At 42.1% G+C, this 144,179-nt stretch overlaps 4 protein-coding genes across 4 annotated transcripts; 2 read left to right on the top strand and 2 right to left on the bottom strand.

The window, feature by feature from the left end:
* Window positions 1-45,827: 45,827 nt before the first annotated feature.
* Window positions 45,828-72,812, bottom strand: rragd (ras-related GTP binding D). Its single transcript, XM_079224315.1, has 7 exons — window positions 72,372-72,812; window positions 69,226-69,521; window positions 67,771-67,970; window positions 62,590-62,704; window positions 60,940-61,082; window positions 50,217-50,365; window positions 45,828-47,388 (listed from the first exon to the last, which is right to left on the bottom strand). The coding sequence occupies exons 1-7, from the start codon at window positions 72,472-72,474 to the stop codon at window positions 47,249-47,251; spliced, it is 1,146 nt and encodes a 381-aa protein (XP_079080441.1). The 5' UTR covers window positions 72,475-72,812; the 3' UTR covers window positions 45,828-47,248.
* A 16,025-nt stretch (window positions 72,813-88,837) lies between these two features.
* On the top strand, window positions 88,838-97,892 carry ankrd6a (ankyrin repeat domain 6a; the record flags this gene model as incomplete). The annotated part of the gene is made up of 14 exons (XM_079214313.1): window positions 88,838-88,987; window positions 89,093-89,191; window positions 89,456-89,554; window positions 89,713-89,811; window positions 90,636-90,738; window positions 91,065-91,138; window positions 91,630-91,734; window positions 91,953-92,021; window positions 93,197-93,346; window positions 93,511-93,663; window positions 94,406-94,519; window positions 95,266-95,566; window positions 96,320-96,696; window positions 97,707-97,892. The coding sequence occupies 14 exons, from the start codon at window positions 88,838-88,840 to the stop codon at window positions 97,890-97,892; spliced, it is 2,079 nt and encodes a 692-aa protein (XP_079070439.1).
* A 6,045-nt stretch (window positions 97,893-103,937) lies between these two features.
* On the top strand, window positions 103,938-106,850 carry gja10a (gap junction protein alpha 10 a; the record flags this gene model as incomplete). Its single annotated transcript, XM_079217282.1, has 2 exons — window positions 103,938-105,359; window positions 106,812-106,850. The coding sequence occupies 2 exons, from the start codon at window positions 103,938-103,940 to the stop codon at window positions 106,848-106,850; spliced, it is 1,461 nt and encodes a 486-aa protein (XP_079073408.1).
* Window positions 106,851-113,032: 6,182 nt separating this feature from the next.
* Window positions 113,033-125,085, bottom strand: bach2a (BTB and CNC homology 1, basic leucine zipper transcription factor 2a; the record flags this gene model as incomplete). The annotated part of the gene is made up of 4 exons (XM_079225136.1): window positions 113,033-113,437; window positions 114,246-114,452; window positions 120,081-121,496; window positions 124,819-125,085. 4 exons carry the CDS (start codon window positions 125,083-125,085, stop codon window positions 113,033-113,035), a joined length of 2,295 nt encoding a protein of 764 aa, XP_079081262.1.
* Window positions 125,086-144,179: the final 19,094 nt, after the last annotated feature.

Here is a 144,179-nt window from a genome sequence, read left to right as displayed (position 1 = left end):
GTCCAAAATTCACATAATAAACGTAAATAACAAACATGGCTTTTGTTAGTACTCACAGCTGTCTAGCTAGCAGCTTGTGAAGGACTATAGATTAGTTTATACTCACGATTAGCACCGTAGTGCGAGCCTCCGCAGATGCTGCTCGAGCATGCACCAATATGCTCAACGCGCTGTTCGTTGCATTATTTATTCTCTGAAACACCAGAGGGCATATAAGCAAAATGAACAAAGTGAAGAAGCAGGAAGTCAGCGAGTGAAACCGGAAAAAAGCCATAACTGTATTGTAATGATCTGTAAACTCATATCTCATACTCATGGACTACTTTATTGTCTTTTACAAACCCTGTAAAGAAACAAGTATGAGTTTGAATATGCGTAAACTCTTTGATTTGGCTGCAAAATATGAAATAGCTTTAATGAACAAAAGTTGTAATGAAGTGCTACTAATGCCCTTTTACATTCTAACTCACTGTCCCTCAGCCTCCCTTTACTTTTTTTTCGTGAGTTGCTGCGTTTTTCAGAATACCTCTCAACACACCCAGTGGTCCTTTAGAGAAAATGAGGGTGAAGTCAAAACCTTTCTGCAGTTTGTGTCGTGCTTTCATTCATTCACATGCTACCCACAGCACATTGGAAGTGGAGAGTTCTTCTCTGCGTGGTGTTTACACTAGCATCATGAGGTGCTGTGCATCTGCAGTAAATTGGCTTCATAGATGAATAACAGCACAAAGACTCATCCTCCAAGGTTTAAAGGGAAATGCTGGTGTTCTCTTTATTCGGGAGCTTTACTGGATTAGTGGGGAGTTCCAGATAAATACCGTGTTAGTGAAATAACATTAGCATCTTCCCTCTGGTGGTAATTGGGTTGTTCGGTACAATGCTGATCTCCTGAAGCGTTTTCTCAGATAGTTTAAACAGTTGCAGACGAAAAACTTTTGATTCATTTATTTCAGTTTGTATTTGACATTTGCAATTATCAATCAAAGTAATTGTGTCAGGGATGAACTTCCTTCATCATTTGTTCTTCCACAGTTAAACACATTGTTCCCAATACATCATTGATTATCAGCGAATCAATAGATGTCATAAATAATACACAACAAAACAATGTGATCAAATTAATTTGATCACATGGAGAAGCTCCTGACTGGGCAATTCGGTGCTTTGCACAATGTGGGCGGAGTCATAACTCAATGCCAGGCCTCTGCATGTGGTCTGGCCAATCGATCTGACCTCGCACCAGAAGGATTTGACAGTGAATGCGTCCTTTCCAGACCAGTGTCACCTCAGTTTGTAACCGGCACACAGATCAAATGCCCGATGATGATATCAATGCTTGTCTTTTATTTAATGTAAGTATTGTATTTGTATTGTATGTTTTTCTAACAGCCTTAGAGTCTGACAATAAACTGAACTGAACGTAATCATTGTCTTCCTCTTCACCTCCCTGTGTTAATGAGCCAGCTCTCCCTGAAGGCATCAATCAAGTTTCATTTCAGGGGAATGTATGAAAACACGTCTGTTCACAGAATACAAATGTGATCCTTTCATTTGTCCTCAAGCATGTGTCCTCTGTGTATTTACTTTGATCAAAATGTGTCTATTCCTCCGTCCTACTTTCTCTCCGTTATCTCCTTTTGTCTTTAAAAATGTACCATTGGGATTTATAAAGTACTGTCTGTCCATCCATCCATCCATCCATCCATCCAGACATCCATCCAGACATCCATCCATCCATCCAGACATCCATCCATCCATCCAGACAGCCACTCATCCAGACATCCATCCATCCATCCAGATATCCATCCATCCAGACATCCGATACAATAACTCTGATGCAGGCCAGACATTCACAGATCCCCTCCTAAGTGAAGGGAAGATTTGGGGCTGCAGTAGGATTTGTGACAGTGAAATGTTTTTTTTTTTCTCGTCAAAAAGTGGGACAAGAAAAAGACGTCGCTGTCCTTGTACCTTCATATTTCATGACAACTGAATTCTTTTTGAAGACCTTTTAATGTTCCTGAACTGGTCTTGAAGCCCTTCTTACAGTGAACCGGGACAGAAAGGGTTGTCTGAACAGCCTCAAGACTAAAGTATTCTGACTAAAGTATTCAAGACTAAAGTATCTGTATTTTTCAACCTAAACTATTCACTCATGTATGATGAATGAAGACAATAACTTTTTATGTATTGTATTTTCTTGGGGAGACGGTGGGGGGAGTTACCCACTACCCATTAATTAATTGGGCAGAATGTGATGAAAATATATCAGAATGTTTGAAGTTGAATCGCCAGAAAGGTATATTTTCAGTCATTGCATATTAAAATAAATATGACCTCAATAGGTAACTACCATGTGGAGCACTTGACCTCTAGTAGCACCAATGAGCTGTTATTTTTAACATACAAGTTCCAATTATTTTAGTTTTTGGCACATGTGCACACTCGTAGCATGTTACTGTTGTTTTTTCTTCCCCCGCTTTCAATGTTGGTAGTGAACATCGCCTGAAAGATGATGAAACTGAAATATGATAACATCACATGACATAATCAAAACTAATGAACTTTGTCCAGAGACTGCTCTCAGGAACCTTTAATTATATTTGTAATCTACCTCAGAGAAACAAACTCACTTTCAGAGCCAGAGCTTTCAGTTATCAAGCTCTTCTTCTGTGGAATCAGCTTCCTCTTTCAGTCTGGAGAGGGGGCGGGGGGGGGGGCTTTGATAGCGCTTATAGCTAGGGCTGACTGCGTCAGGAGAGGGAGAGTCAGACAACTCACCACGTGATTCCGTCAGAGATCTATTGCTTCTGTTGATACGGGGAGAGGGATCCTCCTCTGTTGCTCTCCCTCAGGTTTCTTCCTTTTCCCCCATGAAAGGGTTTTCTCTATTTTTTGGGGGGAGTTTTTCCTGATCCGATATGAGGTCCTGGGACAGGGATGTTATGTGTACAGATTGTAAAGCCCTTCGAGGCCAATTTTAATTTGTGATTTTGGGCTATATAAAATAAACTGAATTGAACTTCAATTGCATTTGTTCTAATTGTATTCTTTATTTATACAAAACTCACCTTACACTACTGACTCGCTAAGTGTGTCTTTATACATTATTGTGCAAGCTTGAAGTTGACCAAATCTCAAACAGTGGAAAGCTGGATGCTGGAGCTATGCTTATTGAAAGGGCTCACCGTCCCATTGCAATCAAGTTCTTAAACTGCAAGGACAGCGAGCTAATCTTGAGGAGCAGAAAGGAACTGAAGAAGACCGCCGCTGGGATTTACATCAATGAGGACTTTTCCGAGGCTGTACAGCAGAAACGAAGAGATCTTCTGCCTAAATTTAGGGAGGCAGGGGACAGAGGGGACATTGCCTATTTAAGATATGATCGCCTTGTGACCCACCCACCTAGGGAGCGAGGGGCTGTGTCGCCCCAGCGTCTGTCCTCCACCACATCCTGAATGAAGAGTGGTATGTAGGACTCAGAGATGAGGACCTTATGTTTTTTTTATCTTCATCTTAATTCTTCAAATGTCTATAAAACTACCGAAAAAAGGTTTGAGGTTTGCTCACTTAAAGGTCTGTAGTTTAAATAACAAGGTTCAAGAGCTATGTACTATTTTACACGGAAATTATATTCATATTATGGCTGTATCAGAGACTCACTTGGAAGAAGCCATAAAGGATGCAGCTGTTTCTAGGTTACAATATATTTAGATTGGACAGAGACAGGTTTGGGGGAGGTACTGCTTTCTACATTCAAAATCATATTCCAGCTAAAATGAGGAAAGATCTTGTTATGGTTGGAGTAGAAGCCTTATGGCTCCAAGTTCATATCCCACATCTGAAACCTATATTGACATGCTGTTGTTATAGGCCACCATGCTCTAATGCTGAATATCTGAATAACATATGCATGATGCTGGAGAATGCAACTGATAATGCCAATGATGTTTACATTCTTGGTGATATGAATATAGACTGCTTGTCCAGTAATTGTACATTGAAAAGGAAGTTGAGCAATGCAGCCACATTATGCAACTTATCTCAAGTCATAGGTGTACCCACAATAATTGATGTCAATAGGGACGGAATGGTCACGTCAATGTGCATTGATCACTTTTTTACAAATTGTTCTGGAAAATGTTCTAAAGCTGTGTCGGTATCTGTGGGCTTCAGTGACCACAATATTATCGCTTTAACTGTGAAAACAAAGGTTCCTAAAGCAGGTCTTAAAGTAATTCATAAAAGAACATATAAAACCTTTTTAGAAAATTATTTTATTGCTGACGTAGAACATATTGAGTGGGATACTGTGCTTGAGAAGATGCATGCAAATGATGCATTGGACTATTTTATGAATTTATTTTCTGCAGTGTGTGATAAACATGCTCCAATTAAAAAGATCACTGTTAGATCACTTAGAGTACCTTGGCTGGATGAGGAATTGAGACACTTAATGAGAGAAAGGGATCTACTGAAAAAATCTGCCATCATTTCAGATAATGTAGCAGATTGGCAAGCTTACTGCTCACTAAGAAATATAATAACTAAATGAAATAGACAAAAGAAAAAATATTACTATCATTCTAAATTTGAGGACTGCCATGGAGACAGTAAAAAAACTTTGGAGAGTACTTAATGATGCTTTGGGTAGAAGTAAAATAGCCAAAACACCTTCATTTATTGAACTGAATGGAGAATTCATCACTAAACCAAACTACTTTAATAATTACTTCCTCAGTAAAGTGAACACACTAAGAAACCAAATGCTGCCTGTGAGTGGTGGGCTGTAGAATCAGTACTGATTCTATGGTTAAGATACTTCACACAAGTAAGTGTGATAAACCTTGTGGGTTTGATAATATTGATGGCAGACTGCTTCAGTTATCAGCTAAATCAATTGCTAAACCTGTAGGCCATATTTTCAATTTATGTTTTAAGGAATGTGCTTATCCTGATTTGTGGAAAATCGCAAAGGTTACTCCTCTGTCTAAAAACAGTAGGGAGCCATTTACAGGACCAAACAGTAGGCCTATCAGCATTTTACCTGTTTGAGTAAACTTTTGGAGGGAATTATATTTAAGCAGATCCAGCAATACTTTGCAGAAAACAACATTAACTCAGATCTACAGCATGCATACAAAGCAGGTTACTCTACAAGCACTGTACTGACATGTCTTACTGACGATGGTTCAAACAGATTGACATGAAGTCAGTTGTTGGGGTGGTGCTCTTGGATTTCAGTGCAGCCTTTGACATCATAGATCATGAGCTACTACTCATGAAACTATCGGCGTATGGATTCAAAGATCCTGCTATTGATTTATTGAAGGGCTATTTAGTGAACAGAAAACAATGTGTTATGTTCAATGGCTCCCTTTCAAATATTGAGATGCTTCAGTGTGGAATTCCTCAGGGAAGCTGCCTTGGCTCCCTTCTCTATTCTATTTTTGTAAATGACATGCCATATGTATTAAAAAATGCAGGAATGGGGATTTATGCGGATGACACGACTATGTATGTATCGTCAGACAGCAATGAACATGTTAATGAGGTGCTTCAACAAGAGTTAAAGCTGTTTTCTGAATGGATCATGGAAAATAAACTGAAGTTGAATGCCATGGTAATAGGTTCTAAATATGCTCTCAGGACAGATCAGAAATTAAGCCTCTCTTTAGAGGGTACTACTATGGAACAGGTTAAGGAAGTCAAACTGCTGGGTGTCACTATTGACGAAACACTGTCATGATCCACTCAGATTAATAATACAGTGGTGAGAATGATTAATGGTACCCATGCCATTAGACACAACAATTAGACTAGTCATACAATCTCTAGTTCTGTCAAATCTGGACTACTGTCCTGTTATCATTCTGGCCACATGACATCTATTGCTTCTGTCCATCCGGGGAGAGGGATCCTCCTCTGTTGCTCTCCCTCAGGTTTCTTCCCTTTTTTCCCTGTGAAAGGGTTTTTACTATCTTTATTGGGGGAGTTTTTCCTGATCCGATGTGAGGTCCCGGGACAGGGATGTCATGTGTACAGATTGCACTTCACTGCTCTGTCAGGAGTAGTGTGGATGCTATGCATGCTAGGCTGTCATGGATGATGGTGGATGAAAGACTGACATGCAGACTTATTCTGTTTTTAAATAATGTGTATTCCTCACAGAAACCCGTCAGTTTGTCTTTACAGCTATCACATGCAAATAAGAGGCATGGGTATAATACCAGACATACTGGAATGTGCTCCCCTCATATCTGACTCTAACAAGAAATAAATGGGATTTTAAAAGGAAACTTAAGGCAGCAATAATCAGAAAGGAAATTAGTGTAGATTAGGTTACTTTAGGTATTTTTATTATTTTTCTTTGAATGTAAATGTTTTTCCTATGTCTGTGTTTTTGTTCACCAACATTGATCAGGCTGTACTGCATTTTATGATTTGTATTGTAATGCTTTTGCCTGCAACCCAGGAAGAATAGTCTCCACTACGGTGTAGACTAATGGGGATCCTTAATGAATAAAATAAATACATTCTTTTAATTATTGTTTTTCGGTTGTTGATATGATGGAAATCGGAGGCGTGCCACCTTTAAATGCCTCCTGTCAGGTCCTTGATTGGTTAATTGCTTTGCTCCTTGCAACTTGACTACAGGGTTTTGCAATTAGAGGACTGTGATGTATGGAGGGAGAGTTTGTTATTCTTTATTTAAAGTACTTTTCAATTGTATTGCTTCAATACAATTACATGAAATGCCACTTTGTAAATTGAATGAAGGCCTCAATTAGCCGTCATCAACACTGTGGAGCTCACTGTGAGAGAGATCCTGAAATACAGCGGTAGGTTGTAGCAAAAAATGGGCAGCAGATGCAGCTAAGACACTCTGTTTTAAGTGGCGAGGAGGCAATTCACCCTCCTGTCGTCCTGCGTGTAGTCTCCCTGTTTCCTTCTCCTCGGGCCAGCTCGTCATTGTTCTTCGCTCCTTGGGCTTTGAGCTCCAACCTGTTGTTCTCGTGTTTAGGATGTACCTGCTACGTGTTTCCTGACTGCAGCTGCTCAGCCTGTAAAGCCATTGTTACATTAAATCATTCCGCTGCTCCTCATGTATAAATCTGTTTGCTTCCAAACCCGTTATTACAGAAACCCTCAGTTCTATTGTGTTGTTCTCAGTAGTGAAACGCAAAATGTCTCCTGGGTGCTCTCATTGTCACCTAGAAGATCTTTCCCATTCCCATTGTCTATGGAAAAGTTTCACACTTTACGCTTGATGACGTTTCAGCACTCTGGTTTCTGGATTTGGGAGAAAGTTGTTCATGTTTCCCATGTCTTAGTATTTTGAAAATGCCTGTTGTTCCCCTCTAAAGCCGGAGAGGAGCCTGGTCCGCCACAGGAAGTCCACATGAACACAACAAGAGCTCGTGTCGATCATTGCTGTGGTTAAAACTCCACGGCCTTGGCTCTTTTTCTTTTAGAAACACTCACTCAGGCTTCATGCCCCTACACATCCACTTGTTTGATTGGGTCAGTTTAACCTTGGAAGCTTGAATTTATTGTGCGTGGGAGTTTTTTTCTGCCATCTCATAGCCATAGATCACATGCACACAGAGGACAAAAGCTGTACACTCTATTCATCGGCACGTTTTATACCAAGTGCCAACCTTCTCTGCTCTTACTTCACATCCTTTTTTTAAAACCTTTTTGTGGAGCTGCACTAATGGGTGCAGTACCGGCTTACGCTGGAACCATCACACACACTCAATGACAGAGGGACAAAGCAGAAAGATGGCTTCAAGGTGACTGGACCTGTTCTATTACCAGCTCCAATCAGCACCATTGACACAATAATCCAGAAAGAGTATGCGCGGAGAGGCATGGACCTAATTCTGATACAGAGATGTCAAAATAATTAAAAAGATCTGCGTGCTGTGTGGAGAGGCATACAACAACAATGTGACAACCTGGACGCCGTTTCTATTTACATTACTCTAAAACTATTTCTAAACGTATGCTCTGTTCAAGGTGAATGGGAACATTCCTGCCTACTTCAGGGTCCTCGAATTGCTGATCGCCAGAGAGGCATCATTATGCGTGATGCCTCTCACATTTAATTCCACTTCATATCTCATGTTGCTTAGCACTTGTAGATCCTTTTCATCATAAACATTAAACCCAGCAGTGTTATTTCTGCTTGTATTGGTGAGCCATGAATATTCCACAAGCACCTTTTCACTTGCAGAAGATAAAAAATAACTTGAATCACAAAATAAATTCCGCTCAATATTCACCAATCTTCTCATTCCTCAGAGGAGAGGACCAGACTGGTCGTTAAGAATGAAATGGTCGTAGGAATCCAAAATATCCTCAAACAGCATTCACGCATTGCAGATGCACAATAATATCCCCACCATGTCTTCATGTAACTGGAGGTACTGTGCCGTCATGCTCACCCTGTGCCCTCTCCAGTCGCCTCACACGGCGCATGTTAGGCACCTGCAAATACAGTACGGCTTGTGTGCATTGACAAAGTGTGGAAATGAAGCCAACCACAGCCCTTTTGCAGTCAGCCCATGTCCTCATTGTGAGTCATAGTGTCAAGGCTACCTTAACAAACTGTAGATACGTGAATACATTGTGGTCACCTATCAAATGATATCCAGGGAGGTGAATACACCATCATTTTGGCAAGGTGTGGAGCGATTGGTCCGATTGCTGGAAATTAAATACTGCAGTGATGCTCCATGGCGCTACTAGAGGACTACCGTAAAAGTCGGGTTACGAACCGCTACTACCCTCGGTCAGTGTCCCTGTTAGTTCCCCGCTGTAGCCAGCTGGGGCTCCTGCTAGCGCTCCGTTACTTCCCCGCTAACTTCCGCTAGCTCTCCGCTAACTTCCGCTAGCTCTCCGCTAACTTCTGCTAGCTCCCTGAAAACCACCGAAGGTAGCGGGACCAGGCTCAACACCCGACTTGGGCAGTGGGGACGGTAGTAGCAGCAGCGCTAGCGCTGCTCCTAGCTTGCTACAGCAGGGACACTGACCGGAGGTAGGAGCGGCTTGTAACCCGACTTTTACGGTACATGAATTATTAAGCAACAAGTGTTTAGAGACCATGAAGATTTCTTGGCCAATGATGATGACAATTAGCCAACAGGTATGTGCTTGATTTGATTAATACAATATATACCTTTCAAGCGCCTTTTGGGAATATAACTGTTAAATTCCATGTTAGGTGGAACGACGCTAAAACCATTGTCCACTCTGGAGAAAACATGGGAATATTCTTGATGAGAAAAAAAAAAAAAAACAAGAAGCTCGTTCAGTTTTCTGTGTTTCGCAGATATGGGCCTGATGTGCAAGTTAACTCCTGGTTTTGCACCACCACCACCTACACAATATGCGTCACCAGGACATCCGCTAGATACTAATTCAGGAAAACTGCTTTTGGACCATCACCACTTTCAGCCTGAGCAGCAGATAAAGGAGCTCAATTCCCACCCTTAGAGAACGCACAGGCTTCAGTATTGCTAAAACACTTAAAACGTCATGCGATCACGAACCTTTTGTATGGAACCAACAGTGTCCAGCATGGAGACTATAATATATATGTGGCGTGACATTGTTTTATATGAGTGATGTAGTGTTTGAACACCAGCAGCACCTTCCTGGGTGACACATGTTTCTGAGGCTAAATGTGTAATGCCGTGTTCACACTGGACGCGACAGAATTTTGTCGCGCGACCAGATTATATGCACAGTCAATGTACAGACGCGACGGCGCGACATTTCCGCCAGGCGACGCGACTGATGCGTTTGAGGCGGCGCGAACAGACCGTTTGACGCGGGACGAACTGAGCGAAGGACTTGTGGCGAAGTCGCGCCAGTTGAAATATCCCAACTCCGGCGACAAAATCGCGTGAGTCATAGTTGCGTCAGCCAATCAGCGTTGAGAATCAGCGTCCTCAGACTTTCCCTCCTTTGCCCCTCACCTGACCACCACACCCACCTACACACCTGCTTCCACTTCCCTCCTCCGCTCTGCCCGCCTCCTCACCATCACCCATTCCCCATTCCGTCTGATTAGATCCAGCTCTTCAAACACCAGCCGACTTCCTTTGTCCCTTTGCCAGATCATTCTCATTACCACTTCTCTAACAACTTGAACTTAGCTCTGACTCGGCTTTGTTACCTGAATTTGCCTGCCACCTGTCTGTATGCCGATCTATGCAATAAACCATTAGACTGCCTTTTGGGCTACGCCCCGTCTGTCGGGCCCTGCTCCTGGAACAGGTTTAGTGAGTCAGTCTTTTTAGCACCATGCTGTTTCTGCTCGAAAATGTCATACCCAAACTAAAAAAAGGGTGTATCTCTGCAACCACTAGGGCTATTTGAATAATCTGTGTGTTATAATAAAAATGTATACTTTGAGATTTTGTTCAGATGGGTAATTATCAGTCTATATGTTACTGGTTAAGAGCAAATGAAGATGGCACACAACAAAAAATTGAAAGTTTTTAGGTCCGCCTAGAAAAAAAGCACTTTCAGGATGATTATTTCTTTGAAGTGAAGCATTCGTAAGGTCTAAACTTCTCCCAAATCATAACACAATATGTGAACATTCTCTCTGCAAAGGTTGACTTTGAAAAAGTGAAGCAGAACAAAGTTAGAGAGGCTTTAGAACAGAGAAAATTCAGGCGAGGATTCAAATTTGGGCACATTTGGGCACATTCGGGCACATTTGGGCACATTTGGGCACATTTTGGCACCATCTGTGCCATTTGAATTTTATCATGTACCAAACATGATGTACCAAACCATATATCATGTACCAAACCATATATTGCACTTGTATATTACTTATGGCGATATACAAGTCAAATGCAGCATCTTCTTATGATTTTTTTATTTTGTATTAATTATGATTCTTTTATATTCATAAAACAACCTATATTTTCCCATTTAAAATAAAACAAGCACACAAATTAACTGAATTAACAGATTTTATTTTTATCAACAAAATAATCGCAAGTATCTCGTCGTTGGCCAGGTACCGTCTGTATCTGGCCGCCATTGTGATCAAATATTTGCAAAAAGCACTTATAAAACGCGAAAAAAACAAAGCTGCTACTGTAATCTACTGTTCTACTGCGCGCTGTGGTCCTCGTGCGTAATGTCCAGGGTCTTCTAGCAGGCTGCTCCTGCTGGGAGCTGATGGGTGCGCGCGGCTCTAGCTCAGTGGGGGATGGGCCGATTTCAGAAAACGACACCTCTTTGGAAAGGTCAGAGCCAGTAGAATTAAGGGCTGCTACCGAAAACAAAATTGACAGCACTGGGAGCTAATAGAATCCAGAAAGGCGTCGTCATTTGTGAAAAGTGAAATCCGAGAAGTTGAAAGTAGCTTCCCTAGACCTGGTCCCACGTTGCCTCTGCATGTCCAGGAGGGTTTTTTATGAGACACAGGGTAGAGGAGGAGCATATGTCAGTGTGGATTTACCAGGGAAAATGCGTTTCCATCTCCTAAATCAACAAAGGTAAGCAGCATTTGCTGATTGTAAAGCGATTCATGATGCTGTGTTATTTTGCTCATATCTCCCTGATGCTTTGGTGTAGAGGGATTTGGAAGGCATGTCTGGAATCTGTGTGGAATCGTGCTTTTGCCATCAGGCATTTTCTGATAGCACCTAGCTAAAGCCTAGTTTATGGTTCTCCGTCACGGAGTGACGTGACGCCGTCGTTGAGCATTCGAAGTTCTGCGTCGAGGGACCGCGTTGCTCTGCAATTAACCGCCATGCCGCCAGGGGGTGTGCCTTTGTGGCTGTGTGGTTTCAGGGGTTATAGCCGAATTCCGGTCACAGTAAACAATGGCGACCAAGTTGGAGCGGCTGCATTAAAGTTGGAGCTCATCAATATTGAAGAGCAAATGCTTATATTGCAAATGATGAAGCGCAGGCGACAGAGAAGACGTTTGCGGAGGTGGTCTGTACGACCACTAAACCGGTCGAGGCTGGGAAAAAGCAACAGCCGGAAATTACGTTCTGAGCGGACCAATCACAGCGCTTACGGTCCGCGTCAACGCGACGCGTAGTTAGGATTTTTTGGAGGTGCGCGTCAGGCTACGGCGTAGGGGTCTGCGTCGACGGCGTAGCTACGGCGTAGGTACGCCGTCGACCTGACGGAGAACCATAAACTAGGCTTAAGGGTCGCTGGGTCCTGAAACGTGCTGAGTGGTCTGACTTCTGACATTTAAAAAAAAAAATACTTTTATGATTATCTTTCTTTCTGTTTGAGTTTTTTGTTAAATGGCTTACTGATTCTTGTAGCAAAGGCTTTGGGGTTTAATTTGATGTACAACATCAATATATTTTCTTGTGATTTATGTTTTTTTTGCAATCCAAAATCAAAAGAACCTTTATCAGGGCTACGGATTTCAAAAGGTTAGTTAACACACAGATGAGAGCAACTCTTGAGTTTTCAGTTCCAGAAATAGAAGTAATATAAACTTGTTACCGTGGTAACTGACTCCTACTACGTTCTTTTTCGCCGTGACTCACTGCTTGACAAACACTGATGGATTATAATTGCTTTAATGTTGGAGATTATAAATAAACATCTCAGAGTGAGCTGGAGAATCTATTTTGAAAGTTAGTTCAAAAGGCTGCAGCTGACATGAAGCCACTGAATGTCAAATACATGTCTAATATTTATAATCCACTGTATTTTAAACTTTAGATGACCGAACACATTATTACTGAATCAGATTGTGAGCTTACAATCATGTCTCTGTCTTGAGCTATACATTTCTTTATTTTTCATCTTGTGTTTTGTCCCTCTCAGATTAAAGATGGACATATGTTGTAAAATGTGATGGAGGGTACAGCCTAATATTCATAATCCATCACTTAATCATAGTCTGGTTAATGATGAATGAATGGACAAAACTCAATAAAACGTAACCTTTGACTCACTCTTTTTCTAAACGGGTCCATCTATAGTTTACATTTATTAATATTTCTACATTCACTGGATTGAAAAGGAGGCGCTGCCTTTTACACACCTGTTGCCATGGTGAATAAGAGTTTGTTAAACCCACTTTCTGAAACAACTCCCTGCACCATGACAGTTGCTTTTAGTTCATTCACACACACGCGCGCACACACACACACACACACACACACACACACACACACACACACACACACACACACACACACACACACACACACACAGTTAGAGGCCTGCTGGTGAACACTAAGCAGAGCTGAAGAGAGAAACTATTGGACTTACATTCATCAGCTGGGTACAAGTGTGACTCTAATGAATGCTAATGCTGCTCTGGGTCTGCTGGCTACAGTTTGTGAACACGTTCACCAAAGCTTTAGCGTGATATGTCAATATTATGCAGGTTTAAATACTGGGAGTTACACACCATTATGCTCAACATTTTGAATGGCACTTTTAATTATGTTAATCAATGTCTTAACAACTAATAGCGTAATTCATCACCGATACCTAGAGCTCAATGAGACTTGCTGTTAAATAAAGGCTTAAATTAATATATGTTTGCCGGCAGTTAGGGGAACCATCAGGGAACCTTTCTGGTTCCCTTCCGCTTCACACAAGTTTGATGAAAGTGATGTAATGTAGCCTCGATGCGTTTTATGTGGAGCGAGCGCAGTGCCAGACTAGAATAGAAGGGGGGAAAAAGTCTTTTAAACGCTTCATTGCTACACAGCAACCAGTAATATGGTGTCTGAGGAGAAAATATCGCCTTGTATGCTCTGATTATTTGGCATGTGGTTACACACCACTCATAATTTAGTTTGAATGAAAATGTCTTGTCTACTTCTTTTTCTTTTACTTATTATAACTTGTTTTGTTTTCTACTGATGCCTCTTGCTGCACGACCCCCTTTGCTGCAGTAAATCCCCCGCAGTGGGACGAGAAAAGAATGTTCTTATCTTCATCATTAGCATCATGCAGAGTTACAGAAAGTGTAAAACATCCACTGTAAGTTATCTAAATTGTCTGACAATGTGGGTTTCTTTGTCACAGTTCAGATACAAATCCGCTAGGAGCTTTTGGGGTTCAGTTTTGTTTGGGACACCTTGGCACGTGGACGGAAGAAACTTGAAATTGAACCAGCCAACCAAACCTATAATTAACAGCAAACCACTGTAACGCCTGAGTAACAGACACCTCCACAGCAGGTGATCTACACGGACAACCTGGCAACTGGAGTGGGAAGATGGAAGCTATTCACACGGTCCCATGAAGGAACAAGAGACGGGTGTGTCTCACTGCAGGTCTGTCTCAGTTGGAGGGGTCTCATTACAGAAACCTCATTACTGTGAATTACTTTCTTATCTCAGTTTAGGATGACATTAAGTGTTTTTGGTATTACAGAAACATTCTACCAGAGTGCATTTTGAAAAAATTCCTATCATATATGATAGGAATTTAGCCATTACAGAACCGCCCTATGTCGCAATTTTCCCAAAATAGGAATCCAAAACTAGGATAGCGAATAGACCCTATCCTTACTTCAAATGAAGCGCCAACATTATTAGCTATCATGCTAACTTTAAACGAAAAAGGCCTGGAAGGAGCGACTCAGCCACGGCAGCTCACGTTTTTGTTCCCATAGCAAGGCTAACTAGCTTCCAGAAAACTACCATTCTTCGGACCTCGGGAACAGAAATGTAAGATGCCGTGGCCGAGTCGCTCTGTCCTGGCTTATCTAGTTTAATTCACCTTTTAGCATCATAGCTAGGTCAATGTTAGCATTAGCAAGTAGCCAACCAGAGGCGGTATATGGGCGGGTCCTTCCGCAGAAATATAAAAAAAATATATAATATAATAAAAAATAATAATAAAATAATAAAAAAAATGTTTGGTCTTTGATAGCAAGCTAGCTAGTGAGACGCAAGACTACATTATGGCTTGTCCAGGTCCGATCGCCTACGGTATTCTTTACGCTACAAGAGCTTTCATCTTGCAATGAGGTTTCTGTTCTGACACAGCTGTGGTTTAAGTTTTGCTTTAGACAGTTTTAGCCAGCTCCCCACATCTGTCTGGGACTACTTTATATAACACTGTGCAGATTTCATTCCTGCATGGTGCCGCGTGATGTATTACATACATAAATACATGCAGGAATATGTTTATGAGAATATTTCTTACATGAAGACATTTAAATAAATCTCTAAAAGCTGTTGGGGATCCTGACTGTATTAGCTCCCACGTCCGCCGTTACAAGTCTGGTGTGTGACAGCTGTTCAATCTACACGTCTTTAGCCGGCATACAATGAAGATGACAAGATGATGAATAGTTTGAGCATGTGGGTTTATAGTTATGAAGTTATTGAATGGTGTTTGCATGATGTGAATAATTCTCTTTGATCATATTTACCTCCCACTGTCTTTAATGGGGCCTGGAGCAGACCAGAAACCGGCTGTTGGCAGCATTAAATGAATACTTCACCTCCCAAAATGAGGGTTAAAGGAATTCTTAACCCCCAAAATGACCATTTATATAGCAATACTCACCATGTATCCCTGGAATTTGAGAGGGTACATTTTCTGTTATGCCTTCACAGTGAATGAAGAATAAAAAAAAACGAAACGTCTTGATGAATTTTAGTAAACGTCTTTTAAAAAAAAAGACGTCCAGTATAATCCAAGTTGCATGCTCTCTACTTCCCAAAAACATGCATCTTTCTACTAAAAACCTTCATATTCAAACCACCTCCGCAAAACCTTTGTTTACATGCGGCCCCCATTTACTTCAATCCATCAAAAATGTTCCCAGTCTTTGGACTCTTCATTTACTGTGGAGGAATGCAAGAAAAAGAAAAGGCTTTTTTCAACTGGAAATACAAGCACACAATACAGACATATTTAATTGGAGAGGTAAATCTCTTAAATGCCTTCACAATGAAATGCCTCCCTATTCATTTGGGGGGAAAAGCCTCTTCCATTAGAAGCAAGTGCATCTTCCATAATACGGAAATGTTCGAGTGGTTTCAATGAAAATAAATCCATAAACTAAATAAAGCCTGCAGGTATTAGGTGGTCATTTGGCAGACTCTCGCATGAATAGCACTCAGGTCTGTCCTGATGCAGGCAGCTCAGAGGAAAGGTGTTCTTTAAAATCTTATGAGCCCCAGCTCATTCTTCATCAGGAGGTCTTCCTCACGCTCCAAGTCCTTGTACTCCCATGAATCGATACCAGAGCCACTGATGTGACATAGCAAAAAACCCTGCACAGCCTGGCCTTACAAGAGCTTATAAGTACATTGTACATGTTTAGAACACAATTCAACCATAAATATTAACATACACCATAAATATGACTCAAGAGGACTCCCCAAGTTATGGAAATATCAATTTTAAAATCCCTCGCTTGATGCCACACACGATTAGCGCACCTTTCTGGAAAGCTTACGACCTACAGAATCCACCAATACCACCAAATCCCTTAGCAGACAAAGCCTCGGCAAGATTTTCTTTTCCAGCCAAAACTTGAAACGATATTCCATACAGCCTTACTTACTGTATGTATTGGTGCATCTGCTTGAGCAGAGCCCCTTTGTTGTAGAACCAGAGGCGTTCAACGTCCAGGAAAAAAGCTAGGGCATTTTGGCTCTCAGCGGATCTAAAACTACGGTTCACGAAATGTGCACTAAATGAATTACTAAAAATATTTAACTTCACTTATTTACAGTCAAACATTGCAGAGATAATGTTAACATATAGTGGTTTTTCTTGTGGTTGTGGAGATATTCTGTATTTAGTATGGGTATGCAAACCATTCGAAATCTTTGAGAAAAATGATGGCCTCAGCTGCTCAAAATCTCCCTCAATCACAAAAGTTAAGACAGCAGAGAAATCTCAAAAGGCCTAAAGACCAGAGTCTCCGGCTCAATCTGCTAAAATTAGGTCTGTGTTAAGTCAAAGGATCAGAACGTCCTGGCTATGTAGTTCTCTTACAGAAAGGGCGGACTCACACCCTGATTGGCAAAGAGGGGACATGCCCCAAGCTGCTCTCAGTTCTTAATTCGGAGTTCAGTTACAATTCATTTTGAGAAGGGAAATGACAGCAAGTAGCAAACAATGAGGAAGTGAAGCTAATAATGACAGTGCAGCTTCATACTGCAAATATTTCCATAGGCTGACTGTTGTACCTACATGTTCCAAGATGAACTTGGAACAAAAAATAAGAAAGGTTTTTTGTCTCATGGGGTTTCTAAACCTACTGTTTTATAGATTGAGAAGCTCCATTGCTTGGCTGCATCCTATATTTTATGCACTTGTTAGCAATGGTGGTGGCTGAGGTAGCTAAGTTAAAGGTTGTCTAAGACTTTATTTAGGTGCAGGCTAATACATGTGTGCCACATTGAAAAGGCTTGATTGTAGAAAAATGAGACAAGGAAGTGCCATTTTCCCCTTGTATATGTGTGTGTGTTTTTTTTTTTTTAGAGACAATGAACACATTATAATTGAGTTATTGATTGAAGAGAAAAGCACAGATTCAAATGGTTACTTTCTTGGTTGTCTGTCTTTTGTTGTTTTTTCCGTCTTGAACAAAGCTGCATTCATTGGTTTCGGCGATCTCTTCATGTGACAATACTTTCATTACTGTCAAAACTGTAATCAAAACGGTCTCTTTAAGTCATCAACATAGTTTCATAAATCCCCCATAATAATCTGGTCAGGACGCTATCAAGAGAGGGTAATTAAAGAATGTCTGTTTTTCTTTAAAAGCAACTTGTTTGCTTTGACTAAGCCTTCTCAAATGTGATGTGTTCAACAAGTTCAACAATGATTCTGCTCTGCCACATATTCATTAAACCCACAGCTCTGTGTTCCGTATCATTTCTACATTAGTTTCAGGGCCTGACATCATCTCAGTGCCTCTATTACTGGATGTCAGTGCAGCTTTTTATACCATTGACAATTGTGTTTAGGGTGAAATATAAAAAGGGCCCTCAGTTTTGTGGCCAGATTTTAAGCATGGAATTCATTTCCAATGCTACTCTGATGACTCAGCCATGTGTGCTTAAAGACAGATGATCCCACGAAAATGTATTAAATTAGAGAACTGCTCTAAAAAACGATGTAATTGTATTCTGATGAAATGGAGATGCGTGTCAGTGGCTCAGCATTTACCCCCTTTTCCATATACGTGTGCTTCCATATACATGTGCTGGCTTGGCTTGACTCTGTTTGACAGTGGGTACAAATATTTAACTACGTATTTTCTTCACAATAAAAGTCCTCTGTCATTTTTGCTGCTTGTGTTGTGGCTCCCTGAAGTATGAGTAGACTTGTTTTATTTTATGAATAGCCTTGAACAAATCCCCACTAATTTGGCGATAAACTAATTTTTACCCCCATAAAATGTTTACAATAAAAGTCCACCATTATATATACATTTTTAAGCCTTTAATATCAATGCAGTCAATGCAATATTCACTCTCCTTTTGGCTCTGGCTTGGTCTCCACCGATTCCTGAGAATACTGTCTCTTTTCCTGCTAAACGCTCCACTGTGTCCACCAGCTATCCTCTGACTGTGTCCGTCTGCTGTTTGCTGAGCAGGAAGAGAACTGTCAGTTTATACGATAAGTAAAGGGCGGTAAAACTAAAACAATACGCTGAAAGATGCTAAAGTGTCTCATAGGACAAAGCTTCTCTCCTTTCACATCACATGCACTCATTTGTCCCACTGTTGATATGAATTATGTAAAATGTTGATTGATTTCCGTATTCGTATGTTGGTTACAGAGCAGTGATTCTTAACCATAGGGCCGCGGCCCCCCATTGGGCCGCGAGCGCCACCTAGAGGGCCGCCAAAAACGTTCAGTTTTTCACCTGTGGGCACCGCATAGGTTATTAATTGAAGACAGCAGAGATATTACTGTTAGCTTCCCACCACCTGTTGCCGGTAATGCATCAGTCAGTTGTTTAACAAGCTCTAATATGCAAAAGAAGAAACTCTACCAGCAGCTAGCTAGCTAGCTAACCTGTAGCGAAAGTTATAGAGAAGTATTTAAAACGAAAAAATTAAGACAAAAATGCCGCTGAACACCCCCAAACGTCTAAATGTTTGTGCAAGTATAATCCTGACTTCACAAAGTAGGGCTTTGTGAACGGAGGTAACGAGGCGGAGCCCTGAGCCTAGTGTGTGGAGTGAGGGCTAACGCTATCAATGATAACCTCGCTAATGCTAGCCTCGCTAGCTAACACAGCACTGAAGGCTTTAAAGCTAAAGCGGTATCTAAAGACCAAACAACCAACGCTCGTGGGAAAGCCGGTTGGATTTTTCCAGATAAAGGACGATGTACTACAGATGCAGAAACGGTCTGTCTGTCACTGACTGGCAACTCCAAATGTGCTGTGAAAGCCAGCCGTCACAGATATGAAGAGCAACTTCTGGTTCTGCAAACATGAAGACTGCGGAAGCGTATCTTTCACAGATTATGAGGCGTTATTTTAATTTGCACTTTATTTAAATGTTATTTACAGTTTATTTCATTTAAAAAGTATTATTTTGAATTGTGCGCACACTTGTCTACACACTAATAGTTGCCCAATAACTGTGCACAAACAGATATTCTCCTAAGAAAGTAAAAACCTCACTTTTACGGTTTATTAACATTTTTTGATTAACCAAGAGCACTGTAGTTGTTCAATAATACAATTAATCCTCAAAAAAACTACTTTCATAATAATTGTGCACAATGTATTTATTTTATTACCACATATTATTTATCAAAATCTTTTTTTCTTGAGTCTCCCTTGTTTTTGTAGAACAATTGAATTATTAGTTATTTTTGTGTTAATACTCCTGACTTGAGCCTTTAAATTAGTTATTGTATCAGCTTGATTTGTTCCATGACTTGATGTCTGTGCAGGTTTACATACACATGATCAATACATGTCTTTGTGATGATCACATTGCATCATGTCATTTGACAACGTTTTTGCTTGTTAAACTGTAGGTAGGTTTGATTTAGTTATTGAATAAAAGTCACACCAAGAGTGATATCAATTAGTTAATAAACCAATACAGTGTTAATATTTGAATGGGGCACTTTGTACTTGAAAAGTTGGGCCCCGAGGTCAAAAAGGTTAAGAACCCCTGTTCTACTAGAGAATTCAAACTTTTAAGATCCCAAAGAAAGCTACAAGACTCCCAGATGGTCTGGATAAGGCTGTGAAAGGCCTTGCAGTGAAAGATGTCCTGTTAAAGAGGTGAACACTGATCTGTGCCCTCCTAACTTGCTTGAGGCTGTAGCGAGATGGATGGTAATCATGATAAGAGCCCAGCAGCAAGGATGAAATGAAACGCCTGCAAAGACAGAGGAGGGTTTTAACTTTTTGGAAGTAAGAACTTTAGAAGCACAAACCAAGGACAGCGTGTACAACTATTGTCGATTGTTCAAAAATAATAAGATATCATATCAAACTTTAGTTTTTCCCCCGCTCCTGCTCTGAATCCGAAGCAGCACTATTTGGAAGCTTCTGATACTCTTTATACTGTTTTGGAGAACAAAAAATGTTACTGGGCAAGTTAAAAATATTTGTCTATGTTCTGACATGTATTTTTCCCGGCCAGTGTTTTTATTCCATTGAAAGCGTAGCGGCTGTTCGCTTTGAGGCCCATGTTTTTTTTAAATTGCGCAGCGAGTGCGACAGCGGGAAACACAGGTCAGGCTACACTAAAACAACACAAGCACTTTCCCTTTTATAGAAGATGTGGGGTTTGACCTGCAGAGAGCTGCTGTCAAAGAAAAGCAGCCTCGGTTAATATCGAGGTCACGGTTGACCTCGTCGGGTTCGCAGCTTATTTACTCGATAAAAAGCTGTAAATGGAGGAATAAAAACCTCAAACCCTACAGATGTGTCATGCAACGACCTCATCCTCTGCAACTGAGTTTGGACGTAGAAGTCTCAAAGCAGCAAAGCAATAATAAAGACCAAAAAAAGCCATCACACAGTCCAGAGCTGGGAGCCTCCAAGTTTGTAAAACTGACACTTACTGCTTAATAAGAGGATTTAATTCAGACATAAATCTAATAAACCTCCCAGGTAATCTATCTCCCCCCCCCCCCCCCAAAAAAAAAGATCACTTCAAGGTGTCCCTCCAGCTGTGGCGCTTGTTTACTGCCTTTTCTTTAGCACGTACAGCCAGATTGATGGAGACTGCAGCTTCACTGACGTGTATTGATGGCACTGACTGGTGTGTCTGCAGCGACCATCATCTGAAATTGTTCACTGCAATGCGACCTGCCTGATCGGATGGTGTAAAACGGTGGATACCCACATTTCATTTCCTATAAATTCTTCACAGTAAAAGGTCCCCCGTTATCTACTCCCCTGCAGTATTAGTAGATTTGTTTCTAGCTAACATTATTTATGCTGCTAACTCTTCCTCTCTGCAGTCTTGGTTGTATTTAAGAACAGCCTCTCACAGAGCTTCGCTAACTTGGAGATGACTATATTTTCATTTAGATTCTTCACATTAAAAGTCCCCTGTTACTTTGTTTTGAAAGCTTTCATTGCTTGTTTAACGGCTCTCCGTTTAGTTTTTTAGTGGATACGGTTCATAAGGAAGCGCTGCGTCCGAGCCGTAACAATGACCTCTGGTCTGGTCTATAATGCTAACCACGTGGGCTACCTAGCTATCAGATAGCCTGCCAATTTGGACCTTCTTTAAAACGGAACAATATTTGCCCGTTATCACGGCTGTTCCACATATTGTGGTCATTACTACAGAACAGAAGCCTTAATTGACAGCGATGTTTATTCTAAGCTATACTACAAAAAATACATGTCACTGACTCAATATTTTTTCATTTGTTCAATTACTAATTATCATTTTTCTCCTTTTTAGGACAATGCACTCTGAAGAATGCGGTTTGGAACTAGCTAGCAGGTATTTCTTGTTGCATGGGCATTTATGTGCATTTTAGGGACAGTTATCCCTGTGTATGAACAGCTATCCATGTCCATACACAGATTGCCCATGTAAATTTAATACATGCATCACACATGCAAAAGTCATGCTGAACCATAAACTCAACCAGAGGTCTGGGAGCAGAGGCCGGTGATCGGAGAGTTCAAAAACAGATGGCCTGCCCTGTTCCAGCAGAGTATGTTTATGTGTTTACCATTTTAATAATTAATGGCTTCAAAGTAGCAATTTTATTTGCTAGTAATTCCACATCACAATATGGTAGCATTTTTAATAAACATGGAACTAATGGCTGTATTTTGTTTGTTAAAAATATGATTCAGGTCAATGCAGAGTTCCTGCAGATCACCACCAAGCCAATCAAAGTTCACGTCACAGCTGGACCACTTCTCTGACGAGCTGATACAGATCTTTAAGAGCAAAGGAGGTGTGAAGGAGTAAAGGATGTAGATGCCTCCTTGTCATCTCCCTCAATGAAGATCCAGACTCTTTATCACGGAGTATCTGGTAAGTTTAACACAATATGTTTCCATGTAGTGTCAAAGTGTTACCCACACTTATTTCTCCCATGACAGTATTTATAATGAGCCAAATGTTTTCGGGCTACAGAACACAGGCCACGGCCAGCTAGGAAGGTACATGTAGACATATAAATCTATTTCTGTTTGTGGATTAATTTAACACGAGTTTTCTGTGTTTGTGTTGTTGTCAGGCCTCCGCTGCTCAGGATGCAAAGAGAGACATCACATTCACTGTCATGGATATCTAATGATCCAAAGAGGAGGGGATAGGGAGCCAGAGGACGAAGTCCTGAACAACGTAGATGATGACATCATGTTCATCCGGCTTTGGGCTCATTTATGCCCTTGATCTAAGCTTTCCAGACAAACTCAAGTACATCTTTGAGCTTCTCCAGAAGGTCTTAATGAATTTGGATCGGCACGAGCTGAATTCAAAGATACAGAAGCTGAAAATCAAGTTGTTTGCACAAGAGGTGACAAAGACAAAGAACCTTGTCAGATCTTTTGGGTGTTTTTTTACATTCATCTTCCCGCCCAGTCCACGACAAAATAGACTTGACGACTAAATAAATGCTTCGAAACGCGTTTACGGAGACGAGACGCACGCCTGCACAGACTGAATGGACTGAATGAATAGTGGTTTATAGTGACAGTTTCACGGTTTAATCCTGGCTCGACAGAAGTGGCTGTCAGATGATATCTTTCATTATCTACAAAGCCCCTGAAGAGAGCAACGGTACATTTATCTTGTTTACATTATGGCATAATAACAGTTACCGACTGGTAACTGTTGCACAAGAAAACGTATTTCAAACCAAGCTGTGGTGTTTTTTCTAACCCTAAGTGAGGGTTTCGTAACATGTGCAAGCCCTCAGCATCCCGATATTAAATGTTGCCCCCAATGCCATTATACCCGAGCAGGTCAGAGTTTAAGCTCTATCCATTTGGTTTGCGTTCCCCTCAGGAGGAATTGTAATGATGTTGATGATCCCTTAACTTTACATCAGCTCAAAATATCAATTTGTCCAATTCTTTGGTTTATGACCGAAACAAACGTTTTAGTGTCAACTAGCAGACGTTACGACGCCAAACTAAGATGCTGATGAACATTATACAGCACGTCATCGTCGTTGCCACGTTTTCATTGAGTATGTTAGCATGCTATGTTAGCATTTTTGCCATACATGATACCATCACCTTAATCCACATCCCTATGGATTATTCGGGAAAGTAATATTGCATTATTTTGAGAATCCTCACATGGATTCATTGTAGTATTTGCATGCTTTTGGCCAGAACCTATATAGGAAAGCCTTCGCAGTACAAACCTGTTGCTGCACAGGATGTGATGGGTTTTACTCTTCCAGTTTGATGCAAATAAACAAAAGGAGAACTTGGCAGTTTTACAAATGAAAAGGTGTCACAGGATGTCTTCAGCATCTATAGCTCCCTCAGCCTTGAGAGAACGCCAGTATAACACCATGGCAGCAGAGTATACGTGGTAGCACAGGCACAAGTGACAGGAAGACAAGGCACTCAGTGGTTACCTCGTCATTCTTTTGCTTAACCTCTTAGCGTTCCTGTAAAATTTGATGAAAAACGCCTATCCAGGTATACCCAAAGTAAATTGGAAGCTGTACTTGAACTCTTTGGAGTAAATGCATGGTCTTGGTCTCTTTTGGAAGGTAACAATCTGAAGTATTTCCTCCCAATAGTCAGAATCACTTTAAGTGCTGCTGACACTGAGTTATATGAGTTTGAACACACTAAAGTATAAGGTTTTTATTTCCGCCTGAACATTTCTTTGCAAATAGATGCCTGTAGATGACTATGAATGGGACTTATGAACTGGAAAACACAATGGGACAATAGCCTGAAGCCTTTTCTACACTGTAAACCCGAATAAGTTACCAGAACTTAAAAAAATTGAGGCAATCGATTGCCTCAAATTTTTTAAGTTGATTAACTTAAAAGTCAAAAGTAGCAAGTCATCCAACTTAAAAGGTTGGATGACTTACTACTTGTACCTTTTGATAACAGTTAAATTAGAGTGCTCAATTAGCGCAACTCAAATATTTTCAGTTAATGTGACTTACAGTTTTCTGTTAAGGAAACTCAATAGTTTTCAGTTATTATGACTTAAAATTTCCAGTTTTAAATCACCACTGGAATAAGTTCACAGACCTTAAAAAAATAAGTACACAACCACACCATTTCATGTTAACCAAACTCAATGTTTATTAGTTTGTGTTGTCATTGTTTTAAGTACACATTAGTCAAACATTTTAAATTTGTTTACTTAAAAAGATGTGACTCGAAACTTAACATTTTTGAGGCAATTGATTGCCTTAAATACATTGAGTTTAACAAACTCAATATAGCTAAAAGTCATAAACATCTGCTAGAACCGTATTTTCTTGCCCACTCCCTTTTAGCACATTCCAATATTACAATTAAATAAAAAAATAAATAATAAACATTTATAAATTAAAATAAATAGAACAAAAAATAATTTTAAAATATACTTAAGCAACGTTAGATGATTCTAACATTTGATGCCTACAAAACCTCTTTGCTGCCTGGTAACAATTCCTGACAGAAAGCCTATGCATGCCCTATCAAACTTAGACTGACAACCACCTAATGTAATCCACATCTGCCTTGTCAGGTCTCAGAAACAGAGACATACGCACTGGTCTGTTCAATATTGCTGTGCAGTGGCACTAATAACATGGAACAAATTAGATCTTCAATGAATTGTAATCTGAGTAATCAAAACAAATAGTACCAAAATGAAATTATTTTTCGCTACAGCTATAAAAGAAAAAATACTGTGTGCTTTTGGCTTCCTGACTAATTCCTAAGTAATGCCGTGTTCACACCGGACGCGGCCCGAATTTGCGGCGCGACCAGATTACATGCAAAGTCAATCCACAGACGCGCCGCCCCGCGAAAAGGCGATTTATTCGCGGGGCGGCGCGTCTGTGGATTGACTTTGCATGTAATCTGGTCGCGCCGCAAATTCGGGCCGCGTCCGGTGTGAACACGGCATGAGGCAACAGGGCAGCAATTTGGATGAAATTACGAACATTAAGAACATTTTCACTTAAAACTTTGAACTGGCCTTTTATAATGCTTTCCCTGCAGCCTTCTTTCAGATGAGTTTCTACATCATCAAGTCATTCTTGAGGCGTCTGCAACCTGGGTGACAGTTTACCACTTTCTAGACCAAGTAAAATCTTTTGAGTGAATTCAAAAGTGTTGGTCAGTGCTTTGGGGTAGCTGAGGTGTAGTGCATAGATAAATCCAAAGATTACCAGAAAGTCATCGCCAAGTCTGGGGAGGCTGACCATGGCATCACTTTCAATGATGACAGAGATTCTCACAGGGTGGTAGTGAACTGGACTTTTGTCATGGTCACTGATGACAGTAAGGAGGCCCACTGCCACACCATCAAGCTCTGGCTCATCAGACTCGTCCTGAATGAATGACAAAGAGATACTAATCACAAACTAACACATGGAACAGAACAGATTACATATAATGTATATTTCTTTAACCAAGTCCCATTGAAAACCAATACCTCTTTTACAAGACCTGAGTCTCATTGTAAGAGGGGAAAAACATAAAATCCATGTAAACAGTTAATCAAAATACTAATATCTTATCACACGAATCAGCCAAATTGCCAGAGAATCTAAGTGGTGTGAGATAGACTGAAACCAAGCCATAGGACATTTACGGGAAAATGTTTAACTGAACATCTTATCTCTTGCCAATACAGTTCCTTTGTAGTGAGGGGAAAGAACACAGACCATACACGAAAACTGTATGGTTAGACTAAACAAAGGTAAGTCCTAAAAGATATTAGTATTTTGATGAACTGTTTACATAACACACAGTAGAATCTGGTAGTGATTTAAGGAGACTGACTGTGCAGGTTCTGAATAGTCCAGAAACGTCCTCGCGCAGATACACAGGAAGGGCGTGGAGAACAGTGGTGCGCTTGGTGTGGATGTCATGCATTTCCTATTCAGATAAAAACAGAATTGTACTGAAGAGTTTACTGAACAAAGCTGATTTTAAACAGTCCAATCAGAACATATATCCACAAATAACCCGATCACATCTTTAATGCAATCAGACAAATGGAGAACACAAAGTGGACTAATTGCAAAATTCACAAAGCTCATTTGAGTCATTGAACCTGTTCGAAGTTCCACCGGTTCAACCTATGAAGTGTGTAATAATCAATTTACCTGTTCATCATGGATTTTTAAAATTTCAGCCAGCGCATCTGCTGTCTTCCCAGTTTTTGATGCCTTCTGTCTCAATAAGGTCGAGGAAGATGGTCAAGCTCAGCATAGAATGTGTTGGGCAGGTTCTGATTCGTAATCCGCTGGAACTCTGCATACAACTACATTGAAATAACAACAGGAGGAGGAAAACAGCAAAAGTAAACTTATATTGGGGGGTGATGGAATAAGAATAATTCACATTCATTGGATTACCTGGTTTATGAAACTGAGAGATGCAAAGGCATAAACTGATCTGAAACTGAACAATTAAAAGCATTCAAAGAGTGTTGGTGGCATATCTGAACATTTGATTTATGCAGCTTACATGCGAGTCTCAATATCACCACCGTAAATTACTAGTTATTTAGGATTTACCATGCAGGGTAATAACAATGTGCTTTTATATTTGCCACGGTATACATGTCTTTAATAACTTACTTAGCTTGACAAAACCTGTTTTCTGAAGCTTGGTGGCGTTAGCTCAGAACAATAGCCTAATCTTTATCTGCAACTGTGCAGAAATTCCAGGTTTACACACAAATGAATAAACAGAATGACTTGCAAAAGAAACAAAAGAGATGCCAGAGATGCGAGTAACGGCAAGCTTGATGCAGAAACACCGGCTTTTTTTTTTTTTTTTTTTTTTTTTTTTAGCCGCCTTTTTCTCAGTCGAACAAGCTACTGGAATACTGTCCCCCGGGCTCCTCGGCTGGGTCTGATATGCACCTCCAAGTAACGTTAGCTAGCGCTAACCTACGTTCGGTAGCTAGAGTACGTTAGCACGTACATTAGCACGTAACAGTTACTACGTTAGCTGCCGCTTGCATCTCTGAGTTCAAACCAGCCAAACTGTGTTTACTTTTTCAGTCAGCTGAAAACTGTCAGACTTGGTCTCAGTTTTTTGTGAACGCCTCCTGCTGATGACGCAGCTCTCGTCTGGATTCCAGGCGAGAAGCAGCTCTAACGAATGAGCCTGTTGTCTCCTTCCAGAAACATTTCCTTTATGTCAAAATAATAATATATAAACTACAATATTTAATAATAAGACAATAATAAAATATTTACTTGTGGAGAATAACGTCTCCTCCAGCCAGAAACAGTTCCTCTGTCTCGGAGTCAAAAGACATTTCACTTTCTTCCTCGGATATTTCATCCCCAGGATTGTCGCTATCACGCCGGAGACACATTTCCATTGCCTCTTTTGTAGAATAATAACGTGATTTCCCCGACAGATTCGCCATTATCAGTTTTTGTATTGACACTGAATGAAATGAATGAAACTACGTCCACTGTTTACCGTGACGCAGTTGTTGACGCGCTCGTAATCTGCATACCGTTTTCGTCTTTTCATTGGCTCAAATCGGGCTCAGTGGGCACGGTCCAACGCTGACTCGCGTTGGCTAATGTAGGCTGTGAAGAGGACATGTTGCTCCGATTGGCTCACGTTTGGTGTCAATCGAAAGGTTAGAGTTCAACGGACAGTCCGGTATCAAGTTTTCTTCAGTGCAGGCATGATAACGGCTTTTACAGGGAAGATACGGAAATATTTTGTCATATCTGCTGACTGATTTCAAATGATGCAGCACCAGTTTGTGGATATTTATGCATGTAATCAAGTGTTTTGGACAAAATATTTTACTGGATTGGATTGTCTGGACGTTTTTACGACGTAACAAGACAGTTTTTGTTGTAATGTGATCCAGCTATGGGTCACCATGAGGCGTCATCGGTGAGTTGCCTAGATGTGTATATTGTTTGTTTGTTTGTTGTTGTTTGACACTAACGTTAACTGTAGCTGCTGTGGTGGTCCGATCTTGAAATGGTTAACTTAATTAGAATCCAGAGAACCGTAGCTTTCTAACTCACTACCACACTCGTATCGAACTATAAATAAAGATCGGCTAAAGTGTGCATGTACTGTACAGTGTACGTTCCCTGGCCCGATAGCGGGCCATAGGATGTCAAGGGGTTAAAGACAGTGAAGAGGAAATTTCATTTCATATAACAACTGTCTTTTCTTTAGCCTCAGAATCCATCCGCCCACCTGTTTTCCTTTCATCTGCTGAAGGCTTAGACCCTCCACTCCCATCTCAATCAAGAGCATTTGTTTGCCTTGTCTTGCCACTACAGATGGAACTACGGATATGTATGAAATAACTCTTATTCACTGTCTAATGCCGATCAAATAAAAGACACAAAAATAATTCCCCATATATCACAAAGCAAGACTGTGTTGTATTTTTCACAGCCCCTCCAGAGAGGTTAGAAAAAATGAGTTTTACGTTTCCCATGAGCACTGTCCTCCCTCTCATTAATTCACAAGTTGAGGTACTGAAGTTTCACAAGATGTCAATCATCAATCTGTTAAAACTGTGGGAGCGAATGGTCAATGTTTTATTCAAAGACACTGAGATCTTAAGACAAAGATGGTCGGAGTTTAAGGAACTGATGTGTTGTGTGGGGAAATAAACACTTCCTGAAAATAAGAGCATGTCAGTGAGCTTTGACTAGAGAAAGATTATACATCTGCCAGCCTGATTTTCAGGGGTTGGAAGGACATCAGTTTAATGTATTTCAAAACAAGACTGGAAAAGAAGCAGCCACAGAGCATTGATGAGGTGACCAACATACATCTGGAGGGATGATGTTTATTTGAAGGCCAACATGAAGTTAGCATCACTCTGGTTTCCTTCACAAAAAGGTAATGAGATTTTCCCATTAGATTTTGGATTATTGCAGAAAATAATCTCTGTGGCAAACAAACGTTTATGATACTTATACGTTTAGTCCAGTAAGATAATCTTGAATGAACACCATTTGTATGATCTTTGAAGTGTGAATACAAAGTAAGAAGCTAACGTTAGTCTATGAAGGAACTCCACCACGGTCACGTGACTTCACGTCCACACCACTAAGCTAACAGAGGACTAGTGTTATGCCGTGTTCACACCGGACGCGACGCGAATTTGCGGCGCGACCAGTTTACATGTTAAGTCAATCCACAGACGCGCTGCGGCGAGAATTTGCGAATGTGCGGCGAGATAGAGGCGTTGGAGGCGGCGCGAACAGAACGTTTGACCTGGGGCGAACAAAGCGAAGGACGCGGCGCGAATTCGCGTGAGTTGAATTATCCCAACTCTGGCGGAGAAATCGCGTGACGCAAAGTTGCGGCAGCCAATCAGCGTTGAGAATCAGCGTTGAGAAGCTCTGCCTGTCACCACCGCCGTCTCCCCGTTTCTGAATGAAACTGCTGCTGCTCCGCCTGAACCAGCGCTGACAGCGGCTTCATTGAGACATATAATATGGGTTCATAATAGTATGAACCCAGACACCATGGAGTTTGATGTTCCGACATATGTGGAGTTTACACAAAAAGTATAAAGCAGAACTTGTGGTTATTTCCATGGTTGATGGCATAATCTGTATCGTTTTACGGAGATACGCAAGACGCTGTTCCTGGAGGAGTCTGTGAAATTCACCGAGCTGTGTGCGGCTACGGATGATGTTATGAACCCAAATACGAGGGCGTTTCATGTTCCGACATGTTTGGGACTTCCACAACCAATATAAAGCAGAACTAGTGGTTATTTATTCCATGGTCGATAGCGGAAATGAAAGCTTCGTCGCTTGTCTCTCACAGAGGCAAGCAACAGAGCTAAGCCACGCCCCTTTGGTCGCGCCGCAAATTCGCGTTTGGTGTGAACACCCTCTTTCTACTCGCGCGAGTAAACTTCGGCGGTGGATGTGGCGCCGCAAATTCGCGTCGCGTCCGGTGTGAACACGGCTTTAGTGATTGGTTTTGAGTTTTTGTTGTGCTCTCTTTATATGTTACTTTTGTATTGCAGTACTGTCTTATGTCTTATAATGTCTTAACTTTTCATCTTATTTGGTAAATGGTAATGGACTGTACTCGTATGTTTCTTTTCTGTCTTCCGGCCACTCAAAGCTCTTTAACTCTACATGAAGCTCAAGCGGAAGTTCAGTCAGGAAGACAGTCTTTACACTCCTGTTCATTCATAATCTCAGTCTCTAATTCTCCCAGTGATTACTCCATCAGATGATTGGGGTGTGTGTATTTTAAATTAACCCTTCTCTACACCAGGCACTTCCAGTCAGTATCAGTCCTGCTCATCATTCATCATCGGGTTACAGAAACGTCCTTCTTCACCACCACCGCCATGTCTGGACTCCAGGGGGGATTCTGCCTTTGCAGATGTCAGCATCACTACCCCTTACTTCTCCTAATTCAGGATGGAGTCCAATTGCCCCAAACTTTGCAGTATTCAAATATATGCAATTGTAATAAATTATTGTTAAACTCTAAACAAGTCTCTCCTGATTGAAATGTCATCATTCACCCATTCACACCCATTCATCCACTGATGGCAGGGGGCTACCATGCAAGGTTCCACCTGCCCATCAGGACTAACTAACATTCACACACCGTAGGCACAACATGCAGGAGGAGTCAAGGACACATGGACATGGACTAGCAGAGCTGAGTTCTTATACATTCACATTAGTTTCCCAGAATACTGGTATGATCCTATGCATCAAAGGGTAACATATATCTGTTATTATAGAAAAGATAATGTGATTCATATTGTAAACTGTTATTTCCTAAAAATAATGAGCTATTATTAATAAGCCCAGAGAGAAAATGTTGATGTGGAATTCAATTCCAATATGTTTAACTATTGTTCATGCGCCATCACACACATCCTGAACAACACATGTGCTTCTGACTGACCACACACTGTGCTGGCCGTGACCTTTGGCCTGTGCTTCATGTTTTCTAACATCTGTTGATTGGAGCTGTTGATGACTTCCACACATCAGAGGCTTTTTAATCCCTGGTAAAAACGAGGGGCATTCTGGGCACTCTGGGCCAGCACAACGGGAGGCTGGACGGCGCTATAAATGGCAAACTAAGGAGCTTTGTAATCTGAATGGAATAAATAGAGTCCGTCTGTTTAGAAAATCTGTGAAGAGATAATCAACGCTTCAGTTGATGTTGTAGTGTACAGTATGAGCAAACTCTGACCTCCAGTTGGTGAGAACTACAGCTGAATATGTTAGCCAGTGTTGCCATCTCCTTTCCTATGAAAGCTTCTAGCATTCTCTCCTAAAGTTGCTAAACGTCACCAAAAGACTCATTTGCTTCTTGGTGACATCGCCGCGCATCATTTGCTTTATTTCGTGCTGACAACAGAAGACTGGGCTGTGGTTACTCTGAGCAGCATGCAATATCATACATGTTTCCCCTGATGGTCTGAATAAGTAGCTCAATTTGTTGCTTGTTGCTTTTTTTTATATAGTCGCTCTGACAGGCTCTGAAAGTCTAGCAAGAAAGTGGTCAAGTTGGCAACAACACCACAGTCATCTTAGCTTTACGTTATAGCGACTTTCAGCTCATTGTTTAGATTTTTGGATCAATCTCTCCTATATCATGGCTGTCTTTAGTAATAAAAAAAATAGATCTACTGCACAGTACCTACTTATCAGTAAGCAGATAGTAAGAAACTGAGCCTTCAGCAGCTAAAGAGACGGATAATCCCCTCAGGATGTTGTGGAGACCAAAAATAGAGCAATAAGAGAGAATATTGGACTTATATTCATGAGGTGGAGTCAAACACACCTCCAAAGGAATGATAACGTTCCTCTATAACTGCTGGATGTGCAAATAAGCAACTGTTTGCTAACAAGTTCAGAATTTCATTAAAAGGAGATGATGTCAATGATGTGTTCACTAATTGTTACTGCTGCCTACAGTGAACAAAAATGCATAATCAACTTTGCCGGTATACTGTATAACGCCAGCTATTTTCATACAATTCAACTTTAAAAATGGGTGATGCAAATAATAATTAGCTTGCAGCAATGGTTTGTATTTTGTCTTATCACATGACTTGACTTGCTTACATATATATATATATATATATATATATATATATATATATATATATATATATATGTATATGTATATACATGTTGTTGCATAAAAGTAAGAATTACATTCATGTATCCCAAACCAGCCCTTTGACTCAAACCCTCATCCAGTTACTTTGTTTATGTCAATGCTCCTGTAGCCGCATGAAGCTTTCATAAGATTCATATGTGCACATAAACATGTTACAGCTCGGCTTCAAAACACCTTCATCCTTTTCTGTCAGTAACCTGAGCGCACACACACACACACACACACACACACACACACTCACACTCACACTCACACACACTCACACACAGTGTGCAGCAGCAGGCTGGTTAGCTGGTGTTGTCAGAAGTGATCTTCAGACGCTGTCGGTGGAAATTCCCTTTGACATCTTCTTCATCTTTTCAGATCACACACGCCCTCCCAGGAGACACCTGCAGCTTATATTTTGGGTTTATTTTTACTAGGCTCGTTTTTTGTTTTTTTACCTGTTGGGACTTTTTGGAACGTGTCACTCCAACGCTGCACTGCGTTCTCACACATAATTGTCAGGAGGAGTCAGAGCTGATGGAAGATCCTGTTGTTCATCTTAAAATGGAAATAGCGAGCTGCAAGCAGCCGTGGAGGACATGCAGGTGTCACTGCCATATTACCCCACGAGAGCATTACGCTCACTGAATGCAGGGTTACTTGTGGTTCCCAGAGTGTTAAAAAGTAGGTTGGGGGCTAGAGCTTTCAGTTATCGGGCTCCTCTTCTGTGGAATCAGCTTCCACTTTCAGTCCGGGGGGCAGGCACGGTCACCTCATTTAAGAGTAGACTTAAGACTTTCCTCTTTGATGGCGCTTATAGTTAGGGCTGTTTCAGGCTTATAGTTAGGGCTGGCTCAGGTTTGCCCTGGTCCAGCCCCTAGATATGCTGCTATAGGCCTAGACTGCTGGGGGACATTTTAGGATACACTGAGCTCCTCCTTTCCTTCTCTTCCTCTTTTCGCTCCTCCTCTCCTCTTCACCTCTTCTTTCTCTCCTTCTGGATAAATGATTGTCTCTTCAATGCATATTACTAACTCTACTTTCTTTTTCCATGGATTCGTGGCTGCCTGCTGATACAACCATGGCCCTGCTGATGCAACTGGCCTGGAGCCGTCCTGCCAGCTGCCATGGCCCTGCTTTCTCCTCCCTCCCACTGCCCCTGGGATGCCCCTCCTCTCTACCTCCTTCTGCTTAATGGGTCGTGGCTATCTGGATCATGGACCATGCATACTACTCATTATATGAATAATTTCTGTCACATTCATTGAATGTGCTGTAACTCCGTTACGTTATTCATTCTGGCCACATGACATCTATTGCTTCTGTCCATCCGGGGAGAGGGATCCTCCTCTGTTGCTCTCCCTCAGGTTTCTTCCCCTTTTTTTCCCTGTGAAAGGGTTTTTACTATCTTTTTGGGGGAGTTTTTCCTGATCCGATGTGAGGTCCCGGGACAGGGATGTCATGTGTACAGATTGTAAAGCCCTCCGAGGCAAACTTGTATTTGTGATGTTGGGCTGTACAAAATAAACTGAATTGAATTGAATTGAACTGCGTACTGAGTTAATTCACTTCTCACCAGACAGTAACGCGGTGACACACGTGTGTATTTACACACACATGGCAAAGATCTTATCCATGACAAGCGGGTCACAGAGCTGTAACCTGAACTATATTGGATTGTTGACACCTTTCTATGCAGGCCACTAGGTTTAATTAAAGTGAGGCTGTAGAGTCGAGGGCAGTCAGCAGAATAATTGCCATTGGGAATTTCATAAATACGTTGCTCATCATATTCCGGACAGGCCAGACACCTGGGAGGGCGCTGGTCGTATCCCATATGAAACTAAAAGTCAAATTTAACTTATTTTAAATGAAGTCCTTAACTTAAAAGAGGAAACAAATACGTATTACAAGACAAAAGAATAGACACCCCCCTCCCCCCCCCCGTCATGGATCAAAGTGCTGGTCAACAGGCCGGTGGCACTCTGACCAGTCTCACATGTGGAGTAGTGTCAGTGTCACAGGATAGAAGGGGGAGGGATGAGGACAGACAGAAAATCCCAGATGGGGAGCGCTCAGGCAGCACAGGCCAGATTATATCTCTGAACATCAAATTGTCTTATGTAACACATTGTAGTGCAGACGACAGCCACCAGCAGCTGTTATGCAATCATCTGACCTGGCAAGGAAGAAACATGCCTGCACATGTGCACACAAGCACATATGTACGCACATATACATTTAAACAAACAGACACACAGATAAGCAGGAAAAAAAAGTCATAATTGTGATGAAACAATCCAAAAGATTATATTGCTGCTCGTTATGTAAAACAACTGCATCAGCCACATTGCAACTTCACCCCTGGTTCAATGTTTTGATCTTTATTGACATGTAAAACCATTAAAAAATTACAATTAAAGCTGCAAACAGCTGACTCACACAGTACACCTGTTTCAAGTATGAACATTTCACATACCAGTCTCTGCTTTTGGGAAGTGACAAGATTGAACATTCACAGCTTGATGTTGACAGTGCAGCGGACGGCGCTACTTACATCTCATGGTGACTAACTTGACTAATGGTGTTAAGAAAATTACATCGCTAAAAAGCATGCTGGGTAAATTATTTCACCAAAAAGGCCGCCCCATACAGTAAGACTGTTCTTGTGCAGGAAGAGAATACACTTGGCATCATGTTTCTCTACGTGAAGAGTAGAGCAGGTCATGTAAATTAGATGTAAATCCGATGCCGTTTGGCTGATTTACTTTTGCCAGTAGGTGGCGCTATGACAATCTGAACATTTGTCATGTACATGTCCTCAGGCATAGACCAGTATCATGCATGAGGAGTATTGGGGTAATAGCATCATGTATGGAGGAGTTACAACAGCTTTCTCTCATATAGCGGATAGCTCAGAGTAGGCGCGTCTTTGGGTCGCCGTCAAGGCCGTTGAGTGAAAACGTTGCGAGCACACAAGCCATACTCCTGAGGGTCTTGATATCACTTTAGAACAGAATTTAAGTCGATTGTCTGAAATTTGTAGGAGGAGTAGTATTTGGCGTAAATGCAAATATATGCTAAAATTAGCATAAATGGGCCAAAAATGGCAAATTGGCCGAAGTACTGTAGCGCCCCCTATTGTTCAAATCAGACGCCTGATTTATTGAAAGTTAGGGGATGCGATGTGCACATAAACCCCAAGTTTGGAGTCGTTTGTCCAAATAGTTTTAATGTTATGAGTGTTTAAAATCAAGACACGCCCCTAACAGGTTGATTGGTCGATATCTCCTCAACGCAATGAGATATCAAAGAAATTGCAATGCAGTATTGATAATCCAGTGCCATTGATGATACGTACCAAGTTTGGTATGAAAAGGACGAAGCGTTTAGGAATAAACTACAATAATGTGTTTTTCACAAAATCCAAGATGGCGGAAAATATTCATAGGCGGACTTTATGGGTCTGAGAGGCTTTTTTGTAGAGCAGGTGGAGACGGACATGTGTGAATTTTTTCAAGTCAAAAAAAATTCTGGGCGAGGGTCGTCGCCGGTTCAACTTGTAGGGGGCGCTAGAGAGACATTTTTTGGAATTTTTTTTTCCAACTTTGATACATTGCGTTTTTCACCAGGCTTAACAGGTGTTCCAAATTTGGTGAGTTTTTGAATATGACAAGTCCCCCAAAAAGCAGTCCAAGCCATAAAAATAATAATCATGAATAATAATAACCCTTTGTATTTCAATAGGGTCCTCTCGGGACTGACTCTGTCAGTCGCTCGGACCCTAATAATCAAGAATAATCCCAGCAATTTCAATAGGGTCCTCTCAGGACTGACTACGTCAGTCGCTCGGACCCTAATAACCCTTTGTATTTCAATAGGGTCCTCTCGGGACTGACTCTGTCAGTCGCTCGGACCCTAATTATACAAAATGTACCCCTCTACTCAAAACGTGTCTTTTTCTTAAGAAATCTCTTTCTTAATTAATTTCTTAAGAATCTTTTGTATTTCAATAGGGTCCTACTCGAACTGACTACGTCAGTCGCTCGGACCCTAACAATAATAATAAGAACCCTTTGTATTTCAATAGGGTCCTACTCGGACTGACTACGTCAGTCGCTCGGACCCTAATAATAACCCTTTGTATTTCAATAGGGTCCTCTCGGGACTGACTACGTCAGTCGCTCGGACCCTAATAATCCTTTGTATTTCAATAGGGTCCTCTCGGGACTGACTACGTCAGTCGCTCGGACCCTAATAATCCTTTGTATTTCAATAGGGTCCTCTCGGGACTGACTCTGTCAGTCGCTCGGACCCTAATAATAAAAATCCTTTGTATTACAATAGGGTCCTCTCGGGACTGACTTTGTCAGTCGCTCGGACCCTAATAATAATAATCCCAGCAATTTCAATAGGGTCCTCTCGGGACTGACTATGTCAGTCGCTCGGACCCCAATAATAATAATCCTTTGTATTACAATAGGGTCCTCTCAGGACTGACTCTGTCAGTCGCTCGGACCCTAATAATAAGAATCCCAGCAATTTCAATAGGGTCCTACTCGGACTGACTACGTCAGTCGCTTGGACCCCAATAATAAAAATCCTTTGTATTACAATAGGGTCCTCTCAGGACTGACTCTGTCAGTCGCTCGGACCCTAATAATAAGAATCCCAGCAATTTCAATAGGGTCCTACTCGGACTGACTATGTCAGTCGCTCGGACCCTAATAATAACCCTTTGTATTTCAATAGGGTCCTCTCGGGACTGACTCTGTCAGTCGCTCGGACCCTAATAACCCTTTGTATTTCAATAGGGTCCTCTCGGGACTGACTCTGTCAGTCGCTCGGACCCTAATTATACAAAATGTACCCCTCTACTCAAAACGTGTCTTTTTCTTATCGTATCTTCACTTGTATGAATGGTGTATGTGCAAAGTCACTAAAAGGCTCTCTTCACATCATGTCCTGAAAATGAATCATCAGTTTAACACACGTATGTCGAGGATTTTATGACATCACAACCAGGCAGCAACCTCCGGGTCGGAAAAAGGAAGCCAATGCTGAAGCGCTTTAAAGCTGCATTCTCTCTACTGTCCATCAGGGGGGCGACTCCTCTGGTTGTATAGAAGTCTATATAAATGACTCTACTTCTCTCTTGATGTATTCCCTCAGTAAACATTGTAAACATGAGTTTATGTCTCAATCTCTAGTTTCAAGTCTTCTTCAATACAGCATGTTGTTCATTGAGTAAATGATGGTCCATTTAGAGTCAAACAGACCATAAAGCAGGGTATGCTTTAGGGGCGGGGCTACAAGGTGATTGACAGGTTCCTACAAGAGTCATCTATGACTTCGCTATGTCACTCCTCCATAGTTAACATTAGCATAGCTTACTTATCTTAGCAAACTCACATGGTGAGCACACATCATACGCTACTTCACCTCACTAAAAATTCTAAACATTAGGGTTGTATTGTTTACCTCGGTGTTATTAGTGGAGGCCGAGTGGCTTTTTCAAACCAATGAACGCATGCTGTCGTGTCCTGATGTCGCTTCATCCTGCAAGCTCGGAAGGGTCTGACGGGTGAGGTGGGCCTGAGTCTGGCGCTCTGCAGGTCAGAGCAGCTCATTGACTACGCTTGGTCTCTCTTCCATCTCCCAGTGGGCATCGCTGAGCTACCGGCAACTCAAGATACACATGGATGTGGGCGACTGGCTCAGGCAGACAGAAAGAGTCATTTCTAAATGACATTTGAAAGTAAGTAAGTTGCTACATTGCTTAGTTTGGATTGCTTTGGGGATCCCCCGAACAATGTGTGGAGAATCATTTATATATAAATCACAAAATACATTTATGAATCCCTCTTTGTGGATTCATTATTATTGGAGACTGTCCAGCATGTACCAGTCTTGTGTGAGGAGACACCATTTCAATCACACAAAGGAGAGGCAGACTCAACAATGGAAACCTGTGGAAGTCATTAGGATTAGAACATAAAGCTTAAATCTATTTTTATATCTGATAACAGCCGTATATTTTTTTGTCAAAATGGTACATGATTTGTGACACAAACAGGTATGAATCCAACATGTGACTGACATCAGGTAACGGCATCATGTTGCTTATGGAGGACTCTCTAATGAGGACGTCCAGCTCCACGGGCTCATTAGGCAGTGTCGGGGATGTGTGGACTCTTGTGTGGACTCTTGCTCGATCTGTAAAAGGTGACTCCTGTACGCCATGTCATCACCTGACGGTGTCTTATTAGTTTCTGTCCTGTTTCCCTCGCTCAGTTCCGACCTCTAATTGGCTGCAGTTTAATTATATAGAGAAGGGAAGCAGCAGCGGTGAAGGTCGAACATTTAAAAACGACCAGTTTTGAGAAAAACCAGGGGGATGATGTTGATCAGAAGCAAGGGAAGGTGTTATAGCTTTGTGTTGTCATGGCACCGCCAAAGCTTTAAGTGGCTGCTTCTGGCAGCAGCCACTTAAAGCAGGTCTCCGTCTTTCTATCTTTCATCCCCTGAACCACATCGGGCCCAGACCACAAGCAGGGAGACCTCACAATGAGGGGGGTTAAGCAGCCTGGTTTCTCAGGTTTTCTTCTTGTATTCTTGTCTTGAAAGTTGACAATAAGACAAAAATAGCTTGGACTAGATATGCAAGTTTTTTCATAAAAAGTTTAAATAAAAGAATAATTAGATGTAATGATTATGATATGTCTGTGATGTTACATGTTTTTGAAGCACCAAGATGAATTTGAATTCATGTCACTTTTCTTTCTCACTACCTGCTGCTGTCTGATGCTCAGCTGATGGGATTCATGCAACGTTTAGGTAATATGGGATGGATGGAATGCCACTAGGGAAAGGACGCACCGAGGTTCAGACATACTGGGGATAGAAAGAACTCCTACGTCGAGGAAACAGGGAGTTATTATGGAAGTGAGAGTCAGGTGATTGCGGACAGAGTCTGAGTGCATCTGGTGGATAGATGGAGAACGGCAAAGCAGGGGGGCTGGTGGAAGTAGGAAGGCTTTCAGACAGGGGGGTCTTTCTCATTTCCCAATTTTGTGCCTACTCGATTCCTTTCCTCGCCTCCTCGCCTCATGTCTTGGTCCCACCCGCGTGACATGTAAGCGGAGGAAGAGAAGCGAGAGGAGAGAGGAGTCGAGGCAACAGGCATTGGAAAAATATATATATATATATATATATACATATATATATATATATATGAAAAGTACTATAATAATAAAGAGTGACATATATAATGATATATATTATAAATACACAAACACAGCCCTGTCTGTCTGTATGACAACATGAAAAACAGAAAATGAGTGCTTATTGCAAGAGAACTTTCTAATGAATGGACGACAGCAGCTGTTTGCACTGGGAGCATCACGCCACGATGAAAGATGAATAGGATTCAGCCAACATTCAGTGTAGAAACACAAGTGTCATCAACGTAAAACGTCAGTCAGAAATGCAATCAGAACAGAGCTGGACGAGGCACATATTGCTGACCTCAATTTAATTCTTCACAGTCACAATTGACATTTCAGATATCCATCATTCTTTTCATCGTCTGTCATTCTCTCTGGGATAAATGGTGTCGCTATTGCCATTCATGTGGATTGTGTTTTTAATTTCAGATATCCACTGTCGCATTTTTGATTGTGGATTTGAAACAGGACTTTCAGGAGGACTCTCCTCATGATGAGACAGGCCGCTTAGTGAACGAGGCTCCCGATGTCCAAAGGGCCGTAACAAAGTGTCCCCGCTGAGCTCCGTCTCACTCTGACCTTAGAGCGCTCTGAGACTCAAACCTTCACTTTCTCGGCTGCTTCCTGCAGCTGGTTGATGAAGCACAGACTGACAGCTTCACCTTCACACACGGCTCCCCTTACAAGGTGGAAGACCCCATCAGTTGTGTGCGAGCAATTTGCAGGCCGGAACAGTGGAGGGACCTCCAACTGTCAACATGATGGGCGGTTCAATCAACTCTTCGGTTCCATTCCAAAATCTACGACCGTTGTACTTCCCAACAAGCAAATAGCCTGCAGTCAAACAGTCCAGGAGTCCACTGCCTTCCCTTGTCAGCAATCACAACCTGCACTCAACAGAAAACAAACATTTCTAAACCTTTCAATGCTCGTTTGAACAGCCTGTCAGTGACAAGGTCCCTAACGGTCTGGTGATATTTTTCTTCTTGTCAACAAATCCATGTACAGAAAACAGTGAATGAGCCACAGTCACCCCTGTGTGGTACAGCAGGGTTGTCCTTCAATCAGAGGATCGGTGGTTCGATCGGCGGTTCTGATCCCCGGCTCTGCTAGTCCATGTCGATGTGTTTTTGGGCAAGACACTTGCAATAATGGGTATGAATGGTAGCTCCTCCCATCAATGTATGAATGGGTGATTGACAGATTGTGTTAAAGACCTTTGAGTGGTAGGAAGACTAGAAAAGATCTATTTAAGTTCAGGTCCATTTACACCGATGCACTTTGATAAAAACTACCGTGACCAGCTGTTGTGGGAATTTACTTAACTTTTGTCTTTTCAATGAAAATATATATTTGTAATTGGTTTAAAAGTGTATATCTTTTCACCAGTGGGCTTGGAGCTAAGAGCCACAGACCACGGCCGCGTTATCCAGCTAGTGGGATTATAAAACTTATTAAAATCTAATTCTGGTTGCTTGCTTTGCCTGGTTGAAATTCAGCTTGCTGCTTATGATTCATCAAATACTAATTTTACACAATGCCTTAGAACAGATATAGGTGCTATAAATACAGTTTATGAATGACAATGTTAATAAAAACCTTATCCGATCATTGTGAGACCAGGAGCCTGTTCCAGGAAGCAGGTTTAACAAACCCTTCAACGAGTATGTGCACTCTGAGTTCAGTGTGTGTGGTGAATGAATGAAATAGCATCACAGGTTCAGCCAAGCTACTTTAATTCACCATTATAAGTTCCTCCGTTATGAGTTATACATTTGAGAGTTCTTTTTGAACATGTTGGCTTAAAAAGCTAAGAGTAAAAGCAATTTATTTGTATTCAAGTTGTAATTATACTGCTCAAAAACACGGACAGTGTAATGTTAAAATAAATGTAATCACAAACATGAATAAATACATAAACCACAGTATGTTCTCAAATACAGGCTGGAGTGTGGTCGCCAAAGACACATAAAGGCCGTCCAAACATAAGGGCCAGGGAAGTGGATACACTTCTAGTGCCTGTCATATAATGTGCATGGGTTTGATTCATCATCATATTGCAGCAAAAATAATGTACAGGGCAAATGAGAGCAGATCAAAAAAAGAAGCTTCATACCAAATAAAGGTATCAGCTTATCAGGTAACAGATTGAAGTGGAAATAAAGGCCTGTCTCTACTACAGGCCCGCTTCACAGAAAGGCCTGGACAACTCTGCAGTCCAGGGAAATAAAGGCCCAGCCACTATTTAATCGTTTTATTTAACAGTGAATTGAAATATCTTTGATCACACGACAAACTAGAGCAGGGGTTCTTAACCTTTTTGACCTCGGGGCCCAACTTTTCAAGTACAAAGTGCCCCGGGGCCCTTTCAAATATTAACACTGTATTGGTATATTAACTAATTGAAACAATGGAGTCTCGTTCACCTTTATAGGAGGCCCGCCCACCGCGATTGGCTTACAGTTTAGGGGATGCGCCGAGACCCAGCGACCAAAGCTCCCTTCTGGTAACAGTTCTCAACTCGTCCGAAAGGCTGAGGCAAAACTCCACCAATACGCGCAGGCATAGTTTCAGTGGCGTCGACCGTAAAAGGTCTTTCAAAGCAGGTTTGGTTAAGTAGCAAGATTGCAGTCGGCACAGTTATAAATAATAACTACGTTGATTATAAAAAATCACCATGTTACCATAATTCTATAACCTCCATGGGGCTTGCGTTGTCAGAATACATTTCCTGGTCATAAAACCCCATTTGTGTCCTTCATGAAGTCCTTAAAGCTAAAAGAAGCACCGTCACAGTGCACACGTCTTTGGAGACGACGCGAGCAGCGGCCGCTCAACAAACCTCTTCACGGTACAAACTAACAGCTGACATTGTAAAGCGCACACGTCCTCTGACAGTTTTGATCGGGCTCATTAAATGCTACCTGGCCTGTGACCCTGTGTTTAGCTCCCCAGGCTCCCCATCAGAGTATCCAGAGGGGGGGGGGGTCCAGGGACAGACCCACCAATAATGTTGTCAATACGATTCAAGAAGTCAGTACATTAGATTACATTCAACACTGCTGAGGGAAATGTCATCTGTCAAATGAAAGAGTTCTGCTTATCACATGTCCTCATATTCAATTCAATTCAGTTTATTTTGTATAGCCCAAAATCACAAATTTGCCTCGGAGGGCTTTACAATCTGTACACATACGGCATCCTGTCCCGGGGCCTCACATCGGCATATGTGCATACATATACCAGAAGATTTCACATATGCATCTGTTGTATGTGCTGCCTCATAGGCTAATGTGGTTTAGTTGTGAGACTAACATTGATTTTATTTTAAATGTTTGTAAAAGTATCTTTAACCTGGAACTTGGATTTAGCACCGTCTCTTGAAGTGTAGGTTCAGGAAGTCATCCTCATGTGCTTTTGACACTCTGAGTCCTGCACCGGTCTGGAACCGAGACCAGAGTCTTGAAGAGTCAAGGAGGTTGGTGTCTGCAGATCTGAGGTTGTGGTTGGGAGGAGGTCAGAGACGTATGAAGGGCTTTGTAGGTGATGAGGAGAATCTTGAACTGGATTCTGTGCTGGATGAGGTACAGTGGAGGTTTTGGAGGACTGGGGTCATGTGATCTCTTGTGGGAGTGGGAGAGCAGACGGGCAGCTGAGTTCTGGATGTATTGTAGTGTGTTGCTGGTTTTGGTCGATGTGCCATACAGGATGCTGTTGCAGTGGTCCAGTCGTGAGGTGATGGAGGTGAGGATGAGTGTTTCAGCTGAAGAGGAGAGGGAGGGGCGTAGACGGGCGATGTTTTCAAGATGAAAGAAGGCGTTTTTTTGTGATGTGCTTGACGTGGTGGTCAAAGGAGAGGGTTGGATCAAAGATTCTTGACCGAACTGAGCCATGTGATTGGCAAATAATGAGCTAGTGTCTGATATATCTGCATTTATATTACATTACATATAATAGAAGAAGTATTATCTTGAATAAAGGAATTGATGAAGGCAAGCCTTTTTAGATCTTCATCCTCATTGTGCTATTTAGGATGATAATGAATTCCTTATCATCGTAAGTAAACGTATTGTAACACACCAGTCAACACCAAGCCTGACCACATGCATCAATGAGTCAAGCTTCTTAGTCCATAAAACAGCCCCCTGGTACCCTCCCTACCAGGGGGCCCATTGTAGACTCCCCAGCCCCATGGAAGTCATCATTGAGTTTAGTTTTTCCAAGAATAATCATTTAAGAAGGCAAGTGAGTTATTGTGTCCATTGTTCCTAGTATTGTGTCTAACATTAATGTAGGCCCCACACAGTCATGTAGGTTATGGAGTACACATTCACATATGTAAAATAATCTTAAAAGCTGTGGCATTGGCCAGTCGTCAAATATATTTGGTATTTAGGAAGGACCACGTATGAAGGTGTCCTATTTCTCATTGGAAAGAAATCTAATTTCTGTGCCCAAATTATTCTGAAAAAAATCTGATTTGTTTCACATTTGCTTGTATTGTGGATGTAGCCTGAATAGGGTATTGTTAACTGCTCAGTATACATATTATTATTTCTGGGAACTGTCCCGGCATCAGATGGTTCAATACTACTCGCTACTCGGTTATTTTGGTCGATCCCTTAAAGATATCAGGCACCAAGTCCTAAGCGCAATGGTACGTGTGTGTGCTCTTCATAACTAGTAACTAGAATGCACTGAGGCCTCTTATGATCTAACATGAATCTGTAACATGTGACTGGTTTAGTGATCACCTGTACCAGGGGTCGGCAAGCTTGTTTACGGCTCCCTGAGGCTTTGACAAAACATAACGTGGAAATAAATAACTGTTATTTTAAGTTCAGTTTTTGCACAGTGGACAATCTTACAAAGGGAACACCTCTTATGGGAGTTTGAGGTGATGCCGTGTCACTGAAAATATAAATATTTTGCAAATATTTAGTCAATTCCTATTACATCGCTGTCCAGCACCTTTCCCTGCAGGTTTCTAATCATGATTCGCTGACCACCTTCCATCGGAACTATCAATGCATAAATCCCCAAAAAGAAAAGTCACGGAGGAAAATAGAGAGTTTGATTCTGCGTGAAAGTATTAATTTGCTTTTACTGCTGTAGTGTTTTTTAAGCTTAGTTTGTCACATGTGACTTGCACATCTATATAAAATGAGTTGTTTGTGTGTAAATTACAATGCATGAAATATGATAATTAATAAGGGATATTATTATGAGGGATTTGTAAATGTATGCATATGAAGGTCAGTTTTGTTACTCTAGAATGATTGATGTGTGAATGAATGTTAGACAAATACTGCATGCTGCATGATATATTGACTAGTGCTTTAAGGAGTTGTAGTTCTCTTGTTCGCCTGAGGGGGCGGAGCCGAATATTGACTTTTGAGATTATGGACACTACCCTTTCTGGAGAAGAAGAAGAAGACGGAAGACGGAAGAAGGAATTTATTTCCGCCCCTGAAAACGGCAGGGCCAGTAATATGTTTAGAAAAGTAATAAAACATTAAACCAATAGGAAGGACCTTAAGTCCCACGAATGAGTTGAAAACTAACTAGTGCGCGAACGCTCAGTCTCTTTTAACCCGCCCAGCGAACTGTTCGGACCTGTGTCCGAAGTGCGCCGTGGATTTAAAGGGCCCGCGGGGGAGCATAAGCTGTCTATCATTTTTTATTAAATATGATTTTACTATAACTATAACTGGATCCCGGACCTCATTTCCCACCACCTCCCAGGATCTGAACATACATAGTTTTCACACTGCCAATGATGCAACAAAAAATGTAATGTTGACAGAGACTTTTAGAACAAGTACACAGCATTTGCTGAAAATATCACTTTTTATTACATAATATTTTCCAAAAACATAGAGCGGACCAAAATAGACCTTTATAGTTGTGTGTTTAATTGACCTCAATGTGTGCTGACACATGCCAGTGTATTGTTTTTCTCCTCTTCATAAGAGTTTGATATTGTTATAACAGGTGAAATAGCAATACAATGACAAGAATTGTTTGTATTCTTGTTCTATAATTTCAGAAATACAACAAACTATAGTTTCTCTATATATAATATGACTATATAAACAACATTATAAGCTGTGATATCAAATTGCTTTTTCGGCTCCAGATACATTTTATTTAAAGGAAAATAGGGGGAAATGGCTCTTTGGATTATAAAGGTTAAAACTTCTCAAATCTCACAGTTTAACTGGTGTTTTATCTATTTTATAATTGCAAATGAATAGGAAAGGGACTCCAATTTGACTTAATCAAGCAATTCAATGTGGAGTCCAAAAAGTCAAGAGCACCACTTTAGCAAGAATTGTGTGTGAATGGGTGAACGTGGGCATGTCGTGTAGTCAAAAGACTAGAAAGATGCTTTATAAAAATGTCCATTCACCATCCAGGGCTTCCTTTTTGTTAAAGTGCAAATATTTTTAACAGGAGTGTAAAAAGATGCTAAATTCCTTCTTGGAAACTGATTTCCATCCAATCTGTATGCTGCTCTGTGGTCCGATGCTGCATTTAACTCCCAACACTGAAGTCCAATTGGGATGGATTTGACTTTCCAGGAGGCCGGGAATTAAATATTCACTAAGCTCCTCTGTAATTGAACACATCATTCTTTGGGGCATTTGAACCAATCGGGAAATCACAGGATGTGATATGCAAAAGACATTCAGGAGGGTAAAGCCACACAAATACAAATACAAGAAACATCCAGTTCGAGGGGAGGCATCGAGTTTGAGCCTAAAATTGTACTCAAAGACATGAACGTCCATAAAATCATCAGGTTTATAAATTCCCTTACGTATCAAAGTAATCCAGTGATTGTCTGTAGCAACGCACAAACAAACTGCTTTGAGATAATTCAGTGTACTTTTAATGATGAATACCAGGATCTACCAGTAGTGTTTTGACTTCCTCCATGTTCAAACAAAAGCCACATTTCACACTGAGCTGAAAATAAATAAAGTAGAAGGACAAACAGATCCATCTCTAGTGGAACCACTTTAAAATGTGTGGCTCCGGACGGGATTTCAATCACAGGAAGACCAGAGAGTGAAACAGCTGGTGATTGTGGCTGTAATCATTGGTAGTGTGGAGGACAAAAAAAATCCCAGAGGAGCGAAGGTGTTGTTTCTCCTAGAGAAAGACCCATTTACATCTTTAACGTGCTCAGATCTGTTCCAGAGCGTCACATGTTCGGAGTCGCGTGTTCCTGCTGTGATGTCATCGGCCCTCAGTGGGTTTACTGAGCCCCGTTGGCCGCGGTCAGTTTGCTCCACCTCCTCTGACTGAGCAGCTTGCGGTTCTGTTGAACCTTCACCCGCACATCGAACACCTCCTGGATGGCTTTCTTGAAGCAGTGGAAGTTGTAGTCGATCAGCCCTGTGAGGGACGGAGAGGACAGGCCTGTGTTTGTCTTCATGGGACATAAAAGCCATAAAGTTCCACCATAAACCAGACGCAGGCCTTGAAAAGATAACTCCAAGGAATTAACAGAGAAATTAAATAAAGAATGACTAACTTGTCTTCCTTCTAAAATTGCGTTGAATATAAATATTTGCCCTTTGGCATTCAGTAATTAATAACAAACGTAATGTGATTATATATGTTCTTTAAGACTTAGTACATTCAATAGAAGCAAACATAATAATACAAATGTAATGACTATTTATATTGTGCTTCAAGGTGCTTCAAAGAAATGTTAAGCAGAGGAAAAAATATTCAATAGCAAGTATATTTTTCCATAACAATACCATGCGGCATGAAGAACAACCAAGACAAAAAGAGTGTGGCTGTAGGCTTGGAAGAGTCGGCCCGTCGGTCAACCACGGGTCAGACTGAAATATCAGAATCACAGACGGTATAATATTCATTGTCCCCAGAGGAGTAGCCTGAACTGACTTTAGTGACCCTCTGACCTTTTCATCTCATTTTCTTTGTCCAATACTTTGACTTAGAACCAAATAGCTGCAAAACTAGTGGCAGTTTGATACCGAGGAATTTTTAAGATCAGCCTCTAACAATCTCTATTTACACCTTGGTATCTCCAAGGCTTTCATTTATGGGGAGGGGCTTTGTAGGGAGGCCTCAGGGATGGGCTCTCAGTTTTGCCGACTTTCTCGCTAGATTTAGCGACTTATGAAGCTTGTGCTGCTAGCTACTGTTGGATGATTCTTTAAATCGGGTGTACTCTTGCTTGCAACCGGATTTTAAGATTGTTGGATCAGTGGAAAGAGGTTTTGTTTTATTGTTGTTGTTGTCTCTGAGCTAAGTATTAATGAAAGCATTACAGGGTAAATGCAGCTCCTTATCTGTTTGGAGCAGGTGGCTCAGCAATACTCATTTTCACCTTTAATATGGTGTTTGTTTGTTTCAAGAACTTCCTTTTAGAGCAGCGTTATGTGCCCTGCTGTAAGACACACACTGTTCCAGGCTTCTTAAAATATATATGTGTATATATATATATATATATGTGTGTATATATATATATATATATATATATATATATATATATATATATATATATATATATATATATATATATGAGAAATTGTACCAGACTGCTGAATACAATTTTCCTGTGCAAGCAGAGTAAACAGTAGGCATACAAGTAGACACTGTACACGGTAGACGAGAGGTTAACCTGGGACCAAAGAGTTGGAGTGACCATGTTGGGGCTGAACTGCCCTTTCCTCCGTCAGCAGCCAGTGGGCGAGAACCTTCAGAGAGGCAGGGAGCCCCTGCTGCTACCAGCCACTGACCGCCTGCTCCATCATTATAGAGCACTCAGCGTAACAGAAGAGGAGACGCACACTAGCCCACTGAGTTGTGCTTCCTTTTGTCTGTTCTACAGGGACCAGACCATCTATGCACAAGTTATTCTGGCTGGGAATCCACTCAGGCCTTGAGGAACGTTTATGTCTTTACAATCACAGCCAATTCCATTGAGTTCATCACATCAGTTCTCACCCCCAGCCCCTCACACACCGGTGGCTGGTTCTCAGCGTCTGATACCGACCCTCTAGCATCCGTAGCATTTGAAACTGATGGAGCAGTCGCCTTCCTCCTGAAGTCGACCACCATCTCTCTGGTCTTGGCCATGTTCAGAAGCAGGTGATTCTCACCGGCCCACTTCACAAAGTCACTCACCACCGCCCTGTACTCCTCCTCCCGTCCATCCCTAATACACCCGACCACTGCAGAGTCATCAGAGAACTTCTGCAGATGGCTTGACTCTGTGTTGTACTGGAAGTCAGTGGTGTACAGGGTGAACAGGAAGGGAGACAGAACAGTTCCCTGTGGGGCTCCAACATCACTGACCACCGTCCCAGACAGCACACGGCCCATTCTGACAAACTGTGGTCTACCTGTGAGGTAGTCAGTGATCCAGGAGACGGTGGACGAGTCTACCCCCACCACCCGCAGCTTCTTACTCAGCAGCAGTGGTTGGATGGTGTTGAATGCACTGGAGAAGTCAAAGAAAGTGACTCTCACAGAGACACCGGTTCCATCCAGGTGCGACTGAGCTCGTTGCAGCAGGTAGATGATGGCGTCGTCCACTCCCACATGAGGCTGGTAAGCAAGAGGGTCCAGCGACGATTTCACCTGCGGTCGGAGGTGGGCCAAGGCCAGCCTCTCCAGTACCTTCATCACATGGGAGGTGAGGGCAACTGGTCGGTAGTCATTGAGGCCAGATGGAGATGACTTCTTGGGGACAGGGACCAGGCACGACGTCTTCCACAGCACCGGGACCTCCTCCTGCCCCAGGCTTAGGTTGTAGAGGTGCTGCAGGACACCAGACAGCTGGGTGGCGCAGGTCTTTAGGACCCTGGGGCTGATGCCATCAGGTCCCTCGGCTTTGCGTTGGTGGAGTTTCTCCAGCTGTCTTCTCACCTGGTCAGTCGTCACAGAGAGAGGGGGGAGGGTGAACAGGTAGCAGCAGGATGAGGTAGCAGCAGGAGCGGGGAGCTAGCAGCGCTAGTCAGTGCTGCTCCTAGCTTGCTACAGCGGGACACTGACCGGAGGTAGGAGCGGCTTGTAACCCGACTTTTACGGTATACACAAGATTATAATTTCAACTTTTTTGTCCCAGAACCAGATATTTAGATAATAGAGCTCCTAATATTTTGTGCTGCTCACTGAGGAGAGTTTCACGCCGATGTAAGCCATAGAAACTCTCCGACTCGCCCCAAACCTAAATGCTAGTGTACCTTTTCTCTCAAAGCTTTCCCTCCGCACGAAGCAGACCATGGCAAGGAACTTGGTGACCTCCTTCAGGTACATGACCGTGGTGTTGTTCAGGTGGATGATGGCCATGGACTCCTGGTCGTAGGGGAGACCGGCTTCACTGTCCATCAGACTGATGGAGGGGAGACAGAACAACACCAGTGAGGACTTCTATTGAGGCTTCAGGAAACAGACCTGAGGTTTTGGTATTCAGTCCCACACATAGACGCTGGGGAGGGAAGAGGCAGGGAGGGAAATGGAGGCAGTGATAGGAGCGGTTTGAAGACAGAGAGGAATCTCAGAATTTAAACAACAAGCAGAGCAGGAGAATGCAGAGAGAGGCTGAGCGCTGTGGACGGAAAGGACAGGCTGTGCTTTCTGGTAATTTATTCCGCTTTCGCACAGAAAGCCAACAAACAAAAGAAAACATTGTTTGTTTTCTCCGTTCCATCTGATTTACATGTTGTCTTCACCGGTTCACATCTTTGGGTTTCCTTTTCTTTTGGAGCCACATGAGACGTTTCCGTATTCCGTATAAATACCCTTGTTGCCGCAGGACCCCCCCAAAAGCCGAGCCAATGGCCGTGTTTACTAGCGCGGCCCTTTCATCACGGAGCTTCACAGGAATGGCCGAACCGTATGCCCAGCCCCAGAACCTCAGCTCCGGACTCCGACAGAACAGATTCAGAGTACGTCTAAATCTGGGTCAGCACTCTGGTGAGACGGCCTCATTTGCAAGTGTGAGCTTCTGTTTTTTTGCTGTGGACTAAGCAAAGCAAACAGGACCTGATGTCCACTGCCCCGCTTACATTCTGACCTTGTATGCAACTGGAATCACTTCTCATTCTTTCCACGTAGCAACACAAGTTCAACTAGCAGGTCAAAATGTCGGGATGTAACCCGAAAAAGTACAGACGTGGGTACTACGTGTGTCCCTGTCAAAACAACACACAGCATGTTCAGCAGAACTCTAGGTTTCACAGTGCATAAATGAAAATGGACCAAATAGAAGAACTAATTTGCTTTCATAACACAGCGCCGCTCCATCAGGTGGATATACACTCAAATGGTAAAAAAATACACTTCAGGTTGTACTTCCATGTGAGCTGTACTGAAGGCCAGTATTCACTGGCAAGTATTCACAGCTGTACAGGCCTATCTGAAGAATAGACACATTTTCATAGTAAAAAAGGTGGAAAGCCATCATGAAGTCCGGGTGTATTAGTGGAAATGCTTTGAGAAAGCTTTGACGAAAAGCTTTGACTAAAATGAATTTAACTAGGAAGAGCCAAACGGTGTTTTTTTGTAATTTGGCAAACCAATCCTGAAACTGCCTCGCGGCATTCTCACACCTGCAGGTTGTTTGCTCTGGTCAGAATAAGGGATGCATTTGTTACAATGTTGGATAATGCTTCGATTTGTGCTTGTGTTTCCACGGCAGCATTCACAAGCAGACTGAACTTTGTGCAGAGAAAAGGATCTCCACTGAGTCAGAGTTTCCATTGAGGTAAACAAAGGGGAGGAGAGCAACAGACTGTGTTCTGTTCCAGAATAGATTAATAAGGCGCCACTTTCCAATTTCACAACCGAGGTACAACCATTTATTACGTTGTTTGCATTTATCACTTTAGGCATAGTTTGAAAACTGGGCTGCAGCTGGGACATGCAGACAGAATACACAGCTGTCTGCGGGAGCACGTTTAATCCAATGAAGGTTAGATCGTGGTCCCAACACGAACGGACCGTATCAGAAAGCATTTGTACCCGGACCGGGGTTCACCTCTTCTACCAGGTCTTGTTTTTGGGGGTCGGCGCTGCAGGGTTCCATCCACACCAACGCTCTGGTGCCATACATCACGGTACCTCTGGAACAGATCCATCCATCCATGCTCAAAATGTGCCTTCTGCGAGATAATGAGTAATTCCAACAAGATGATCCTCATCATCAGAGTGTCGAGAATAGTTCAAGGAACATTCTGTTTAAAGGGCAGAATCTCTCTCCCTCTCTCCCCCTCTCTCTCTCTCTCTCTCTCTCTCCCTCTCTCCCTTTCTCTCTCCCCCTCTCTCTCTCTCCCCAACCTGAAGCAAATGTACAACATGACATTTAGCATTAACAACTAAGCCTGAAGTGAAGAATGAACCTTTGGCTATAGAAATAGAAACCAATAGAAAAATGTTCTATTGGTACTGAAAAAAGTTCCACTGAAAAAAAAACACAGGCATGAAGAAATATTTTATTTTTGATATTTTATGCGTTCTGATGTGTTTTTCAAAGACAATCTTCAGATTTCTCCTTCATGTCCCATGAAGTGACAGTCATTATTTTATTTTATTTTATTTCCCAGTGGAACTTTTCTTCTGTGCAAATTCAACTTTTTGTGTTTTAACTTAGGTCTTGTTTTCAATGTAAAATGTTATTTTATTATTATTAGTTAAAATAGAAGCGCTCCGTCTGAATGTAATAATTCTCAATTATATCGGTTTTCGTTCCAGGGTCCAGATACAACACCGTCTGGGTCCGGACCTGGATTACGGTCCACCTATTAGTGACCCCTGTTGTAAACAATCAGTCAGACCACATATTCGAGTGGAGAAGAAAACTCTGAGCTTCAGTTTCACCAGCGTTGAACAGCAATGACTGTGAAAAGGTTGTCACTCCCTCTACCACTACAATAGCATAACGAATGACCCTTTTTGAGTCACAACCAACCTGTTGTTGAGAGTTCATTTTGCAACCACTGCAGCATCGAGTGTTTTGACTGGAAGCGGAACGAGACACAATGCATGTTAACTGTTACGGGTCACTGTAGTAACTGCCACATGTCTCAGGACTAAAGGCCTCTGCTGTGACATTTACTATCTTCCATGACCTCTTCAGTGTGTCCCCTGACCTGATGCCACTCGCTGAGTCGCTCTCCCTCTCTTGAGTGTGTGTGAGTGTGTGTGAGAGATTGCTTCAGTGGAGACAGGTGTGCTGGAGGTAGATATTTGTTCATTGCATGTTTCCCCCTCGCCTGAAAGCCTGTTTCTTCTGTCGCTGCAGTTCTGTGTGCACTTGGGTTCACCTGTTCTTTGCACACCTCGTCTGTATTCTTTGGCAGTCATTGTGGCCCATTTCAAAGTTAACAACTTCCCCTTGTGTTGATCATGTCCAGACACCCGCTCCAAGACTTTCTCCCTCATTATAGTTTTCTTAACAGGTTTGATTTTCTACATTTTTCTCATCCGTCAGAGTTGTTTGACCGCTCAGAGCCACCGTACATGAAAACGTCATCATCCAAAACAGGATCTGAGCACTTTAGGACAAACAAAGTACAAAAAACAGAGATGCAGAATTTATATTGACGTGATCACAGAACAGCTTGAAATCTTGCAAAGTTCCATCAAAAAGGGTCTAGGAAAGATTAGACGCTAGTGAACGTAGCTTCTTGCTAATGTCGTTCATTTATTAGCCGTAATGAATTCAGTTTGGTCTCACATTGCGATTCTTTGCAACAAGTAGAACATTTCAGCAAATGTGTACTCTAATTATTTTTACACAGCAGCAGTCAGCAGTCGTCGTAAAGACAAACAGACAGCACCAGGCTGAACTGCGTCTCGTGTCTACCTGAGGCATCGCTGGCAACCAACACATCACACTGTAGAGACCAGATCAAAATGCATCTCTACGCAGCAGAGGCAGAATGAAATGCAATTATTAAAATAAACAAGGCCATTGGACTAAACATGATGTGAGCTAAAAATAGTCGCAGTGATCCACAGATTAGGGAAGAAGGGAAACACGCTCAGCTACTGTGAGTTTGGTGAAATCCTCCATTGTTGTCAGAAAGAAAAAGAAATAATTGCATTTCACTGACAAAAGAAGAGGCCGAGGAATATTGCAGTCTCTTGAGCTTTCCGTGTGCCAGGTTTCTCACAAGAGAGCCGGTCCAACTGGTACCAACAGAACAACACCATTCCAGGACACAGGCGAGGGCCCGAGTCATTCAGGGTTACTTGAGCGGAGAGTTCAGGGTGAACTAAACGTAATTCACAGTAAAGATAAATCTCCGATACTAGTACGCTTACGTTTATTGATTTGGTTCCTTATCGATACTCTTATTGGTTCTTTCGGATTATTTTGGCGGGGGAAAAAGGACGGTTAATTAATTACAGAAAATCCACACTGCATTATTATTCTTGTATGCAAACAAAGAGTCTTTATTGAGCAGCAATACAATAATTTCCCAAATCTTTAAAATACATGCTCAGCTAAACAACTAGCAAAGTGATTAGCTTTCATTCATTAGCCCATCTTTAACACTTCCGGGTCCGCCCCCGCTTCGAAACGGGGCCGGATGTTTAAGTTTTTAATAAAATCATATCTTTGCGATATTACGTCACAGAGATATGGTTTCAAATCTGTTCGGAATCAGTAGACGTTCCACTTCCTTTTCCTATTCTCGCGACATCGTACGTGATTCACACAGCAAGATGTGAGCATCTAAACACGGACATGTCATATGACACGATTGTAAAGCTTCACTGTGATTCGTCGATTCGTTTCGCTGAAAAACAAAACAATGAACAAAGGAACTGCCCACCGTAGCTTCATCAACACCCACCGTAGCTTCATAAACACCCACCGTAGCTTCATAAACACCCACCGTAGCTTGCTGCCGTTTTAGTCAGAGAGAAAATGCCGAGCAAAGAGTTTACCCTGAGCGAAGGAATTTTGGAGATTTGCCGAAGCAGTGACGAGGACGATGTAGCTTCAGAACCTGAAGGCTTCGACTCTGACAATGAAGAGGACTACGCCAACAAAAGAGATCCATTTGAAGATCGGTAAGTGTCTTTACTAAACTTTGTTTTTGCAATAGCCTATTCACGTTAGCAAAGTATAGACCCTGCTGGATCTCTGTTACGGCACGGTACGTAATTGTTACTACCGTATCCCTCGTGAGTTTGTTTACGTTAGCATTTGTAGCTCATGCCATGGCTGGTTCTGAAAATGGCCCGACACAGTGCGTAATCATTACTACAACATATATACAACACATGAGTATGTATCATAGGCAAGTGACTTTAAAAAGGGTTTTATTTAAAAATTATGTAAAATCGAGAAAATGACCACAGACCCCAGAGTGTTAAAGCAAACTCCGCGGCATCGCTAATGTTACCTGCAGTGGACGAGGACGGACGGCTGCTCCATAAACAGTAGAAAACTCTATTTCTGCCGATTTATGTTCTGCTGCTATTTTCCGCTGAGATCTCACTCCGTAACTTCCAAAGGACCGATAGAACCGCTCACTCTGGACATTATTGATACACCGGGTTTGGCTAATTTAGGACCGGTTCCCATTTAAAACGGGGTTTCGGCCGCCATCCCTAATCCACAGACATGTGGCCTCCACCTCCATCCACAGAGAAATGTAGGAGTCCTGTTTGTGCCCTCACCTCCACATTCCCCAAAACAGCTGTGATGGGTTAAATATTCACTCACTGCAGGCCTAGTTCAGTTGAAGCCCCCAGCTGTGACACCTCAGGTGAATCACACACAACCACACACACACATCCCTGTCATCTCGACAACAAACAAGGGTTAAATAAAGTTCAGCACGCCAAGTGACCACACGCCATTCCACAATGTCATTGTTACATCGTCAGTGTTCCCAACCAACGTCACTGAAACTGGGAAAGTTGGATTTTCCTGAAAGCTCTGATAAAATATAATATAATGTATAATAGTCAACTCACAGTATTTTTAATCCTCATACAACCAACTTTCTAGATTAAAGATGGGAATTTTTTTACCATCCATCCAAATGACGTGAACATGGCCATTGTTTTTAGTTCACTAGTGTCTTCATAATTGTGGAGTGTTTAATGGAAACTATAAAAATATACATATTGGACATATTATGCCGCATGGTATGTGAAACGTTATGTACCAGCAATGGTCACTGCCCGAGAGTGTAAAGTATGTGACATCAGAGAGATACACATGTTATTCATTTGCTGAGTTCCATCAGCCAGAGGTTGGTGAAACTGAACCTTCTATTGACAGTCCCTTTATTTATTTGATCAAACCGGAGGCAGACGCCTCTCTCTGACAATCTATTTAATGTCAGCCAATAGAGAGAGTGCGTGCGCTCTGCATTGTTCTCTTTGATGTTGGAAACAAGTGAAATAATGACGTGAGATCTCTGTGGCGTCATCAAGGCCAATCATTCCAAACCTCTCTTAGCGGATATACCAGACTTAGTCACAAGCCAGCGACCGTCACAAGAAGCCGGAAGAGGAGCTCCACAATTGTTCGGATTCTGGAGAAAAAAAGAAAAAAAAAAATCTCCGTCCACATGGTTTACATGCATACTGTCTCTTCAAAATAAACTTCCATCTTCACGGGAACCAACTTACTTAAGGCAACAACAAAAAATCCTTTAGTTTTAGTTAAAGATCATGAAAGACTTTTTCGACGTTTCACACGGGGAAGGAACAGCGGCCTCCTGGGCTAAAAGCTACGAATAGCTGGATGAGAACAGCCTGCTTTATTTCTATATGTTAAAGCAAATCATTTAACATAACAGCATTTGTCTAGAAATGATTCTGCCCCGAGCGTTTTGCTCTATATAAAGAAACGAGCAGTTTTCCGCTGTAAATATTCTCTTTTCGATGGCACGACTGCTGTCCAACAAGAAGAGAATTCCATGGGTACACGTGTTTCCCCACACAGGTCTTAAGAGGCCGTTTTTGGACATATCTGAGTAAACAGCATCTGAGCCTCAGGCCTGAGTGGGTGCTTCCCAAGACAGCGGCTGCTTCACGACGGAGAGCTGGCTCTGCTGCCATCTTCTGTGGGAGCTGCTGCCTGGAGAGTCAATGTGATACCGGATGAATTTGACCTTTTCCCAATAAGTGTTTTGATCGTGTTAGCCATTAGCAATTTAAGATTGCTAATGTTTTAGTTTGTTAATGTTTTAATAATTGCTATTGTTAACCCTTAGCAATTTAAGACGTCCCTTTACAACATTTAATATTGGGGAGGCCTCATCGCAGCGTCAAGTTTATAATCCATTGAGAAAGTGGAAGCTAGTTACGCTGTGCTCACACCAAACACAAAACACGTTTTTGCGCAATGAATAACACTTTATGAATCAGAAATGGAGGGAAAACATATTGTAGCCGTAGGTGTTAACCCAAAGCTCTACGAGACCTCATTTTGTACAGAGACTGGATGAAACTATGTGTATACATGTATAATAATCTATCTATAATCTATATGACATTATTCTGAGTGGTGATGGAGCAGCTACAATGTTAGCAAAGCCCAGCACGGATCGATCCAAGCTCCATTCAGAAAATCAGCATTTAAAAAAAGTAGTTTTCTTGTTGTTTAGCACAGAGAACTAACAAAGCATGAATTCAGACAAATCGTTATCATTATGTAGTAATTTCAGCATTCAGTATCGGTTTATTGCAATTAAATCAAAGCTAAATTGTTTATTTGGAGTTCATACAGCTGTAGTAAATCAGCCAACGTGTGGCTTGCTGGATAAAGGGAAGACAGCATGATGAAATTCACAGAGCACATGTACAAAGCATGGAACATCTACACGGGTCGAGATCAAACTCCAGCAAGTGACGCGCCTCAGAAATGTGCTTTGCGTTTGGTGAAACTTAACGGGGATCCGTCTTCTCTTTCTATTGGTCCAGGTGTGGCGAAGACAAGACTGTGACATGTAGCCCTGTGACCCTCACAGTTGCAGAGCAGCGTACAGGCTGCTGACTCGCACACACAGATTTGATCAATTAATCAAATCACAGCTCCGCCGCCATCAGTCAGTGGTCAGTACATCTGCCCGGTGGAGTGTGAACGTGGGGGCTCAGCCACTGCAGGAGGGACATGGACCTCCCAATCTATCCTGATAAAAATCCATTACAGACCTCTAGTCTCATTTGAAACGAGAGCTCATGCTGTCGTCTGTCACCCTCCGCCGTCCTCCCCACTATTCCTATTCCTCCTCAAAAAATCTCATTCCAAACGGATCACTTCATTCCCACATGACATGTCACAAAAAGAAGAGGAAGAGGGAGATCATGTACTTCATTCTACAATTTGAAGAAGGTTTGCGCAGTGTGCCAATTAGATTTTTTATTTAAATCAAATGATGTGGCAACAGAATGAATGAATGGGTGTAAAACATGTAGCTGTGTTGTTGATATACAAAAACGATGTGACACCTGTCATAAAAGCTGGTTCCACTATTACTTCATCTAAACCTCACTGTTGCATTCTCTAAAGTCAGACATCAACCGACGCTCCATGAATGACATTATACATATTACTGTCATGCCACGACCTGCACATCCCCATACACATCCCGACTTTCTGAGTGCACTTTTTTCTTCTGTGGTCAAAATGTCTCAACAGAGAAAGGGAAACGTATTACTGAGGATGACTGACCCCCAGCCTCGGCTTTACAGAGCCATATTAATAACACATTCCCTGGTGAGACACCAAAGTCTCCCAGGCAGGCCTCCAAACCCAAGTCTCATGTGGCCCTAGTGTTGTGCTGCTGATGTGCGCTAAAGCTATCATGTGACCCTCATCACACAGGTACGATGCCGGCTGGGTGATTTTTTTTTACTTTGCACCTTGCTGAAAGCTATTCTCAGATCTAGATGAGGACCCAATTATACTCCCAGCTGGAGTGATAATTAAGGTGAGAATATAGAGAGGATCTGCTGGGGCATCAGGAGCCCGGGGTGTGCTTTGGGCTTTACTTCAGATTCCGCTTTGGACTACTTTTATATCCAGTATGGCAAGTCCCTCTGTTCCTGAGACACAACTACTGCACCTACTCCACCACGGCGAGGAGATGGAGTTCAGCCACTTCAACAACTGAAGATCTCTTTGTTAAGACAAACCCAACGTGCCGTGCCACACGAGTGGACAAGCTGGTTAACGTAGAGCAGCACAGTCATCAATGCACATCCATCTGTGCAAGCTATTCTATTCTGTACAGACATGACCTGTCTGTGAGGGGTTTAATCCTCAACAGTGAGCAAAGCACCTCTACGGTTTCTACAAAAGAAAAAGGAATAGATGTTACGTATACTTAGTAACCTCAGCACTTTGTGGACATATTATATCAACCTGAAATACAAGTTGTAACTTTTTTTTTTTATATCCATTACAGTATAAACGCATATGTAGGTTCATATTTTGTACCTTATTTTATCCTGAAGTGCTCATGCCTGAGAGACTGTAATCTATGCACACACATCTCCCAGCGTTAACTCGTGTGTACAGCTTCAGAGTGATGGACGACAGGCTCCTGATGTGAGATTATAGAACCATCTCAAAGTCAGTTACTTTCATGTTGGAAAAATTTCCTGATTCCTTTGTCGACCAAAAGACTATTGTTGTTGCTGCAGTTGGTCCGTGGAGACGAGTGAAGTTTATCTCATCAGGTCTGGGCTCAGCGTTATCTCCGTAGCTTCCTACGATAAATGACTCTTTAAAGCCGTTACATCTCGCCCAAGGCTTTGAGCTATTCATATCTGGTTTCTTTCGAAAGTGGAGACTGTTCATTTAAAGAAAGGAGAGTGGAGCAGACAAGACGTCAAGGCTTATCAAGTTGAGAAACCTCCAACAGTCCTCGAACTGTTCACATCCGTTATTCCACAATGGATCTCTCTCTCACTGATTCCCATGTCGTTATCTTGGAAATGAGTGAGAAATCTATTTTACAGGTGACATTTCCTGTCTGAGCAGTAACTAGGGTCCCTAACAGAGGAACAGTGCGTTTACCTGATCCGAGATGTATAGTATTATTATTGCATGCCGGGATCCAATTCATGTGCCTTTTTCTCACCTCTGTGGCGTGTCGCTGTGCTGGACTTCTCTCAGAGTGAGGTCGCCTCATGTGCCAACTCTGACTGTGGTTCGAGAGTGAAATGAAATTGCATCTGCTATGTGTGCTGCCGGGCGAAACCAAGCTCAATAGTTTCGTACGTCCCTGAAGCTCAGTTAAAAGAAGACTTGAAACTAAAGATTGAGACATAAACTCATGTTTACAATGTTTACTGAGGGAATAAATCAAGAAAGAAGTAGAGTCATTTACATAGACTTCTATACAACCAGAGGAGTCACCCTCTGGTGGACATGAGAAAGAATGCAGGTTCAAGACACTTATTGACTTCACTTTTCAGAACCAAAGGTTGCCGCTTGGTTTGCACTAGTTAACATAAACACGTTGTATTTTGTTTTACAGGAAGAAAAAAAGTATCTTTAAATCACAATAATAGAAATACATTTTTTTGTATTTATTTTGCAAATATTGTTAAATATGTGCGAACAATGAGGTGATCTAAAAAGGTTAAAAAGGCATTTTTAATTTAATCTCGATCAAGGGAGGTTCTCACAGAATTTGAACATTTCTTTAGAAGATCATAAACAGGTTAACAGCTCTGGAAAGTGGTCGAGAAGCCCTGTTTGTAAATTAAACTTGAATGGAAGAGGACTTTCCTTTATGTACACATACAAATAAATATGGCCCAAGTTCAATGTTACTGAAGACCCACAACTTGTCCGAAACCAATCAACTCGCTTTGTTTGACATGAGGGGGCTGACCTCTATTTCTGATGGAACTGCGGCGATGTTTTCTGCTTTGTGACGGCACAGACCTGTCTCTGGTTTGTAGCAGTGTCTGCTGGCTTACCCGTAGATGCAGGAGATGTCAATAACCACATCGATCATGTCACAGCACAGCTCGTATGTCTGCATGTCCACCGGACTGCTGTCCGTGGCGATGTAGATCTTACTGACCACGTCAAACAGGAAGGCCTTCTCAATGCCCGAGTTCTGAAGAGGCAGAGACACAGAGGAGCATTACATGAACATAAACCATGTGCTCTGACGGTCCGCTTCACTAACTTCACTGTTCTTTGAGACGGACATTTAAAATTTAGGAAAGGATGAAACTGAAAAAAAGACAAATACAAACAAAGAGCATCCCAATGAATTCAAATTAACAAAAGAGATAAGACGTCATTAAAGGGATGAGCTGCACAACGTTTCAAAGACAAACTCTATCTGGTACTTTTGAGGGGAATTAGAGTTAGAGACTGGTCCATAATTATGAGGACCACCTGGGTCAGTGGGTATTACTTTCAGCAGAGGTTAAACCACAGTGGTCTTAAAGCTAGTGGGACAATGCCAGTCGAAAGTGACAAATTAATAATATTCAGCATTGTAGGTCCACGAAATAGCCATACATCATTAAAAGGTGTAGCTGGTAGCGGGTGAAGGTGGCAGCAAACTGCTTTGGTAGGCTTAGACAACGTTTCAAGAGAGAAAGTCTCCAACATTGTTATGCCAGTTATACAGGAGGAGCTGGAAACGAGGAGATCTCGTCTATTTTTCTGCAGAAAAGAAAAAACACGAGCCGTAAAGGATGAGGGAGACAAGAGAAATAAGCTGCTTTGGCGGCGGGCAGAGCACGCTTGTAATTGAATACAAACTCGGGACATGAGAAATAGAAAACCTCCGACGTTTGGATTCACACCACTTGCATTCCAATCTCCTCCAGCAGCGTTGGTATGTCAGAGAGGGGAAGCTCTGCTCCTGGAGGAGGAGGAGACGCTGGATCTGGGTCTGTCCACAGTGGACTGGTCTCTGCTGGATCTGGGTCTGTCCACAGTGGACTTTCACCAGAATCCAACCCGGTGGCTCCGATGACGACCATTAAGAAAACAGACCATCTTCTCTCTGATGGTCTGTTCACTGATGGAGGTCTATACCAGGACTGCACTGAGAGGTTCAGAACCAGATCAAAGTTACTCACAGTACTTCCACGTGACAGTAAACAACACAGATGAAGGGTAAAAGAAGCTAAAGTAAATACATATTACGTGGACACTGGAATAAGATTTCACCTAAAAAGATTTACGTTTTAAGAATATGAATAAATGGCATCAACAGAGATTTGACAAATATTTTATCCAGTATGAAACGCATCACATAGATGTGGCTCTAAAGGCTCTTTTTGAAAAACCTCCACCAGAATCACCGCAGTGCGGTGACCTCATGCATGTAGCTGTCTTTGCAGCGTGCATATAAACATGGAGGTGGCATTAAATGCAACCAGAGTGATGCAGCACTACCACCTAGTGAGGGGACTGGAAGGAGCACATGATACTGCAACGTGCCCGGTCACACTTGACGATTCAAATGTGGTAGAAAAGCAGCAGCACCCAGGTGTAATGTTTCCATAGAGCTTTAAGGAGAGGATGTCAAAGTGTTCAGATGAAGTGATTCAGCAGCACCGCTCGCTTTAAAGGTGCCGAGTCAGCCTGGTTGGATTACTCACGGATATGAAGATGTTGAGCAGGTTCTCCAGTGTGGGTAGCTGAGGAATAAGCTTCTGGACCACTTTACTGAAAGCCTCGAATATGGAGTGATCGTATATGCTGGTTAAGTAGAAGCTGTAGATATATCAGGGAGAAAGATTGGAATCAGAATGGATTTCAATGACAACTTCCTTCTCAATTTGATCTATCTCTTTTTTTAGCTTTGTACAGATGCGGACAGAAAACAAACGTCAGATCAAAACACACAGTAGATAATATTACAGTCCAGTGGCGGCCGGACAATAATAATAATAATAATTATAAAAATTATAATAATATTGATAAATTATACAAATTGTCAATATTTGTGTTTTTGAGCTATGGAATATACCCAGTAATATTTGTAAAATAGGATATCTGGGCAAAATATACGCTTTTCCTGCTTATCCTCTCCGCTAGTGCACCTCTCAGCTGCTCCAGTGGTGGGTCTAGAATGATTTGGCTCAAGGAAGACGGGTCTAATATGCAGTTTAGCCAATCGCTGATTAGAGATAATAAAAAAAGACTTCCGGAGGGGCCATTCTCAGTTGGCCCCACAGTGCGCGTTCACGGCTAGTCTCTCGTTCTCATCTCCTGTGTTCTCGTGTTCTCGTCTCTTGTGTTCTCACCTGCCCGACTCTCGCAGCATGACATGGAACATCCAAGCACGAGCGCTACTCTTGCAAGAAGACTCAAACCTATCTGGATCAAATCTCTCCTCCAAGACTTGGACTGCATGCTGCTGTTGATTATAAGGGATTACATTCTGGAGGAAGTAAAGAACGACGACGGACTATTCCACCCACTGCCAGCTGGTGCACAGGCTACGCTACATCGGCGCTAACGGTAACCTACAAGAGCGTTACAGTACATTACTATCCAGAACGCTACCGCGGACACCATCGCTACAGCGCTTTTGACGGGCTGCTGTAATGAAGGGAGCCACCGGCAGAGTGCAGCGTTTTTCCTGGCATTGCCCTCCGCTAACGTTAGCCCGCTACCACTCGCCGCTACACAAAGAGAAAACGGTTGTTTATTTACAGACCGGGCAAGATCATGCCAAATGTGGACATGCTATTCAACCAGCTGCAGAAGAGGACCATCAACCCTGTCTTCATTAAAGGACATGTCCAGAGGTTCACAGACAGCATTCAAAAAATCTGGTAAATAACTATATTGCAGAGCGACCAACTCTCACGGTTTCGCCGTGTGACACACGCTTTTGCATGTTTTCACAGGCACTCACGCCACACAACCAATTTCTCACGGCAAAAAAAAAAATTCAGATTTTGGGCAGAGGTTTGTTCCTTTTCAAACTCCCCGACAATAGATGGCGCTAAGGAGCGCATCTGTAAACCTATTCGCTGCATAGACATTCTATTTACCCCAAAGAGTCCCGAAGTTAGCAACAGAAGAAGATTTTCAAACGGACACAACCGCTGGAGAAACTCAGGAGGAGCAGAGAGTAAGGCAGACCTGGGCATCTTACGGCCCGCGGCTCTCCCAGTCTGGCCCGCGTGAGGTCAATCAAAAATGAAAAATAAATAAATAAGGTGCACGCCATGAATGCAATACAAACGGCACTGCTTTTACTTTGAAGGCGATTTATTTATGTGTGCGCGCACGCGCGCACGCTTATGCAGCCTCACTACGGGCAGTGTTGCCGACTTGGAGACTGAAGTGAAAGCGTATTGTTATGCAGTTTCTGTCGCGAGACCCGCGCCTCCCAAGGAGCCCCAGCGCTGCAGTCTCCGCCTCCAGATTGAAAATTAATCGCGCACAGCCGCCGCGGATCTGACCTGCGGTCTGATCCACTATGACAGAGCACTTTAAGTCAGGATCTTCACTCTTCTCTCAAAGAGGAGAACTTTCCTCACATGAGGAAAGATGCTCAGAAGATGTTGGTTCTCTTTGGATCTACCTACATGAGAACAAACATTCTAGTGATGAAGTTCAACAGATCAGATCCTCTCTCTCTGATACCTGTCAGCTGTCCTTCATCTCCACCTCATTCAACCAGACTTCATGCTCTTGTTCAAGCAACACAGACTGGACTTTTCTCACCGAGTATCAAAAGCACTAAAGTTAATACATTGCTGGTCTTTAACATACATATTTAAGGTACGGTTTACATTTTTGTTAACTTATTTTCATAGCCTTATTGTAACATGTATTCTTACCAGTAGCAGCTCAAAACAATATAATTTACAGTTTTTTAATAAAGTAATAACATTCATATTGAGTTAATTGAATTAAATTCAGACTATTGGTTCGCCCTCCACAACGGTCCAAATTTCTCATGTGGCCCCTTGGGAAAATTAATTGCCCACCCCTGGACTAAGGTATGTTAATGACATGTGGTTCCAAAGCGCTCTTTGGTGACATAGTTGATTACGTTACTGTCATCTGTCCATCATCGTATAAAGCCCGCCCTGACAATTTGATTGGTCCAAACAATTTTTGATTTTGGATCATTTCTCCCCAACGGAGCAGTGCCAGACCGAACTTCCAGACCTCAAATGTTGTGGACGGGGCTAAGTTCGGCTGGTACCAGGCTACATCTTTAGCATACCACCCAAAAGTCCACTAGAATGCATGAAATAACATCTACTTAAACCAAAATGTCCTGGGGTGGACCATCAGCTATGTCTTTGCTTCACAGAATGTAACCAATGTTGTCCATCTCCAGTAGGCCGCCCCTATCAACGACTTTAGTTCCCACAAACCACTAGGATGCAGGGTACAACATGGGGACAACGCCAAACTAATTCAAATTTCCTGATATTTGAGCCACCAACGTGTGTGGCTGCGTGCGCGGCTAAATTTTGGTCACCCCCGACAAAATCTCACTCCAAGGTTTTTTGAAAAGTTGGCAGCTCTGATATTGTAACGGACTGAGTGACATGTAATGTTAACCTGTTATGTTTAAAGTGTTATTGTGTTTACAGGAAGAAGTTGTTCTAGATAAGAAGACTGGTTATTGTAATTACTGGGTTCAGGAGGTCAGTGAATGTCTCATGAGGTGTGTAGCTTGTAGCTTGTCAATCATCGTAGCTACCGATGAGGGCCTGTGATCAGCAGAGCGAGTGAGGTGGGATGTTGTTGTTGTTGTCGCGGAGCCCGTGGAGAGGAAGCTACGACCGGGAGTCACAAGGTTTTGACTGTTGTTTTGGTAGGCTACGGCCCACAGTAGCTTGCTCTGTTGTTACCGAATAAACACACAATAAGCAAGCTAACGTCTCGTAGCTTTCCTGACCCCAATATTTGCTACTAGCTGATAAAGCTTTTGTTGTTAGAGAGATGAGTTGCTCACGTCCAACAGTCTGTAACAGCCTGCATGGGCCTAGTCATCAAAGTGATTATGATAGAAAACATAACAATGATATTTGTTTAAATAAAGATCAGATTTCTTTAAAAATGTGGGTAGTTAATAACATGCGTATTCAGGTGTCCACCAAGTAAATTTCTAGAAGAGGCCGAGTTGTTTTTGAAGATGGCAAGTTGGCAAATATTCAATAACATAGTCGACTGTTTTCTGAAAGGGAGGACACGCTGGTAACTGACCGTCTGATACATTTTGATGATGTAGTTATAATTTCCCATCATCTAAAGTTATTTGTAAGATTTGACATACATTGTCTTTTTTAAATACTTGACTTGGACATAAGCATGTGTTCAATCAGAATCACTTTCATCAAAATAGCTTTATTGCAAATGTAAGTTGATTTATCTTTTACAGGTATGTGATACCATCCTGATGCAAGCCAAGGAGCGGTTCTCCTTCACCCAGCACCAGTCATGAGAACAGTGAGTTCAGGGCTTGCAGTGCCCATGTACCAGTTTTTCATGGAGAACAACCTTCAGAGCACCTTCACAGAGACAATCAGTCTTCTCAGGATCCTCATCACCATGACAACAGCTGAATCCAAGAGGCGTTTCTGTACTTTGAAGAGGATCAAGACCTTTCTGAGAAACACCATGACACAGGATCGCCTTAATGGACCCGTACTTGTATAGCACTCTTCTAGTCTTCCTACCACTCAAAGCACTTTAACAATACATGACATCATTCACACACTGATGAGAGGAGCTACCATGAAGGAGCCACATCAGATTATCAACCATTCATACACCGTAGGCGCAGCTACGGAAGCAATTTAGGGTTAAGTGTCTTGCTCAAGGACACATCGACATGGGCTAGCGGAGCCGGAGATCGAACCGCCGATCCTCTGATTGATGGACGACCCTGCTCACCACTGAGCCACAGTCCCCCACAATGCTCTCCATGGAGAAGAAACTTGTCAGGAACATGCCTGACTTCAATAAGAAGGTTATTGAGAGGTTTGCCACTCACAAGGACAGAAGAACAAAGTTCCTTTACAAATAACAAAACATGCAGGTTTCCTCACCACACTGATTGGGTGTTTCCCCAACAAACAAGGTTCATAGGGGCATCTTAAAATATAAACTTGTTCTATTACTATATATATATATATATATATATATATATATATATATATATATATATATATATATATATATATATATACATGAATGGAATTCTTACTTTTATGCAACAACATGTATATACATATATATATATATATATATATATATATATATATATATATATATACACATATATATATATATGATATTTATATTTTTTATAATGTATTCATGATATTTATATTGTATATTTATGAGTATATATTGTATGGTATTTATATTAATATACGGAAATTGTATGAATAATATGTCCTTATTATGTCAGTGTTAGAATAAATGTTAAATATTTAACTGTAAAGTAGTAATGTGTGTTTGATACCTTTTTTGTTGCATTGAATCATACTACTGAAATTGATTGGCTGGCCCTACCCAAAAAAAAATCCACCAGCCGCCGCTGTTACAGTCCCAACATTACAATTCTTGTAGACAATTAAAAGAGAAGCATACTATAGTTATATCACATCTAATTCCATTCCCAAAATGTAATTACATACATCTATAGCTATACATCTTCTATAGTATTTATATAGCACACAGTTAGGATGCCCCTACATATAATGCAGCAGGGTAAAGAGACACATTCTGAATTATCTAGTGAATAAAAAAAGAACACTATCGCTTCAATTGTGAACCCAAAAGCAGTCCAAGCCCACCTCAGGTGAATGCGTTCCAGGCCGGCATCTGCGAGGTCATCGTTGGCCCGTTTGTGAATGTCCTGCTGCTTCTCGATCTTGTGGTCGTCCGACAGGCCGTCAACTTTGTGGATGAACACCTCGAAGTTGATCTCCGGGTTGACCTGGTAGGCCCGGGTCACGGTGAGGTGCAGCCTGCTCAGAGCCTCCACGTAGTCGTCCTGTCACGGCGGAGAGGAGAGGGTCACGCAGCTTGGTTAGTCAGCTTCAGGGGTTTTCTGTTTGAACTGCAAACGCTTTCTTGGGTACCCGTATTACAGATTTATTGCATCAGTCATCTGATTTCTAGACTTTTGTGCATTGCTTGAGTAGATACCTCAGGGCCACCTCTAAGCAACACGAATGCCATGAGTCCATAACATGGTTGTTCCTGTAAAGGGCAAGGATCCTCTTCTGTAGGGGTGGGTATTGAGATTGTATTGATGCCGGTATCGACAATGACACTGCTTATCGAGCTTTTCTGTACCCTTTTCGATTCTTCTCCTCAATTGTAAGGGTTCAATGTGCCTGTTATGTATTGATTATATATATATATATATATATATATATATATATATATATATATATATATATATATATATACAAAAATGAAAATAGCTAGGATGAAAGAAAAAGAAAAGAATATTAATTTAGGAATTAAATTAAACTTAAACAGTAGAAGTGCAACAGTGCAAGTATGTATGTGTATATTAAGTGTGTGAGGTGTCAATAAACAAACAATAACAAACAATAGGAGAGTGCAAAAATGCAAATTATGTGTGTAATATGTGAAGTGTGAAGTGTAGATAAACATAAACATGTACAGTGATTAATCAGTCAGAGGATCTAGCAAGCGGTGACTTGTTATAAAGAAAAGGGTTGAACTGGTTTAAAGAACAAGTGGTACAAGAAGCACAGGAACTCCTTGGGGTTGATGGAAATAGCATTAACCATATGATGAGTCAAACAGATGGAAATAGCATCTAGTGGTGAACATGGGATATTACAACAATGCAACACATGTCAAATGTGCCAATCTGTTTCAAATATATGACATCACCAGCGGCTACGGACAGAGATCACCAATGGCCAACTCAAATTCATTTAGCCAATTTGACAAACTTGTCTATTGTCCTTCAACAGCTGCACAACAATAGAGACTCGACCCAGTGAACCATAAACCCAGGGTATCAACGCCTAGTGTTATAGCAGAGCCTCGTGACTACGAGAAGAATGAGAAAGGGAAGCAGTCAAGTGAAGCCTGCCACTCCTCAGCGGAAGGAAACCATTCTAATGTGACCCCTCTAGAAAGGATTTAGTTCACTCATCAGACTGTGCACCTGGAAAGGCTACTGTTACTGCGTCCCTGGAGATGAAAGAAAGCCAAAGGGAAGTAGATTCTCCCATAATACTCAGAACAGAAGAATTGTCACTGACCTGTGAGTCGATGACAAAGATCAGCGCTCCGGTGCCCCTGAAGATCATTTCATAGTCAAAGGTGGGGTCGAAGAAGTCGATCTGCCCGGGGAAGTCCCAGATCTGGAAGCTGACGAAGGAGCTGCTGGACACATCCTCTCTGCAGATCTTATTGGTGCTCTCCAGGAACAGCGTCTCGTTGGGCGACATTTTATGGAAAACCACCTTCTGGATGGAGGACTTCCCACTTCTCCTCAGGCCCATCAACAGTATACGAGGTTTGACCTCTCCATTCAAAGAATTGCTGAAGCCCAGCACTACACAACACAGAGGAACAGAGACATTACATCGTCAAGGGGACTGCTTTTACATGACAAGTCCATCTATAAAAACTACTCACAGGAGGCCGATATGGCCTCAAAGTACTTTATGGCAGAGTGATTCTGATAACAACATTCATGACAATGGGAAAACAAATAGTACTCATCAAAAGTTTTACAACCAAACCAAATTTTCTAGTGCACCAAAATATGCTATCCTCTGTGTGGGTTTGTGTGTGCGTGCATCGTGTGTGTGTGTGTGTGTGTGTGTGTGTGTGTGTGTGTGTGTGTGTGTGTGTGTGTGTGTGTGTGTGTGTGTGTGTGTGTGTGTGTGTGTATAAGCTCCTCATTGACATCAGGACAGCAGAAAGTCTCTACATCTTCCGCCACCAACTAAAAACACATCTTCTCTGACTATACCTTGAATAAAAAATTAATTTAAAAAAAAATAGAAATTACAGATTTAGCACTTAAATGGCACTTACTTATAGCACCTTTGTAATTTGGCTTTCTTGAAGAAATTGTACTTTCTTGATTCTTGTTGTTCTGAGTTTGTACTCATGGTTGAAAGCACTTATTGTAAGTCGCTTTAGATAAGAGCAGCAGCTAAATAAAATGTAGTGTGTGCGTGTGGGAGGAGACAGAGTTCAGACAGCAGTCAGTGGCCCTCTCCCATCCACACAGCAGTCCAACAGCCAATCACAAGACAAAACAAGAGTAATGCGAGTAATTTATCTGAACTTTGATGTTCAGATAAAAGCTGGTAATCCATCTGTCCTATCCGTTATTGTACAGCTGAAACAACTACACTACTACAGATTAGAAACTGGGATGTGACATTTTTCACTGATGTAAATAGACTAAATGATTGCTTAAAAAAAAATATATATATATATATATATATATATCAATAAGGAGACTAAGAGTGGAGCAACGCTTGCATTTCATTGTGCTTGTAGGGACAGCGGTGATGTGAGTGAAATGCTAAAATACTCTCAATGACAAACCCCCTACCTTATTTATTTATCATGCTGATTGCCATCTGAATTGGCGTTTGAATATAATGTAATACATATAATATTGAGTATGAAGAAAGAAACTGAAAGCTTCACTATTTGCTGTTTACTTTTCTCCTGCCCTTTGCCTCACCAGGGCCCGTTTGGGACGAGGCTCTGTGTCAATCACCACACATTGCTCTATATCAACAGGATAGAAGCAGACTTCCCCTGACTTTTATTTACTTTGGCGAGATAAAACGTCACGTGGCAGCAGTGTCAGGCCTTAAACCAGGGGTGTCAAACATACGCTGGATCCGGCCCGCGGGATAATTGTTAAAATTGCAGAAAAAAGAGCTGGGTCTTGAACCACTGATCCACTGATTGAAAAACAGGCACGCTATACATTGACCCAGAGTCAGAATCCATTAGACCACTGACATTACTAGAAATATTGCTCAACTGCGAGGGAATCTGCAGAGGAGAGCCCAGGCAGGTAAACAGTGGGTTGATGAATTTTTGATTCAGCTGTGAGTTTTCTCATCAAGTACCGAGAGACAAGCATATTGAGAAACGGGCGCTGTAAACATCTTAACGCTGATTGGCCAAGACACGTCACATCTAAGATGTTTTATTACGGAGATGACAACAACTCGGCCAAAAATCTGAATTTTTTGTTGAGAAAACGGGACGCTGATTGGCCAAGACTCAACACGTCACATCAAAGATCTTCTATTCTAAAGATGGCTCACTCCAAAAAAAAAGTTTGTGCTGTCTGAAAAATGTGCGCGATCTGAAAAATAAATGTATTGCGCGGCCACTTTGACTGGCGCGTGACATTTGCTAAAATGAAACCATCTGGAGAACAGGGACGAAAAAAGGAAGAAGAGGAAAAGAAAGTCAAGTAGAAGTAAGTCTTCTCATCTTAGCCATTAAGGTGTCAAACGAAATACATTTATTATTGTGCATCACCTAATATTGGATGTTTCATTGCTGTCACTTAGGCTAGCTATAGTTTTCTTAAAGAAGTTCAACCACATTCATGATCATTTCACTTATTATATTAAACACCGCTTGTCTGGCTATACAATTTGCTTGAATACAGGTGAAGGTGAAGGGACATCCAGGACCACATCAAGCACTCAGGGCACCAGTGAAACTACACTGCCGCCTGCAGACACCTCACCCTCCGTAATTCCTGATATCCAGGGAGAACCTATAGATCCTGCTGACTGGCCAGCCCTCTGTGATGCGGTAAGGACAGAGTTAGTTTGCAGAGGACCTTACCAGACCAGTCCAGACTTTTACATTTCCAAAAATGGGTGGGAGCTTGTTCACTGCCTGTTTGGAGGGGGGGTAGGAGAGGTGAAGTGGGGGGGGAATGTGTGTGTAAGGGAAAAAAAACCTGTCATGGTTGTTAACCATAGCCATTCCCTATACAGCTTGTATCATGTTTTGTTATGTTTATGTTACATAAAACCGTAAATAAAACTCAGGAAGGTGAAGGTGTTGTGCACCGAATGTACAAACGTGTAACTAACTAATTAAACTGTGAAAGCATATCTGTTTACTAGATGCGTGTCAGCTGTCGCGTCCACTTTGGAACTCAAACTTCAGTGGCAAGAAGCCGCGTAACCTCTCGCGTGACGTTGCAGTGCGCGGTCCTTCTTATCTTTACAAATGACTCCCACCAGCTGCGAGGTTAGCGGCCGGCGTAGGGAAATGCAGCCGCTGAGCTAACCTGAGGACGGACTATCTAAAGTCACGGAACCCTCCGCTGTGAGAAAGACGTCTCAGAGGAGCAGAGCCCGAGTGAAGGCGTGTCGTCTCGTCCCTAGACATATCCGCCTACCTCCGTCCTCGCAGCCCGGCTCGGCGTCTGAAAACGCCTCCAGGTCATCTTCGTCGTCATAATATCTCGCCGCAGCGGAGTCTTCTTCCCTCTCGCTCGCCATGCCGGCTGCCGCTCCTCGCCGTCCGGTTGCGTCGCGACTCGAGCCGCCTCGAGGTGTCCAACCTTCCCCGCGTCGTCACCTGATACGTGAGAGCCATGCCGGAGGTCTATTTCTGTCCTGGTTCTGGACCAGATCTAAACAAGTGCCCGGCATGGCAACGTCTGATGATAAATATGCCTTTTAAATATAGTCATGTTAAAAATAAATACAAGAGAATCAAGACATGTTTTAAGTAGTTTGCTACCAATATTGATATTCATAATAATAATAATAATAATATGGCATACTGCCAATCTATCAACACTCCTGTTCTTTCCTAAATATGGAAAATTGAGAAAAATCCCTTGATTGTTCAACTCATTCTGAAAAAGTAACAAATATGCTTCTGTACATAAGGTTGAATTTATGGAAAGACGTAATAAAAGATTGCGAAATAGAGAAAATCCATGTCAATACTTTGTTTTATGAAAATACAGTACATGCACTATGTGTGTTAAGTCCAAGTATTGCAAAGAGTTGTATGACTTTGGGATTCAGGGATACACCAAATACATTTCTTCTCCATTTTTCTCTCCAGTACACTTCCGAACTTTTCTTGTGATTACCTCATCAGCAGGTAAATACTGAAACACATTGTGCTATACAGAAAATTAAGCAGCACTCAATTCTCCTCAGGACCCCAAAGTTTGTTCCTGTCATGCAGGCAGCGCCATCAGTTGTGAATTTTATATTCAGTAGGCTGTTTAATTTAATTATCCTAAAAACCCAGAGTCTCCCCCATATCAGGATGGTTTGACCCAATCTGGCACGCTGCTGAAAACATGGAGGGACAAAACAAGTTGAAACCAGAGCTGGCAAAAAAAAAAAACACTCTGCTGCATACAAAAGTTCCTTCAAAATAAAACCACAGGATGAAAAAAAAAGTACTCAAAGATGCTTCAACACTGACAGTTCGTCCCTTCTGGCCTCCCTCCAAAGCCCCTCCCTCTGTGACCACCACAGACACCAGATATGTTTTTTTTTTTTCAGAGCATTTGATTCTTTGTTAAGGATGTAAAATGTAATTTCAAGTATGAAAATTGTTTTGGGAGAAGATTATGTTCTCTGAAAGGCAAAGTTGCATCGCACAGACTTGAACACAACTACTGACCAAACACTGAAGGAGAAATGTGGGGGCCTGTCTAAAACCTTGCATACCCTGTACTCTGCAGCCAGGGTGTGTTTTGGATGGTGTGTTTAGCTATCAGCTAATGGAACTACACACCTAGCTGAATGCATCTCAGCTAATTGCTGATCTGCGGCTTGAAACACAGATATTCATTAAACTTTTATTGGGCGTAGCCTTATTATGCTTTACTTATTTCCTCATAGCAGTTGGAACTTTATTTTGGCTCGATCATACTAAGCATACCTGTTCATCCAGTTTGACTCGTTTAAATCGTAACCCAGCTAATGCTCTTTACATAATGCTTCAAGATGCGGATGAAGAAGATTCAGATTTTAATGTTATTTTTACTGCTGTCAAGTGACACATGTGGTGAGTAACATTTCACTGCAATAAACTCGATGCATGACCTGTGTGAACTAGGATACGACGACTTGAGTCTTGAGTTTTAGTTTTGGTTATACTCATGCTGTTGCTTTAATGTGCTACTGCTGTCTTGGCCAGGACACTCGTGTAAAGAAGATTTTTAATCTCAATGAGGCTTTTCCTGGTTAAATACATTTTAAATAAAAAAGAGGGGCTTGGTGAATGTCTGCATGAAGATAGTCATGTCTAATGTTGGCGTTTTGGAAATGCAGCAGGGGAAATTGCCAGCTAGTGTGTTTACATGCATTTAAGTAACTTGGTTATTATTTGACCTAATTTTGATTTATTTAAATATATATATATATATATTTTACTTTTGTTTATAAAAATAGTATTTGCCTCATTCTAGTTTCGCTCACTATAAGATGAGCTTTGGAAAAAATGCTTGAATGGTTTCAGTTAAAACATGTGTGTCTGTCACTGCACACAACAACGCTGACCTTAATGGCTGTCGGTGTCAGCTTGACAGCCTTGAGCTTATCTCCATGACTTTGGTATCTTGGCAACTGTTAGCGCATGAAAATTATTGGATGCCTGGTGTAGCCTCCGGAAGAACTTAGCCAAACAACTTCTCTCGTTCTCTGAATTTATTTTCCTTGATCACAACCAAAGTAACAAACGCTGCAATCTTGATAGCAGGGAGTCGTCCAGTCAACACCCAGGTTGACCGTCCAAAAAACACCCGAACAGCCGGAAGGTCGGCTCTTTAATACACGGTTTTCCGTCATGAACATCTAACATTTCTATTGGCTCTAACTTGTCTAAGAGGAGTTTAGAAAAGTCAGAGTTCCTACTTGTAAACTGAGGACAAACCAATGCAAGTGTACATTTGAGATGGTAAACCATTAACTATAAAGGCAACATATATAACGTATATTTGCCTTTATTCAATTACATACTGTAGTGTTTTTTAAGCTTAGTTTGTCACATTTGGATTTGCACATCTATATAAAATGAGTTGTTTGTGTGTACATTACAATGCATAAAATATGATAATTAATAAGGGATATTATTATGAGGGATTTGTAATTGTATGCATATGAAGAGTCACTTTTATTACTGTAGAATGATTGATGTGTGAATGAATGTTAGACAAATACTGCATGCTGCATGATATATTGACTAGTGCTTTAAGGAGTTGTAGTTCTCTTGTTCGCCTGAGGGGGCGGAGCCGAATATTGACTTTTGAGATTATGGACACTACCCTTTCTGGAGAAGAAGAAGAAGACGGAAGACGGAAGAAGGAATTTATTTCCGCCCCTGAAAACGGCAGGGCCAGTAATATGTTTAGAAAAGTAATAAAACATTAAACCAATAGGAAGGACCTTAAGTCCCACGAATGAGTTGAAAACTAACTGGTGCGCGAACGCTCGGTCTACCGTAAGTGAATTCATGATTTGAGCTGCTGTATTCGTATTTCAAACTCTGTACATCTTTGACAACAATACGTTTCCTCTGAAGGAAAGCCTCTGCACGCCCGTCTATAATGTATGATCATGCATTCTTTCTGATCCCTCCATGTGATCCTTTTTTGTTCTTTCAGGTTGCCACTGTCTGGAGTTCCTTTCTACAGGACGTGTGCTGCCAGGAGAGCAACATTCGTTTGAGCAGCTAACCGTGTTTGATGGAGTTCCTATCTCTTACTGTGACGCCTTGACGAAAAAAGAACACTTCAAGCCGACCCTGGAATCAAAAGCCTTACCAGAAGTCTGTTTTGAAGCATGTTATAACATCTTAGAATCTCTTCACGAGTTTTTACCATTTGTCAACAGCACAATGTGTAAGTTATTTTTGTAACACGTTGATTATATTTTGGTGAAGGGCTGTCTGATATTGAGCACCAAAACCCCAAAATGAATATTACATTCTTCCTGTATAGATGTTGTACAGCGGCGGCGTGGCTGCATCCAGTCAGCCAATGGGATGGTGTCTGCTTTTGAAGCCTGGGCAGTGAACGGGATGGACTTCATGAGCTTTGACCCCAAATCTCAGAAATGGACGTCTTTGTCTCACTCTGCAATTACAGTGAAAGATCGTTGGAACAACAGGAGAGCAATGAATGATGTCTTTAGACACTTCATCATCGAAGAATGTCCACTGTTGATGCAGAAAATTAAATTAAGAACAGTAGCCCAGAAAACAGGTGAGATCTGGAACACATACTGTCCATGTAAACATATAAATCTTTACAAATGTCAAGCAATGCCTCTATTTAAACATGGTCACTGGTGGCAGGTGTGGGTGACCTTTAACCTCTTCCCACAAGATGCTGTGAGTGGTGTTCTGTTTCTGGTGCTCATTCAGTCTTTACTCTAACTTCACCATGAGAATGACATTTAGGGATGTAGATAGAAATGTCTCAGCAACCTTTGGTTGGATTGTCATGTTGTATTGTACAAGCATTCATGTCCACCTCAGGATGAATTATAATAATTTTGGTGATCCATTACTTTTCATCTAGTCATCATCAGGTGAATCAGTTAATTCAGTTAAGTCCATGCCTTGCCTTACCATTCAAGATCAATTGTGTGATAACTTGTTGTGTGGGTCGCATAAACAACAACAACATTGGATAGAATAAATAGTATTGTCATGGTTTGCATGCTTCAGCGTCACAGAGGCATTAGCATTGACTCTTAAGCCGTTTCCACTGCATGGAAAGGCTCTGCATTACTTAACTTACTTAGTTCTATGCCAGGCTCTGCATTACTTAACTTACTTAGTTCTATGCCACGTTTCCACCCAGATAAGTACCCCTTGAATGTAGGCGGGATTCTCAGCTTATTGCTTGAGTGAACGTGTGTGAAACTGCCTTGACATCATTTTCAATGGGACACTCGCTAAAACATTTCAAAGGCTTTACATTGTGTTCACACCAAGCGCAAAGCAGATTCTCGCATCGCAATTACTTGCGGGAGTTTGAACGCGGGATCATTTGTGTTTATTCAGCTCAGCTCAATGCGAACGTCCACTAAAGCGGTACCAAGAATGGAGTAATTCCATTGGTATCATCTACAACTTTGCAAATGTTGACGCACAAATAATGGTTCTCATGTGCAATGAACTAAACTGAACTGATTTGGACTGCTTGGTTAAAAGATGTTGCTAGGTCTAAGAAGTGTTTGTGCTTTTAATCCATCCCACCATGGTACCATTTAAACTCCCTCCACCATATCAATTCAATTCAATTTATTTTATATAGCCCAACATCACAAATACAAGTTTGCCTCGTAAGGCTTTACAATCTGTACACATAACATCCCTGTCCCGGGACCTCACATCGGATCAGGAAAAACTCCCCCAATAAAGATAGTAAAGACCCTTTCACAGGGAAAAAAAGGGAAGAAACCTGAGGGAGAGCAACAGAGGATGATCCCTCTGCCCGGATGGACAGAAGCAATAGATGTCATGTGGCCAGAATGAATAACGTAACGGAGTTACAGCACATTACATGAATATGACAGAAATTATTCATATAATAGGCATGATCCAGATAACCACGATCCTTGAAGCAGAAGGAGGTAGGAGGGGGGGGGGGGGGGGCATCAGCAGGGCCATGGCAGCAGGCAGGACCGGTTCCAGGCAGCCATGGTAGAAAGTAGAGTTTGTTAGACAATAATTTATCCAGAAGGAGAGAAAGAAGAGGAGGAGTGAAAGAGGAAGAGAGGAAGAGAAGAAGAGAAGAGGAGCTCAGTGTATCCTAAGATGTCCCCCAGCAGTCTAGGCCTATAGCAGCATATCTAGGGGCTGGACCAGGGCAAACCTGAGCCAGCCCTAACTATAAGCCTGAAACAGCCCTAAGTATAAGCGCTATCAAAGAGGAAAGTCATATGTTGTTATGCAAACTCCAGCTGCTAAGGAAGATCACGATATGTGTTTGAAAGTTCCATAAAAAGCTAGTCAGGGGACCTTGAATCAAAAACTACTGTTTCTAAGGTCAAGGGTGAACTGTCATGCTTGTGTATGTTTACGTTTACTGAACAAGGACCTCTGAAGGCCATCTGAATTATATGTGTTGTGTGTTAGGACCAAAGGTGAAAACAGCTGCTCATCCATTGGATGGTGTGACCCCTTTACCCTAACCCTAACATGATCTTTGATATTACTTTATTTCTCTTCAGAGCTACGAGTATTCGCCAAGCCCGCACATCACAGCCCATTTACTAACACAGCCCATTTACTGCTGATGTGTCACGTGATGAGTACCGACAAATCGTTGAGCTCGGTGCATCTGATTGGAGATGGAGCTTCCACTGCCAGTTGGATCACCATAGCAGGACCAATGCCCTCTGAAGACGGATCTGTACTCCTCAGGCTGACAGCTGCGATCTCCCCAAACCAATACACCAACAAGTATGGCTGCAGAGTACATACAGGAGGTCACAACATCACCGTCTTTTGGGGTGAGATCTTTTTTGAGGTTCGGCAACTAAAACATGGTTGTAATATTTACGTTGTTGTGCTTTGAACATCCGAATATAATATCTAATTTAATAGGGAATGGCAGGCTTTAGTTAGTATTGGTGTTGTACTAGATTACCTCCCGGTATACCCAGGAATTGTGTCGTGCTATTGGCATGCAATTTATGTCCAATGCCAACATTCAATGACTGTCCAAATTTGAGGCAATAGAAATGCTTGAATTCCATATTTAGCATCTTTAACAAAGCTCTGATGAATTGGATTGGACTGAAATATATTTCACAGGTGTACCTAATGAACCAGCAATTGATCAAACGTAGATCCATTTAGGCCCGAATAGAAATATCAGAGTTCAAGAGGGATAGTTCAAAAGGGATAGTTTGGATGTTTTGAAGTGTGGTTGTCTTAGGTACTTATCACCTACAGTAGAGGGGAGCCAACATGGGAGCAAAACAATGTACTACTTTGTACTACGAACTCCTACTTTGTTGGTCAGAATGGGTTTTTAGGATTTTCTTTCGTTACAGATGGGAATACTCTTGACGGCAGATACCTTCTTTACCAATCAAGTGTTCTTTGGAAATTGGGAATAATAATCATTGGAGTCCTCTGCATTGTGTTCATCATCACGGTTATATCCTGTACAACGATATTTCTGCTTAAATGTGGTAAGACGATGTGGTATTATTATTTCTGTTATAAATCGCCTGAGCCAATCTATCGGCTAATATTAGATTTTGGAAGATACCTCAGAACTGGCCATAGCCTTTCATGCGATTTAGCTGTGATCTGGGGTCACTGTTAACAGAGACTCCGGTCCATAGTTTAGTTCCAAACACTTCACTGATAAACCAGAGACTTCTTTTGTCCATACACTCTCTGTGTTTGGGTCAAATTTTTTAAACATGTTCCAATTCCTGTGCATTAACAAAGACGTAGTATCAACATTGATTCATGGTCAGTAAAAGTATGTTTACTACACATTATAAAGCAACATCTGGTTCTCAGTACACTTGTCCTAATTGAGATTCCAATTTTCCTTACAGAGAGGAAGGAGTCCCGTTCTGCTTCCAGAGTTGATCCAAAGCTGATTGAGCAGTTTACCAGGATCATGGAGAGTGTTGCTTCTCCAGATCTGCAGAACGTTATAGCTTCATACATATGGGGTACAGAGAGAGACATAGACTCCCAACACGAGTGGGAGGTAAGGATTAGTTTAAGGGATCGAAATAACTATGATCCAGAGTACTTTGGTCATCGTGTTAATGGGGCACCAACAGCTAATGAAGGAATTGAGGAGGTAATTTGAAATTGTCGGAAAAAATTATAATTGAAAAATGAAAACCGTAAACATGAGGTTTTACTGTCAGTCCCTCAGAAGCACTGACACTTTTCACTGAATCCATTAATCATAGAACTTCAGTGCTTATTCGTCATTCCGTACCAGACGGCAACCTCCGGGTCTGAAAAAAGCAACCAATGCGGCGGTGATGCACTCAGCTGTGATATCACTAGTGGCCCCCTGCCGACCAGGGGCCGCTTTGTGAGATGTAAGAAAGTGGTATAAAACGAGCAATAAAAAGGGTTTTGAGAAAGTCAGAGTCACCGCAACAAGTCCTTGAGCATTCAGCCATAACCGGCCACTCAAACTGTAACGCGGTTTGCTGCAGCAGAATGTGAGAATAGCTGTGGACAGACACAGATGTGCACAATCACTCACGCATAGACGCACGCACACGTACGACCAACCACTGGATCCTCCTGGCGTAGATCATAATGATCATAATCATTGTGTGATTTAAAAAAAAAAAATCCTTCACAGTAGAGAAATGTACAATCCGTTATTGAAATACTTCGGCTTGGATAACAGCAGACTAATGTGACTCCTACAACAGGTCTTGACCACTCATAAATTGTGTTCGTATAGCTCAGAGAAAATCTGAAATACTGGAAAATATAGAAAATGTAATGTTACGTGTTCTCCTAAATCAGTCGTACAAACCACAAATCTGTTCTTACGAGCGCTTCTTGCATGAGGGTCAATGATGCCCGATGTCTCCGAGGGGTATTTATACATTGAGACTCGTTCAATCATCTTATTATTCAAACTAAAAATCTGATAAACGCCAATCATTTTTGATTAAATTGGTCATAATTTAAGCATCAATTCCCAGAGATTCAACATTAAAGCAGATTGCAGGTCCCATGCAAAAAAAAGAACAAAAAGCATTTCCAATACTTTCTTATCCCTTTTAATGAGGAAATTAACTAAAAATAGCTCAAATATGACATGAGCATTTTTATCTTTTAACACACTGCATTATACCATTATAGTTTGTGCTTTATGCCTAATGAGATATGTATGGGATTACCTGATCTTTAATGTTCATCATACTGGATTTCATTCTTTTATAGTTAGAGTGCCCTCTGTAAATAATGTATACACAAAGCTAAGAGTTGAAGTTTTCTTTATTTGTACATTGTGTTATTTCTTTCTCTTCCTCTACCATCATGTGCAATACTGTGAATGTGTACTCAGACCTCTGCTGCAGATCTTTACCTCTTCTGTGCATTTGCTCTTACTTTGCATCAGTAAAACACATTTAAGTGGAAATGTGATGGCACACAGGGTACTTTGGTATTAACATATTAGATAGAATATTGGACACGCATTGTATGCATACATTTAGTTGAATATCACTGATATTAATAATATAGAATAATACACTATTATTGATATAATATTGAATTAAGTGTTGAAATCAAATTCTGTGAAAAATTGTGTATCATCCTGATCTCCATGCGGTTACTTTATGTTTGCGTAGAATGCCCAATAACAGCTATCCATGTCCAGTATTATTGAACCTACATGTAGCATGCTCTTTCACTTGTACATGTCTGCACTGGCCCAAGTACCAAACGCTTATCAAGACTTATTTTGGGAAATTCACAGATTTAATGTATTCTTTGTCATATGGTGTTGTGCATATTTTGTGTAATAAAAACAAACCTAATCAAATTCTCAATGTTCCCTCTATCATTTTCTCAAATTTGTAGCGAAAATTAATTTTCACGATGATGCTGAATTACATCTCCATTGAATTGTAAAGTCACATCCCTACGGTTTCCACACAGTTTGTCCTCTCTTAAAGACCTGCAAAGTGCTGTATTGAACTCTGTGTAAATATTAAGTAATTAAAGGAACAGTGTGCAACATTTAGGGGGACTAATTGGCAGAAATAGAATATGATGCATGACTGGCTCAGTGGTTACCATGCCCGTCTTTCAATCAGAGGATCGGTGGATCGGTAGTCCTTGTTGATGCAACCTTGAGCAAGACACTTAAATCCAAATTGCTGGATAAAAGTGTCAGCTAAATGTAATGTAATAATATGTAAGACTATAGTGACAATAGTGTATAACGTCCTGAAACTAAGAATTGTTTTGTTTTACTTTGCTTAAAAAAAGGCATTTATATCTACCAAAGGAGCGGGTCCTCATCCACTGAGTCCGCCATGTTGGACCTCTACGTTTCTACAGCAGCCCAGAACGGACAAACCCTCAGGAACACTGGTCCTATGGAGCCGTACGTGTTTTTACAATACATAAAGGGAGGGATGGATACCGAAACTCAGTGGTGGTAAATTATTAAAGATCAGAGTGTTGATGAGCTCCGACGTTCTAGTGCTTTTTATAAATACTTTTAAATGTTTTGGTGTCATTCCATATCACGCTAAGGCCAGCATTTCCTCTGCTCTCTCTGTCGGGCTGAGCTCCTCCAACTACACAAACACACACACACTTAGACACAAACACACCAGTGGCGGGCCGTGGATTTTCTACCTGCGCATTCAGTGGATCAGCTGAAACCTAATTCATTTGGCTTTGTCTGCAACCTGTCAAAGCAGTGGCAGCTTGCTATCTGCAACCTCACCACTAGATGCCGTTACATCTCACACACTGTGCCTTAAACATAAATTCAACTCTCCAGTGAGCTGCTGTTACGACAGCAACCACAAGGAGTGAGACAGAAAACAGAGCATCAATGCATCCCTGTGTGTCCTACTAACAACAAGACTTTAGAATCAGCATCAACTTCCAATTCCAAAGAGGAATTTGACTCTGGTTTTGAGTTGCTCCAAATGTTCAAACACACAGTGGCAATAACGAATATAGGTAATTAAATATATGATCTAGTTTCATGAATATCAAAATTGAAGGGCTCCTTTGGGGTTCATGCATCATCCAATCATTCAATTATTTAATTCAATCTGGAAACATAAAAATGGGTAAGAATTCCGTAGTTTTACAGGTTTTGTAGGCTTGAAGAATCCAAAAGCACAGAACTATTATTATAATTATTACAAATATATATATTCATTTTTTCTGTTTTGTTTTGTTTTGTACTTTTTCTATTCTACGCTGTGCACATGAGCTGTGTAATGGCCACTGAGCGACCTATAAAAGTCGCTCAGTGGCGCATGAAGTTAACTATGAACTTTGAGTAAAAATGCCAGGATCTTCCGCTGATGTACAGCTATAGGAGCCCAGAGTAGTGTTCCTTTAACCCGACCTCCCAGCCCTCGTTGCAGCCTCGTTCTCGTTCCCATGAACAGAGGAAGGGAATTAACTCTGCATTCAGCTATTAGTGCATTTTACGACTTGTAGGACCTGATTATTCAAATAAATGCTATTCATGTGTTCATACAGGCAAGATGTTTTACCTAAAAAATGTATATATCTTCTGACTGATGCGTGTGAATATGTAACACTTATGACTTTCAATCAGGAGACCAGTGTTAGTGTCCCAGAGGGTTGTTGACTTTTGTGTAATACATACATCTGGTGATCTCTGAAATCTGACCAGTTGGTCTTCATGTCACATCATGTAACCCCGCTGTCATTATATTATGACCGTATTTGAATTTACATTTAGCTGCACAATTATAACTTTCCCCAGCACAGCGGACTAAAGCAGAGATTTCATCAGAGCGTCCTGATCCTAATCCACATCGAGCGCTTTTCAGAAAGACTCTCCAAAGACTTAATACACTGTGTGTGTGTGTGTGTGTGTGTGTGTGTGTGTGTGTGTGTGTGTGTGTGTGTGTGTGTGTGTGATATGAACTGACACTCTAGTTGTAGTTTCACATCATGGATTAAACCTTTTTAAACGGCGGTGTGCTTGTCTAGATGGAGAGTTAAAGCTTTTATTGTAGATGTGTGTGCTGCACTCTCTCTCTCTCTCTCTCTCTCTCTCTCTCTCTCTCTCTCTCTCTCTCTCTCTCTCTCTCTCTCTCTCCCTGTCTAATCTGTAATGCACTACAGCAGCTGGCCTCCTCCCAGTGAGTCTCCTCAGTGAGTAGCCGGTCTGTTGGAGCAGCAGCAGCATCATCCTCTTACACACATCAACACAGCGAGCGGCTCTTTTAAAGACTCGAGTGGATTCTTGGACGGATGCTCCTTGTGGCCACAGCCGGGAGAAGCTCCATGGAGGGTAACGGTAACACGCGTGGAACTGAACATGCACGTCTTTTCTTTTGCATTGCGCGAACGTGTGACGCTCTCATGTGCAAATAGCAATGATACATTGGGAAAGTATTTTGTAACAGCAGATCCTGAGAAGCAGGTTTTTTGAGCTTTTGAGATCTTCTCCTATGTTATATGCTCCATCATTTGCTAATCTTTGGACATTTACACTATCCTTTCAATACTCTTGCCTGATTATTTATAGTACGGTTTTACATTATGACTTAATATTATATCAGTAATAGTGCATCATTTTGGCAAATATTATTAATTCCCCTTCATTCTGAAACTGAAGATTATGTATTATGACTAAAATTGATTATATAGAACTCATTTGCAACAGCAAAATGTTTTGATAGAAATACAATGATGATGAGGTGAGTGTTAATACCTCTGAAATGTTCACTGACAACATATAAATATAGTCATCATGAACGTTTTCATGGTCGTACTGAGACGCTCACAGCTCTTGCGTATGTTGACTTTATCAAAGTTCAAAACCACAATCTTTCCATCCTCTTAAATTCAAGTATGTATTGAATTGTCAGAAGATCTGAGTACTGAGGTGTGAGTCCAGAACGGGCTTTAGAAGTCATCAATAATATCTTAAGCTGAACTTTGTATGAACTCTGTTGACTCAGACGTGTGTAGAAAGAGCAACTAGAACGAAAGCATGTACGACAGTCTCTAGATTTTACTGGATGGGCTTGAACTGGTCTTGGTCTCAGTCGGTCTGGACATCGGTGTCAACGAGCTGGTTCAAGCTGAGGTTGTTATCAGAGAAGGAGGATTGGGGATTTCCCATTAAGTATTAAATAAGTGAAATAATAGAATAGTAACCTCACGTGTGTGTATGTGTATATTATACCTTTTTAAATTATTCAAATAGGCCATGTGGTTGAGGAGATAATCAGAATTTAGTGTGGCTATATTAACCATTCGGATTTTCGGAAAACGGGGCTTGATGCCATAAGGTTGATTATTATGAGAATACACTGTGAAACAAACAAGATGTTGTCATGTTTTCTTACATCTTAATTATGCCTTCCTGTAAACCTGTTTCAACCATAACATACTCAATGCCAAAACAATACATTTGAATGTGAAGTCATAAAATAAACTAAGAGAGAGATGTCAGCTTGATGTGTTCTCGTTGATGTGTAGCTAAGAACATGTTTAGAGGATGTTTATCATAAATTACATCTGATGCATCCACGATGGAAAGTGAAGCTGACTTTATCATCACGCAATGTTTTTAGGATCCAACTATGTTCTCCCTGTAATTCATCTCCATGTTATGCTGTGCATGATTTTTATTATGATGGTGAACACCTACCTGTGTGTTTTTGTTTCCACGTGCCGGTAGTAGTGAAGATGTGTGAGATAGATGTATATGTTTAATTCACACATGCCTGATTACTTTTGTTCTTGTTTTTTTATGGTTTGTATTCAACACTTTCATTTGTTAATATTGAAAACTGCCAGCAGATGTCACCATCTTACCATAGGAGGGGCTGTCCTTCCATTCACACTTCCTCAGGAAGAACAACAACAGATAAGCATGTGAAAAGAAAATAGTCTTAAAGGTTCAATATATGAGTGTAATGGAGACTAGGGGGCCCATTACCTGAAATGGTTGATTGGGATCTATATGATTGGCAAAGAACAGACGGGTTCACACAAACTGTAGCTCAGAGGTACAGCGGGTCGTTGTGCTAGAGGTGTAAGTAAAGGGTTAGTTTAGTCCTGATGGACATGGTAGCCCCTGCCATCAGTGCATGAAGGATTATGAATTGGTGAAGGGCATGTAAAGCACTTTGAGTGGTTGGAAGACAAGCAAGTTAGTTTACCAATCAATCAGTCAAAAGTAGAATATTCACTTCTGAAGTTGACTAAAAGCAGCTGAAAATGTAAAATGTAAATACTCACGTTACACCATTAAACATAGACAGTATGTTTGACCCAGCCTTCCTTGTGTGGGATGTGTACTGTACAGGAAATAAATATCCTTGTGATTCTGTGGGATTAGTGAATGATGAGCTCAAGTGTTTCAGAGTACACATGCTTTGGTTTCAAGATATTTAATCACCAACAAAGATTAAAGGTTGACCCTTGACATAGAGTATAATCTGACTACCACATGAAACACATGAAATTCTTTGTCGTTACGGTCAGATGCTGAACATTAAAGGATCAGGACAGTCAGCAAGAGAATTCAGGTCAGTGGTATTTAGTGGCAATAGCAACAGAAGGTAGCTGCTTTCAGTGAGAAAGCTCTGATGAAGTGACTGTACTCTACCGCTCAGCAGCAAACAGACAGTCAGAGACTAACTGCTGGACTAGTGGAGCATTACGTAGCCGAAGAGACAGATATTCCTCTCGGGAGATGGTGGAGACCGAAACCAGAGCTAAAAGACATATTGCACTTCAGGTGGTCGCATATTTACCCCAAATAAATAGTAATGCAGCTTTAACTCGTTGAATCCTGCATGTTTACACTTGGTTTTCAGTGCCTTTATTTACAAGCTTTTGGCAATGTGACTACCTGATGTATGTGATGTTCAGGATTAGCTGATTTACTGGCAACATGAGAGCAGCAGACACAAGCTGTAAACACAACTTTGACATATACAAAAAGTTGATATGGTAAGCACAGTAGCAACCATCTATCAGTCAGAGCAACATTAGCATTCAATTGGACTTGTGTTTGTGTCCGCTTGATGAAGTCCAATATTCACTCTTTTAGCTTGTTTTTTGGTCTCCACCAACTACTAAAAATGTATGGATTTAACTGCTAAATGCTTCACTATGTTTGCCAGCTAATCTTTAACTGTTTCTGTCTATAGCTTGCTGATAAGCAGGTAGAGCACACTGTGTTGATCAAAACGTGTTTACTGAAAATAGATGCTGGAAAGTTGATGAGAGATTGAACCAAGACAGTAAAGTGGTTGTAAAACCAAAACAATGATCTTAAAGAGGCGGAAATGCTCTGTAGCGCTGGGGGGTTAGGTGGAACATCATTGAATGAATATATACTTTATTAATCCCCAAGGGGAAATTTGGTGTTGAGTAGCAGCAATTTAAAGACAGAAAATAAGATATCAAAACAGCAGGAATGAAAGATATATACAATAATAATAGTAATAATAATAAAATAAAAAATAAAATAAAAATATCTGGGATGAAAGAAAAGCACAGTATTAATTTAGGAATTAAATTAAACTTAAACAGTAGAAGTGCAAAAGTGCAAGTAAGTATGTACGTATGTGTATATTAAGTGTGTGAGGTGTAATAAACAATCAATAACAAACAATAGGAGAGTGCAAAAATGCAAGTTATGTATGTAAGTGAAGTGTGGATAAACATAAACATGTACAGTGATTAATCAGTCAGAGGATCTGGCAAGCGGTGACTTATTATAAAGCTGTAATGCCGTCGGCAGGAATGTTCTTCTGTAACGGTCCTTGTTGCAGCGGAGCGTGAGGAATCTCACTGACCCTGCAGCAGGTGGTGGAGAGGATGGGTCCTTCACTTCATCCTTATATACAACTTTTATCAGTGGCGGGCCGTGCATTTTCGACCTAGGCCTTCAGTGCAGTAACATTAATATATTTTCTTGTGATTTACATATATTTTTTGCAATAAATTAAAAAAGGTGTTTAAAAGGTAAAGTCCATGACAATCAACAACAACGTCCACTCTCCGTGTACTTTAATCTGCAAAGGCTTAAACTGCTTTGCTAACATAGAAACACAGGAGAGAGAAAATATGATTGGATGAAAGCTTCTCCTTAAAAGAAGCTGCACTGCCTGCAGGCTGAAGACTGCAGGCAGAGCAACAGAGGAAGACTGGAGCTGTGCAATGAGAAAATAAGCTGATAGGGAAAAATAATTATAATACATGTAGTGTATTTGTGAAAAACAACTACATTTTAAAATAGCTATAACTTTGTGATTCTGCCAGCAGAGAAGGCATAGCTGGCCCTGACGGCCCACCACTGACTATAGTGTATGCAAGTGAGTTTTCTACATGTTTAGGATCATTGTACTGATGCATTGCCGTAAAATTGGGAGAATATCCGAAAGCTTATCGTGCTGTACACTTAAGTAGCACCCAGTTAGGTGATTATATATTGCTGGCTGTACAAAATTCTCCAACGCTCTTCTAACCTTAACTTTAAAGGGGAACTTAATTTTTCAACCTGTCCCATGTTTTTGTGCCTAAGTGACTAACGGTGACAACAGGTTTTTAAATGGTTCTAGTATAGAGAGAGAATGCTGTAACCTGCAGCTGCGTAACGTTACGTCCACTCAAAGTTCTTGTTTTTGCCACCGTCAGGCTCAGATTGTTATTATAAGTGTCTCAAAACATTGTGAATAGAAACCCCACTGAGAAATACAACCTTTTTCCTTACCTTCCTCTGTGGTGCGCATGGCGCCCACAGGAGCACCCGTCTCCTGAGCTGTGCAGTCCTGTTGGTTCACCCTCCTCAGTCTGTTTCATTAACTGTTTCATTTTTTTTTTCTTTTGTGACAACAGGAAGTGCCAGATCTATTCTGCCTGAGCACTGCGGAACTGACGTCGTTCATCTGAAGGTGGGTAGGAACAGGAAAACATGACTGATAATGTCCGAGTAACAATAGTGATGTTTTTTTTTCTGATTCAACTAAAATGAATATTTGAATGATTGTGTGACATACACGTATCTATTGTAAGGTACTGTATCTGTTTATGCATTGACATGTCCGTATGCCCACGTGCATGGATGTGTGTTTCTGGATGTGTGTGTGTGTGTGTGCATGAATTTGTGTTGGTGTGTGTGTGATGAGTGAGCAGGCAGCGGTCCATGCAGCTCCACTGTCATGCCAAGGCCCGGGTCACCTGACGGCCTTGCACCGAGCTGCCATGGTGGGGAACAGTGACACCATGGCAGCTCTGATCCAGGGAGGCTGTGCTGTGGACCTGCAGGGCAGAGTGAGTGGTGGACACCCCGCCGCACATGTCAGACGTGGTTCACACACCTGCGTGAGCGTTCATTGATACGTTGTGATGGAACACTGTGTCCCCTGTGTGTTTGAGGACGGCAACACTGCGCTGCACGAGGTGTCTTGGCACGGATTCTCTCACTGTGTCAAACTGCTGGTCAACTCCGGAGCTGATGTAAACATCAGGAACAAGGTAGGAAACCAAAGCCTGATATTCCCCTTTTAAAGTGCATATTCTATAAATGCTTGCATCAGAATTTTAATGACAAGCACGGCTCTGTGGACCCAAAAGGCCTGCCAGATACCCCGTCCCATGATGGGGACTGTCTTGTCAAACTCTGAGACAGCATCAGCATCTCTGGTTGTTTTTCCTCTCAGAGTTGTGGTGTAACACATCATCCTCCCTAACAATCGCCACAATGTTTACTCGGTAGTAACTTGTCGCATGTTGCCTCAGGCAGGAAACACAGCCCTCCACCTGGCCTGTCAGAACGCACATGCTCAGACTGCTCGCCTCCTGCTGCTGGGAGGATCCACACCAGACACCAAGAACGATGTGAGTCCTCAGGCATCCCACAATGCACTGTGCTCTCCTCAGAGACATGAGTAAAGAAGTAGGAGACCCTTCACTTTGACAACGCTCTCGGTGCATCACTGTTGATGGTGTCGTGATAAACTGAAGTAAAATCACTGAGAGCTGTGTTTTGGTTCCAGATGGGTGACAGCTGTTTGCATGTGGCTGCTCGCTACGACAACCTGACCCTGGTAAAGATCCTGCGGGGTTCTCTGTGCTCCGTGACGGAGAGGAACCAGGTACAATATGTCAGTGTTATCACAATTATAATGCAACACGTCTTTTAGCCCGTGCGACGCAAACTATTGAGAAAATCTTTCCCACTTTAGCAACGCCAGAGAAACTCATCGATGTCAGTGAAACCACATGAGATTCCATGTTTGGTTTTGCCTGTGAGTGTTAAAGGCATATATTCCATTATGTTTTATACAGGACACATAAGGTACCACTTTATTTCAATTTCCTATGAAAATGTGTTCATTTGGTTGTAATTATAGAGAAAAGAGAGGCAACGTTCTGACACATTTATTTGAAAACTAGTGGGGAAAAATTCTGATCTTTTTCTTCAGTGAAAGTATCAATACTCAAAATACTCCGTTCAAAAGTACAGAAGTATTACCAGAAAAATGTAACAAAAGTCAAATCAGAGTGTTTTGAGAGATGATTCCTTGTTTTAAGAAATACATACTTTTATGAATGTAGTGCAGTGAAAAGTACATTATTTCTGTCTGAAACCTCGTGGAGCAGATGTGCAAAGAAGAGTTGCACGAGGTGTCTGGAGTTTACTGGAGTAAATGTATATTTACTTTTCACTACTCTATTTAGATTTGAGCTTGGCTAGCTATCCTTGTAAGAACTCCCCCATTTAAACCCAAATAAATATTAACCCATTATTGATGTATTATAGGAAACTTTTTAGTTGTATTATTATCATTTATTAATTGTTGACGTGTATGCTTGCTTCTCGACAAATTACACATTGTTGCATATTCAGCTGACCTACTGTGAACAAACACACATCATACACGATTCTGCGAAGGCCTTTATGTGTGTGTGCCTCCAGGCCGGAGACACAGCGCTCCATGTGGCCGCGGCTCTGAACCACAAGAAGACCGTTCGGTTCTTATTGGAGACGGGGACTGATGGGACCATCAGAAACAATGCAAGTTCCATCTACCAGCGGAATGCAACACATTCACAATGTTCCTGATATCACAAGATATCTATTTTTTTGTAATTCAAGTTCAAACTTAATTTCAAGATGGGGACAATGATATGCGTAGCTTTACGTCCTTGTGAGTAAAGGTACATTTAAGGGGGACCAATAGGGTACAACAAAGATACAATCAGCAGTACTACTCGTGATGGTTAAACTGAACTGTGTAAAATGTGCCTCTTTAATAATACAGGGTAAAATATGACATGACTGTTGTGCTACTGGTCCTGTTCAAGGTTTTCTAGCGTGCCTGATATGATGTTCTCTTCCAGGCAGGTAAAACAGCCCTTGACAAGGCCAGAGATAACAACCACAAAGACATGGCCCATCTCCTGGCCAGAGCTCCACAGGTTTGTATAAACCGAACGGAGATGTTATGACTTCATATTCTTGTGTCCGATAGATTCATTTACTTTAAAACCAAACATCAGGGTGTTCAGTGTCAAGAATGTCAACTGTAGACATGTTTTACTCAAGCTATATAACTATCACTATCGCAGTTTTAACCTTTTTTACCACAGCCAATTTAATGCCGAAAATTGCGAATGGTTTGCATTCAACTAAATACTGAATATCTCCTCAACCCCAAGGTCTATTTGAATAATTTAAAAAGCTATAATATACAGAAAACCCTTGTTAAAGTAGATAACAAGTTAATATATGTGTTAGTGGTATATTAGTTTATGATAGTAGACAGAAAAAAGAAAAAAAACTAAAAGTTGTTTTTTCTTATCGTAACTATATTAGCTAACATATTTTATAAGTGTATTGTCACAGTTGCAATACATAATCAAATGTAGCCAATAACGTAAGCATAGCAGGTTGTTGTACTTGTCCTCAGGTACATCGCTTCATGCGAGGAAGAACAATAAGGAAACAAAGAGAAAGGCTGACAGCTGCGTGCAGGACCCAGTCGGTCATCAGAGTAGAATCTCTTCCAAACAAAGTAAGAAAATATCATTCAAAAACATTCTCTATACCTTGAGGAAGTCTCTTGAGCTATTGGGATAAATTCTACAATGTGTTAGTCACATTAAATGAATTCCTTAGATTACAAAACGATACGTAGCATTTGATGTCATCGTTTCATTGACTGCAGTTTTCAATATGCTTTTGAGTTGAACTTCACCACGTAGCTGGATCTGGTCTGTTTGCCCTGAGCAGGACAGCAGTTCTGCGGTGGAGGAGGACACGCCCAGCAGTGAGCAGATGGAGAGCAGAACTGCCCCCAAGGTGGGTAATCGTCACCAGCAGCACCAGCAGCAGCAGCAGCACCAGCAGCACCAGCAGCACCAGCACCAGCCGCAGCAGCAGCACCAGCAGCATCACCAGCCGCAGCAGCAGCATCACCAGCATCACCAGCAGCACCATCACCAGCAGCACCATCACCAGCAGCAGCAGCAGCAGCATCACCAGCAGCACCAGCAGCAGCATTGCAACAAGAGCCCATACAGCCGCCGAAAGAAGAGCAGGGTCAAGGAGCAGGTGGGTCAACAACGGACACATCCACGGTTTCTTCATGTGTCATGGGGTTCACAGATGAAGAGAGTCCGATTTTACGGTTGCATGTTCTGTGCACTTTTGTGTCGTGGCGTTTTTAGTCAGTAGTCTTAGTTTTCCCAATGCACTCCTGCGAGAGTGCAGAATGTTTATGTTTGGTGGTATACACATCTCTTTAAACTCAACGGATACCAGTTAAAGCTCTGAGACGTGCATTCTTCTGAAGTACAGCCACTGTCTCAATCTCTAGTTTCAAGTCTTCTTCAATACAGCATGATGTTCATTTAGTAAATTATAATCCATATAGAGTCAAACAGACCATAAAGCAGGCGGGGCTACAAGGTGATTGACAGTTTGCTACCAGAGCCGTCTCTATGTAACGCCTCGTCAGTCCAAATATGGTCACTTCCTGTTCACTGGTTGCTCAAAGCCAAGATGACGATGGCCAAATCGCCGAACTTCAAGGCTTCAAAACATCAGTCCACAAACCAACGGGTGACGTCACTATGACTACGTCCACTTCTTATATACAGTCTTTTGTCATTTCATTCATCTCACATCAATAATAAAAAAGAAAAGGTGTCAAGTGGTACCTGGAATATACAAAAGGTTTGCCTCAATAGCTTTTCTTCAAATACTGCTGTTTTGTTGGTGTTGGCATTTTAAATTCGATGCCTGTAGTCCACCATAAGAGCATCAAACAAGGTTCGTTGTGTATCGCTTTCAGTGCGTTTGGGCCTTTTACTATTTACGAGTTAATTTCTTGGTGGTGATTTTTGAGAATCACTGCTTCCTCATTGCAACACTTGTCATACTGTTTCAAATGAAAACAAATGTGAGCGGTCTTTTAACAAAGCTAATGACTACAGTTGGCAATCTCTAACAGTCTGTTCACGTTCACTTTGCAGGCTCTGAATGAAAATGATAAAAGAAAAGGCGAGAAAGACGTCCACCTTAAGAAGAATCTGCTCTGGGAAGACGGTGAAGATTTTGTTCAGAATGGAAAAACCTATCAGCTTTACACGCTGTACCGCGACAAGGAGGGCAACATTAGACAGGTTACTGATGATTAAAACATTTGTGTGATTATGATTTGAGCTTACACCAGAAGGCTGGGGCTAAAACCTCCCATGTTGAGTTATGTTGGGCACGGCTGCTCTAGAAAATAAAAAAATTAATCCTTTCTGTGACTGAGTCTGTGACTTGTGACCATTCTCCACAGGCACCAGCCAACGGATGCTTCTGTAAGCCCCTCCTCAAGAAGCTGGAGGGCCAGCTGAAGGCCACGCAGGAGGAGATGAGGCTGCACATCCTGAACGTGCAGGAGCAGGTCAACAGCAGACTGGGCCGAATGGACCACAGGAACAGACACCAGGTCTGCTTCCACTGCTTACGGATCGGGGACGTCACACCTTCATCAGTGTCTTAACTGATGCTTCAGTTCATTTGGGTTTTAAAGTTTAAAAACATTTTTTTGAGGAAAACTATTTACCGTAAAAGTCGCTCCTACCTCCTGTATCCCTGCTGTAGCAAGCGCTGTAGCAAGCGCTGTAGCAAGCGCTGTAGCAAGCGCTGCTGCTAGCTCCCCGCTGCTGCTAGCTCCCCGCTGCTGCTGCTACTGGCCGCTGCTGCTCCCGCGTCCTCTCTCCCCAAGTTTTAGTGTCGAGCCGGGACTGGTCCCGCTACTTTCGGTGGTTGTCGGAGAGCTAGCGGAAGTTAGCGGGGAACTAGCGGAGTGCTAGCAGGAGTGCTAGCTGGCTACAGCGGGGAGCTAACGGGGACACTGACCGAAGGTAGTAGCGGCTTGTAACACGACTTTTACGGTAAAGTCTTAAAAGTCAAACCTAAATTTGAATATTTCTCACATAATTCTCTGCGAGGACACATACACTGTACCAATGATACTATTGTGCATATCATTTCACAGACATTGTCAAAAATAACACTGACACTTAACCTTTTTGATAATTTGACTAGTCAAATGATAGATTACAGGTATCTCTCAGCAAAAACTATTTTTATTTCAATTGAAATTGGACGAATTTCATGCCAGAAAGATCCAAAATTGTTCCATAATTGCTTGGTTCACTTATTTCTCTTCACTTTGGCTTGGGCAGATTAAAGCATTGGACATCCTGAATCAGGAAAGAGCTGCAGCAGAGAGGAATTTCATGGTTTACAAGATGGAGCAAAGAGCTGCCCGGGAGAGAGAGGAAGCCCAGCTGACACAGGTATCACATGACATGTCTTTCCATGCAGAGGACCGTCTTATTTCATGTTTGCACGTGTGACTTCAGAACTGATCGTGAGATCGAAGGTCTATGTGGTCTGGACACAACTTGCTGGTCCTTAAATTCAGAATTGTCAGGTTCAATTGAGCGATAAGAAGATATGTCCTGTCATGGTCGGCACCCCAAAGGAGACCGATCTGGAAATTAATAATAAATGAAGTCATTTAAATTTTATCGCACAATTCCAAGAATATAGTTTCAAGAAAAGAAGTATTTTAAAATATGTTTTTCACATGTTTTTACAACCCCAATGGCAGTGAGAAATACCAGCTGTTACAGTCTATGTGCCCTGCAGTGGTTCTCAAACTTTTTTTGTCACGCCCCACTTTGGAGGAAGACAAATGTTCATGCCCCAACAAAAAGCGTAACTTGTTAACAGCGTAACGTAAACATTTCCATGAAAGTAAAGGCATTTTGCCATGTATTTATTAATTTGTTTCATGCCGAAGTGTCCTTGAGCAAGACACTGAAGCCCCAGTGCTTCACAGCAATTACTAAGGATGGGTAAAATGCAGAGAATAAGTTCCCCACGGTGGGATTAATAAAGGATTATAAAAAATAAAAGAATTATAAAAAAAGATTATATATATACACACCTGTAATACCCCCACACCCCCAGTTTGAGAACCACTGCCTAACTGGAGGAAGGTTTGATCGATCTGCAGCTTATTTCTCATCCCCAGCAGGCAGCGGTGAGCCGTGAACTGAAGAGGTGGTGCGTGTCCCGGTTGAAGGACAGAGACGTCCACATTCCGGCCAAAGCCCGCTACTACAAACTCCTCCCCTCACAGTCTGTGGACCAGTCCGTGGCAGAGGCCGACCTGGAGTCCCTCCCACTGCTGTCCGTGGTGTCCGGAGACAGCAGCACCTCACTGGCTACCTATGTCAACGTCCTACCATGCAAATCCACCCACAGTCTGGGGGGCCCGGAGCAGGAGCAGATGGGGGGCCGGACATACTTTGAAATGAAAGTGGACAGGTCACCAGGTCTGTAGGAATCTAAAATTGTATTTACTTATATAAATTCAAGTCACCGTGAGGATTATTTAATTGGTTCTGAACCAGTCTCAGTCTAGTCCTGGTCCTCTATAGACCACCGTCAGTAAACAGAACATCACCGGGTTGGATTCTGGTGAAACCAGATGACATCATGCAGGTTCACCCGAACCTCCTTCAGCTCAGACTCCAGCAGAGCTTATCTGCTTCACATAGACCACCAAAATCAACACAGAATTGAAGTTGCTTTAAGAGGGATTGCATCTTGGTTGTGGGCGACTGTGGCTTAGTGGTGAGCAGAGTCGTCCTTCAATCAGAGGATCGGCGGCTCGATCCCCAGCTCCGCTTGCCCATGTCGACGTGATCTTGGGCAAGACACTTCATCCCAAATGTCTCCCGTAGATGTGCCTACGGTGTATGAATGTGTGTATGAATGTTAATTAGTCCTGATGTGCAGGTGGCACCTTAGCTCCTCCATCAGTGTATGAATGGGTGTGAATGGGTGAATGATGACATGTAGTGTGAAAGTGCTTTGAGTGGTCAGAAGACTAGAAAAGCATCCATTTATCTTTGTCAAAATCAACTGACATATCTCAGCTACTGGATGAAGGTGTGTCCTTTGTATCTCGTGGTCATTTGCTTTGGAGATATACTCACTTTGCCTTTTGAACAGACTCAAAGCTCAGATTAATGTTGCTTAATATGGATGATTTGTTTTCTCTCCAACTCCCCACCTGTCTTCAGACGACTATGAGAACACAACCCTGTTTCCTATGCCTGCCAACCACACCTCAGACCTCCTGCTGGGCTCTGTGGACCCCCTCTGGCAGCCACCGGGAGTGCAGGACAGTCCCGTTGGAGCAGTGATGCCCCAGTGTGGGGCGGGCTTCTCAAGCAGCAGCAGCAGCAGCCAGTGCAGCATCAGCGCCCAGGGAGCCAGACTGACACAACACCAGGAACAACGCTGTAACAGACCAGACAGGAAACACTTTGGAGAGCTGATGAGTGCGTGCAGGCGTGTCGGGATTCACACTGAGGGCACCAGAACACTGGAGTTCTTTATCGACCGTCCTGCTGAGCCCACGTTCAGCCAGGAGAGGAACAATCAGCACGCCATGGAGGTGAGTGGGCTGGTGTGTGGGATGAGGAACTGCCCACTGGTAGAGTTGGACTGGACCTGTCAATCAAGCGAACGTATTACAAACCATGCTTTTCCTGCCAACCTCAGTAATAATAAAGTTGTACTCACCATTAAGCAGCTGGAGATGTCTCTAAAAACAACAACAAACACCAATGAGAGATTATCAGGAACATTGCAGGTGTGTTCACTTTCAGCTGGATTAGGTGTGGACTTCTTTACTATCGCACGATCACGTTTCTTAACTTTATATAATTTGTTTTAGTGATTTCAGCAAAGAACTTTGTGAATGCAAAGCTGATAGACATGATGACAATACACTGGGATATTTCATTTTGGAAAGAGAGTAGTTCAATATCAATCTCATGCTGGAGATTGCCTTCCAATCTTAATGCTGCAGCAGCTCCTTCTTGTCCTGCTGGGCTCGTAGCTAAGCTAATTACCTCCTGACTCCAGCTCTGCACTGAGCTACAGCATACAGACTGGGAGCAGAGGGAAACAACGAAACTCTCTAAAATGGAAAAGAGTAATTTACCAACACCTCTAAAGCTCAGTGATTAACCGGTTGTATTGTCCATCCAACCTGCATGTCATTTAGAGTCTCAGGCCATCCCAGCAGACATCGAAGGATGTCCCCATCAGAGGGCTGAAATAGAGAAGGACAATCATCAAGGACCTGCAGGCCGGTCAACCTGACCTGGACTGTGGAGAAATACCTCAATAATATTCAATATTCCAAATCGTGGCTTCAGGGGCAGTTATCTCTCGTATAGCAAAGGTTGCCCGATCAGTGAGCTCTGTGGTCTTTGCACCATAGACTGCATGACACCCACAGGTTTCTCTAAACTCATTTTGTGAGCCATAAAGGTGTTGGTAGGTGTATTTTATTTATTTTGGAAATACCTAGGCGTTTCCCCCTGCTTTGAGACTTTATGCTAAAAAAAAACAATCTGATTTCGAGCTGATCTGTGCGTGTTGTGGCCCTCTCGTCAGGTGACTCAGCGTTTCTTTGACTCGGTGTCGACTCAGTTGGAGCGTTGGTACGACAGGAAGATTGCGGAGGTGGAGCAGCAGACGGAGCTACGAGCCCAGCAGGACAAGAAGGAGCTGCTGCAGCAAATAGGCTCGCTGGAGGAGGAGCTACACAAGCTGAAGACCAATGAGGACGCAGAAAGCTGATGCGCGCTGACAGTGTGACTGATGCTGGAAATAAGAAGAAAGTTTAATTGTTTGAAAATGACAACCTACTAAACACATGGAGAGGAGACAAGCCCCCCTCCCTTTTTCCGAAGGCAGTATTGGACCCCTCCACTTGTTACAGTCTGAAAACTAAAGCTATGTTTTAATTCTTTTAAAAAAAAAACTATATGGCTGATGTATTCAGAAACAATTTGTATTAATGTGTGTATGCATCGTGAAATCCTGCTGTGAATATTGATATCATAGTACTGTATGTGTCTCAACTACTTGACTACCTGCACATGCGTGTGTTATTTGTTTTTGATTTGTATGTTTATATGTGTTACCTCTGTCCCCAAATGAATATACTGACAGACAGTGAAGGTCTCCATTTAATCATTGGGACAAAACAATCATTGGGACAAAATAACAAAAGTTATATTGTGTATTATACAAATTCCATAGTATAGATTTCATTAAATATAGTTAAAATGGCATAGTATAGTACAGGGGTCGGCAACCCGCGGCTCCGGAGCCGCATGCGGCTCTTACGCCCCTCTGTTGCGGCTCCCTGAGGCTTTTTTGTTTTTTGCCCATTGGAAAATCTTTCAAAGGGAACTCCTCTTATCTTGGAGTTTGAGATGATATTGGGTCACTGAAAATAAAATACTAATTTTAATATTTTTTTAACTAAAATGTGCGTCACATCCTATTATGTCGCTGTCAAGCGTTTTCCCTGCAGGTGGACAGGAGAACATTCCTGCCCACGGCAATACGACTTTACGACAAGTCTCCGCTTGCTAGTTAATTGGATTAATTCATATACATGTATTATTATACATGTTTACAGTTCACATACATACTTTGTATTTTGCACTATCTGTTGTTTACATTTAATTTGCTTAATTAATGAATACACTCTGCGGCTGTAAATATATTTCATTCCAATTTGTTGTATTCTATTCTTTTGTGTATATATATATATATATATATATATATATATATATATATATATATATATATATATATATATATATATATACGTTTATATTTTACTTTATTTTTATTTTATTTTATTTGTATATATCTTTCATCCCTGTTGCTTCTTTATATATTTTATATTTTATCTTGTGTGTTTATTTGTATCTTCAAGTTGTACGGCGCTACTATGACAAGAGACTTCCCCTTGGGGATTAATAAAGTATCTATCTATCTATCTATCTATCTATCTATCTATCTATCTATCTATCATGATTTACAAAGACCTCGCTAAACTATCAACAGATACATTTAAAAAAAAAATGACATGTTGTAATGCTTTGTAAAGCATACATAGTCTACACTTTAGATTAGGTCACAGAACATGCTTAACTAATACTTAACTAATGAGTAGTAACTACTGAACTAACGAGTAGTAACTACCTGAATTCATCATGAATTGCAGCATTGTTTTTATTATTTACTAACACTTTACAAATGATCGTATTAATCATCTATAAGTCCTGAATACAAATGGGGAATTCATCATTTATAAAGTATGAAACCATAGCGTATTAATCAAGAATGAAACATTTATAACTGTGTTTATGAATGAGTTACTAATGAGTATTCATGTTGGAATAATGCTTTATGATGAATTCAGTGTTTATTCATGCTTTACTAATGCTACAAAGTGTGTAGTTATTATAAAGTGCTACCAAGTATTCAAATACTTATAGTTATTAGTACTTATAGTTATTAGTTATTAGTTCATAGTATTACTTTATTAACAACATAAACAACCTGGTTCATAGTATTACTTTATTAACAACATAAATAACCTGGTTCATAGTATTACTTTATTAACAACATAAATAACCTGGTTCATAGTATTACTTTATTAACAACATAAATAACCTGGTTCATAGTATTACTTTATTAACAACATAAATAACCTGGTTCATAGTATTACTTTATTAACAACATAAATAACCTGGTTCATAGTATTACTTTATTAACAACATAAACAACCTGGTTCATAGTATTACTTTATTAACAACATAAATAACCTGGTTCATAGTATTACTTTATTAACAACATAAATAACCTGGTTCATAGTATTACTTTATTAACAACATAAACAACCTGGTTCATAGTATTACTTTATTAACAACATAAACAACCTGGTTCATAGTATTACTTTATTAACAACATAAACAACCTGGTTCATAGTATTACTTTATTAACAGCATAAATAACCTGGTTCATAGTATTACTTTATTAACAACATAAATAACCGCAGCCTCGGTGTCAACAAGCAAGCAGACTGGATAAAGTCCCACCTTCGCTGCCCAGCTCTCAGTCGGGCCATCGGGCGGAGCTACTGATGAAGCAAGTTGTGTAATCCAATGATCCTGGGGTGACATTTGGCCTCAGCAACCACAGCCACAGCTTCTGAAGGGAAAATCAAATCAATGCTCCATTGACTCTGTCAGAGCGCGATGGAAACCTAATTAAAGGCCCTCCAGGCACAGCTGGTCATTTTATGCAGCCAAGCACCAGGGCTCTCAAATCAAGCCAGTAATATGTACTATTGTTTTACTCTGTGCGCTGAGGGAGCGGAGGGTAGTGTCAGCACTCAATATGCTAAAAACTCATGCCTGTGTCATGTCGTTGTTAAACAGTTTGACAATGTTCCTACTAAGCTGTTTACATGGCCAATACAAATGAAAATTAGACTAATATTCCTGTTTACATGCAGCCATGCTTTTTTTTCTTTTTATAAGTTTGGCGTATTTTTTTACCTTTTTCCAATATAATTCACCTCCATTTTGATTCTGCTGTAATGAAACCATCATATATAGTTGGTACGTTGAATGTGTTGCTTCTAGCATCCATTCGTCAGAGATGCTACAAAGCTCAGTGGAGTTGAGGGGAGGGTTGGTGATACGTCTCTGTGGGTGCATCACCAAGTGACACCTTTCACATTAGACATTGTCCTTTGGCCAGTTGTGAATAAACAGATTGACTGCTGCAGCTTTCACCACAAGAAAATCCAAATCCAAAATGGTGCCAAACTGCGTCCTATCAGGATCTACTTGTGGGAGTTTATATTTAATTTATTTTCGCATAAAGACTTTTACAAGGTTCCTGTACACATACTCAATTAGAGTGCATTTATAATGCCATGCAGACATATAGATAATTAACATGAACATGATCCTTTAAACACACTGGACACATTAAATTGGACACCAGGTCCACCCATGTGGCGTAGTTTAAAAACGTGAACTTCAACTTTTATATTCCATAAACCAACTGTATGTTGTCTCATTACAAAGTATTTGAACAATAAAGTTGTACAAATGTAACCTTTGTATATTTCAGCCAAAGTTGTGTTTGGTGCCAATGGAAAATAGCAATTCAGAGATTTCTAATGGACATCAGCATTGACTCAATACACGTCTTTATATTGCTCGCCGTACATGAAACAAAGTAGTCAAACTTCACATTTGCACTGACACAAATCATGTTGCTAAAATATTTCACCAAGGCATATGCTATTTTTGCCAGATTCTAGTTACTTACACTTTGATGGGTTGATGGGAAGTCACAGTGCAGCGGCCATTTTAGTCAAGTTAGACTGACTTGCACTGGAGGGAGTGCTGGCTGGCTGTGGCCTGCTGGTGGCTGTATCCGAGCACGTAGACCAACAGCCTCATATCATCATGCACAGCTGCATGTAGATATATCATAGAGCTTAGAGGGGCCTGGCATTCTCAATCTATCTGCTTGTATAGCATGCAGCTCTCCACTGATATTGTGCTTATTACTATTTCAATGTTTTGGGGAGATTAACGTTATTTCAAAACTCCAAGTAAACAGTTCACATAAAAATACTAAACATGACCAAAACATGGAGACCTTCTGAGTATATCCGCATGAATTGTATCATAGATTTTATCTTATCATATTTATTTCATCAAATTTACAGTTTATGTTGAGAAAGACCAGCCATGAACAAATATCGCCTCTCTATGTCAGAGAGACTGATATTGATGGCACTGGTTGGAGTTGGCACTGCTGGCGTGGGAGCAGGGAGGGCTGTGGGTGTGGGGACATTGTCCCGTCAGGAGGCAATCGATGCTCACATCCTGTGAACCCTGCATGTAACACGGGAGAGCACTCCAAACACACAGCACACACAAACAAGACCGAGCCAGAGGAGAGCAGAGGGATGTGGACTGGAGTCTGGGACCGGCACAAGAGGATCACCAAACACCTCCATGGGGTAGCCATACAGACACAGTCTATTCCTAGGATGCATATATAAACATGATGAGGTTCTTCAAGAGGCAAAGAGGGAACACCTACCAGTGATATGTAAGTGCTGCTGAAATGGCGGATCCGTCGAGTCATTTGTTGTAATGTCATCCAATGTTTCCAATTGTGCAACACATTGGCCAAGGAATGACTCGTGTAAGACGTTTTCTCAGATGGCCTGAATTTTAATTGTAAATGCCATACTTGTATTTCATTTTTTTTTTAATAAGTTAATGGTGAATTACTGGCCTTCTAACAGAGAAACCAGACTTGGTGCATTTCATTTTGTACATAGAAGGGACATTCCACCGTAAAACAGAATGTTCATGTTATTTTCTATCGCACTGCAAAGCTCAATGTTATTTTGTTTAAACGCCTCTGTATTAGCATGGGTTGTCTGGTGAACGCACACCAAAAATTAGGTGCTGGTAGTGGCAAGGACATAATTTGATTAGAGGGTGAATCTGACGACGCTCCAATTATGTGATTGCGTCACCAACGCTGCGATTACATGTGGTTTTATGAAGGCCTTGATAAAGAACCGCTGTGGTTCAAATGTCAACGGTACAATAAAATCATTGGAGTCATGAAGTCATGATCTTTTTAAAACAAATGTCACTGAACCCCAGACTGTTGTGATGTCATCCAGCGATGACTTCTGGAGCTGCACCATTGACTGAATAATGAAACAAATGCTTGAGCTCTGCAGCAGCTATGATTGTGATCTATATACTGGGGTATAGTATAAGCCATTTATACAAATCAAACACTTTTGATTGAATGTCTTAAAAAAAAGCCTCAAACATAGCTAATTCACTTTCTCAGAAATGTCATCTGATGACGCACACAAAGTCTGAATTATCCACGAAATGCATTTTACACTTTGTTGTACCGGCAATGAAGTTGCGTCACAATGGCAAACCTGTTTGACTTTTCTCTTCTTTCCTTTGGTCCAACCAGACTTTTGCTCGGGGCAGGGCTAAATTTTAGTAGGCTGGACAACACATGATTGACAGTTATCTCCTGCAGTCAGACATCAACATGGACCCTGCTCTAGCTGATTGGACAAGCTCATCACTTACTAGGATGTCAGTGGGCGCTGCAATTTTAGAACTGGAAAAAACAAGTAACTCATTGGGATTTCTGTTTGTGATCTTTGGAAGACTTTAGCAGTTTTACATGAACTTCTAAACACTCAGTTTGCTGATTGGTCCAGTATGTATCTCAATACATACTGGGCCAATGGACTTGATGTTGAGAACCATAAACCAGGTATGGAAGTCAAAAAGTACCAACCTTATTCTTTGACGGATTTCTGGGGTTCATTACAACTGGTCACCATCGGTTATAAAAACATTGTACTCACCAAATCTATTCCTCTTAGATCTTGTGACGCCACAACATTGACAAAAATAGGTGCAACAAATACAAGCAGTTGGACATCCAGAGATACAAAATGTATGCAAATAGTCAAAATACTACCTAAATTGTCTGTTGTAAACATTCACAGCAGCTTACAACCCAACTCTTTGCTTGATTATTATTATTTTTAGCGAGGTTGCCATGTCCAGAGAACTCAACGTTCTCACAATCAATAGCGCTTATACAAACATCAAACCTGTAAACTGTGGCTGTCCTTTAGAATGTCATAGTGAAAACATTGTTAATATGTAGTTTGTTTTTGTGCATGCTGTGTCTCCACAGTTTGAGGACATGTGGCAGTGAAGTGGTGAGACGCTGACCATGGGTGACTGGAACCTGCTGGGCAGCATCCTAGAAGAGGTCCACATTCATTCCACTATCGTGGGCAAGATCTGGCTTACCATACTCTTCATCTTCCGCATGCTGATCCTGGGCGCGGCCGCTGAGGACGTGTGGGACGACGAGCAGTCCGAGTTTGTCTGCAACACTGATCAGCCTGGCTGCAAGGCGGTCTGCTACGACCGCGCCTTCCCTATCTCCCTCATACGCTTCTGGGTCCTGCAGGTCATCTTTGTGTCTGCGCCGTCGCTGGTCTACATGGGCCATGCCCTCTACTGCATGCGAGCACTGGAGAAGGAGCGTCACCGCAGACGGGCCCAGCTGAAGGAGGAGCTGGACGAGGTTGAGTTGGCCTTGGACGAGCATAAGCGCATGGAGAGGGAGCTGAGGAGGCTGGACGAGCAGAGGAGGGTAAAGAAGGCTCCTCTCAAAGGCTCTCTGTTGAGAACCTATATCATCCATATCCTTACACGCTCTGTGGTGGAGGTCTGCTTCATCCTGGGCCAGTACATACTTTATGGTATCCAACTGGAGCCCCTCTATAGGTGTGAGAGGCTACCTTGCCCCAACAGTGTAGACTGTTACATCTCCAGGCCCACAGAGAAGACCATCTTCATGGTTTTCATGATCGCTATTGCTGGTGTGTCACTGTTCCTCAACATTCTGGAAATATCCCACCTGGGCATCAGGAAAATCAAACAGACACTGTATGGAGAGAGGTACACGGAAGACGACAGCTTGATTTACAAGTCGAAGAAGAAGTCCTTACCCCACCTTTGTGTAATGAGTAATGTATCACCTCACAACGGGCCTTTGACTCAGACCTTCAAAGTGATTCCAGAGGCGGACATGAAGCCTCCATATTACAACACTGGGCTCAAGGCCAACCAGGATGCACCAAGACACAACAGCTTGGCCTATCTGGGACACAGTCAGACCAGCTATATCTGTCCCGAACCTAGGATGCCACCCAGGTGTGGCCAGAACTTTGCAATTCAAGCTCCCCAAACTCATGAAGGTCTAGAAGTCCGCACAGCTATGGTGGACCATCATCTTGCATGGGCTTCTGTTGCTTCTGTTGTGTCAAATGTGGAGGGAAGTGCAACAAGCCATCATGTGGATCACCCCAGCCATTTGGAAGCTCTATTGTCCACTAGCTCCTTGAGGCCCGGCGCTCTCCGAGACATGGATGAGGACGAGCGAAGAGAGTCAATGGAGAGCGAAGTCCTGATATCCAACCCCAGGAAGACCAGCTTCATGATGAGGCCACCATCTGACAGCTTGTCCTCCATCAGTGGCTCCACAAGCCCTTCCTTACATACCTCAGAGGAGTCAGATGAACTGGGCTCCCTGCAGGGAGACATGCCGATGATGCCGCCTGCCGGGGGCCGGAGAATGTCAATGGCAAGTAAAGAGCAGAGATTTTCTCATGTGTCTGAATATGGTTTCATCTGCCTTTGGTGCGTAGAGCCGAAGAGTCTATATCTGTTATATGTATGAATCCTGGAACGTCTGCCAGTGTACTATCAAAGAAGTCGCTTGCTCACTGGTAGAGTTTTGAAGATATGCAATTCATCCACTACTAAGCCAAGTAATTATGAAAATATTTGATAAACAGTCACAAAGGTGTCAAAGAGAAAGTGGCAGTAGAAGATATGAATCAGTGTTTTTAAGACAGAAAGAGGGAACAAATCCTTTCTGTTGATTTGGACGAAGCCCAATACTGACACATTGGCAGCCTCTGTCCATCCAATGTTCTCAGTGGGAGTAATGGGACGAAATCAAACTGCTATAATAATAATAATGATAATAATAATAATAATAAACCCTTCGGTTCAGACAGGAAAAGCAAAACAGCAACAATAGTCAGGAGGCAATCGCAATTGTGTTGAAATTATAGACATAACTGACAATACTGAACGTGCATTGTATAATGAACGTTCAGTATGAAAAAATAATATACACATAACACACATAACACAAATATTACTTAAAAGATGTGATCTGAATGTGTCTTAGATTTTGAAAACAAATTAATAAACCGTGTTTAATATGTTTGACACTTAAATGTTGTTCTGTAAATGAATGATAATGCACCTCCAATTGCTCTTACCCATTTTTTTTCTTTTTGTATTCATGACCTCTGCTGGGCTTCATGGATTTCATATTATTATTAAATGTATTGTTACATCATCAACAACGTGTTTACAGAATATGTACCTTCCATTTTGGAATGAGTAGCAATATTCATCATTCTTTGTTCCCAGATGTGAAAATATCCCATTCCAGAAAAGTACACTTTAAAGTGCACACAATATCCGGTGTACTTATTATATCTAGAGTTGGTCATGTTGAGCAAGCTAGCAAGAGTACAATATAATAAAAGTAGCTAGCAGCAGGAGCTCCAAAAGTCGCTGAATCTGAAAGTTGCCAAGTCGGCAACACTGAAAGCCCCGCCCCTTCAGGCCTCCCTCCAAAGCCACTCCCCCAAAATGATCACGATGAATGTAAACAACCTACATGGCTGTAGCAGCTTGTGGAAGGCGAGCAACGAGTGCAGATAGGCAGGTAGGTAGACAGGTAAGTAGACAGACAGGTATCCCATCCAATCATTACATTCAGGCTGAATGAAATGATTGGACAGCCACAGATGCATTTGATTAATTGATTGCTGTTTGCTGTTGGGATGTGATGACATGTTCAACAGTATAAGGAGATTACCAGCCCCAGCTTTAAGCAGTGATACTGGACAGCAGCTGGCAGATGTTTGCTTCACTGACACCAGGTATCCCGTGTGTGTTGCCTGTCCGGCTCCAGCTCCAGTCTAAGTCCAAGCTGTCCTCTTGTCTTCCTCAGAGCATGTTTCTGGATATCTCCTCTATCATGAAGAAGTGAGGCAGCGGTGGACCCGGCACTGTGCAGGAGGAGTTTGTTCCACAAACTGTATCAGCGTATCCAGCCTTCAACATTGACTCAGCACTCAAGTCACACAGGGCCAACAGGCCCCGACGAGGCAGCGGACAGTGGAATTGAAGTACCTTAAAGTCGACATGTGGGAACTGAGAGGGAAAGGATTGTACCTTCTTTTTTATGTGGACATCTTTCCATGTGATGGCTAATTCTTTAAGAGTGTGCAGAAACAACACCATGGATTATGGAGCGACCTCAGAGGATCTGTTTGCTTCTGGAACATGGACTTAAAATACTTTTTCTAAATCGAAGACTTGGTTAGAATCTGTGTGCATCTGTATATCGTCATTTATATACGGCCAGTTCATGAGAACCTATGATACTTTATATTGTATTCAGATTAAAATGCTTCTTAACAAAACAGCGATCCTTTTGTCACCAGATATTGAATCAGAATCCACACACCAACACCACGCCGTGGAATTATCATGCTTTTTGTTTTATTTCTCAAGAAAAAAATTGCCTAGACAAAATGTTTTTTTTTCTTCTTTAAAACCATTTTCATATCAAATAAACAAAACATGACATGTTGCACAATATTTACAAAGTAATCAAAACAAAACACGAGTCATTTGAACATTCAAAGATTAAAAAAAAGGAAATGGAAAATGCTCAATCTGCATATAACAGTCATGTTGCAGGTACTCAAATAAAATAAGAAACACGTAAAAATGGCTCACCAAAATCTACAAATACAATGAAGTAACCACTGTAAAAAGTTTGAAACAACGCCACAGAAACCGTCTACATGTCTATCATACAGTCCTTACCCATAAGACGAGGTATGCTGAATTATCCAGGTAGATAAGTGCTTGCAGTCTGTTCGACTGAGATTAAAAAAAAGAAATCACAATCTGAGATTCAAGATTAACGCATTCTGTAAACAGATTGGATTAAATAAGTACTTCTGCCACCATGTATTGTCATTTAAAAACACTTAAAGGAATAGTCTTCCCTGATAACCACTGCTCATGGTTCAAACAATAGCTGTGCCTACACTGGAGCTGCATTCAGAGACGTTGGAAACTTAAGCATCCCATGAAGAAAAATGCAATTACAGCGACGTAATTGATTCTTCAGACTATATCAGTCCCATGTTTGTTGACAGGTGTGATATAATCATGTTACGTCATATTAATATGGTGATATACTGGTAAACATGTCGACCAGGCAGCTCTTTGTTTTTCATTTCTTTCATTACAGCTGCAGAGGCTTCAAACTGTTGTTAAAGTTGTTTTTTTTTGCCCAACACATCTGCATCCACATTACTGCACAATATTACAGTATATGGTGGATTAACTAACGTAGGCCAGTTTCAAGTCCAAACGAGGTCATGTTTGTACTGTAAGCATAATTCAGAGATTAATAGTGTGCTTTATGGCTGGCAGTTAGAGAAAGTAAATACATTTTATAGTCAAACAGGGAAAAGGGAACATTGGTAAAGTCCTTTAGATTATATTACCACCATATACTGTATGTTGCTCTGTTGTCACTGTTGCTAACTCGTCATATGCGTCTGCTGCTTACGGAGACAGCTGATGTAATTGAAGAGGATGAGGGACCATTAGTTCTGAGATCAATTCATTAATAAGTTATAATTTCAACAATAATGTCAGACTCCTGATCGGACATATTCTCCTCAAACTCCTGACTTTTTCCTTAAAAATGACTACAAGTGACTGTTCTCCAGAATTCAAAATGTTTTTTTCACTAATCACATTCCATACATGAGGAATATTGTGCTCCACATCTCTGAAGTGCAGCCTTCAATGAGCCCCTTAAGTACATTTTATTCTTTAAAACTGTTGGTCCTTTATTACAGTTTATTCCTACAAGAGCATGTGGAGACCCAGAGTGGAAAATATTAAATAAGATGTTGTCGAACAAATATTCATATGAATAAATACGTGCAAATGTATAATGTAGCCATGAAATTGTTGCAAAATGTTATCTCTTTTTCCATTTATTTCTTTATTACGTGAAAGGTATTTCACGAAATGCTTTATATCATTATTTCAGGGCTATATTACATATTCTGTCTGTATTTATTGATAGGATTATTTATTTAATTTGTTTATTGACATTGAACTGTTTGGGTCTCCATATTTCCAGAGGGGTGGGGGTGGACTTGGCTGGCCTCACTGTTGGTCACAACGGGGAGCTTATTGAATATCCATCCATTCATTAGGGTCGCAGGAGGGCGAGAGCCGGTCAGCAGGCTACACCCGGACACGTCTCCATCAGACACACAGAGACAGACACCGTCCTCTAGGGTCATGTGACCTGCATGTCTGGGGCCACGGCCATGTGGTGTCACGGCTGCCCCATCGTTCCCTCACCAGATAGTTTGGCCTCTGGAACCTCTAAGGCAAGAAATTGTAGCTGCACTTTGTCAGATGATTATTTTTCTCACAAATTCATCAACACTTTTTAACTTATGTAAATAAAAAAAATAAAAAAAAAGCTTTATCAGCTGTTCTATTCAGCTTAATTCTCAGGTCTTAGTTATATTTTTACAAAAACAAAAAGGTAATACACAAAAATTGTAAACATACTCACACCTCTTTAAGTTGAAATGAACTTAAGTAAGTACATGTGTGACCTGTAAATGAAAACTTATTTTCATATGAAAATTGGCAACAATAAAAAAAAATGTATTACAACCATTAACAAATCAACTCTAAGAAAGGTTAGCAACCTACGTCTATAACATCTATGCAACTTCCTCTACACCCGACCCCCCAAACAAGAGTCCAAATAAATAAATTAACAAGTTCACATTGAGGAATTAAAGTCGATGAAAGTCAGCTGAGTGTTCTTCAGTGTACTCGGAGCGTTTAGCACATCCTGATGAGATCATGGTTGGCGAGCAGGGATATCTCGGCTAGCACAATCACAAGCTGCCATTGATACCGACCCACATGGAATAGAATTCAATATATTCCACTGAGTTCACAAAATCACATCCCTTTATTTAAAGGGTTATTATTGACTAATTTCTGAAAAACTCAAGTGCAATGAAATATTGCCGATTGCTTGCTTTTGTTTGTAGTTTGACCCTCCTTGACCTTGTTGGACAAAAGAAGCCCAAATACATCCGGCGCTCCGACGACATGGACGTGCAGCGCCGTGAGGCAGCAGCTGCAGCTGCAGGTGCAGCACCACCAGCAGCAGCAGCAGCACCAGCTGCAGCACCACCAGCAGCAGCTGCAGCTGCAGCACCACCAGCTGCAGCACGACCAGCAGCAGCACCAGCACCAGCACTCGCACTGCCACGTGCCTCGACATCGACTTTTACACAGCAGATGAATTTGGCATCTCCCTAAATCAATACGGTGGCAGAGTGTCCCCTCAGAGCTCGGCGCTCCATGGTGTACTCTATTAGGGATACTGGTTTGTAAGTAGAGATTGATCCTTTTGCTTCGGGTTGAAACTAATTCACAGACCATGTGTGAATTTCAAAACGTAGGCGTCTTGCACCGACATACAGTACCAAATACTTTTAGTGGGGATAGTTGTCTTATGTACAATACAAGAACAGTGCAGCTAAATACATAATCACCATAAGTACAAACACTACATTCTAACTACTTTTAAGACAATAAATAAACGGGACAAAAAAGAGCACTTATGATTTGTTGAAGCTGTTGTTTAAATGACCACACCGGTGGCTTTAAACTTGAGCCCATTTAACAAGGACTGTGTATGCTTTACATGACGACCATCCGTTTTCCACAGCATGAAATGTTTCTATACTCACACATTATGTACACATCTACTAGGAGGCTGCTTGAGAGAAGAAAACATCCCAGTGAACATTATGTGTGATGTTATTTTGGATTGTGTCCCAATGTGAAAACAATGTCAGGTAACACTTCATTTAGCGGGTCCTGTAATTATTTTATAATGGATAGAAAAAAAAATATTATTTCCAAGGAATTTCTCTGGAAGAATTAGAGATATTTTATGGCAGATCCCCCTTTATGGTATATATATATATATATATATATATATATATATATATATATATATATATATATATATATATATATATATATATATATATATATATATATATATATTTTTTTTTTTTTAAAGGACCAGGAAAGGATGTCATAGTAACACAGTTGGGTTTTTAATTTCCCAGAGAGATTTCCTTAATGGACCTTCTAAAATCGACCTGAGATCAGTTTTAACATAATATCGTAAATCAGTTTGTTGAAACTTGGCAACTACACAGACAGACAAATGTTTATATTTTTGTCTGGTTTGGTGAAGAAAGTTACACAACTAATTAAGTGAAACAAAATAAGTGTATTACAAAATGGAGGAACCTTCCAGTTCTTTGTGAGAAAATAATTGGGAAAAACTAGGAACCTGTAAAATAAAGCATCACCAAGTTTGATGAACTGCGTATGAAACTTTGACAACAAAAGCAGAAATGGTGGAATGAGCGAGCCCGGGTAGGCTCAAACTGTTCTGCATGTTGATTCGGCATACATTCAAATGAACTATAAGAAACACTACAGCATGCTTTGGAAAGCGGTGAGCAGAAATGTGAAGCTGACACCGGTATGGTCTTTTAATCTATTTGGACACCCGATGACTGGCTCGGGCTCTAAGTGCCGACGTCACAGGGCATTTGCTCGATGCCCGCTGGCACCTCTTGGAGGTGCCGGGCAGTGCTTGAACTGTGTAATGTCGTTCTGTCTCTTAGCGCACATATGAAAAAAGGCAGAGAGAGAATTGTGTAGAAATGTCCATCTGAGTACAATAAAAAGTACAAGTGAAGTTTGACAAAAGAAACTTTGCATAATGAGTTCATTTGACCATTTCATCTAATGTAAAATATTACAAATACACACCTTTGGTAACATTTTACTTTAAAGTCCTGTGTCTCTCAACAACTATGAGATCACTTAGAATGTTAAGTGACAAAAAGGTACGCTGTTTGATGGTGTACCATAGTTAATAATTCAAAGGATTAGTTCAACACTATATAAAATATATACTTATTTGCTTTCATTCTGAGAGCGAGGTAAAACGAATGGATATTGTTCTTGTGTCCATGTGTGAATACAGAGGAGGATTTGGGACGTGGTTAACCGAGCTGCCTTTAACATGTGCACCAACAGAAATGTTGTGGTTTTAGTCTCGTCCATAATTGTATGCAACAGGGTTGCTAACGGAGTTGCTAACAGAGTTGCTAACAGAGTTCAAAGGAAGGAAATTCTGTCTGCCACAAGGTCTCCCTCTTGGTGGAAAGAACTCCAGTAGTGTGAGCATAATGATGTTAAGTTCACCCAAACACTCTTGTCACAGCAGGAATGCTCCTAATCTAAATCACATGAACACGTCACGGCTCGTACTAGCTAACCACGGCACAGTCGCCGCTGCGCCAGGCTTTCATCGTACAGGAGCGGGCATGAAACTAAATCAATAGATGCGGTCGGGTTTGAGACCAAAACTAAGTACATTTGGTAGCTCGAACTATAGATATATATAATAGACATGTTTTTTTTCCCCTATAGATGGAGCTGGGCTAGCTGTTTCACCTTGCCTCCATGCTTTATGCTAAGCTAGTCTAACCGTGTCCTGTCTCCACCCTCGTACTTAACACACAGCACGAGATTGACAACCATCACTCCCTCTCAGAAAAAAAGGGAATACGCATATTTACCTACATGTTGGAGCACTGCTTTCGTGAACCAGAAGTGCTGAAACTTAAAACGGTCAGACGTGTATTATTATTATTATTATTTGATATTTACTACAAATCAATCATAAGAACCAAAGTAATTATCAAGGTTTCACAGGACTGTAAAGCAAAGTGCATGTACATGTTAACAGGGACATTACCGAACATTCTGAGGAATTCCTGAGTTTAACCTCCCATGATGCACGAGAGAGGGAGGGAAGCTGACAGGAAGAAAAGTCAGGATGAGACACAGAAAGAAAGAAAGCTGCCAGTGCTTCTGTTTTATCTCCAGTCCAAAAATACCTGTTGAACAGTATTGCTGATAAGACAACGCTTGTGTCCTCCATTACAAAAAAAGAAAGAAGAAAAGAAGACTTCAAATATCAAGAGAAGTATGAGCCACCAGACTCTAAGTACAGTTCTGTCTCCTCTGTTCCTCCGTTGTACATTTCTCAGTCATTTCCTGACAGAAATCCACTGTCACGTTTGGGCTACATACCTCCTCTGTGGACCCCAGCACCAGTGGACACTCAGGGTTCTCCTGTCCGAGGCCTGACTCCTCCGGCCCCTGACTGGGGCCCCCGTCGGACAGACACGCCGTATCGCCTTGTGGAGACGCGGGGGACCTGGACCGGGGCGAGTCCTCGTCAGAGAAAGGCGACGGCGGGTTGGACGTGAGGTCGATGCTGGCGGAGACGGGAGGAGGCCCGTCCAGACACACTTGCTGGGAGAGGAAGGAGAGGTTCTGCCACAGCTCCGACATGCACACCTTCAGCTGGTTGCGCTCGCTCAGCAGCTTTTCCTTCTCGCACACCTGTGAAGAAGACACATAACACATAAGTCGGTCCAGTCGTAAACAGCATAAATATTATCAGCTCCTGCAGTGAGCCCTGTGTCCGGTGCACCGAGACAATAACTACGAGAGCATCAGTCGTCCGTTCCCAGGCCAGACATCGGTGTTGTGTAGTCGACCCTGGCTCAAGCTTTGGCTCGGCCCCTGGAACGTCATGTCAAATACATGCAAGCGCATGTAACAATGTACATTGTTGGGGATGCACCGATCCAATACTGATATGAGTAGCTGGATGGGGGGCTCTGTGATATATGGGGCCGATCCATTTCATTTAATTCTGTGCTTATGCCAATGACTTTTTAATGTTTATGACACTTACCATTAACCTGTCCATCAACCAGTTTATATTGATGACACTTTAACATGCTTATACTCAGTTAAAACCCTTATAGTTGGCATATTTTCATTTCTGGCACTGTGCACATTTGGTTTTGCCCCTTATTGATAGTCTTTATTTTCATACCTGCTTTGTGACATCCTTCAACACAATGATGTGGAAGCTAACAGCAATCCCTTCTCAACGATGGGATTGAGGAGCAACAGTTACCCAACATGGCCACCAGAGGGTATGCTACATCACCCAAAAGCATTCTAGTGTAAACAACAACAAAAGCTACAACACACTGGACGCTTCAGACCTGTTGCATCAATGATGTTGTCTGATATTCTGATATTTGATCTGTGTGTGTGTGTGTGTGTGTGTGTGTGTGTGTGTGTGTGTGTGTGTGTGTGTGTGTGTGTGTGTGTGTGTGTGTGTGTGTGTTCGTACCAGTTTGCGGATCTCGCCCTCCAGGTTCTGGATGCAGTCCAGCTTCCTCTTGCGACAGCGCTGGGCGGCGATGCGGTTTTTGCTGCGGCGGCGGATGTCGTGGATGAACTCCAGCTGCTCTGAGTTCAGCTTGTGCATCTTGACGAGGATCTGGAAGTCATTGCGCGGCAGGTTGGTGATGTGGTCCACGGGGAAGGGCAGCTTCACCTGAAAGAAAAGGACCAGAGGGGGTTTATTTCATTTGACAGGATTATTTCTCAATCTAAATACATTGCTACTTAGGTAATGTGATGAGAGATGAATCAACTATGATGAAGACCAGGGCCGATGGCTGAAAGCTCCAGAAAGGCTAAGCTACTCTGTGGTTCTGTCAGCAAGCTGGGAGCATTTGCCAAAGCATCAACAGGGTTAAGCGGCCTGCTGCTCAACACACAGACAGTTGTAGTGAACGCACCCTGAAGCTGCTTTAATAATAAGAACAGAATAAACATGCTGGATTCAGCCTGAATATTATGTCCATACGTTACTCAACTATGGCACAGAAGGTTGTCACTTTCTTCTATTCTTGAGGTTGTCACTATTCTTCTTGATGAGACTGATGATCTGACACTTTATGATCTAAAATATATCTCTTTAGCAACAATGCAAAGGAAAAATGATGTATTGATACTTCTATTGACTTGCTTTACTTATGTATTACATTTGTTTCAAACTGTCATCTGACTTTAACTATATGCATAATTGATGCTACTTAATTCATTTTGTGGGAGTTCAATTAAAACCGACAAAACACCTAAGCTCCGTTGAGCGTTGAGCCATGAGCTCTAACAATCTCCCACATGCCTGCAGGCTCACTGGGCCACTTTCTAGAAAACCATCACAGGTAGCACTTGACTAGTCGCAAATACCACAACTGAGCGTCCCTCTGATTGGTGGAGCTGTTTGGAACCAGGCGCCCACCTCCGGTTCTGCTGAGTGAAGCTGATGCAGAAGGGACTAAAACCTGCATTCTCTCTCCTGACCACCTGGTTGTATAGAAGTCTATATAAATGACTCTACTTCTCTCTTGATTTATTCCCTCAGTAAACATGAGTTTATGTCTCAATCTCTAATTTCAAGTCTTCTTCAATACAGCATGATGTTCATTTAGTACATTATGGTCATTTAGAGTCACACAGACCACAGCCATCTGTGGTATTGTGTTGTGTGAGGAACCGGCCCATGTCAGAGAGGTCTTTTACTATGACCGGCTCGAGGCACACCTGGGTATCAATCCTTCTGTTTAATAGGGCTCAGCAGTCACAGTCTCCAGGTTGCCATAGGCAACCGTTTTGGGAAATTGCCAACCAATTTTCGCCTTTTTTATGTAAAATATCAAAAGCAAAACGTGCTCTCACAAACTACAAAGAGGTTTATCTGGTGTATGTCACATTTTCATTTTTTAGATGAAGTATAACTGCAAAGTATCTTGATTTAAGGTGAATAAAAATAGCAACCAATTTAATTGTTGCTACTTTAGTGAATTTGACTGATACTACTTCTGTGCTTCAGGGCTTTTACTTGTGGTGGAGCAGTTCTTAATTGCTACATTTGAACAAGTCAATTATCTGAATACATTCAATAACTGGATCAGCTCCATGGCCGGCTGGCCAGATGGAGGTCGATGTGCTCCACTAGGTGGCAGTGTGGCGCTGCGTAGTGACGCCAGCAGCTCCGGCACAAAGAGTGCTCAGGGGGCCTCTTTGTTCCTCGGCCAGCAGCTCATCTTGGTCCTAATTGAGTATGAACATTGTATTATTTATCATTGTGGTTCCTACATAGTCCATTTTTCTTTCTGTACGCATCAGTTCATGATGTCATCCATCGATTCTCCTCTCTTTCTTCACAGCGCTTCACGTCTGTGCATTCATCTTCCCCTCTGGATCTTTCTTTAGTTATGTGGAAGTGTCCTCTCATTCATTCACGGGTTTGTTGCCGTCGACAGCAGATTCTCACTTTATAAATGTAGCCCATTCGATCTGTTGATGAGTGACTGAGTCTTTGTGTACAGCCACATGCCAGCATCCCACAATGACATCATCACTGCTCTGACAACAGAGGAAAGGGAAAAGAGTGTTGAGTTAAGTGTGTGTGCGCGTAGGTGCCGCCCTGTCCTTTACTGTATATACATCTATATATAGCTGCATGACTCTCAGCAGTCACATAATAAGGTTGGAATGACAAAGTGAGCCATGGATGAACATAAATTCTCTCTCTCTCTCTCTCTCTCTCTCTCTCTCTCTCTCTCTCTCTCTCTCTCTCTCTCTCTCTCTCTCTCTCTCTCTCTCTCTCTCTCTCTCTCTCTTCAACATTTGAAATGTCCGAGAATAATAATACTAAATGTAAGAATAACTGTTGTAATATATATATATATATATATATATATATATATATATATATATATATATATATATATATATATATATATATATATACAGTGCACCCACACCGGCAGAAGAGGATTAGAGCCGCATGATGTTCTGAGATCAATCAATGAGTGCATTTCCATCTGTGCTGGAATCATAGTTATTAGTCATATCTGCTATTACCATAGCTGGTCATATTCCAGATGTCAACACTCCCAACTCTTCCCAAACCGACGCTTGTTCAGGAGCCTTCGGCTTCAGAGTCACTGCAGAAAGTCTGGTTTGTATTTCACTTTTGAGGAATGACTTACTCACGTCTTAAATAAGGAGGGAAAAAGCAACACGGCAGAATGCAAAGTGGGGAGGAGAGGGTCTTAATGGGTTGGCCTAATTGGAAAGGGCAGATCTGGGGTCAGGGTTAGCAGATGGTGGACGGAACGCGGCCAGGACACCTTGCACCTGCCTGCACGGCACCCGAGGGTGTGTGTGTACGCTCTATGGGCGAGACAACTGGGTCAGGGCAAAGAAGTGGGACACACACACACACACACACACACACACACACACACACACACACACACAGGAGTGATATACGATGTTTGAGGACAGAACTAAAACAGTACGAAATTTTAATGTGCTTATAGAGGTGAGTGCAATATAGCACGAGTATAACTGAGGTTTTGTTTTCATATTTCACAGCTATATTTTCAGGTGACGAGGTTATGGGTTATGATCTCAAAGAGAGGTTCAACAAAAACTGAACATTGGAACTTCCATGAAGGGATTGATTATGGACCGTGTGAATAGATTGCATTAGCTTCAGCCAGCTGGACTCAATAAGCTGCACATGAGGATGGATCGTGTCCGCTGATAGCCGATAGCTGATTGCTGATAGCACTATCTGCCCCGTCACCGCTTCACCAGAGATATTGAGCTAATGTGAGTAGATTTTGCCCTTTTTGCGTCTGATCGCAATTATGAGCCAGAGGTGTAGTGAGGATGAGATAGCCTCTTCATCCAAGCCTCCAGAAGGCAGGTTTTCCTCAAATGGAGTGCAAGGGAATTTTATTTATTCATTTTTCATATCGCAACTGTCATTGATCTCGTCACTACATCTCAAAATAAATACATTTGAGTGGGCAGGAAGGTGAAGAGAGTCTGTACTCATAACTGTATTCAATGATGTGAGAGGTGTGGTAAATTACACACTATTATCATATGTGTTCTATTAACATGATATCAGTTTATGTATTTTATAACATGGCCTTCGTCTTCTATAGATTAAATAGTAGACTGTTGAGCATTATCTTAGAAAAGTGCATGAAGACCCAGAGTTTAAGTATTTTTTTGTTGAGGTTTAATATCCTCTTTTCTTTTATCTTTCTTTCTTATATCGACATCCACCAAGACAATAGTTTTAACAATGTGACCTCAGCAGGTATCTGTGCCTGATTGCCTTTGCTTCATAGCAATGGAACTAGTCAACACATTTAGGACATGCTGTACAACATCAGGAGAATACGTCCTCTTCTCACCTAGAAGGTGGCACAGGTTCTCGTCCAGGCTCTGATCATCTCAAGCCTTGACTACTGTAACTCTCTTCTGCAGGTCTACCTGCTAGTGCCATCCGGCCTCTGCAGCTCATCCAGAATGCAGCAGCTCGACTGGTCTTTAACCGAAATTCACCCACACTACTTCGCTCCTCCGCGCCCTCCACTGGTTACCGGTGGCCGCCCGCATCCGCTTCAAAACATTGGTACTTGCGTACCGTGCTACGAACAGATCAGGTCCAGTCTACATCCAGGACATGGTAACACCGTACACCCCGGCTCGTTCGCTCCGCTCGGCTTCTGCCAATCGGCTTGTAGCTCCGTCACTGCGAGCTAAACACTCAAAAAAGTCACGACTGTTTGTGTCCTGGCTCCTCATTGGTGGAATGAGCTCCCCATTGACACCAGGACAGCAGAAAGTCTCTACACCTTTCGTCGCAAACTAAAAACACATCTTTTCCGACTACACCTTGAATAAGGAAGGTAGTGCAGTAGCACTTAAATGTCTCTTATTGATAGCACTTTGTAGTTTAACTTTTATTGAAGAAATTGTACTTTCTTGATTCTTGTTGTTCTGAGTTTGTACTCATGGTTGAATGCACTTATTGTAAGTCGCTTTGGATAAAAGCCTCAGCTAAATGAAATGTACTAATGACATAATCATACGCCAATATGAATAAATGCATATTACATATAAGATGTTAGAACAGCAGAAATATGTACATTGGGTCAAACAGCCGTACCCCAATGCACCATACATAGGTTTGGTCTCTGTAGTTGTGACGCTATAAAAATCTGACTATGAGTCTTTTCAGAAAACCGAGCACCTCAACCTCTGCAACTCATATTCATGACTCATCCCGGGCCAGAGGCCACCACACTCAGATCTAATAAAGCTGGTGTGTGTGTGTGTGTGTGTGTGTGTGTGTGTGTGTGTGTGTGTGTGTGTGTGTGTGTGTGTGTGTGTGTGTGTGTGTGTGTGTGTGTGCGCGCTCCAGTATGAGACTCATCTCACACCACATACATTGCATGTGCGTAGGCATCGCCATGGCAACCATACGGCTCTTATATCTCCAATGTGTTTGAAGTGTTTGTGTAATTTCTCCAGGGAGAAAAAAAACAGTCTAAGAATAGTCACAGCTGTAAATCCCACTTTGAATATGCTTGGGGGAAAAAAGTCCATGCTACATGCTACATGCTACTAGCACAGGACTATGTGCTCGGAGCCGGTTACTGATCGGAGGTGGTCGATATTTTGGTAAGACAATACACTGGCAAATTGCAAACCTCACCATTTAAAGCAGTAGAGGGATGTATTTACAAACTAATGGCCACGTCAGCTGCTCTGCAATGTCATCACCTGACACGTGAGTGGTGCCTTCATCATTCTAGTTTTTTGTTGTAAATATATCATTTTCTGTTATTTAAATTAAGTGTTTACTCGTACTTAACTAATGCTTCATAGCATGCAGTTATTATAACGTGTTACCAAAATGTCTTATAAAAGCGTACTAATGCTAATTATTAAAACAGCAAAATGTGTAAACAGGCTATGCTGTTATCCTGGAGTCACTGAGTTACATTAGGCATAATTTTTTGAGCCTATATAGAATTAAAATGTGGAAAAGCTGCATCATGAAAACTCATATTTACTTCCTACGAGCAGTTTCTAGTTATAATAAGGTGACTTTAAGCTGCTACTCTTACTCTAAACTGTAACCTGGTTGTGATCCCAGTCCGGTCACTGACGTCTTCAAGCAACTGGCTCATGAGAATCTTGGGAAATTCAGTGCCGTTGTGACTTGGTGGTCGGTGGCGGCTGTTCAGACCCAAGTGCAAACACAAAAGGAGAAGAAAGCACAATGGAGGACTACACTCACCTCGGGGCCAGAGATTCTGGAGACGCCGCTTTCGCTGTCTCCCTCTGAGAAGGAGCCCGACTCGTCGCTGGAGTTGCCGCCGCTGGCCCCGAATCCCTGTTCACTTTTGATATTGGTGCAACCCTGAGAGAAGACCAGCTCCCCGCTGAGGGGGTTCCTCTGCTCCATCGCCCCGACCAGGCAGTGAGGGAGTCCAGAGGTGGAGCCAGAGTGTGGGGAGGAGGAGAAGTCAAACTGGGGCAGGTTGAAAGGCGAGCTGCCGCTGCCTGCGTCCTCTGGGTAAGAGAAGGAGGAGCGAGAGCTGGAGGTCTGGGTCCGGGGCTCGGAAGGGGAAGGGGAGTGGGCGGAGGCCTTGATGGGGACAGGGCAGCTGGCGGAGAGGCCCGACCGACCAGAAGGAGCCTCCACCTGCATCAGGGTCGAGACCTTTTCTCTGAACGTATCGTCTGTGTATGGATGGGCCAACATCTGCTGCTCGCCAGCAGCGGAGGAGAAGATGACACTGGCTCTGTCCAGCTCCCCCTCGTGTTTAGAGGATGACGCTTTGGACGCCGGCCTCTCCATGTTCTTGCCAGTCAGCGCTGTTGGTGTGACCTCTGCGATGCCGGTCTTGAGGGCCACTCGGCCCAGGGATTCCCTCTTGTCCCGCTGCCTGTCTTTGACCAGCTCCTTGTAGTGGTTGAGGGACAGTCTGTTGGTGAGCAGCTGCTGGATGGTGGTGTTGGGCACACCGCTGAGATCTAGGCCACCTCTCTGGAGATAGGAGCGCAGGCAAGAAGAGGGCGACCCTCGGCTCGGAGAGTGCTCGGCGGCCTCTGGAACCCCTTCTACCTCGAGCTCCATCTCCAGCACCTCCTCGGTACACGATTCCGGGTTGCAACCGCTCCTTTCGTCGCCTTCTTCCTCGAACACAAACGGCTCCTCTTTGATCCTGGAGGGTGTGAGAAGAGTTTGTGGAGCACCGCTGCTGCCTCTGAGCTGGGAGCTCACAGGGCTGACTGAGGTATGGTTGGCCAAGATGACATCATCACCGCTGTGATGGTCTTCTCCGTTGTGCTTGTCATCGCAGATCTGGTACTGATACTTCCTGTATTTGGGGCACTGAGACAGGTCAGCGGCGGGGCTCGCCACGTGATTGGTCTGCTGCCCCGCCTCTGCAGAGTCGTCCGAAGATATGGCCTCAGAAAAGCTGGCGTCCTCCGCCGTGATGTCGTCGTCATATTCCACCTTGCCGTTGCTGGCGTGCTGGCTGTCGTTCTGTAGCTGGGCTTGAAGGAACCGAAAACAAGAGTCCTCTAAATTGTGAACGCCCAGGAAGTCGGCGCACAGGACGACCTCATGGATGTTCTCCCGACTTAAAACCAGCTTGGCTGTGTAGGCAAACTGGAGCAGAGGAGCAAAGCCCTTAGCCGTCACCTGTAGAGGAGAGAAGATGACAGGATTGTTTACTGTCATGTGTGTATCAGTCTAACGCCAGGAACCTAGCTGTGTATGTGGGAATGTTCTCATATCTCGAGAACCGTTCTTTCGATGTACTTCACACTTGGCCGATGGATTGCCGCGGACCCAAGGACCTGCAGTATCCACGCAAAAAGGAAGCTGCTGACTCTTATGTACTGATGGATTTAGTGCGGTGGAAATGGACATTATACTGAATTCATTAAGACAACAGGGGAACATGGAGGACGTTTTCAGTTTGTTTTAACTGGAGAACAGGGAGAATTAGTTATGTGTCAGGCCATTATTTGTTTTGCTCTAATGGCGCCAGGAAGAGGGACACTAATACACTGGGAATAACGTAGGGAGGGTCCGCTTCCTTCTGGAGCAAGAATAACAATAATAATAATAATACATCTGCGAGTCACATTCTGGTGCTGTTTGCTTGTTCAGAAGAGCTCCGAGATCATTTTTACTCTTTAATAAAACATCAGCGACAGTGAGGGAACCGGAATGTTAGAAGCATCTGTATGTGTGGACTCCAAGAGATTCATTATACTGCAATTAGTGCGGTTTCTTCACAGTAAAAGAAGAACAATGTTGTAAGTTAAAACAATATGACATAATTTACGGAAAAATACAATGCAGATTTGTAGACTTGAACAAAGAGGTGGTGGGCTGAAAACGGATGGAGCAGAATTTTTACCCCACGAGCAACCACTCCACTTTCTCCATCCTCAGTTATTTTGCCACATTCCCGCCTTGGTAATCTAATAAGTCTTGTCCTCTTGCCTGGATCCTTTTGTTCCTCCCTCTCTTCACCCCCATCATCTCCTCTGCTCTCTTCTCGTTCACCACTGTCAGCTTCTACTGCGTTCATATGTGAGTATGCTGCTGCATGCATGTGCTTGCTCCATTTTGCTGTGTGTATGTGCGTGTGCGCGCGTGCGTGTGCTCACGTGCGTGTGTGTGTGTGTCTGCGTATATATTGGTGCGCATGTAAGCCTATTTTCAGCTTGCATCAGCACCGAGAGGAGCCGGGAGAAGCTGCACTGCTCACCGGCCCCAACCTCGCTGATGAGCAGCAGAGAGAGAGAGATCTGCCACAGGAGAGCGATGCGATCACGTATGCAGGATCCTTTTCCGCTCTACATCTAGCTTTCACCTTTTATTTCCCCCTCAAAAGTAATATGATATATATTCTGTTATCATGAAGCTGTATGATGATGAAATATAAAAAAGACGACATGTTTTTTGGGCTGCACGATTCTTTTTATTGCCATACATTTAGTACACAGCCCACCAATTGGTCTTTCAACTCTCAAATCAACCGTTCACGAAAAGATTGTAGAACTGGAATCCAGAACCACACATTAACACTAAGTATAGCATGTCTTGGCTCTCTACATGACGTCCACATTGCACCTTGTGTTCTGATTGTTACTGTACAGACACAGAGGGCACATGTATGGGCAGAATGGGATTACTGAGGAGTCAGTAGCGTTTAGACAACAACAACAACAAAGAGACCAGATGAATCCTTCAGACTGACAAAAACAAGAGATCAGAGCTAGCTGTGCACTGGGAGAGTTTTCACAGTGACACAAATAGTGATCGGTCATCATCGCCACTGTTTCTGCCAATACTGTGAGCAAATGGATTTACCTCAGTCTGATGTAACATGACACAATTTAATATATACATCTACACTAACCAACTATGTTTTAAAACCAAAGAAGCCAAGGAAACTACATTCAATATGTGTGAAGAAATAGACCGATATTGGATTTATTTTGATTTAACACCATGTTACACTGGCCAAGATGGATTGCGTTCAGTCCCAGGGTTGAAGTAAATCCATCAAACCAAACACTACAGTAGAGTGTTACCACCAGGTAGCGCTGTTTGCCAATGTAAGCCTTAGCCATAACCCTAACCCTAATAACCCTAAACTGAAATGATGAACATCGTAATACCAGAAGTTTACGAGTTTAAGAGTAGCATTTCACAAAGGTAATTATACACAGATCAAAGGGAGGTTTTTACAAAGGAACATGTTGTTTCAGGTGAATATAGAACAAATACTAGACCACCTGTGGTTTAAAGGATCTTCTTCCTTTCCTTAATTTATGACCTGTCCACAGAAGTGATTGATTACTTGATACTGGCTACGGGAATGGTATAACATTTGCATTTGACAGAAGATGATTTGCATTAAAGGTTTGTAGAAGATAAACTACAACTAAGAATATCAAATTCCCATTACACCAATTCGCCCCGTGAGGTAACGCCACCATGCCACTTAGAGCTGTGACCAGAACTTAGAATCAAATAAGTGGATAGTTTGAGGTCAGTTGGGAGGGAGAGGACCTTAGTTGGGAGGGAGAGGACCTTAAGCAAGAAATATGCTTCAGGTTGCAGCTCTATGCATACACTGGGAGTAAAGAATGAGTCCATTTATTAGCTCACACTGAAGTAGAAGATTGTTATCAGATGCACATGATTGTGTATTCTTTACTGCCATGTTACGAGAAGAACCAGGGTACACCAGTGACATGGCCGTGTCCTTGGTGCTGAAACACCCCCAACCTGTTCCCCTCGATGCCACAACAAGTTCCAGTAAAGTAGCGAGGAGTGAGCGGACAGCAGCGGGGATGTGGAAAATAAAGCCACCCTTAATGTCGTGAGGGGGAGGAGTTTGAAGTGGTGGAGGCCTGTGCGAATGATCACTGTAAGGTGGAGTTACACGGACATATTAATCAATATGACAGATCTAGGGCGATGTATGGTAACGTAAGCCGCTGGGAGCGACTAACAAAAGCCCTTTTTCCGCCTGTTCAAGGCTGCACTGTTCTACCGCCGTGTCGTCCCGTATCAAAAGGTACAAACACGGAATGCGGTGGACAGACTTGTTCCCCCGTTAAGTCGGCAGTGGAGGGCGTAACGGAGCCGAATGGACGTCTGTGTAAAGAGGGACAGCTGGCCTGATGCCCACACACACACTGGACGCTTGTTTATTCAAGATTATTCATGTTTAACGGGTGCCTTGTCCAAATTGCACCACCTCTGACACTGCACGTCCTTGGAAACCCAGCGAAACACAAGCCAAGTGTGAAGTAGATCCAATGAAGGGTTCTCAAGATATGTGAAAGACACACACACACTTCAGAGAAAGAGATTCCCTTTGTGTTACGCTGAAAACACACTCGGCAGCGTGACTCGTCCTGTGTTTCCCGGCTCAAACTGAGATAACCACGGTTCCTCCGTGGAACTCCCAGAGTGTCCCGTGTTGGTCCTTTACCTTGTCTGGCAGGTTAATGATGGTCTCCGCTTCGACTGGCGACCCGTTGTGACCCAGCAGGGCCTGCAGGAAGTAGCGGCTGCTGGCGGCGAGCACGGCCCTGTGCGCGCGCACCTCCCTGCCCTCCACCAGCACGGTCACGTCACACAGGACGCCCTGCCGCCGCTGCTCCTCCAGGCTCAGCAGCACATTGGCACAGTGGACCTTGGACTCGTACACGTACACGGGCGCTGCCGCCTCGCCATCCCGCTCCTCGCCTGCCGACATCACTCTCTTTAGCAGCCTGCACAGAGGAAGGAAAGGAGGTCAGGACACTGTAGCATAGGGGGCAGAGTACAGTAGTGTAGTGCCTTAAAGGGACAAGTGGTCATGAGTGAATTTGTAGTGAATGAAAAAGAAAACATTTCCAGTATTAGTGTGTAAGATTTGCACTTCAAATCCAGGTTCCCATTTCAGAATCAATCACAGTCACCGTGACATCATTTGCATACGATACCCAAGCAGGATACTGACCAGCCAACAGTGAAAAACACAACCACAAGTAATGGGTGCATTCTGGAAAACGGTGAGATAAAGGGACCCTACGGGGGAAGATCTTACAGAGACAGTTCGAATCTGTGATGTTAGCTATTTCAATTAGATATTTAGAGAACGTTTAGCTGTTGAGTCATTTGAGTTTGAAGTTTATGAAGCAAATAACATAAATGTAGTCCTGTCTCCCAACACCATTATTCCTTCAAACGAACAAGTGATACCATGTACTGCGCTCAAATGTGGGAAGAGTGTAAAAGTATCCAGCAATGGTTTCAGTGCCAGGCTCAGCTGGCATTCAGGAGGCTGAGCCCCCTAGTGGTAGGGCTCTAAAGATAACCATAGGGCATAGGGCCAGGGGGCAATAGGGCCAGGGGGCAACCTCCAGATGTGAAATGTGAAGTCAATGCAGGAGTGTCCTTAAACGTGCATTCTCTCTAATGGCCATCAGGGGGCAACTCCTAGTAAATTATCACTAATGCAACAAATATATTTTAAAAGAATATTTATTGGGTTGCCTAATGTTGCGTTTTGCTGTCCAAAGGACAATAATTGGTTGCCAATTTCTCAAAATGGTTGCCAATAGCAACCTGGCAACCCGTACAGCCGAGCCCTGTCGGGGGATGACTTTTTTTGGGGTTTTGGCTGCCGCTATTTCTCTGAGGAAAGTGGTGGATAAATACTTATGAAGAGAGGTACACCGTGTCCGAGAGGCTCACAAAGCATGGAGCATCGCGGGCTCACTTTACTGCATGCAGCTGTGGGCAAGCTCCAGCACAAGCAGAGTAAAACATCTGGATCTGTGGCAGCCAGACTGCTCCACAGCCATGGGGTGTCAGTATGTCTTTACCTTCTACATACACCGTATGGTCCACAAGCCGGCCCGGGTTCTGGTTGAATCATGCACACTCAACAGAGACATCAAAATTACATTCAATGGACAACCTGCACTTCATGTGTTGGGAACCAAGCAGCCATCCCAGGTTTCTGTTGATGCAGAAAGCAGTGAGACGCATTGGGCTTCCGAATGGCAGTGAAGGCAGGAGGTTTGGATCAGCACGCAAACGCCCTGCGATTTATCGGCTGCCTCATCATACTGGAGGACCGATGACGAGTTGTGCACGTTGTCGGCGAGACTTTAGAGTTTACAAGGAGATGCAGCCGCTGAGAGCTCACTCCCAGCGGAGCAGAGGTGAGGAGGAGGCCCAGGATGTGGAGCCGGACCAGTGGTCTCTTGTTTATGGGGGTGTTTCTGTAACAGGTTCCCTTTCATCTGTGTTTCAGCACCATGACAGCGGAGAGGACACTTAGAAGTCTCATTTTTACAGCTGATTGTAAACGAATAAAAAAAAAATCCTAATTTTACAATGTGTTTTACCTCAAAACAATGTATCCAACCTACATTACATTTCAACCTAAAAACAGTGACTCTAAAAGTCCATCTCCCATTGGGGTAGGTCCATCAACGAGTCTGCGAGGCTTGTCTTTGCTGAAAGACCAACAGCTGGAATCTGTGTCGGGTTTTGGGGCAATATCCATTTGCAAATGCACATACTGGTATTATTATTATTGTTTTTTTGTGTGTGCAAACAAAGCCTCTGTTGTGACCACGTTACTTCCACTCCATTTTCTTCTTCATGAAACCCAACCTCAAGGTTCAAACTGCCCCTATGCATGAGATTGTAAGCTAAATATATCTTTGAAAAGAAACAAGCGCACACACTGCAGGGCCTTGTGAAGACTCACGGCTCTCTTCAGCTCAACGCGTCTCTATTCAGCTATTCACTGCAGGGTTATTGGACTAAATATTAGCAAAAGGTAAGATGTGTGTATAAAAGTGGAAAAAACGTTTATATTTCTATGTATATCTAGACGTAAATATAGATAGATATAAAGCAGCTCATTGATTGCAGGCAGTTCTATCCATTGTGTTTAATTTCAATGCTGTAGTACTCAAAGCCCCGACACAGACAGCTGAGCATGCAGTCTCATCAGCCCTGGGCTGTGTGTGTGTGTGTGTGTGTGTGTGTGTGTGTGTGTGTGTGTGTGTGTGTGTGTGTGTGTGTGTGTGTGTGTGTGTGTGTGTGAGCAGGCATAGAGAGGGCTGCTTTCTGCCGACTCATGGCTTTTTAATAGGCAGAGCCCGGCATCGGGGGCTTGCTGGCTTGCTGTTCTGGCTTTTGTCCCCGTGGTCCCGCACTTTTTACTCATTGCTCTACACGTTCATTCATCCGCCTGCTGCTGAAAAGAAGAAAAGAAAAAAGGGGGAAAGGCCTTCGCTAACATTGCTCTTTGTGTCTCGTCTTCTACTCCTCAGACTATTCATTCTACTGTGACTGCATTTGACTCTGCTGTACTCTACTGTTGACCAGTAGTGCCACCGGATTATGAAACTCAGGCATCGGACCAGCACAAAAAAAAAAGGGAGCAAAGAGAACTTTTAGAGATCCCCGATCACATCATTCATGATCCATATGAACAGATACAGATGCCTTTGTTGTTTGATTATAGCAGCTGTTCCACAAGTGTCCAGAGTATTCTATTGTTATTTTATGTAAACCATAAAAAATTGTCAGTTATATTTTTACTTTGTTATAGTAATGATTTGTGGTTTAATTTCTCATATAGCACAATTTAAATCATAGGAAATAAATGATTGTAATTTTATGAATTAAAACAAATCTTATCATTAGTACTACTGATGTTGTATCAGATGCATATTAGTGTAAATGTCTTATAATTGATCACTAATATCTAATAATGGTGTCTTCTTCAAACAACTGGATTTATTCAAGTTTCACACCAACACTACATTTTACAAGATTACATTTGAACACATCATGATGACGCAATAATTCACTAAATTGAATTAATCCGCGGTTAAACTACGTGTCGAACCGTGAAGGGGGATCCTCAACTTCATGGAGCTCAATACGGAACATTACAGTTGTTCCATGGCTCTCAACGTGGCGACGGCTGAGCCGGCTGCTCGCGGCTAACAGCGCAAACAAAGGCAACAGCGCTGAGGGAGCCGTCAGGGTTTGCTGCTGTGGATATGCTCTGAATCCCCTTTAAACAGCCCGTGAGCATGATCACTGCAGATGTGGGAGCCAGGGGCTCTGCAGTCAGTATTAACTAGCACCAGAACAACAAGTTACAGAAATGATTTCTGAAATAATTGCGTAAACATTTCCCCATTTCTCACTTTGATTAAGCCCTAATCCGTGTAGTTTGAAGCTATGCTTCTTCATGTTTTTACCCCCCTTACCAACCAACCACGCTGGATGCAGTGGAGGGGTTTTGGTAAACAAGACATTGCCAGTGGTTTCATCATCGTGTCTGGGCTTCGCTTTAATTTGTGTGAGAAGAGGCTGGGATGTTTCAGCAGCAGACTGAGCTGACAGGCAGCTAACTGATATCCATAATCCCCAAGCTGTAAGAGGAGGAGGAGGAGGAGGAGGGCAGAAACACAGCTAACTTTTTCTGAGCGTAACTGGGCTCCGATGGAGAACCGCAGCATGTTATACATGATGAAGGAATCACAGAGTGAAAAGCTTTGACAGTGGAGAACATATAAATACTGTAAGCTGCATAAACGGCCCAGTGGGAGTATGTATATATATATATATGAGGATGACTTATAAAGCTATAAACAGCCATAATGGTGACGTAGTGAACCGCTGGGTCTCTTAAAGCTCAGCAGGTGTGCTGAACAGAGAGGTTCTGAATCATGTTAATGTGGCGTATTTATATATTGATTTTATGCACTTGTTCCTTTCTCACAGTAGATTAATATATTGTGTCATAAAATGAATCAAATAGTTACATTGACCAAGGCCAATATATTAGGTGATATAGATATACTGGCATCGCTGTCGGTCAGTAGGTAATTTGTCCCTCCCACCTTCACTAATCATGAAGATGTGTCGTTTAATGTTATATTAATGCATATTCGTCATCTGAATATTAACAAATGTTGTTGTTTTTATTCAGCTCCAGCTGACAGAAACCCTGGAAACGGAGAGGATATTATTCCGGCGAGCTAATGCTTCAATCAAGTTTTTTTGTTCTTTGTTTGCTAATATTCAATGACCCATATTACATTTCATTTCATTTAGCTGATGCTTTTATCCAAAGCGACTTACAATAAGTGCATTCAATCATGAGTACAAACTCAGAACAACATATTAGTCAATACAGATTGTTTTTGTTGTTGGTATGTACAAGGCTCCAGACTATTTGCAATGCTATTTCAACCACTGTGAACCATCAATGAAGCGTCCAACATTTTTGAACTGTTTCCTTTTACTTTATTATAGTAGTCCATAGTTGTTATTTGCATAAAACACACAATTCAACTGATAACTAATACAACATGTTGAACACATGTTGGCATTAGTAGTTTTAATAATGGATTACAAGCTACTTAGAGCTAGGGTTAAGTTAAACAGGTCATAATTCATCTCTAATATATATTTATATTGCTGAGAAAATACCTGGATTTATTCAAATGTATCACCCAAAACTCCCTTGAACAAGATTAGTTTTGAACACATCATGATAACGTTATATTTAACCTTTGCATTCAGTTTTACTGAATAAAGCTTAGCCGTACGTTAGCTCTGATGCTGCCCGCGTTAACTAGCCAGTCCTGCCGATTAAAACACAGAGTTGTAGTCAACAGTGGAACCATATCGGGGATCAGAGACGAGAAAAGATTTATGCCGACCTCTTGATCAAATATTTATTATGAATATCGTCCGATAACGGTTCTCAGTAAAACTTTATTTCATCAATCTGCAGTTAGCATGCGCGCCGAACCGTTGGGGGATCCGTCCTACGGCCCGCCACACCACTCGTACGTGACAGAGAAATGTAGAGCTTTGCTTACAGACGTCTCCTTGTGTGTGGAAACCAAATCAATTGAATACATCGTCTCCATCTGTCTTGCACGTCGCTGAGCAGTGGGCGGGAACAACGTAGTCAATGTGGAAGTAAGTGAAGACATAAAGCTTGCCATTGTTCACCACTTTGAGTCCAAAGTAAGTTGTGGAGGAACGATCATAGTTCTGAGACAGAAAATCAAGTAATTGGTGCATCTCTAGCTTTTGATGTGCAACCGAAAAGTAGTTTATGGTTAAAGATGTATGTAGCGCCCTGAAATATGTTATTTCATATGTCTTACTAATTTAATACAACTGTGTCCATTACTAACACTTTACTTTAAAGTGTGTGTTTAAGTTAAGTCATATGTTGTTATTCCAATGTTTGAGAACATTACATTACCTGTACACATACTGGCTGTCAAGGGCAGACAGTATTGCATGCAGCTTAGAAAAGAGCGCTGTCTTTTTAAGAGAGGAGTGAAGTAGACGTGCTGTATACTGGCTGAAGACAAAACGTATGCTTGTTATTAAACTGGGATTTGTTAAATAAAAGTTGCCAAACTGAAGAAGGGCGTGTTTGTGGACAGTTCGTTTCAAGGAGCAGCAACCAGTTCATGACGCAGCAGCAAAGACACACAGAGGGAAAATAAACAAAGCATTCTTGCTTTCTTCAAGCTGTGAGTTTATCCAAAGACTGAGCAAATATGGACAGGGAATGGGAATCGCTACTGGCTAAGGTGGAGGAGAAGCTTCTCACTTTATCACTAAGACATCTCACTGCAGTAAGAGAGGAGCTAGGACTTCGGCCCAGTGCTGAGATCAGATCTTCATGTCGGCTACTGAGAAGGCTGATCCTAGGTCACCTGGAGCTTTTAGCCATGAACGATTTCATTGATGACTTGGACCAACTGACTAACTTTGCTGGTGGGGAGAATGTATCAGCACGTGAGGGGCAGAAGGGTGGACGGCCATAAGCAGCTACGTGGCGCCCCCTGTCGATGGTACATGGTACTGCACCTCAACCAGCTTTGTCACCACAGAGGCCAAGAAGCCATTTAACAGGCTCAGAGAGAGACTCAGTACACAGCAGAAACAACGTGAATCTGCATCCCATGTACAGGAAGGATTTTAAGATTACTGGTCAAATTGGTGAAATGGGACAAACTGAATTTCACCAGTCTTGAAAGACAGATTGAACGTGGACTACAAAAAGGCTATGATGAAGGTGAGATTGTAGAAGCAGTAATCCAGTCTATTGTATCTGAAGTCAGATTAAAGAGTTATTTGGAGAGCAGACAAGTACTGTCACTGAACTCTTTAAGACAAGTCCTTAGGACTCATTTCATTGAGAAAGATACCACAGAACTGTATCATTCACTGACCTGTGCTGTCCAAGAGCCAAAAGAAAACTCTGTCTAATTCGCACTATGGACCTCAGACAGAAAGTTATGTTTGCATCAGAAAGAGCCAAGGTAGGGCTGAAGTATAACCCTGAATTTATACAGAACCAGGTCTTGCATACATTGGTGACAGGATTACAAGACGATGCTGTATGTTCCGATATCAAGCCTTACCTGCAAGATCCATCTGTACCAGATGAAGTGTTACTCGAGAAAATGAGCGCTGCTTACAGTATGGAACAGCAACGGAGAAGCAAACTCCAAACAAAAAGTAGTGAGAGTGGCCATGGTTCAAGAGGAGAACACTGACGTTGAACAGTGTAGTGGTGAGAAGAAAAATAAAAGCTACACAGCTAGGCCCAACACCATATTGGAGAAGCTTGATGCTGGTAATAAAGTAATCTGTGAAGCCTTGCAGAACCTCACTACACATGTTGCTAGTCTCAACCAAGGACCGAAAAGAAAGACAGACCATTTCAAACTATGCAGAACAACTCTGGTAGTGCTGTACGAAACCCAAAAAAGTGTTTACACTGTGAGAAATCAAACCGTGAGGGCCGATGTACACACTGTTACAAGTGTGGCAGCAGTGAACATTGGGCCATTGGCTGTCAAAAAAGAAAAGATATCACTGCCAGCACATGCAAAATAGAAGTGGCAGATGTTAAGTTGGACAATATTTCTATGCTAAGTAGTCAGACTTCATTGACAAGAAAACAGGAAAGAACAGCAAAGTTAGTGGGACGCAAAAGTCTTGTCCAGTGTAACCTTGGTGGAGTTCAGACTACAGTGTTATGGGATACAGGATCCCAAGTTTCTATTATTGACATGGACTGGAAAAAGACACACTTACCAGATGCTGAGATTCGACCTGTACAAGAGCTCTTTGATGAGAGAAAATGGGATCTTTCCCCTGCAAATGGGACAAAGATACCATATGAAGGATGGATAGGAGTAGAGTTCAGCCTACTAGCAAACAAGGACAGTGAACTACTAGTGCCACTATTGGTGACCACTAGTCCACTTGCAAAACAAATAATTGGGCTCAATGTTATTAAAAAGTTAGCACAGACTAGCATATCTACTGACGGAACAGTGGAAGGCAAATTTGTGCACAGTCTTGGATCAGCCCTGGATGTCGAAAAAAAACAACCAGCAAGAGCAGTATATTCTGTTTTGAAAAAGCAGGAAGGCTTGTCAGAGTTAGCAGATTTCTGCTTCACTCTGAAATACAAACCAGGAACTGTCAACTGTGATTTGACTTCTTATCCCGTCAACCATCAGAAATGGACGAGATAATGAAAGAATGCACAGAGAAGTGTAAACCAGACGACATTGCAACAGTTGGAGAAGGACTGCGAGCTCAGAACAAAAGGTGACACTGATTGGATTTCAGCCATCACATGTAACGTAGATGTGTTACCTGAACTGACCACTACATGTGAAACTACTGTCAAACCAGTACCAGTTGAAGAAACTCAGGCAAGTCAAAGAGAGGATGAAGCAATAAGCAGAGTCATCGCTCTAAAAGAACAGAACGAACGCCTGAGATACATAGACAAGATCAAAGAGTCAACGACGGTGAAATGCCTCCTGAGGGAGTGGCCTCGTCTTCACTTGGATAAGGATGGAATCCTGCGACGAAAGACAAACTCTCGAATCCAGCTTGTGGTTCCTGAAAAGCTCAAGACACTGATCTATCAGCAACTACATGAGGAAATGGGACATTTAGGAGCGGACAGGATTATATCTTTAGCCAGAGAAAGATTATTTTGGCCAAAAATGAGAGAAGAAGCAAGTCCACAGTCTCATGCTAAATATGCTGAGAAATGGCAAGGGTCAATGCAAGAGGCCTACAACATTGCACAGGAAAACATGCGAAAAGCGAGTGAAAGAGGACAAAAACACTACAACCAGAGAGCATGGAGTTCTGTACTTGATCCTGGAGACCATGTACTAATCCGGAACCCTCCACAGAAATATTATGTTACCTTGTCCTTACCTTACTGATGGACAGAGCACCAAAGATAATAAAGTAAGAAATGAAGACCAGAAGAAAGAAAAGGACAACACGCTAAAACCAAGAGTAAAAACTCAGACTTACTATGGAGACTCTGAGAGTTCAAGCGAGGAAGAATATGCTTTGTGTATGCCTGGACATCGTCAAAAGACTCACCTTAACCCTCAAGCCCCAGTCTTCAAGTCCACAACGAGACGACTTTCCAGAGTAGAAACTCAGGCTGAAAGACCCATTCAGAACGAAAGGAGCCAGCCACAAGAAGAGGACACTACGTAGTGAGAGGTCAAATGGAGGAGACAATGCCTCAGCAGCAGGAGATGAGTCAACACTCGGATGCTGAGGAAGTACCAGAACCAGAACACCAAGTGTATGATGAAGATACAGTATCTTCAGAGGACGAATATGAACCTGAGAGAGTCAGACGTTCTACAAGGACACGCCAACCAAGATGTATCCTTATGTATAATGAGTTAGGGAAACCTAGTTTTACACACCTGTGAAAGTAGGGAATGGAAATTAAAGTGTTTGAGTTCATCAAAAACACAGCTAATGCTAATTTGAGTATACATATTTGTTTGAATGATATCTGTTCAGTAATACAGTAAGTCATAAGTCATTATTCAGAAATACATTTTTGGAAACTGAAAAAAAAACAAGGTTATTTGCAGAAAAGGTGGTGTTACAATGTAACAAGGTGACACAAAAGGTATTCTGTAAGTAATAGTACTACACGTTGAAGCATGTATAATGTTAAGGTACATTAAGTACGTTGGAATGATAGATATTGCCAGATGTGACTTAATGGATTTGGGAGGCCTACTAATATACCTATGGACTAAGACAATACAACCAGACAGGAAAATAAATAGTTGTCTATTCATCCTGTAGTCATGCTGTGATAGTCATCAGGTGTGTAGCTATTGACATGTATGATTGTGTAACTGTATACTAGTCAGTACTCATCTCATGAGGTTCAAAAGTGTTACCTGGTCGTTAAACTAATGTTGATACCAGAGAAAGAAATGTTTTGCTAACATTGTACTAGTTTTAGTGGGGGAGGGTGTAGCGCCCTGAAATATGTTATTTCATATGTTTTACTAATTTAATACAACTGTGTCCATTACTAACAATTTACTTTAAATTGTGTGTTTAAGTTAAGTCATATGTTGTTGTTCCAATGTTTGAGAACATTACATTACCTGTACACATACTGGCTGTCAAGGGCAGACAGTATTGCATGCAGCTTAGAAAAGAGCGCTGTCTCTCTAAGGGAGAAGTGAAGCAGACGTGCTGTATACTGGCTGAAGACAAAACGTATGCTTGTTATTAAACTGGGATTTGTTAAATAAAAGTTGCCAAACTGAAGAAGGGCGTGTTAGTGGACAGTTCGTTTCAAGGGTGCAACATATACATTGACACTTAAACCTACATAACACAGAGCAGACGTGTCCACCGCTGCATTCAATGTCTTATTCCACTTTCAACAATCACAATCAACAGATGAAACCCAGTGGAGCAGAGCAGCAGGACTTTCCTCCTGTCCAAGTGGCACTGCCAGTATTTCCCATAATGCAGCTCAGCACTTTCCCTTCATCAGCCAGTTGCTCCCTTAGCCTACATTCGACCCGGCAGAACCATCAATCTCTCTCTCTCACACACACACACACACACACACACACACACACACACACACACACACACACACACACACACACACACACACACACACACACACACACACACACACACACACACCTAAGGCCGTTAAAACCCCTGAGACAGCCAGAGACGAGCAAAGGTAGCCACAGGCGTGCGTGCGCCTGTGGCTTCCGGCTACCTGCACACGCGCACGCGCACGCACACGCACACGAACACACACACGCACACACAGAGCAGCCCAGTAGGCAGAGTAGAAACATCCAGGAGTGAATTATTCATCACAGGAGTAGCAGAGCCCAACACCAGGCAGGGACCTTACCCCAGAGCTGCTGCTACACACACATATTAATTAACAAACACTGATAATTCACCAATTCCACTCGTGTGTGTGTGTGTGTGTGTGTGTGTGTGTGTGTGTGTGTGTGTGTGTGTGTGTGTACAGTCCAATGTACTGCTATGCCCTACTTTCCTCCACCCTTTCCTGCCTTCTCCTCTGTCCTGATTATGTCTTATTTTCATCTGATGGTGTCTGTGGGGTATATATATATATATATATATATATATATATATATATATATATATATATATATATATATATATACAGCGTGTGTGTGTGTGTGTGTGTGTGTGTGTGTGTGCACTTATGAGATAAATAAAGAATGGCGAGTTCTGTCGACACATCTGATGACATCTATTTGCTAAAAGCAGCACTGCCCGGATTGAATCATTCATGAAAACAGATTTTATGTTGAAAATGGTTCACAAACATTCCTAATCCTGCATCAAGAGAAAGAACGTACAGTCAGTGGACAGGAAAGTCAACTGACTGGTCGGGAACCAATACAACAAGTGCATCGTATGCATCCCTCACTGCTCGACTGTGCATAATATACATATACTTTTGTTTTTAACACACTGGTCACAGATCGGTATGATCAGCCGAGTGAGTTGCCGAGCTTCAGCGATATACCGCCATGACATCAGCGTCTCAACAAATGAGCCTTTGTTGAGAACGTGGCTGTGGGGAAGCTCTCATTTGCACTGCGACCATTGAGATCCTGATAAATGACCTCTGAGGTCATTGCCGACAGTGTTTGCTCAACCCTCAGCCTCCATCAACCCGGTATAACTCATCCTGCCATTGTCAAGTGGAATTGGATTTAGTGCAAATGAGACCACCTCACCCCCTCCGGCATGTAGCCAGCTCTCCTGACAGAGCGCTCGTATGTCAGAGGACTACTGGTTGTGTGTGAAGGGCAAGTGGGCCGCTGTAGGAGTGAGGGATTATGAGCAGTAAATGGACTACGGGGCTTGGAAAACGGCGCGTGGAACATTTATGGAAAGACATATGTGTCGGCACGAGCTCGGAGGGGGTGAGGGCAATATCTGCGTGTGTGTGTGTGTGTGTGTGTGTGTGTGTGTGTGTGTGTGTGTGTGTGTGTGTGTGTGTGTGTGTGTGTGTGTTTAACCGGAGATTAAGTTACAATCTATAGACGCTGAATAGCTGACCTCGGTACTTTGGCTCTCATGTCTTCTCTCCCCCCATCAATACCTTCACCTTTTGTCCTACAAGTGCACACACACACACACACACACACACACACACACGCACACGAGTGTTGCAGACTGCACATGGGTCAAGCAGCGCTAATGCAGAGCACTCACCGCTCTAAGCTGCTTCCATCAGGAGGCCATTTGTAACCATGAGAAGAGCACTCTCACTGTCTGGGTGTTCAGGGAAGAGCAGAGTGAGACCTTTCACAGCTTTGGACTCTATCGCCAGACAGTATGATTCTGCAAAACCCAGGACGGCATTCAAGGACAGCATTCGTGTTTCCGTCTCATGCCAACGATTGTTCCTCCGGTGTGGTCAAGGCTGGGAGAGAGCGTAGCGTTGGCAAATGATCTGTGGATAGTTTACGGTTATGGCTATGGTTAGGGAACTGAGACGTACAGGAAAACTGTGTGCACGCAACTACAGTAAGTCCAGAAGATGGACGTTGAAGCAGAAAGTGGGTCTGTGGCCTGTGATGGATGTTTACAGAGAACACTTTGGGTAATCAATCTGTTAGTGATGCCACCACGTGCTCCCTGATCCCAGTGAGTACAATCTGATCATCACCGATAGGAAGAAGTCAGGGCTCAGCAGTAACTCTCAAAAGTGGTTGCCATTTTTAGTTACCTTCTATGTTGAGTCATTAAGATACTCAGCAGTCATATGTCGGCTTGATACCGACATCGTGACGTGTAAACGAGTCATGTGTTTGTTGTACATGCTTTGCAGTGTCATTTTCCGGCCGCCTCAAAGATGCCGATACACATCGCCCCCCCCAAGACTTGTGTGGTGTTTTAATTGTTTTCCGTTCCATCTGGTTCTTTGCAGTGATATTTAAATTTGACTAATGCAATGAATATTAAGAATGTATTGATTTTAGCGTGCATGATTTGCCGTTTGCTGTTTGCTGTTTTGGGGCGGCTGTAGTTCAGGGGGATGAGTGGTCGTCCAGGAACCACAAGGTAGCCGGCTCGATCCCCAGTCACAGCTCACATGTCGAAGTGTCCCTGAGCAAGACACGCACCCCCCAGGGCAGCCCACCGCCCCCCAACCAATGATGGGCCAAATGCAGAGAAGAATTTCCCCAAGGGGATTAATAAAGGCTCATTTCTTTCTTCTTCTTTTTTATTTGTTTATATGTTTAAAACAGTGGCATGCCGTGGATTTTCTAACTGCGGGGATTTCCCCTCGCACAGCGAGTGCTAATTAGCTCGCGAGCTAACAGCGAGCTAGCGCAGACCTGCTCTCCATCGCGCCTCGGGTGGTCAAACAGGGTGAGATGCGCAGCAGGGCGGGGAGGACAGCAGGTCCAAGTGTTATACAGTGTACACAGGGAAAGTCTGCAGCTGCTTCTTCTTCTTCAAGTTTAAATGGCGGATCGCAACCAACTCTACTAGGTGCATACCACCACCTACTGTACCAGAGTGTGCAGATTCAGGGTGCTGATGCTATTCCTGTGAGGAATCACACATACAGAACGCCCTAGCTGGCCATCACCATGTAGTTTAACCGGCTTTTACCATAGAGAGAAACAGAGGTGAAATCTGATTGGACAAGAATGTTAAGCAGAGCGCTTAACAGCTGCCAAACTGCCGGAGCAGCCAGAAGCTTTTCCTTCAATTATTTATATTTAGCCCTTACAAGTAGCGTGAATCCATTTCAATTCAAAATCGACTCACGGTTCAATCAACAGGAGGAGTTATGCATTTTATTCTGGTTATCATCAAGGACGTACAAACATCTGCTTTTGGAGTCTGTGAATCGTAAAGTCCAGCCATTTTTCCTGAATCCAAACCGGACCCCACAAACTGACCTTTTAAAAAGTAAAGACCAACCAAAATGCAATTGAATTCAATCAACAAATATGGCAATATTAGATGCGTCAATGATTTAATAAGTTGACTGTTGTTTAATAAGATATTTGTTATTCAGTTCAAGCTATTTAGTCCTAGTGGAATACAACATCTCTAACAGCCCTTTCTGACGAGAAACTGAAACCGTTATCTAGACTCTCTTCAAAGACACAGAACTCCTTTGACAAAACATTTTTATACACAGAACACGCCTTTGTGTGGGTTATTGGGTTTTTGATGAATCACAACGAACACAATCACAACCAAGCCACTGTAATAAATTAAAGGCCAGCGAGTACTTGGCTACAGAGGAAGAAGCCCATCCCTCGTGGAGAGTTTGTGGAGAAGCAGTGCTGCCGGCTAGAGACTCTGAGGCTAGTCCAACTCTTCACACACCAGTCATCGCTGAACAATTGTGCTGCTGGTCTAAAAAGGCCTTGATCTCCTGGTTTTTCCTGGATCACTGCCTCTGTTCCCATCCAAGCGCTAACATCTGCTGCTCGGTAAACGAACACCTTGAGGCTCGGCCTGCTGGGCTCAATAGAGGATGTCTGCACCTTTGTGTTCACAAACATCTGGTCCATTTGTTTTTGACCCTGCTACTTTACAATGTATAGCTTACCGGTTCAGCTTCACGCACTCACAGTGGTGTGGAATGCACATTGAGAAAGTGCTCGGGTACATGTGTCATGTTCAACTGGGTTTTTCACAAGGAAATTTAGCTTTTTTTTTAAATTTATTTATTTTGCACAATTCAAACAATAAAACAAAAAATTGATATCACAGTGCAGGAAGAGACAAAAAGCCAAGTGGGCTTATTTGAAGCCTCCACCTATATAATATTTAAAATTTTACAAAATTACAAACATAAATTGAAATATGCATAAGCAAGACAACAAAAGAAAGTGTGAGTGTGTGTGTGTGTGTGTGTGTGTGCGTGTGCGTGTGTGTGTGTGAAAGTCAGCATGGCTTGTGTTTGTTCAGGGATATTGGATTAAACCTCTGTGGCAATTGCTAAGCAATGGTAACTAAAAATATAAAGATAACAGCTAAAACAAGAAAGAAAAAAAAAGAAGAAAAAAAACACCAATACAGACATTTCTTTGTGAGGTGGGAAAAGTTATTCCATAACTTGGTTCCCCTAAATCTAATAAATCTGCTAGTCAGTAATTTTGGAGGATGAAGATGTGAAGATGTGAAGATTGACGAGTTGAGCGAGAGTGAATCTGAGAATTGCCTTTGAAGAAGGTTTTGAAATGATCAGGAATAGTTCCTTCACCTAAAAGGATCTTAAACATGAAAATGCAGGAAATATTAATGTTTTAAATAGTAAGAATCTGCAGTTTTTGAAATAAAAGAGCAGCTGAGATTTGAGACTGTGATCGTGTTGCAATCCTAACAAAACTATTCTGGAGAAACAACATTTTTTTCAGAGAAGTAGGAAAAGTGCTTGCCCAAACTATATTGCAATATGAGAGATAAGGATAAATTAAACTGTAATAAAGAATAAGGAGACAGTTTGTATGTCTAACCCTCCTTATAATTCCAATGGATTTGTTTATTTTCTACTAACACAGTCAATATGTATACTCCAACTTAAACTTTCATCAATGATAATTCCTAAAAATGTTGTAGATGACACTTGAGGCATCTCAAGAGATTCAGTTTTAATTTTAGTTTAATCCTTCGAGTAAGATTTTTTACCACTGAAAATAATAAGATTCGATTTTTTGATATTCAAAGATAGCTTATTTAATTTAAAGCATGTAGCATAGTTGGTTAAACTAGCATTAGCTTCCATAATCAGATAATTGAAATTTGAATGAGAGAGAACTAGAGTCGTGTCATCTGCAAACATTATCGGAAAAAGACTTGACACATTGGACAAATCATTAATATAAAGTAGGAATAATAATGGACCAAGAATGGACCCCTGTGGAACCCCACATATTAGTCTAGCTTTGTTTGAGTAACAACCTTTAACACAAACAAACTGTCTTCTGTTGGCAACATCACTTTTTAACCATTTGTATGCAATGTCATGAAATCCATATTTATGCAGCTTTTCCAATAGAATATTATGGTTTACTGTGTCGAAAGCTTTGGAAAGACTTTGTGGTTGGGGTTCATTGGTGGCAACGCTTTGCTTCAATCACGATGATGATGAAATACAAGGAAGACCAGTTGAGTAACAGATCCGAGAGTGTGTCGGCTAATTGGACACGGCATCACTGTAAAGGTATGACGCCAGATTTTACAACAGTTATCACAACTTATCTCTCATGGCAACGATCCGAGATAAGAGATTGGCAACATGAATGTTTCTCGTTCTGTCCAACACTTATTTAAGGGATATAAGAGCACCATTGAGCTTGTGACTCACACTGTTCTATCTCTCAGCAGTTATATTTGGAATGATGATCAATACCAGTGAGATATTGTCCTCGTGGACCAAACATTGATTGTCACAGGGCCAGTCAACATGTTGTAAACTGCACTTTCTACTTCCCGTTCAGCTTTTCGATCATGTCCAATCAAACAAGAGACCGCCGCGCTCCGGCGGCACCGTAAATATACCGTGTCGTTACGTGTCCGGTGCCAGGCCAAAACGCGTTGTGAATTATTTTGTGAAGAGGGAGCCATGCGAGTCACGGAGGCAGAGATGTTGAGCAGGAGGATTATTTTGTCTCCTTCACGCGGTGTAGGCGGGAAAAAATGTACACGTGGGCTGCATGACGCCCACAAAGATCCAGTAGAGGAAAAAGAAACAACTAGATTAACAACACGTTTTATGAAATGCAGTGATTTATTTTAGTGTTTCAAATGGTTGTTTATTTAGCGTTGCAGGAAAACCAGAAGCATCAATATGCTGCTGGGATGTGATACCGAACCTAAGAAGGAGCTTCAGTGACTCAGATGATGATCTCATCCATACGCTCAGGGCTGCCCTGGATACTGGTTTCCCATGATCCTCTGCAGCATGTTGTCACACATCTTCTGAACACTGTGGTGACCCCCCCCCCCCCTCCCAAAAAAACCCATTGCGGAGTCAGTTCCATCCCCCGGGGAGCTCCTCCATGGTCATGTGTCTCCTTCCACCTCCGCTCCCTCCTTCCAGCTGGGAGGCTGGGGCTGACATCACTTAGCCTCAGGCTGCTGTGGGGAAGCGTGAACCGGATCGGGCTCGTCGGGTTTCAGGGGGGGTGGGGTGCGAGTCATGCTCGGGGACGGGAAATGCTGCGGGAACTCAAATTCGCTGCAGCGGGAAGGAAGCCAAAGCAAACGGAAGTGAAGATGTAATCCCTCTGTGTTTACTGCAGGGTTGATCACACGGCCTACGGTCTTATAGCAACTAGCAACACGCTTTTGTTTATCTAAATACAAAACAAGCCTTTTTCCTAAACTAACACCTGGCAGCTGTCTGAGTTGTATCTGTGGTGATATTTTCTGCAAATAACCAATACAGTCCAAACAATCATGAAGCGGCACTTTCACTGAGAACAATGTGTATTGCAGAAAATGGGACATGAGAGATTCACACGCCACTCTCAGATATGTTGGAATTCATGGAAGCAAAGTGTGTGGTTTGAATATTGCAAATGCAGACGGCACATCAGGCGGGGCGGGTCCGTGAAATGTGGTTTGATAGAGAATTTTGGGGTGTCCAGAATGATGCACATACATAGAGATAAAGTCCTGCTTACAGGCAATAATAACATGAACATTAATAGTTTAAACTGTATATTTTGTAAAAATGTAGCTCACTGAGCATGCTCAGAATCTTCTTCTCTGGTATTTGACGTAGTCTTTATCGCCACCTACAAGCCCGTAGAGCTTCTGTAGTCATGTTTACGTAGTCATTTGGTAAAAGGTCCTGTGGACAGAATTTTACTTTCAAACGTATAGAGGAAAATATCCCTTTAAAATATCAAATATGTGCAGACAGGGCCTAAAGCCACATGGGGCGGACACATCCCTGTGGCGGTTCCTCTATTCTGGTTGCAACCACAGCAAGCGCGCTACAATCTTTTAGAGTAACACAAGAACACACCTGACAAATGATCAATAATGATCATGATGCATTCCACTATATGATTCATAATGATGCGTGCTATAAGCTTCAGTCCCACTCATCCTTAAAAGAAGTGACCTGCCGTAGAGCCAATGGACAGAAGTCATGAGGCCTCTCCCCATGACTTCTGTCCCAGCTCAAATGAGCATCCATTAAACAAAGATTTCTAAAGCGTTCCGCTAATTGTTGCCACTATCCACCCCTCTGTGACGAGGCAGCCAGAGAGACGTGTGTGCGCCAGTCGGAGCAGTTTGCTGAGTGTTAATTGGACACGATGAGGCTCATTAGCAGAAGCCCTAAAGACCCTGAACAGCGAGTGTCAGGAAGGACGATGTAACTCGGTGCTTAGTGCAATTATCACTCCTGCTGCTGGTGATTAACACGTGGCGGGGAAACAACTGTGCTAACATGGGAAAGGGCCCCCACTGTATTAAAACAAAGCATCAATCAAATGCATAATAATTCATATTTATTCATCAGGAATGCATGAATCATCAAACTGATTTTTAACCCTGAACTACAGCTGAATAAACGGATGACATATCTGATGCTGGTATTTGGATCGGAGCAGAGGAGGCTCTCGGACAGGAAGCCTCAGGGCGAGTGTGGACAAGACTTTTAACATAATTTGCAAGTCCCGGGCATATTGCTTTGATCTGAGCCTACCGAGGTCAGCACAGAGTCAGTGCTCATGCCCATCAGGAAGCGGGCCCGGGTCAGCCCAGTACAATGCCCGGGTCATCTGATGCCACGGGACTTATTATCAAAATTAACTCAAAACCATAGTTTCCCATAGACTTCAATTGGGAAAGGGAAGTCTGTGACTCGGCAGAGCATTCTTTTTGAGGTGCATCAACTTCCCAGAACGAACACTTGAATAGTTTTTATTTCAATCATCAGGTCCTAAAAGTTGTTATTATTTTCCTTCCTCAGTTCATTTGAATGAGGCTGAAACTATAGACTATAAGAAGTGGACGTAGTCATCGTGATGTCACCCATTGGTTTGTGGACTGACTGGAAACAATGTGTGCACTGCTCTGTGATTAAGATAGCCAAAATATCCTTTGCAAAATTTCAATTTTGTTTCATATTCATTCTCATTATTATCTACCCGAGATCTTCCTCATTATCAATGCTTTGTAAAAAGGAAAATAAGTTAAATGAAATGAGGTCAAAACAAAACACGTGTTACACTCTTGTCAATTCCAAGGGCCGACATAATTTCAAGTATTAATTGTAAAAAGAAATGTCTATATATATATATATATATATATATATATATATATATATATATATATATATATATATATATATATATATATATATATAAATATAAATAAATAATTATATATAATTATTATTATTATCAACTACAAATGTATCAA

This window comes from Taurulus bubalis (assembly GCF_910589615.1).
Source record: "Taurulus bubalis genome assembly, chromosome: 1".
Lineage (NCBI taxonomy): Eukaryota > Metazoa > Chordata > Actinopteri > Perciformes > Cottidae > Taurulus > Taurulus bubalis.
This window is presented reverse-complemented; position numbering and strand designations above follow the sequence as displayed.

Excerpts from the sequence above, each read along its gene's own strand:
- rragd (XM_079224315.1), bottom strand. The coding sequence starts at position 72,474 with ATGGCGAGCGAGAGGGAAGAAGACTCCGCTGCGGCGAGATATTATGAC. Across the intron at positions 69,522-72,371 it reads GCCGGGCTGCGAGGACGGAG|TGCTGGGCTTCAGCAATTCT; the intron begins GTAGGCGGATAT and ends TGTGTTGTGTAG. Across the intron at positions 61,083-62,589 it reads TGCTCAACATCTTCATATCC|AACTCGGGCATTGAGAAGGC; the intron begins GTGAGTAATCCA and ends CTGCCTCTTCAG.